Source organism: Perca fluviatilis, chromosome 5 (assembly GCF_010015445.1).
Source record: "Perca fluviatilis chromosome 5, GENO_Pfluv_1.0, whole genome shotgun sequence".
Lineage (NCBI taxonomy): Eukaryota > Metazoa > Chordata > Actinopteri > Perciformes > Percidae > Perca > Perca fluviatilis.
In genome coordinates this window covers 43,686,054-43,830,232 of record NC_053116.1, presented here as the reverse complement: position 1 = coordinate 43,830,232, position 144,179 = coordinate 43,686,054, and the positions used below count along the sequence as shown (strand labels likewise).

The following is a 144,179-nucleotide window of genomic DNA, read 5'->3' as shown; positions in this document are numbered from 1 at the left end:
GACAGAACGGTAGGCTACGAAATGAGCCGAGCTGGGCGCATTCAAAGCCGATGTCCCAAGATGCAATGCGGGCATTCATTCACAGAATCAGACAGCGATCAGCGGGTCTTTAACGCCAGTATCACTTCAATGTACGTTAGGGATCATGTAGAGCGTTGTTATAGCGACCACAACAACGACAGGGTGATCAGGACCCCGACGCCAATCTTCTTCCAGCGGATTTATTGATAGCTCTCCTCCAGAGGGAACAGAACTGCGTCCATGGCAACGCTCTGCTATGCATGGCAACGGTGTGTTATACTTAGCAATGGTCTGTTATCAAGAAAATAACAGACCGCATTGTACATTAGAATATAAGCAAGCCATGTAATAAATATATATAATCAGTAGTTTTGTCACAAGCAACAACACGTTCCTCAGTTTTGTTCCAGTAAGTTATGCATCGTAATAACGTTTTAAAAATATCAGCTGAAGACTCCGGAAGTGACGTCGTAATTACCGCTCGGCGGATAGAAAAGATACAAATACATAATATTCGTAATATTGATGTTTTTGTCTAACGTTGTATTTGAGGAGTTAAACAATAAAGATAGCATCAATAATAAAATACAGTTTCATGTATTTGTCTCATGTACTGTGTGCTCGGCCGGCCGGCGGGCGGCATCAATCTGAAATGGAATGAAGCCGAACACGTCCTCCCACCCACCCCGGAAGAACTACAAGTGAACCAGCTTTGTAACAGATTCTGGGCCGCGTCTATAGTGGGAGTTGTAGTTTTTAAATATATTGGTATATTTCTCATAAGTAGAAGTTGGTAGTGTAGAATTTTGGATACACCCTGGGGTTTTTGGGGATGGGGAACACACTGGTGTCATCAGATTTTAAAAATAGAATAATTAAATAGGTGAAAATAGCTTATTACCATATTTGACAGTGCTTACAGGGGATAAACTTTGGAGACCATATCTACATGATAGCCGAGGTCCAGAGCTTTCTAGAACAGCTGGTCTTATGTGTGTAGCACCTTCTGTTGCTAAATGACAAGCCTTCAAACATGGACTGGGTTCAAGGTTCAGAGGTCAATATTTCAAAGCAGGAGTAATGTATCCTCTCCAGACTGACATATGTTACTCTCCAGGTTGAGACCTTTCCAACGATGTGTTTGCTATAGTCCTACGACAAGGTTTTCATTTTCACATATCATAGGGACCATTTTGCAAGCTATAGGCCTACTTTATTGTCCCCAGAGGGATATTTGCCTTGAGTTCAAATGCTTCACAAATAATACTTGACATATTGTTTTATCAGCATACAGATGACATACTTACGATAAAAAAAATAAACAAAGTGATATGTAGTCAGATTGAAGCACATCACACAGCCACAATCTATTGCTCATCTTTCACAAACAGTGAGCAACACACAACCCTATATGCATCATATCATGAAGCTATTCCCTGCAGCCTCAAGCAACATTATTTAAAGTTTTAATTGAGGTAGTTCCAAATTAGGGCTATAGTTTAGAATTATTTAGTTTACATTAGGGTACCCATTTCTTCTGCCAGAGGATAAGAGCTACTTGGCATGGAGAATAAATATTGATCAGACCATATTCTCTGTGCTCCCCTTACAAGTAAGCTTTAAATGAGATGTTTTTAGATATTGCTGACATATTAAAATGCTCTGTAATGCAGCCTTGTATAACATAAACCCTCTGATTCACTGTGAGTGTCTGCTCTAAATGATAAGACACACTTTCAACACGGGCCTTCCAGCCAAAGGTGTTATATATACACACCAAGGTGCTATAGGAGCAGAGCCGATTGATTGGTTCATCATTTATGACCCTTGGATACCCTCTGACCCATGTCACGACCAACTCCACGAGCAACTATAATCTGTCCAAGCCACGCTCGCGTCTAAAGTCAAGAGGAGACCGTGCCTTCACTGCTGTTGGTCCTAGGCTGTGAAATAGCCTCCCCGTCTCCTTGAGATCGCTGTCCTCTTTATAGGAGTTTAAACTCAAGCTAAAGTTTTATCTCTTGGAGCGTGCATTTCTCTAAATTCTTATTTTTATTTATGTTTTCTGCTGTCTGAAGGATGTTTTATTCTCTTTCCTGACTCTTGTTATGTGAAGCAGTGGTCAACTTCTGTTGTGTTTACTTGTGCTATACAAATAAATGAAATGAATGAATGAATGAATGAAACTCCTCATTTTGTGAAATGGTTGAATGAGATTGTTGGTTTGGCACCACATTCTGGTCTCTATTTTAGCAGAATATGCAAACGTACTTGTGTCTGTGTGCAGTAGGCTGCAGTAGAAGTGTGCCAAAAATGCCAAAACACATGTTTGTGTACACATACCCATACAAAGCTATACATCTCTGTGAACAAAAACCTCAGCAAAAATCTGCTTAAAATGTTCCTAAAACTAGCCCCTTCTTAATTTTGAAAAGGTAGTCTCAAAGGTTATAGCTACAAGCTGTAACCATGCTGATTGATATGAGGATCATCTTCTGAATAATAATTAATATGATAGGCCTACCATAAATTATTTTTAAAAAGTCAGTTATTTAAAACAACTAATAATGCAGTTTGATGTTAAATCAAATTAAGTCCCACACATAAATATACTCATGTTTTTTTTCCCCTTTAGTCTTTCCTATTAACATTCATCAACTGCAAAATTGGTTTTTAAATTGCGTTTTTAAATAACATATGCATGGAAAATAAAATGAAAAATGCTTCTCTTTGTAAGTAGTTTAATTTTTGTTTTTCACAACAGTAGCCTACAAGTCAAAACAAATGCCCATTAGTCCACCAAGCCATTAGGCTGTAGTTCTAAACACTCAACTGTAGTTTGTTTATATAGGCCTAGTATTTTTCTGCGACAAGGCAAATCAAAGTGCTTAGCATAAAACACTATTTTTTCATTATTGGTATTTTTATTGTATAAATTCTCACATACAACGTGCAGCAATTTGTTTTATTTTTTTACGTGCAGCAATCTTTTCTATCCGCTGAGTGGTAATTACTACGTCACTTCCGGAGTCTTCAGCTGATGTCATTTAGCAAATAATTTTTTTTCGCAAACTCGAGATCTTGAGTTAGTGTTTGCCACCAGTACATGTCTTTTTTTTTTTGTTTTTTTTTTTCTCCCTCCGATTTTTTTTCCCCTCCATGTCACCTCCGGGGCTCCGTAGAATCTGTCTTCATTTCAGCTCAACAAAGATTTTCATCAGATTTTGAGAGACTCTAGTCACCTCATTCCACTCGCCATTTCCGGGTGAGTCCTGACTGCCCTGCTGCCGACTGAACATGTCAGGTTGGCCAAAATGAACACAGACAGCCCCCCAGACTGACGACGGCACGGGACACACCGAACAGATTCAAGTCACTGACCTTGCCAGACTCTCCAATGGCCGATAATCTCCTTGGTGTGTCAGCACCTTTAGTACCTTATTGTCCCAATAGAGCACTTCGCTCCCAGAACTCAGAACTACTAGTGGTTCCTAGACTCTCTAAAAGTAGAATGGGAGCCAGAGCCTTCAGCTACCAGGCTTCACTCCTGTGGAACCAGCTCCCAATCTGGGTTCGGGAGGCAATTCAATTCAATTCAATTTTATTTAAAGTATCGAAACATAACAAGAGATATCTCGAGACACTTTACAGATAGAGTAGGTCTAGACCACACTCTATAATTTCCAAAGCCCCAACAATTCCAGTAATTCCCTCAAGAGCAAGCATTAGCAGTGGCTATTGCGACAGTGGCAAAGAAAAACTCCCTTTTAGGAAGAAACCTCGGCAGACCCAGACTCTTGATAGGCAGTGTCTGGCGGCAGTGACTACAGTGGTAGTCATTGTAGTTCATGTCATAGCAGGGCACAGCAGGGCGTTACAGGATGTAACGTGGCACAGCAGAGCATGGGTGGATGCAGTGGATGCGGCAGGACGCAGCAGGACGTAGCTGGACATTGCAGGGAATCGCAGAGCGTAGCAGGGTGTTGCAGGTCCACAGCATAGCAGGGTGTAGCAGGTCCACAGCGACAGCTTCACCCAGGACCCAGCTCTTGGTGCCACGCTAATCCAAGGCAATATTCTAGGCGAAGGATAAACATAAGGACTCCGGGGAGTAAACTCCCCAGAGCTAGGTTAGTAACAAGCATTTCTGGGACAAGGATGCATACAAAAGGAAACATGAAAACAGAGGTGAGAGAGCAGCTCAGTGTGTCAAAGGAAGGAAGGAACTTCCCCAGCGGTCTAGAATTATAATAGCATAACTAAGACAGGCAGGTTAAGGAGAGGACCCTGGTCGGGTGAGAACTCTCCCCAACCGGCTCAGGCTGTACTGGCCTGCCTCCCTCTACTCTCACTATATTATTGATTATATGATAGATGAATCTGATGACTATCAAGAGAAGCCGTTGGGCCGGGTTAGGTGGATGCTGCAACTCCTCATTCAATTCAATTTATTTTATTTATAGTATCAAATCAAAACAAGAGTTATCTCGAGACACTTTACAGATAGAGTAGGTCTAGACCACACTTTATAATTTACAAAGCCCCAACAATTCTAATAATTCCCCCAAGAGCAAGCAATGCGACAGTAGTGAGGAAAAACTCCCTATTAGGAAGAAACCTCGGACAGACCCAGGCTCTTGGTAGGCGGTGTTTGATGGTGCCGGTTGGGGATGTGATGAACAGTGGCAATAATAGTCACTTTAAAGATAATGGAATAGTGACTTCAAATGATAGTCGTATTAGTTCATGTCATATCAGGGCGCTGCAGGGCATTACAGGATGTAGAACGGCACAGCAGAGCATGGATGGACGTAGCAGGAAGCTGCAGGGTTCAGCAGGATGCAGCATGACACTGCAGGGCACCGCAGAGCTTGGTAGGGAGTGCAGCAGGACCATGGCGACAGCTGCAACCAAGATCTTGGTGCCAATGTACTCCAAGGTAATATGCTGGGTGAGAAAAAAATCAAAGCACAGGACTCCGGGGAGTAAACTCCTCAGAACCAGATTAGTAACAAGCATCCCGTAGGACGGGATAAATGGAAAGTGAGAGGAGAGAGCAGTCAAAGGAGGGAAGGAAGGATGGAAGTCCCCCGGCAGTCTAAAACTATAACAGCATAACTAAGAGCATAACTAAGAGAGACAGGCAGTTTAAGGAGAGGAGCCTGTTCGGGCTTAGAACTCTCCCCTGCCGGATCGGGCTGTACTGGCCTGCCTCCCTCTACTTTTGTTATATTATTAATCTGACGACTATGAAGAGAAGCAGGTGGGCCTGGTTAGGCGGACACTGCAACTCCTCCTCCCTAACTATAAGCTTTATCAAAGAGGATGGTTTTCACTTCATTCTTAAATGTGGTGACGGTGTCTGCCCCCTGAACCCAAATTGGGAGCTGGTTCCACAGGAGTGGAGCCTGGTAGCTGAAGGCTCTGGCTCCCATTCTACTTTTAGAGACTCCAGGTACAACAAGTAACTCTGCATTCTGGGAGTGTAGTGGTCTAGTGGGGCAATAAAGTAGAAGCTCTTCTAGATATGATGGTGCTCGACCATTTAGAGCTTTGTAGGTCAGGAGGAGGATTTTAAATTCAATCCTGGATTTTACAAGAAGCCAATGCAGAGAGGCTAATACAGGAGAAATATGATCTCTTTTCTTAGTTCTTGTCAGAACACGCGCTGCAGCATTCTGGATCAGCTGGAGAGTCTTAAGGGACTTATTTGAGCAACCTGACAGTAGGGAATTACAATAGTCCAGCCTGGAAGTAACAAATGCATGGACTAGTTTTTCAGCATCATTTTGAGACAGGATATTCCTAATGTTGGCAATGTTACGAAGATGGAAAAAGGCAGTTCTTGAGGTTTGTTTTATATGGGTGTTAAAGGATATATCCTTATCAAAAATAACTCTTAAATTTCTGACAGTAGTGCTGGAGGCCAAGGCAATACCATCCAGAGTAGCTATAGCTTTAGATAATGAGGTTCGGAGGTGTTTAGGGCCCAGCACAATAACTTCAGTTTTGTTAGAGTTTAACATCAGAAAATTGAAGGTCATCCAGGATTTTATATCTTTAATGCATGCTTGAAGTTTAGTTAACTGACTGGTTTTGTCTGGTTTGATTGACAAGTATAATTGTGTCTTCTGCATAACAGTGAAAGTTAATAGAGTGTTTCCTAATAATATTACCAAGAGGAAGCATATATAAGGAGAATAGAATTGGTCCAAGCACTGAGCCTTGTGGAACGCCATGGCTAACTTTAGCATACTTGGTGGATTTATAATTAACATTAACAAATTGAGAGCGATCAGAGAAATAGGACTTAAACCAGCTTAGTACGATTCCTTGAATGCCAACTAAGCATTCCAATCTCTGTAACAGGATTGTATGGTCAATAGTGTCAAATGCAGCACTAAGATCTAGTAAAAGAAGTACGGAGACAAGTCCTTTGTCAGCAGCAGTTAGAAGGTCGTTAGTAATTTTCACCAGTGCCGTCTCTTTTTCCGAATAGGTTTTATCACAGCTACTTTAAATGACTGTGGTACATAACCTGTTAATAAAGACATATTGATTGTATCTAGTAATGTGGTGTTAACCACGGGTAGTACTTCTTTAAGTAGCCTCGTTGGAATGGGGTCTAAGAGACAGGTAGTTGGCTTAGCTGAAGAGACCTTTAACATTAATTGTTGAAGGTCTGTAGAATAAAAACAGTCTAAGTATGTATCAGGTCTTATCGTTCTCTCCAGCCCTCCTGCGCCCAATGGTGAGCCGTTAGAAGCTGTGGGCTAAAGGTGATGAATTTTATCTCTAATTGTTATAATTTTATCATTAAAGACGGTCATGAAGTCATCACTACTCAGAGCTACAGGAATAGATGGCTCAGTAGAGCTGTGACTCTCTGTCAGCCTGGCTACAGTGCTGAAAAGAAACCTTGGGTTGTGCTTATTTTCTTCTATTAGTGTTGAGTAATAGTCTGATCTGGCATTTCTGAGGGCCTTCCTATAATTTTTCAGACTATCTTGCCAATCTACACAAGATACTTCCAGTTTGGTGGAACGACATTTACTTTCAAGTTTTCGTGAGATTTGTTTTAATTTGCGAGTTTGGGAGTTATACCAAGGTGCTAGTTTCCTTTGCTTCATCATCTTCTTTTTGACAGGAGCAACCAAGTTCAAAGTAGTCCGTAGGCAGGCCGTAGCAGCATCTACAAAATTATCAATTTGGGATGGACTAAAGTTAACATAAAGGTCCTCTGTTATATTAAGGCATGACATTTAGTTAAATGCTGTTGGAATATCTTCCTTAAATTTAGCTATAGCACTGTCAGATAGGCATCTAGTGTAGAAGCTTTTATCTTATTTCGTATAGTCGGGTAGTAAGAATTCAAAAGTCATTAAAAAATGGTCTGATAATAAAGGATTCTGCGGAAATACTATTAAATCATCAATTTGTTGAAAGCAGTACTAAGGCTATTGCTGTCAACGTCCACATGGATATTAAAATCACCTATGATAAGTACTTTGTCTGATTGAAGGACTACACATGACACTGTCACCACATTTAAGACTAACCTAAAAACCCTCCTCTTTGATAAAGCTTATAGTTAGGGAGCGAGGAGTTGCAGTGTACGCTTAGACCGGCAGGGCAGGGTGTATAGCTGCAGACACAGCACCCCTGCTTTTCTCTGCTTCTCTTGATAGTCATCAGATTTACCTATCATATAATCAATATTATAGTGAGAGTAGAGGGAGGCAGGCCAGTACAGCCCGATCCGGTTGGGGAGAGTTCTAGCCCGACCAGGCACCTCTCTTTAACCTGCCTCTCTTAGTCATGCTATTATAATTCTAGACTGCTGGGGAAGTTCCTTCCTTCCTATGACACAATGAGCTGCTTTCTCCTCTCTTTTTTCATTTGTTTCCTTTTATGTACATCCTGTCCCAGAAATGCTTGTTACTAACCGAAATCTGGGGAGTTTATTCCCTGGAGTCCTTATGTTTCTTCTTCGCCCAGAACATCGCCTTGGATTAGGGTGACACCAAGATCTGGGTCTTGGGTGCAGCTGTTGCTGTGGACCTGCTACACCCTGCTACGCTCTGTGATTCCCTCCAATGTCCGGCTGTGTCCTGTTACGTCCTGCCACGTCCACTGTGTCCGCCCACGCTCTGCTGTGCCATACTACATCCCGTAACGCCCTGCTGTGCCCGGCTATGACATGAACTACTACGACTACCATTGTAGTCATGTCGTGGAAGTTTTCCTCGAAGCAGCAGCATTTAGTGTCATTCATGATAAAATGAAAACTTATAACGACTGTTTGAGAATTAAACCAAAGTTTGGTCTTTGAGTATTTATTTACATTTGCAAATGGAGAAAACACAGTTTCAAAGGTACACGCAGCACAACTGAAAATGTCTTTCTAACCTAAAGTCTAAATATCCACACATCATATAGTGAAAACCTCTGTTTTATCTCAGGAGACAGAAACCTACGTAGTTCTCACTGTCGTAAACAGTCATCAGCCTTCTCCACTTCTATCTAAGCAAAAGACAACAATGTGAGAAGCTTCAAACTAGTAAAACTAAATAACTCTCTAGGCTATAGTTGACGGCTGTAGCTGTTTCCCTCTCTGGTGCTTTAAAAGTCTACAGGAAGGAGCAGGATTTTGTGGAGGTTTAAAACAATCTTTAAACGAATGGTTAATATCATTAAACAAATGGTTAAAATAAAATTTGCCACCACAGTCACTGTTCCATTATCTCTATTGTGACTATTACGCCACTGTTCATCACACCCCCGACCGGCACTGTCAGACACAGTGCCGAAGAGTCTGGGTCTGCCGAGGTTTCTTCCTAATAGGGAGTTTTTCTTTGCCACTGTCGCAATAGCCACTGCTAATGCTAGCTCTTGGGGGAATTACTGGAATTGTTGGGGCTTTGCAAATTATAGAGTGTGGTCTAGACCTACTCTATCTGTAAAGTGTCTTGAGATAACTCTTGTTATGATTTGATACTATAAATAAAATTGAATTGAATTGAATTGTCTACAGTGGCCAGGTCTGTGTGTTTCTCTCTGCAGTATCTTTGGGCTTCAGTAAAGTTCTTCCTGTCATAGACAATATTGTACCGACGTCCAGCAGCTGATGAGACAGCACTCAGCCCTGTTGGGACACACATATAGCAGATTTAATATTTATATAATATATTGTTTCTACTGTTTAGATAGTACTTTAGCTAACTATTTTTACTTTGAACTCACTAATGCAAATGATCATTTTACATCAAAGTTGGACTGTACATCAACAAAGTTTTATACAGCTACATAATATACAGTACATAAACATGGAAATAACTACTTATTAAATCTATAAGAAAGTGATGATGATGCTCAGAAGAAGTCTCTCCATCCTCATCTCTTCTCTGTTCCTCTCCGTCTGGATCTGACTGCAGATGTGCAGTTGGTGAACTTACTTTCTACGTTATTCATTAACCTCCTTACTGCACTCTCATGCAAAGATGTTCCCTGGAAAAATCATTTGCCTATCAGGTATATAGGCCAAAATGACGAGTATACATGTTGGCTTATTCTGAACTGAATAGAGTATATTAATTTCTATTTTGACTTCCTCCTTATGAGGATCTCTTATACAGCAGCAGTCAATGTGCTGCTGACAGTAATAAATACGTGTTACAGTGCTTTACTGTTCAAAGCTATATGTACAAATGCTTGAAATGCTGAAAAAAGGCTGGTATGTGCATAGAAATATTCCATAAAACTGGAGCATGTAGTTTGTCAAAAAGTAGAGATCTTTTCCTTTTTTAGAAATGAACGAATGATGCTTCAGAGCTGTGATCTTCCTCCTTGTTCACCTGTCCACGTCTCTGAGGCTGTGTGTGTCTCTCTGTGTGTGTGTGTATCTGTGTGTATGTGTGTGCAAGTGTGTCTGTGTGTGTGTGTGTGTGTCTGTGTGTGTGTATGTGAGTGTGCCTGTGTGTCTCTGTGTGTGTGTGTGTCCTCCCTGTTAGCAGATACAGTAGTGTTTGGTAATGCAGAGTGACCTCTGACCTGTGATCAGTTTGTAGGCTGCAGAGCTGCGAGCTGTGTGGGATAGCAGCAAGATCACTCAACATGCAGAGTTAGATGTACACAAGATGTTTACAGGATTTACAGGCAAATATTTCCATAAAGATGGTGGTGAAGCGGCTGATTTGCTAATTTGTGATTTCTTGGTATGGGAACCTTACAGTAAACAAAACCCCCCTGTTCAACATGACCAACGTGGTGCAGCGGCTTTCTTTAACAGATCTGTACGACCGACGAGTTCTGATGATCATCCTCGCCATCTCTGAGCCTCTACCTACCTACTGTGACATCACAAGGGGACGCGTGGTAGAGGGACGCTATTTTCCTCTACAGGAGTGGCTACCCTGTGACAAAATGGCCACCACCCAAACTACAAGTCCTAGAATGCCCCCAAATGCCTCAGTCCTTTGATTACAGCAGGTGCTCATGCACTGGGAGAAGACAAAGAGAGCAGAGGCAGAGAGAAGAGGAGAAAAGTTTTTGGGGAAAGAACCTAAGCTACCAGGACTTTGCTAAACCATTTAGTTTTACTTCCATTAGGTTTTTGAGTTGGAGTTACTGTTTTTCGTTGGACTATTTTCTGAAAAGACTGCTTTAAAATAAAACCTCTGTTTGCTTGCAACCACGTTTTGGCTGGTCTCTGCCCTACACCCCGCCTGCTGAAAAGAAACAACTCTCATGACATCACACTAAAGAAAGGGTGCTGAGAGATGGTCCAGACTGTTTGGTCGCCACACCTGGCTGAAACTCCACTGCGCTTCCATAAGCATTCCCTATGTCAACAACTTTGACTTGTTCTGGGAGAGGCCCAGCCTGCTGAAGCATGATGGTCTCCACCCAAACCGACATGGAGCCAGGCTGCTATCTGACAACATAATGACCACACTGAGGTGTTGACATTCTGTAGAAAATATCACAGATTCATGCCCTCCAGGTATTGATCCAAATGGCACTTTACATAGGGATGGATCTGAAAATGTTTTCTACAGGGTAACATGTAGTACTACTACTATTCCAGTTATAATCAACAATAGACCATACAAAGTGGTGAATCCCATAAGTAATAAGAAGCTAACTGCAAACATAGTAAATTTAGCATCCATTCCACTTCAGCCACAGCCTGCCCCAAAAAATGAGACAGATAATTCTTTTAATACACCCATGGTGTCTGTCCCCTGACTCAGATCAGTTAAATCAAAGGTAACCAAAAGAGGGGCTATACTTAACAACCTAATTGGAATTAAAACCAAAAAACCGCTGCGATGAAAAAACAGAATAGGAAAATTAGATGTGAACTATTAAATATCAGATCTCTGTCTTCTAAAGCAGTACTAGTAAACGATTTGATATCAGATAATCATATTGATCTATTCTGTCTTACTGAAACCTGGCTGGGCCAATAAGAATATGTTAGTCTAAATGAAGCCAATCCTCCCAGTCATAATAATACTCAAATTCCTAGAGGCTCAGGCCAAGGAGGGGAAGTTGCAGCCATATTTGATTCAAGCCTGTTAATTAATCCTAAACCTAAACTAAATTATAACTCGTTTGAAAGCCTTGTTCTTAATCTTCAACATCCAACATGGAAAACATTATAGCCAATTATATTTGTTGTTGTCTACCGAGCTCCAGGTCCGTACTCTGAATTTTTATCTGAAATCTCAGAGTTTTTATCATGTGTATTCCTTAAATCAGACAAAGTACTTTGTTGTTGTAGGTGATTTAAATATCCATGTGGACGTTGACAGGAATAGCCTTAGTACTGCTTTCAACAAATTGATGATTTAATAGTATTTCCGCAGAATCCTTTATTATCAGACCATTTTTTAATGACTTTTGAATTCTTACTACCTGACTATACGAAATTAGATAAAAGCTTCTACACTAGATGCCTATCTGACAGTGCCATAGCTAAATTTAAGGAAGCTATTCCAACAGCATTTAACTCAATGTTGTCCTTCAATATAACAGAGGACCTTTATGTTAACTTTAGTCCATCCCAAATTGATAATTTTGTAGACGGTGCTAAGGCCTGCCTATGGATGACTTTAGACTCTGTTGCTCCCCTCAAAAAGATGATGAAGCAAAGGAAACTAGCACCTTGGTATAACTCCCAAACTCGCAAATTAAAACAAATCTCGCGAAAACTTGAAAGTAAAGAAGACTCTCGTTTAGATGGCAAGAAAGTCTGAAAACCTATACAAAGGCCCTCAGAAATGCCGGATCGGACCATTACTCATCATTAATAGAAGAAAATAAGAACAACTCAAGGTTTCTTTTCAGCACTGTAGCCAGGCTGACAGATAGTCACAGCTCTACTGAGACATCTATTCCTATAGCTCTGAGTAGTGATGACTTCATGAGCTTCTTTAATAACATTTTAGATACTTAGATAAATTAGAGATACCATTCATCACCTTTTGCCCTTAACTTCTAACGGTTCACCAAACGCAGGACTGATAGAAAGAATGACAAGACCTGACATATACTTAGACTGCTTTTATCCTATAGACCTTCAACAATTAATGTTAAAGGTCTCTTCAGCTAAGCCATCTACCTATCTCTTATACCCCATCCCAACGAGGCTACTTAAAGAAGCGTTACCCATGGTTAACACTTCATCACTAGATATGATCAATATGTCTTTATTAACAGATTATGTACTGCAGTCATTTAAAGTAGCTGTGATAAAACCTCTTCTGAAAAAACCCACCCTCGATCCTGATGTCTTAGCCAACTATAGACCTATATTTAATCTCCCCTTACTCTCCAAGATCCTTGAGAAGGTAGTCGGTAATCGGTTATATGATTTTCTACATAGCAATAGTTTATTCGAGGACTTTCAGTCAGGATTTAGAATGCATCATAGCACAGAGACGGCACTGGTGAAAATTACTAATGACCTTCTAACTGCTGCTGACAAAGGACTTTCCTCCATACTTGTCTTACTAGATCTTAGTGCTACATTCGACACTATTGACCAATCCTGTTACATAGATTGGAACATTTAGTTGGCATTAAAGGAATCGCACCAAGCTGGTTTAAGTCCTATTTCTCTGATCGATGTCAAGTTGTTAATGTTAACAATAAATCCTGCAGGTACGCTAAAGTTAGCCATGGCATTCCACAAGGCTCAGTGCTTGGACCAATTCTATTCTCCTTATATATGCTTCCTCCAGGCAATATCATTAGGAAACACTCAATTAACTTTCACTGTTATGCAGATGACACCCAATTATACTTTTCAATCAAGCCAGATGAAACCAGTCAGTTAGCTAAACTTCAAGTATGCATTAAAGATATATAATCATGGATGACTATTATGTGCCACTGTTCATCACACCCCCAACCGGCCCGTCAGACACCGCCTACCAAGAGTCTGGGTCTGCCGAGATTTCTTCCTAAAAGGGAGTTTTTCCTTGCCACTGTCGCAATAGCCACTGCTAATGCTTGCTCTTGAGGGAATTACTGTAATTGTTGGGGTTTTGGAATTTATAGAGTGTGGTTTAGACCTACTCTATCTGTAAAGTGCCTCGAGATAACTCTGTTATGATTTGATACTATAAATAAAATTGAATTGAATTGGATGACAATTTTCTGATGTTAAACTCAAACAAAACTGAAGTTATTGTGCTGGGCCCTAAACACCTCGAAACCTCATTATCCAAAGATATAATTAATCTGGATGGTATTGCCCTGGCCTCCAGCACTACTGTCAGAAATCTAGGAGTTATTGTTGATCAGGATATATCCTTTATCGCCTAATTAAAACAAAATGAATCAACTTTGTAACATTGCCAAAATTAGGCACAACCTGTCTCAAAACAATGCTGAAAAACTAGTCCATGCATTCGTTACTTCCAGGCTGGACTATTGTAATTCCTTACTATGAGGTTGCTCAAATAAGTCCCTTAAGACTCTCCAGCTGATCCAGAATGCTGCAGAACGTGTTCTGACAAGAACTAAGAAAAGAGATCATATTTCTCCTGTATTAGCGTCTCTGCATTGGCTTCCTGTAAAATTTAATTTAAAATCCTTCTCCTGACCTACAAAGCTCTAAATGGTCAAGCACCATCATATCTTGAAGAGCTTATAGTACCTTATTGTCCCATTAGAGCACTGCGCTCCCAGAATGCAGAGTTTCTTGTGGTTCCTAGAGTCTTTAAAAGTAGAATGAGAGCCAGAGCCTTCCTCTATCAGGCTCCTCTCCTGTGGAACCAGCTCCCAGTCTGGGTTCGGGGGGGCAGACACCGCCACCATATTTAAGACTACAATTAAAACTCTCGTCTTCGATAAAGCTCATGGTTAGGGAGTGAGGAGTTGCAGCGTCCACCTAACCCGGCCCAACTGCTCTCTTCATAGTCGTCAGACTAATTTACCATATAATCAATAATATAATAAAAATAGAGGGAGGCAGTACAGCCAGTACAGCCCGATCCGGTTGGGGAGAGTTCTAGCCCGACCAGACTCCTCTCCTTAACCTGTCTCTCTTAATTATACTGTTATAGTTTTAGACTGCTAGGGGACTTCCTTAGACACAATGAACTTCTCTCTCCTCTCTCTTTCAATTTGTGTGCATCCATGTCCCAGAAATGCTTGTTACTAACCTAACTCTGGGGAGTTTATTCCCCGGAGTCCAAAATCTGCTGCATCCTGCTGCATCCTGCTACATCCTGCTATGCCCTGCTGTGCCATGATACATCCTGTAATGCCATGCAGTGCCCTGCTATGCCATGAACTACTATGACAACTATTTATAGTCACTGTTCCATTATCTTTATTGTGACTATTATTGCCACTGTTCATCACACCCCCAACCGGCACCGTCAGACACCGCCTACCAAGAGCCTGGGTCTGTTTTTCTCGCCACTGTCGCACTAAATGCTTGCTCTTGGGGGAATTACTGGAATTGTTGTGTCTTTGTAAATTACAGAGTGTGGTATCTGTAAAGTGTCCTGAGATAACTCTTGTTATAATTTGATACTATAAATAAAATTGAATTGAATTGATCTTAGCCTGCTCTCAACTCTCCCTTCTGGGCCGAGATACAGTTTGGGTCCAAAGGAATTGGTTTAAATGTTCTTTTAATCCAAATGCAATAAAAGCTCATAGTTTGCACTGAACGTTGAATGCCTTGCTCAGCAGCACTTCATCACCAACTCCATTTGAACGGTTTGATAGTTTTAACGAACAGATACATATGAATGTTTAGTTGTTTCATGCATGTTTCTGTGTTGTGTTTGTCTTCCCTTGATTAATAAGAAAGGTCTGAGCGGAGAACTAGGCCTGTTGTAAGAAGACATGATGGGTGTAACTACAGATGTTTTGTTCCACTGCTAGTAGAGAATCCAACGGAGAAATAAACATGAGAGAGGAGAATAAGAAGACATGAGGAAGAAAGAAAGAAAGGAGTTTCCTTTGTTCCTTCATTTCTTCTTTTAGGAAAATGTGGAAAAGTAAAGAAGGATCTCCAGGATACAAGATTAAAATGAGTGTAACAGTCATTCATTGGTTGGAGATATTTATACTTTAATCTGGTGCAGCTCATTAGCTGCATGTGGCTGTGTTGGTCCCGTCTCCCAGCCAATCAGCAGCCTCGCTCTGCTTCCCACAAACCTCCTACACTCAACTCTGCATGTTTTAAATATCATCTTCCATACTGATGCGCTACAAAATCTAATAGCAGTTTAACCTGTTATTTGTTTTCTATTTAAATCAAATTAAGTTTTAGTTTGCAGTTATTTTAGGGTCCTGTTCTATTTTCTATCTTAAACAGGTCAGACCCCCCCCCCCAGCACACATTCTCTCTTTCCCATGTGAAAGAAACACCTTGTGTTTATGTGTATAGTTTTGTATTTTAATGAATGTGTAAAAATCAATGAATCAGATCACACAGTGAGACGTGCGAGTCATTCATGGATCATTTCAATTCAGTGTTTCAGACTTTGTGTTCAGTAAACTTCTCTCTGCAGCACTGCTGCTCTCTGCTGGAGAGAATATCAAACTCCACTTGAAATAAAACCAGTATGGGTTTGATCCTAAGAAGAATTGTGATTCTTCAGTCTTCTCAGTATGAAGAGATGCTGTGAGCCTTTTTCTTCCATTTAGTCTAATTAATAATTAGTAATTAGACTAAACTAATTAGTCTAGTTAATTTATTGAACATGTTTAAAAAAATACAAACACAAAATAAAACTTAGAATAAAAAAGGAGAAGAAACAGGATCCTCAGCAACAAATAAGCAACTCAAATAATATTGTTCATGTGTAAAAGAGGTAGGAAGAAGTTGAGAATCGTTCTGCTCCCACCTACTCTTTTTTATTTTTGGGGCATTTTAGGCCTATATTTTGCAGGACAGCTGAAGATGTTAAAGGGGAGACAGAGGGAACAACATGCAGCAAAGGGCCACGGGTCAGAGTTGAGTGAACCTACGGCCGCTGTGACGAGGACCGAGCCCCTGCACACGGGGCAAACGTTCCACCAGGTGAACCATCAAGGCTTTCCAAACTCCTACCCGCTCTTCATTTATAAACAGTACATCAATCAGAGATAATAGAAAGTTGTCCATGTTTAACTCGCTCGGCTTGAACTAATCTAATCCTCTGGACAGAAACAAGAACTAAATATTCTAACTTTAAAAATCAACATTAAACATTTCACAAACAAGAAATAACCAAACAAAACCACTTGACAATTAAAGTGTTGAGAGGACACCCAGAAATATAAAGCATCCGTTCTAAATGTACTTTAAAAAGAGTGTTTGAGACTGGACGTACTCCTGCAGCAGGCTGCATTTAGTAGGATCTGTGGACTACATGCATGAGAATAAATTACACTAGAAATAATGTATTTATAATCAGAACAGCATGATTACTATTGGATTAACCCTGCACCAAAGAGCACCTTGTTAGACTTTTTTCAACCACCACCAAAATGAAACGCTCCTTTTTCTGTCTTCCTAATATATTTAGAAGTCACTAAGAGGGTCTGAAAACCCATCACCAAGTTGGCCACACTGTCCCCAATGTTACTGCTGCATAACATCCTGGTTTTTCCTGGCCATGGGCCAAATGTGGGCCCTCTCAAATCCCCCAGAAGCAGAGTTTCATATTCAGGCTTTGAAACAGGTTGCTGTAAATAACCTATTCTTTGTTTTGCTTGATTTGCTAATTCTACGATGTCTAAGTTTACTTTTTGGGGGCTTTATGTTGACCAAACTGTAAGAGAGAAGACTACATACAGTCAAAGATATTTGACTTTTCTCTTAAATAAAATCATGTTAATAAACTCTACATGTCTGTCTCTGTATGTGATTCTCAGTTTCCAGTGTGGCCCTCAGAGAAACTGAGTTTGACCTCCATGGGCTATTCTGTGCACATAACAACGTGCACATGTCCTGTCTGTCCGTCCTGGCAGAGGGATCCCTCCTCTCTTGTGTGTTATGATTTTTTGCTATTTTGAGTCCCCATCGGTTTAAGCAACATAGATCCATAAAACTGTTCAAATTAAATTACAAGGTCTCCTTGGCGTCATTATCACAGGGGGCTTTCAACTAATAACAATGTAGTCTCGCATGTCCAGACCCTCCTCCACAGCTCTGCGGAGGAGGGTCTGGCTAGTCCACACAGCATTCCTGGATGGGAGGAAAACGTCCTCTGGTTTATTGGCATTTCTTTAAACCAATCACAATCATATTGGGTGGTGCTAAGCTCTTGATGGTGCCCCAGTGCCTCTGCTAAATAGTCTCAGGAAGGAACTTGTTTTGGTGGAACATGTGTACGTTCAAAAGTAGTTTTAGTCGTGCCACAGAAAACTCAGATTGGACAGATAGTCTAGCTAGCTGTCTGGATTTACCCTTCAGAGATCTGAGGAGCAGTTAACCATAATCCTCACATATCCACCGGAGGTTAGAATGCCAACACAAAGAAACAGGAAGGGGACGGACATCCGGCGGCACCTGAACAATCCCAGAAGTGGAAAGTCGTGGGTACAGACTAATAACAATGTAATCCCATCAGTGGTGATATTTGACAAAGAGAGCGAGTGCTCCAGCCGTCCTTTCACTTCATCAACCCAACCAGGGTGCTTAAAGACAAATCAATTTTTATGAGCACCTGTCCTATTAGATAACGGACGACCTGACACCAGGAAGTTTTCTCCTTACTATCAGTTTTTACGTTAATGGTGATTTAACGCCCTGATAACAATATAACTTATTAGTAAGGAGGGGACAGTCAGCACATCAGTTACTGTCTTCACTGTTATTATCAGCAGTGCTGCTGGAACACACTGTGAACCAACAGTCCTCAGCTTGTCAGTGTGACAGAGAAACAGAGTGTGAGCTTTGTTCATCTCCTGGATGGTTGTAACTCAGGTCCAGCACTCTCAGATGGGAGGGGTTGGAGCTCAGAGCTCTCTCTCTCACACACACACACACACACACACACACACACACACACACACACACACACACACACACACACACACACAAACACACAAACACACATACTTAAAGATGCAGCCAGCAGCACTGGGAACTTAATGTGACTAAATCACATTGTATCGTACAGAGTGCGGAAGTGAAAAAACATCGGCTCCACAAACCCTTAAGAAAAATATCTGTCTCTTTAGCTGCTAGATGTTGAACTTTCTTCACCAGCTAGTCTCGAACTATGTCTGTCTTGTGCTTATTATTCAAAGGGATTGTAACATCAAGTCCTATGAGCTCAACTGATAAATTGGAGAAATCCAGTGACTGCTGTGAAAGTGCAGGTGACAACTAGGGGAAGACCATGTTACAGCCTGGAAAGACAGCTGACAAGAGGAAAGACCCCACTGGCATTAACTAACTATCCATGACGGCAGGCTCAGAGGTTGAAACAGCTCATTGAATAACGAAATTAAGAATTTAAAAGCTAACTGGAGATTTGAAAATTTGACTATGTCTATGTTTTCAACCAAGCTGATGATTCCCAGAGACTTAGGTCTTGTAATACACAAAGTCATGGTATCGGTACCGGTATAGAAACTTTTTGTACAAAACCCAGCCCTAGTAAACAGTTAGTTCTTTGTCCATATGAAAATAATAATATATTATATATAAACTCAGCAAAAAAAGAAACGTCCTCTCACTTTCAACTGATTTTATTTTCAGCCAACTTAACGTGTAAAACTTTGTATGAACATAAAAAAATTCACCTACTAAGAACTAAACTGAACAACGTTTCACAGACATGTGACTAACAGAAATGGAAAAATGTGTCCCTGAATAAAGGATGGTCAAAATCAAAAGTCACAATCAGTATCTGGTGTGGCCACCAGCTGCATTAAGTATTGCAGTGCATCTCCTCCTCATGGACTGCACCAGGTTTGCCAGTTCTTGCTGTGAGATGTTACCCCACTCTTCCACCAAGGCACCTGCAAGTTCCTGGACATTTCTGGCGGGCATGGTTCTTGCCCTTACCCTTCGATCCAACAGGTCCCAGACATGCTCAATGGGATTGAGATCCAGGCTCTTCGCTGGCCATGGCAGAACACTAACTTTCCTGTCGTGCAGGAAATCGCACACAGAACGAGCGGTATGGCTGGTGGCATTATCATGCTGGAGGGTCATGTCAGGATGAGCCTGCAGGAAGGGTACCACATGAGGGAGGAGGATGTCTTCCCTGTAGCCTGCAGGAAGGATACCACATGAGGGAGGAGGAGGTCTTCTCTGTAACGTTCTGCAACTTTTGATTTTGACCAACCCTTTGTTCAGGGACCCATTTTTCCATTTCTGTTAGTCACATGTCTGTGAAACGTTCAGTTTAGTTCTTAGTAGTTGAATTTTGTTATGTTCAGACAAAGTTTTATGCATGTTAACTTTTATCTAAAAGCAGTTGAAAGTGAGAGGAGTTTCCTTTTTTTGCTGAGTGTATATATATATATATATATATATACACAGTACAGGCCAAACGTTTGGACACACCTTCTCATTCAATGTGTTTCCTTTATTTTCATGACTATTTACATTGTAGATTCTCACTGAAGGCATCACAACTATGAATGAACACATGTGGAATTATGTACTTAACAAAAAAGTGTGAAATAACTGAAAACATGTCTTATATTTTAGATTCTTCAAAGTAGCCACCCTTTGCTCTGATTACTGCTTTGCACACTCTTGGCATTCTCTTGATGAGCTTCAAGAGATAGTCACCTGAAATGGTTTTCCAACAGTCTTGAAGGAGTTCCCAGAGATGTTTAGCACTTGTTGGTCCTTTTGTCTTCACTCTGCGGTCCAGCTCACCCCAAACCATCTCGATTGGGTTCAGGTCCGGTGACTGTGGAGGCCAGGTCATCTGGCGCAGCACTCCATCAGTATCCTTCTTGGTCAAATAGCCCTTACACAGCCTGGAGGTGTGTTTGGGGTCATTGTCCTGTTAAAAAAAAAAAAGATGGTCCAACTAAACGCAACCCGGATGGGATGGCATGTCGCTGCAGGATGCTGTGGTAGCCATGCTGGTTCAGTATGCCTTCAATTTTGAATAAATCCCCAACAGTGTCACCAGCAAAGCACCCCCACACCATCACACCTCCTCCTCCATGCTTCACGGTGGGAACCAGGCATGTAGAATCCATCCGTTCACCTTTTCTGCGTCGCACAAAGACACGGCGGTTGGAACCAAAGATCTCAAATTTGGACTCATCAGACCAAAGCACAGATTTCCACTGGTCTAATGTCCGTTCCTTGTGTTTCTTGGCCCAAACAAATCTCTTCTGCTTGTTGCCTCTCCTTAGCAGTGGTTTCCTAGCAGCTACTTGACCATGAAGGCCTGATTCGCGCAGTCTCCTCTTAACAGTTGTTCTAGAGATGTGTGATGTAGAACTCTGTGTGGCATTCATCTGGTCTCTAATCTGAGCTGCTGTTAACTTGCGATTTCTGCGCTGCGTCACAGAGAGATACCGCAGGTCTTTCCTGCTGCACTGCGTCACGGAGTGATACCACAGGTCTTTCCTGCTGCGCGGTGTCACGGAGAGATACCGCAGGTCTTTCCTGCTGCGCTGCGTCACGGAGAGATACCGCAGGTCCGTCCTGCCGCGCTGTGTCATGGAGAGATACTGCAGGTCTTTCCTTCCACGCTGCGTCACGGAGAGATACCGCAGGTCCTTCCTGCTGCACTGCGTCACTGTGAGATACCGCAGGTCTTTCCTGCTGCGGTGCGTCATGGAGAGATACCACAGGTCTTTCCTGCTGCAACGGGTCATATAGAGATACCGCAGGTCTTTCCTGCCGCGCTGCGTCACGGAGAGATACCGCAGGTCTTTCCTGCTGCGCTGCGTCACGGAGCGATAATGCAGGTCCTTTCTGTCGTGCTGCGTCACGGAGAGATACCGCAGGTCTTTCCTGTCGCACTGTCACAGAGAGATACCGCAGGTCTTTCCTGCTGCGCTGTGTCACGGAGAGATACCGCAGGTGTTTCCTGATGCACTGCGTCACGGAGAGATACTGCAAGTCTTTCCTGCCGCGCTGCGTCACGGCCAGATACCGCAGGTATTTCCTGCCGCGCTGCGTCACGGAGAGATACCGCAGGTCTTTCCTGCTGCGCTGCGTCACGGAGAGATACCGCAGGTCCTTCCTGCCACGCTGCGTCACGGAGAGATACCGCAGGTCTTTCCTGCCGCACTGCGTCACAGAGAGATACCGCAGGTCTTTCCTGCTGCGCTGTGTCACGGAGAGATACCGCAGGTCTTTCCTGCTGCGCTGCGTCACGGAGAGATACTGCAGGTCCTTCCTGCCGCACTACATCACGGAGAGATACCGCAGGTCCTTCCTGCTGCACTGCGTCGAGGAGAGATACTGCAAATACCAAAATAAAAGCCTCTAGTGAGAATACAGTGGTACACACAGAGCTGGAAGAAGTATTCAGATTAAGACACACACACACACACGCACAGACACACACACTTTCTCAAAAGATTGGTCACATGACGAGACAGACGTGTGATCAGAAAAGATTCTCTTTTTTATTATTATTCCAGTTTATCTTTTAATTTAGTTTTTGAATAAATCAATAAGTTAAATTTCATTTCATGTGGAGAATAAATCCAGAAGATGAATTGATTAGAAACTGAAGCGCTGTGAGAGAAATCTAATGTGAATATGTAAATATGTTCTTCTGTCTGAGTGATATAAAATAAATATGAAGGCTGTGCATGTTGCTCATAATGAAAATAAAAATAAGAAGATATGAAAGATAGAGACGCATTTATTTCTCTGCTTTTGTCTCTGTTTACTCAATCCTTCACTTTTTTCCCTCTCATCTTTTCTCTTCTCAAATTTATCTTCATTTAATTTATTCTCCTCTAGTTTTCTCTTCTCTCTCTCTCTCTCTCTCTCCCCTTCTCTCCCCTTCTCCTCTTTCTCTTCTCTCTCCTCTCCCATTCTCTTCTCTCTCACTCTTCTCTCTCCTTCTCTTCTCTCCCTTCTCTTCTCTCTCTTCTTCTCTTCTCTTCTCTTCTCTTTCCTTCTCTTATCCCTCTTCTCTCTCCTTTTCTCTTCTCTCTCCTCTCTCCCTCCTTCTTTTCTCTCACTCTTTCTCTTCTCTCTCCTCTGCTCTCTCTCCTGTTCTCTCTCCCTTCCTCCCATCACTCTCAGTCTTGCTGTGAAGTGAAAACGTTAAATAGGTTTACTCCTGATGAAAGTGGAATAATGAACATTTGTGCAAACTTCAGATTATGTTTCAGTCATTCTGTAATATCAGGTACGATTGGTTAACGCTTGGTTACGGTTAGGGAGAGGTAGTAATGGTAGAAAGGTAGAGAGGTATTAACGGTAGAAAGGTAGGGAGGTATTACCTGTAGAAAGGTAGAAAGGTAGTAACGGTAGAAAGGTAGAGAGGTAGTTGGTAGAAAGGGTTATGGTTAGGGAGAGGTAGTAATGGTAGAAAGGTAGAGAGGTAGTAACCAGGGGCGAAACTACACACTAGCTATGTTTCCATCGACCCGTTTTTATCCGAATTAAGTGATATCGAATGAAAAATGCCTTATGGAAACAGTAAAATCCGACTGAATTTCATGAATATCGACTCAAATGAAATACGTTCGGTCTCATCGGATTTTCTCTTGATCGATATACGGCTTATGCGATAAACGCTGATGGAAACGTTATTTGCCGAATAAATAATGAATTGCGATTAAGTTTTAGGTCATTTTATGGTTGCAACCCGCAATAAAACGAAGAAGAAGAAGTTTCAGTTCATTTCCGCCCAGTATTTCCGCTCTGTTTGCAAAACAAAAACAGATATAAGTGGACAAACAAGGAGACAAGATATTTTTTTAATTTAATTTACCAGAAAAATATAACAGCTATTTTAGATAGCAAAAATCTAAGAAACGCCATCATTTATCAGGAGCTCGCGAAGGAAATGACCAACAGTTACGACAGGGACATTAAACGCTTAACTTGAAAAAGCTTAAGGTGGTTTAATGTATCTAAACAACGATGATCATCACCAGATTTATCATGGTTATATCTTGTCATGAACACTTAAGCCTGTCAAAAAAACTAAATCGAAATCCAACGATTATAGAAGTTATCTCACGTTAATATTTTCTTCATCAGTGGCCGTATTAATATTATTAATATGGCGAGGAAAAAGCTTAACGTGGTTTAATGTACCTAAACAATGATCAATCATCACCAAATTTCGCTCTCATATCACCCATCATAACCACGGAAAACTGTCAAATAATCTAACCCAAAGTCCAATTATTATGGACGTTATCTGACATAAAGCGTTTCTGCTTCAGGGCAGCGGAGCGGCTGGGGGTTGACTCTCCACGGTTCTCATTGGCTTTATAAGTCCTAATGTGAAAAAGCTTAACATGGTTTAATGTACCTAAACAACGATCAATCATCACCAAAAAATCCTATTAAACCATGTTAAGCTTTTTCACGTTAAGCGTTTTAGAATGTCCCCTTACGACAAGCCATGGGACGTCCTGCGGAGTAAATGGAAGGCGCTCAAACAGCGATACATGGCTCAAAAAAGAGAGTTGTCTCGCAGCGGTGCCGGAGGGAAAATATGAGGCAAGTTCCACCTTTTTGATGAGCTGGATCATATCCTCAGCCAAAGGTCCATCGGAGCTTAGGCTATAGCTTGGCTACAAATATTAACAACAACTACTTCTGTCTAGCAAAACTTTGTTCGCAAAAGTTCGCTTGAATCTTGTGCGATTCAGTTAAAAAATGAATGGAAACACCATAAAATGTCTCAAATCAATTCAATATACCAATTTAATCGCAAAACAGCATGTGACGTCATTACGCACAGGTTTTTATTCGCTTTAAAGCTGTTGGATGGAAACACACTTTCCCCAGCTTTATTCGCATGAGTTCTTTTACCGAACTTCAGATAATTCGATTGACAAGTGGATGGAAACTTAACTAGTGTCAGAGGGGTATGCAGCAACAATTTTGGCAACCTAATCATCACTCTTGGTTGATGTGATTTGAGTGGTGAGTGGCTTTCCATCTCTGTCTGCACTATTTTTCCCCCAAAAAGGACACAGTGAATAGGTTGGTCAACAGAACTTCAAACCATACTGGACATTTAGTTTTGTGTGGTCTAACTAATAGAATTCCTACCTGATGTCATCACTGGTCTGAGCTCTACGTGATGCCATCGCCGACCTCATGTCTGTCTCATTCACTCCTTGCCTGTGTTCTTCTCCACTAAGACATATTGTCAAACAAACATTAGGTAGATTTTTCATTAGTTTTTCCATATTAATAATATTAAGAAATGAATCTGTTGGTATCAAGTGGCTCCCCCTACACTTCCACCTAATGTTAGACCTACCTGTTGCTTTCCCCTGTCTTTCCTGGTCCACCATCCTCACACCTGAATGAAATGAACTCACTGTTAAATATAGCAGCCTAAATTCAATTCTTAAATCAGCCTAGTGATGGCATCAGATAAGACAACTATTATGCAGAGGCTGTGACGTCATACATCAGCTTCTGTGAGGACTGTTGTATTCCATCATGCACCAGTATGAGTTTCAACAATGACAAACCCTGGTTCTCAGGCAAACTCAGAAGGCTAAGTTTGGATAAGGCAGAGGCGTTCAGGAGTGGGGACAAAGACAGACTTAAAGAAGCGAAGTACAAGTTTAGCAAGGCGGTGAAAGAGGCCAAACCATGGTACTCTGAGAAACTCCAAAACCAGTTCTCAGCAAACGACTCTGCTTCTGTCTGGAGAGGGCTCAAACAGATCACCAGCTACAAGCCCATAGCCCCCCACTCCACCAACAACCAATGCCTAGCCAACAACCTTTAACCACAATCATCTTGGGTGGTGCTAAGCTCCAGATGGAGCCTCTCTTTTTGCCTCTGCTAAATAGTCTCAGGAAGGAACTTGTTTTGGTGGAACGTGTACGTTCAAAAGTAGTTTTAGTCGTGCAACAGAAAACTTGCTGTCTGGATTTACCCTACAGAGATCTAAGGAGCAGTTAACCATAGTCCTCACAATCCACCGGAGGTTATAATGCCAATGTTGGGAATTCGTAGGGTACAGATTCAATCATTGGCAAATTATCAAATATGTTTTATCAATATTAATAAAGTTATGAATATGGTTATTAATAACTATCAAATCGACAAACAATCAAAACGGGGCACCACCCTGCAAAGTCAGGGACCAATAATCAAACTGTGAAATAGTCTCATTAGGTGGTATTCCTTTAAAATACAGATCTTAACTTGGTTAATCTATCTGGTATTTTTTAACAGAACAAAAGGAAGGGTGAATTCGAGCACTGACCTGTATTCAACAAGCAATTATTACAGTAAGTACACAAATAATCACAAACAACTGCTAATTAAAGTATAGTAGAATGTATTAACTTCAAAATCATCAATGGCCAATCAATAATTCTTCGATCAATTAAAACCAATGTACCTTTTTTAATCTACCACAAAACATAGCAAAACAAACCAGCATGTGGGGAGACACTGTGTGTATGTGTGTGTGCGTGTGCGTGTGTGTGTGTGAGAGAGAGAGAGAGAGAGAGAGAGAGAAAGAGAGAGAGGGAGGGGGAGAAAGAGAGAGGAGGAGGGGGGGGTGACGAAACCCGGGGTTGCTTGGTCACACCCAGATTAGCCGTTAGCTCATTGAAGCTAGGCTATGTGTTAGCTGCACAAAAGCTATTTAGCCTCAAGAGGGCGGTAGTGGGCTGTGTTGCAAAACCACCTGACTAAGCTAGTCAGTTCGCTCTCAGATTAACGTGTGCAAGGACAAAGAGGGACACACTAGCTACTCCGCTATGTGCTAGCTGTGTAGCTATTCGACATATGTGACTCGCTGTTGACCAGCTGTTCACTTGGGCATGTGTATGTCCGTACAAGTGTGTATGGGTGTGTGTTTGTGATAGCGTAAAGGAAGCCCCTTAGGAAAGGAAAGGCACCTTGAATCTTGATTTCCGAGGTTCTGACAATGATCACACTCTCATTCAGTACAGTAGCTAACTTCTTCCCAGCGGGAGAAGAGAAATGTGGCATTTACAGTTTTAAATTAGTCAAACACAACATCAACAGTATCGTGATCAAATGATACATTCACAGCAAAATAATGGGACACAGCGGTCACCATCTGATTAATAATCAACCGTACATCAGTAGCACTTTATTAATCAAAATCACATTAATGTTGTAACAAGTGGCAGCATTAGCCTTACTGACATTAATAAAACACACTATTTCTCTGCCCAGAACATTAAGTCTTACGTGTATTATCTCCCATCAGTCCATAGGTGTCACTCATCAATGATTAACTAGAAATTCCTCCTCGGGGCAGTGGAGGAATTAAAACAACAGTTCAGGTTGACTGTTTACGAAAACGGTGTCTCTGTTGTCCGATTTTCGTATAGAGAACGGTGTCCTCTCCTGCAGTTTTGAACACAAAAGGTGTGTGTTTCAGATCCAAGAAATCTGTCTTTTGTCCGGAAAATTGATCAATTTAGCACAAGCTTGTCGTGCTGACCTGTCTTCAACCGGAGTTAAGGTGGAAAGCATTTGTTTCTGTGTGTCAGTGGGTTTTATAGTTTAAGGCCCCATGTTGTGTTTATGGTACCTCTGAACCAATGGGAGAATCAAAGTGAAGCTGAAGGTGTCGAACCTTATCTGCAGTTGTGTGATTGTGGGACTGGCTCTAGTGGCTGTAATTCTGCACCAAGGCTGAATTTCGGGAAAGAGACCTCAGATACAGAATTAGGGGACCACTAAGGTCTATATAAAAGCATCCAAAGAGCACCATGTCATCGGACCTTTAATTTCTCTGGGGACTCCCACCTAAAGAGCAGACGCTCTATTGCTTGCTCCTGCTTCTGCTTGTATATTTTTGCTGATAATCTTGCTTTTCCTCTGAGAAAAACTATGAGCAGCGGCTCTTGGATACTTATAAATCACTGGACTATACATTTTTTGTAGACATAGTAGGCTATTGTCATATTTGAACATTTTTCTGCGTGAGCGTGGCCTACCAATAGCTCAAGCCTGTCCTAAAGTGACTGTAGCTAAAGCTAATTAGCAGCAAGATGCCACCCTTCTCCATAGAGGACTACTACAAACTCCTTCAGAAGATTGCAGTTCTGGAAATCAAAATTTACCGGTTAGAAGTAAACGTGGAAGTGAACAGATCATGTGGAAATGACACCACTTTACCAGTGACCCAAAACAATGGACAAAAGCATGCTAACACACGGCTAACTAGCACCAGCAAGACCACAAAGAAACAAGAGGGCTGTGGAATGGATAATAAATCAACAAGTGGCAGTCCTCCCTGGAACTCTTTTGGTGCAAAACCTAAGAGTAAATCATTTTCCTGGGAAATGGGAGGACGACTAACGGGCAGAGCACAGCACCCTGAGATTTGTGATACGACCGGCTGGCCTGCGTTACCACCCAGGCAGAGCGCCTCTTCAACCCCTGTACTTAGCAGGACACAGTCATGGACAGCTGCAAAAGGGAAAATCAGCAACAAAATGCCTCCCCAACAACTGAGTGTGCAGGTGAAGAACAGATTTGCTCCACTGCTGCAGGACCCTGGACATGACCTGGATTACGTCTCATCGTCACACAGCAGGGTAAGGACTGAGAGCAATTCTAAAAGTAAAAAGCTACAGGGAAAGCTAATGACTGGGCCCCAAACTCTGATTGTGGGTGACTCTGCTGTGAAAGATATAAAAAGCAGTAAAAACACCAAAATAATCTGTTTTCCCAAAGATATGGTGTCTGACTTGGCCCAAAGAATCCAGGATATCATAGCAGCACACCCAACTGTGAAGAACATTGTACTGCATATAGGGTCAAATGATGTTGTAAAGCAAGAGTCTGAAGTGCTGAATCGTGACTTTATGAATCTGCTGAACACAGTCAGCTCCCTAAACGCAAAGGTGTTTATCAGTGGCCCTATACCACCAGTCAGAGGAGGAGCTGAGAGATTCGGCAGACTGTTGGCACTGAACAAATGGCTTTCAATTGCATGTACCAACAACCATTCTCTGCAGTTCATTGACAATTTTAACATTTTCTGCAGACATCTTTTTAAAGCAGATGGACTATTCCTTAACAAGCCAGGAGTAAAGCTGTTCACCTCTAGCCTACTTTACTTTCTGCACCACACATCTGCTCCCTTGGCCAAGGACACGAGACAAGATGAACCAAAACAAGAGGAAGACACAACAAAGTGCGGCAGTGAGCCACCACAGCCCCCACCTGAGCAAAGATTTGACCATGGGAGACCAAAGAGCAGAGATGAGAAATCTCAACACCCCTTCTCACCCGTCCAACACTCCTCAAACCCCTTGGACAACCACGACAGCTTTGAGGACCTCTTTAAGGATACATCGCCGCTCTTTTTCCTTTCTTCCCCATCCCCATGTTGGAGTTCACTGACCAGATGAAGCAGCTGGTAAATGCTGGAACCAAGTGTGCCCCCCTTCCTTCTCCCATCGTAAAACGCCAGGCACCTCTGCCCCCTCAAGGACGGCAGTTAACTCCTTCTCCCCAAACTGATAAGGATACTTGTGTGCAAAAGGCAACAAGCATTAACTGATATGGGCCGGGTCCAGGCTGCATGCCTAGTAGCACTCATGACTCTTTCCAAGACAAGCCTGGGCCCTGCGTATTAGATTCTTCCACAATTTATGTTGTGATAGGTAATAGAAAAAGAATGGCGAATAAGCACGTTGACTGCAAACTTTGCAAATTTAGCATCCATTCCTCGTCAGCCACAGTATGTCCCAAAAAATGAAAACGCACTAACACTAGCCCTACTATACGTTAGGTCTTTGGCAGGAAAGTCATTTTTAATCAATGATTTTATTATCAAGCACAATCTTGATTTTATGTTTTTAACTGAAACCTGGTTGGACCATAATAACAGTGCTGCTGTTCTCATTGAGTCAGCCCCCCCTAACTTTAGTTTTATGAGTGAGAATAGAGTGAATAAGAAAGGAGGTGGAGTCGCCATTTTGTTTAATGACTCATTCCAATGTACGCAATTATCTTATGGAAATTTTGCTTCTTTTGAATATGTGGCTCTTCAGCTAAGATCCTCCCCTCAAGCTCTACTTCTAAATATCTACAGGCCACCTAAATACTGTGCATCCCATTACTTTACTGAACTGCTGTCTATAATCTGTATTAACTTTGACCGTGTAATTATTGCTGGTGATTTTAACATTCATGTTGACAACCCCCAGGACCGAGGGACCAAAGAACTGTGTTGTCTTTTTGAGAGCTATGGACTGACTCAGCATGTGACACAGCCCATGCACAATAAGGGGCACACTCTGGACTTGATTATCTCCAAGGGTCTGAACATTTCCAAGGTTGTGGTGACTGATGTTGCTCTCTCTGATCATTCCTGTGTTTTCTTTAATGGCACTATCTCTGTGCCCAAAAGTGTTCAAACAAAGTTAATCAGAAAACGGTATATCACTGAAAACACCAGTGAATCATTCATTCAGCTTTTCTCCTCTACACCCACCCTCACCCCACGCCTCAGTCACTGAGCTTGTAGATAATTTCAACTGTAAAATTACAAACGTTATTGATGCTATTGCTCCCACTAAGGTCAAAGCTGTCTCTGGTAAGAAAAGATCTCCATGGAGAAATTTTATAGTTGTGAGAACAGAAAAAAGAGAGTGTCGAAAAGCTGAACGCAGTTGACGGAAATCTAATCTCCAGGTCCATTATAACACTTATAAAGAGAGACTTTGCATTTATAATCTGGAACTAAGAAATGCAAGGCGGTCCTTTTTCTCTGACATTATTGCCAGAAACAATAATAATTCACGTGCTTTGTTTGCTATTGTTGATAGATTAACACTCCAGTACCAGTAGCATCTGAACTGTTGTCTACCAAGGCTTGCAATGACTTTGCCTCCTTCTTCACAGACAAAAATCAGAAAATTAGACAAACAGTCAGTGCTTCCATATCAAGTACACAATATGTGTTGTCACAGTGTGCACGCAAAACAAATTCCAACATGACACAATTTCATACGATCAACCTTAAAAACCTGGAGGACATTATACAACATCTGAAAACCTCCTGTTGCCTTGATATTCTACCAACGGGTGTTTTCAAAGATGTTTAGAATTGTTTGGCTTCTGATCTTCTATAGATTGTAAACACATCTCTGCTCTCAGGTATCTTCCCACAGGCCCTGAAAACTGCAGTCATCAAGCCACTCCTAAAAAAGAACAATCTAGACACGACACTAATGAGCAACTATAGGCCAATATCAAACCTTCCATTTTTAAGTAAAATCATAGAAAAAGTGTTTTTTCAACAACTCAACCTTTTCTCATCGCTAAACAACAGTTTTGATGCCTTCCAGTCAGGTTTTTGACCACACCACAGCACTGAGACGGCTCTTGTTAAAGTCTTTAATGACATCCACTTAAACACAGATAGTGGCAAAATTTCAGTCTTAGTATTACTTGATCTCAGTGCTGCATTTGATACGGTAGACCATGACATATTGCTTGACCGATTGGAAAACTGGGTTGGTCTTTCTGGCTCAGTACTAAAGTGGTTTGAATCCTATTTAAAGAATAGGGACTACTTTGTGTCTATAGGTAATTATACATCTGAGCATACAAATATGATGTGCGGAGTTCCCCAAGGCTCAGTTCTGGGGCCTCTTCTGTTCAACATCTACATGCTTCCACTGGCTCAGATTATGGAAAACAACAAAATAAGTTACCATAGTTATGCGGATGACACCCAAATTTACATAACCTTATCGCCAGGGAACTATAGCCCAATACAACAATTAAATATGTGCATTGAACAGATTAATGATTGGATGTGCCAGAACTTTCTTAAATTAAATGAAGAAAAAACGGAGGTGGTTGTTTTTGGAGCAAAAGAGGAACGATTGAAAGTCAGCGCTCAGATTCAAATGACAATGTTGAAAACAACAGAAAAAGCCAGAAATCTTGGTGTAGTCATGGACTCAGACCTGAATTTTAAAAGCCACATTAACATAATAAAAAATCAGCCTATTATCACCTTAAAAATATATCAAGGGTTAAAGGACTTATGTCTCAGCAGGATCTGGAAAAACTTGTCCATGCTTTTATCTTCAGTAGACTTGACTACTGTAACAGTGTCTTTACAGGTCTCCCCAAAAAATCAATCAGACAGCTGCAGCTGATTCAGAACGCTGCTGCTCGAGTCCTCACTAAGACCAAGAAAGTGGATCACATCACTCCAGTACTGAAGTCTCTACACTGGCTTCCAGTGCCTCAAAGAATTGATTTCAAAATACTTTTACTGGTTTATAAATCACTAAACGGTTTAGGGCCAAAATACATTTCTGATCTGCTACTACATTATGACCCACCCAGACCTCTCAGGTCGTCTGGGACAGGTCTACTTGTTGTCCCCAGAGTCAGAACTAAAAAGGGGGAAGCAGCATTCAGTTTTTATGCTCCACATATTTGGAACAAACTCCCAGAAACCTGTAGGTCCGCTCCAACTCTCAGTTCTTTTAAATCTAAGCTAAAGACCTATCTTTTTGATGTTGCTTTTCTTTAAATAATCTATTTTATTAACTTTAATTTCTTATACTGCACTGTAACTTTATTCTTATACTGCACTATTAATTTTATTCTTGTCTTTTAATGTTTTTAATTTGTTTATTAATGTTTTTAAATTGTTTTTAATTGTTTTCTTACTGCTCTTTAATGTTTTATGTAAAGCACTTTGAATTGCCCTGTTGCTGAAATGTGCTATACAAATAAAGCTGCCTTGCCTTGCCTTGCAGGAACCTCCCTGGAAGCCATTTTAGACTCTTCTCCTCCTAGTAGTTTGGTGAGGGCTGTGGGTTTTCCACTTAGGCCAAGATTTCTTTGTCTGTGTCCACATGTGCCACATGTGTGTCGTGTCTCCAGAGATCAGTTTAATCTGAGGCCTTTTGGTTAAAATCAGGTTTAACACCACTGATGGTCCCAACACCAACACAAAGACAGAGGAAGGGGACGGACATCCTGCCGAACCAGAACAATCCCGGAAGAGGAAGGTCATGGATATAGACTAAGGCTGAATCTCATTTCTCTGTTTTACCCCTTCCCCTTCCCCTTAGTTTTGTGGGTTCATGTGAGAGTAAGGGCTATCCCAATTCTCGTTTTGATTGAGGGGTAGGGCTAAGGGGAAAGGCTAGATACCCCTTAAAACCAAGCCAAGTCGCGAGCTTACGTGAAAGAAAGGGGTACCCAGAATACACTGCGCAGCCGGCAACAATGGCTTGTTCCTGATTTTTTACTCCCTTGCTTTTTTGGATGCCTTTTGTCTTCACTTTTACTGCCGTTACTCCCAGGACTCCCTTTGTTGATTCTTTTGTTTTTCAAATAAATCCTCAATGCCAACTTTCTTCTGCCTGCTGCCTCTCTCTGCATTTGGGTCCTTTAATACCCTACATGTAACAGAACGATCTGACCAGAAATGGACCCAGCAGAGTTCAAGCCTCTCCTGCACCCACGGGAGCCAGATAGTGAGTGGATGAATAATTTTTTCCGTTCCCTGCATAAGGAGGATCCCATGACTGCCTGGCATCTCATGATGGTTCGCTGGGAGGAGGTGGAGCGGGAACTCTGCCTTCCTGAGTCTAGAGAGTCACCCACCGACCGGCCTCCTCTCCAGTCGGCAAACACCTTGGCCATCGGTGCATGGTTTGTCGAACCGCCTGCTCCCTTGCCGGCTTCCCCAGAACTAAGCCTTAAACCGCTCTGATGCCACCCAGTCAGCATGTGTCCCAGAGCTCCCTAGTGTCCCCAGGCTCTCCAGTGTCCCCGAGCTGCCCAGTGTCCCAGCACTGCCCAGTGTCCCCGAGCGGACCAGTGTCCCTAGGCTCCCTAGTGTCCTCAGGCTCCCTAGTGTCCCCAGGCTTTCTAGTGTGCCCCCCCAGAGTTGCAGCTGTTTAGCAGCCCTCCCAGAGTCCCGGCTGGCTAGCAGACCCCCAGAATCCCAATCCCGGCTGGCTAGCAGCTTCCCAGATCCCCGGCTGGCTAGCAGCCTCTCAGATCCCTGGCTAGCTAGCAGCCTCCCAGAATTCCGGCTCCCCTGAGACCGACCCAGAGGCTTTGCCGGTCCGACCGGCTCCTGCCCCTTGTGTCCTGTCGGCGGTCAGACTGACTTCTGCCCCTAGTGTCCTGACGGCGGTCAGGCCGACTCCTGCCCCTCGTATCCTGTCAGCGGTCAGGCCGACTCCTGCCCCTAGTGTCCTGTCGGCGGTCAGGCCAACTCCTTCCCCTTGTGCCCAGTTGGCAGTCGGACCAACTCCTGCCCCTCGTGTCCTGTCGGCGGTCAGATTGACACCTGCCCCTTGTGCCCTGTTGGCGGTCAGACCCACTCCTGCATCTCTTGTCCTGTCAGCACCCCTGTCAACCACTGTCCCTGTTGCCTGATTGGCTGACTCCAGCCCCGCTGACCCGTCGCCTGGCCCCAGCCCAGCTGCCCCTTCGCCTGCGCAGCCTCTGTCCAAGAGCCCTCGATGTCCAGTTCGGCCGCCTGAGGGGTTTCGCCTTCGCCGCCAGACGGGTTCTGCCTTCGCCGCTGGCAGCCAGAAGGGTTCTGTCTTCAACGCCAGCCCTCCTTGGGTTGTTCTTGGTTTTTTGGACAATTTTTTTTTTTTTTTATCTTTTTTGATTTTTTTCTCTCCTCCGGTCTTCCCCTCCCTGGGTTATTTTTTTGTTTCATTTGAGATGTCTGGAATCCGCCCCTTGAGGTGGGGGTACTGTTGGGGTTTTGGACATTTCTGTTGCCTGTTTTGGACATTTCTGTTGCCTGTTATTATTTCTGTATGTTTCCTGTTTTGTATATTTGTATATTTCTGTTCTCTGTTGTTTCCTTATTTCCCTGCTCATTGTATGTTTCTGTTTATCCTGTTTTGATTGTGCATTCTTGTTTGTAATGTGTATTCCTATTAATGTGTATTCCTGTTATTATTTCTGGTTCCTGTTTTATTTTGATAGTCTGGTTTTCTGTCTTGTCCTGTCTACTTTTACTTCCTGTGTTTTCCCACCTGTCTGATTGTCCTGCCCCGCCCTGATGTGTTTCACCTGTTGTCTCCCCTGTTCCTTGTTTGCTCATTACCTCATGTATTTAGCCTCTGTGTTCCCTTGGTCTCTTGTCAGATCGTTTTGTGTCCGTGCCCTGCCAGCCTGCGTGTGTTCATGTCCTTGTCTGGTTAGTTTGCGAGTGTCTGTGTCAGCTCTCGTCTGTTTGTTTGTTCCTGGGTTTTTAGTCCCTTGCTTTTTTGGATGCCTTTTGTCTTCATTTTTGGAGTTGGTTTTTGCCTGCCGTTACTCCCAGGACTCCCTTGGTTGATATTTGTGTTTTTCAAATAAATCCTCAACACCAACTTTCTTCTGCCTGCCTCTCTCTGCATTTGGGTCCTTTAATCCCCTACATGTAACAAAGATAGAGAAATGAGATTCATTCTAAGACGAGACAAGATTAATAACATTAAAACATATTAATTTGTTTGTGCCAAAAATCACAGTAAATATAGAACATCCTTAACGCTGGGGTACGGTGATAATTCGCGCATCCCTTTGTTCCCTAAAGTTAAATAAACTCAGACAGTGTAATGTTAAAGTGACAGAGATAAATACATGTTTGAGCAGCAGAATCACTTCAACAAACAGTGTGTGTGTATGTCTCTGTGTGTGTTTGTGTGTCTGTGTGTGTGTGTCTCTTTGTGTCTGTCTCTTTATGTCTTTGTATGTGTCTGTGTCTGTCTGTGTGTGAATGTGTGCATGATTGTGTGTGTGTTTTGTGGTGTGTGTCTGTGTTTGTGTGTGTGTATCTGTGTGTGTGTGTGTGTGTGTGTGCGTGTGTGTGTCTCTTTGTGTCTGTCTCTTTGTCTTTGTGTGTCTGTGTGTGCGTGTGTGTCTGTTTGTGTGTGTCTGTGTCTGTCTGTGTGTGTGAATGTGTGCATGATTGTGTGTGTGTGTGTTTTGTGGGGTGTGTCTATTTGTATGTCTGTGTCTGTGTGTGTGTGTGTGTGTGTGTGTGTGTGTGTGTGTGTGTGTGTGTGTCTGTCTGTCTCTCTTTGTGTGTGTGTGTGTGTTGACATTGCAAAGGTGTCTCTGTGGATGTAATTTCTCTGTTGAGCTGATAAACTGCTCTCACAGGACTCTTCGTCAGCAGGAAGGAGAGGATGAGGAGGAGGAGGGGAGGATGGATAGAGGGAGGGAATCAGGTGGAAATAAGAAAGACAATAGAGAAGGAAGGACAAGGAGAGAAAAAGATCGCAAAGAGGCAGAGGAGAAAAATAGAGAGAATAGAGATGAGAATTGTTATAGAGGGTTTAAATCTGGCGGAGAGAGAGAGAGATAGAGAGACAGAGTGGGAGAGAGAGCGAGAGAGAGAAGGGTAAGAGGGGTGAAGAAGAAGAATTAAAGGATGGAGAGGGAGTATTGATTCAGTCTTCTGACAGCAGGATGTATTTCACAGCTGCAGAAACACACACACACACACACACACACACACACACACACACACACACACACACACACACACACACACACACACACACACACACACACACACACACACACACACACACACACACACACACACACACACACACACACTCTTATTGCCATACCACAGTCTAGTTTACAGGTTCAGTCTGAGTTAAATGTAAAGGCTGTTTTATGGTTTTGTGGAGGCTCCACGCAGAGCTTTCACCATAGCCTACGTAAGTGGCTTGATGTTATACTTGTGCGCTGGTGTGTGCGTCTAGCCGGCATGTGTGTGTGCGTGTGTGTGTTTGTGTGTGGGGAGCGGGTGGTAGAGAGAGGGAGAAGTGAGAGAGTGACGGCAATTAGTTTTGGAGTGAGTAGTGAGTCTAGACCATCTAGCTATGCTGATGGTCAGAGAGAACAATGCGCCGCTGTTGCCTGTCACAGGTTGAGAAGTAACTTATTTTCATGGTCAAACTGATATCAAACTAATATTAACTTCGTTGCTGCACTCTTGTTGCTCTCTGACCACCATCATACAGTGCTGCTGTACAAAAGTACAACAGTATCCTTTTCTCATTTTGCATGACTAAGCTGTCACAGTGCTCTTCCACTAAACACACAACTATAATTCAACTATGATTTGTATCCTCATAAAGCATAGCCAGCTTGACTGATTATTTTTATTTCTTACAGATCCACCTTTTCACACCTCAGGTGTGAATACTACTAAGCTTAGGATTATATGGCCCTCAAACTGGTAAATAATTGGCCGCACTAGGGGAAGAAGAAGCAAGATTAATATAGCATAGCATTACATTGGTGATTCACTTCCTTCATTGTCCAAATCAGTCTCATCACCATCCTCCATCCCCAACAGGGGCATGGAGTAGGCTGGAGGAGCATCTTTCTGGGGATCTTTTTTGGTCAGAGCCACATCAATCCATCTGTTCACCAGAGTGCGACAACAAGGGATGCAACAGCATCCACAACACACCAATATGCCCAGAAACACTGCCATGGACATAAGCATGGAGAGCACAATTACTTTGTATTTGCCAAAAACGTCCTCCAGCCAACTAGTGCTGTGGTTTTCAGCCACACCCGAGTTCTCTGCTAATTCATTGGCTAGAGAGGTCAACCCCTCCAAGGCTCTAGTAATGCTACCATCTGGGGCAGTATTATTGGGAATAAATGTACAACAAGCATCTCCAAACATGCGGCACACACCCCCTTTTTCTGCCAACAACATGTCTAGTGCCATACGATTAAACCTCGGCTGTGTGACATTGGGTGCGAACAAAGATGTGTTGTAGGTGTACATACAAAACTTCTTAGGTAGGTCCCCACATTCATGGTAGAGCTGTTGGATTGTGTGATGCAAGTATAGTTACCAGGGTAGGCGACCACTCCTGGAGGCGGTTGTATTCCACGCACTCTGGGATACAGGAGAGACCGGGTCCTGCAGACATCACTTTCCGTGGTCATATCACTGTAAAGACTTAACATACAATTATAACCAATAGGGTCGTCCACCGGTGAGAGTGGGAATGGTACTGTCCCCAAATCAGGTCTTGCTTTAGCACAGATAACACAGTCAGACATTTTATGCGTTCTAGCAGTATATTTCATAATTTTGAGCCACGTGTTACCTGAGGGTGTGAAACCGGTTTCCATCTCCAACCTTTCCTCAATGGTAAAGTCCTCTAGATTCAAGTATTTTACTAATGGCCCTTTAGAGTCTTTCAGGACACCCATACCTGTGTTCATTGCGTCAACCTGGACAGTAATGGATGTGGACAGTGTACTATTACTCCATGGGTCTGTAACTCGAATGATGAACTGTCCTAACGGATCTTTCCCTTCAGCATACAATCCCATAACATAAGTCCCTGCATCCTCTGGTTTTGGATCCTTCAACGTCACATATATAGTATTACATTTCTGTTCCTGGCATCGTCCTTCCTGCTTTCTACCAACACTCAGTCTGGATTTCAGGTCCCTACGTGGTATCGTAAGGTGCATTGTATCATATGATTCACATCCCACATTTCCCCAATCTGAGCCTGTGTTAGCTATGGCACACTTCCAACTGCCACACCACTTGTCTGAGTTGGTCGTGACGCATATGTATATGACTTCCTCTCTCCTGTCTTTGGTGGTGCATGGCACTATGTCGCATAGGTCTAATAGGGCTGTGCCTGTGTGTCCCCTAATAAATGACAATGTGATCTGTTCCTTTGTTCTAGTGACCTGAACCTCTCTTCTTCCTCTGTCATATTTGGTATCTATGAACCAAAATAACAACATAACGAGTATGGCTGTAGATATTAGCATACCTATCCAGACTTTCCATGTGCATCCATAGTAGTATTTTGGTCTGGGTTCACTCCCTTGGCCTGATTGCCTAAGTTTGAACGGGAGTGGCATTGTTGATCAAATCAGATCTAACTTCCCTCAAATCACGGGAAGGTGTAGGTGCTGGGGCACAATGTGTCAGGTGGTGCCAAGCAGCTCCTGCCTTGCCTTTTACTTGGACAGAGTGTGAGGTAACCTCCCTCACTTCGTACGGTCCAAGCCACCTGGGCTCGGTCCACTTTCTCTTGTGGACTTTCACTCGCACCCAGTCACCTACCTTGACACTGCTCCGAGGCTCCTCTTCTCCCGGGGCCTGTGCTCTGGCGACCTGTTCAGATAAAACTGAAGAAATGCCTTCATGTAGTCATCATATTCTTGTTTACACACATCCAGGGATGGCATATGACCTCCATCCCTGGGTGGGCCTGGCATTTTTCTTCCAGTCAGTAACTCATGAGGGGATAAGTGTGTGTCGGATCCTGGGGAACTGCGCATAGACATAAGAGGTAACGGCAGTGCTTCTACCCATGTTAGTTTTGTACCTTCACACGCTTTAGCGATTTTTCTTTTCAGTGTCTGGTTGGCCCTCTCCACTAATCCCTGTGATTGTGGATGATAAACTGACCCATATCTGTGTATGATCCCTAATGCCTCTTCTACTTTCTGTAGATGTTTGTTAGCAAAATGAGATCCATTGTCTGATCTGATTGTGCGTGGTACGTCATATCTGGGTACTAGTTCATTTTTCAGCCATTTTACAACTGTCTGTGCTGTTTCATCTTTACTTGGTATCGCTTCAACCCATTTTGTGAATCTGTCTACCATTACAAGGAGATACCTTTTTCCCCCTACTCTGTTCTCTGGCCCCATATCTGTGAAATCTATGGTGATGTCTTGAAAGGGGGGCTGTAGGCACAGGGAATTTTCCTGCTGGTGCCTTGAATGCCTTCTTGTTATTGTGTTTGTTGCATGTGTCACATTCTTCCACACAGTTGGTGATGATGTCTGACATCCATGGGTGCCACCATAGTTCTTTCACGTTTGTCAGGGTTCTTCCGGTTCCCTCATGGGTGGGGCCGTGCATGGTTGGGAACAATAGTCGACATTCCTTTGCCGGAGCCACTATGTGTCCAGTGTGCGTCCTCCAAATGCCGTCTTTATCCTTGCATGCTCCTTTTCTCTGCCATTCTGAATGTTCATATGGTCCGGCCTCTTCTTGGATGTCTTTTATGTTTTATGTGGTTAGTTCTGTTGGTCCTCCCTCTGGTTGCAGTGTCATTTGTCTGGGAGTGTACCCTCCAACTTCTTTGGCTCTTTGGTCTGCTGCTTCATTTCCTTTTGCCACACTTGTGTCTGCTTTGTCATGTCCATTGCACTTCATTATTGCCACTGCTGCTGGCGCTTTTACTGCTTCCAGTAGGGTTACCAGTTGATCCTTGTGCTTGACAGGAGTCTTGCTAGGGGTCAGGAAAGTCCTCTTCTGCCATTGTGGTCCATCTATATGCAGCGCTCCATGTGCGTATGCTGAGTCTGTGTAGATATTGACCCTTTTCCCTTTTGACCACTGCAGTGCTTTTGTGAGTGCCAATATTTCAGCCATTGGTGCTGATGCAGGTTGTGGTATTATTCCTGAGTCCACTTTGGTGTGTGTACCGTCTGCGTGTTGTTCCATCACCGCATAAGCATCCACATTTCCATTTTCTCCTTTGTAGCAGCATCCATCTGTGTACAGCCAATGTTGTGCATCTGGCAGAGGTTCGTTTTTCAGGTCTGGCCTGAGATTCAGTTCTTGTGCTGCCACTTCTTCACAGCTGTGGGGTTTTCCGTGTCCCATTTTGTCTTCCAAATTGATGGCTGAGGTTACAAAAGTGATGTGGGGTTGTCTCAGCTCCTTCTGTATTTTCAGTTTTCGTTCAGTACTGAATGTGAATGCATTGCTCTGCAGGAATGCGGTCACTCCGTGGTCCGTGTGGATCTGCAATGGGTGATGCATGACCAGGTGGGTAGTTTTTTGGACAGCTTTCGATAGTGCAGCCAGATGTTGAGCACAGGCTGTTTGTCCTTGTTCAATAGTGTCCAATTTTGAGCTGTGGTAGGTTAGCACTAACCTGTCTCCCCCTTTTTTCTGGAAAAGAGCGGCATGAACATGTCCGTTCTTGACAGAAACATCAAGATGAAATGGAATGGTGTAGTCAGGTGCAGCCAATATGGTGGCCTGGGAGAGTGCTTCCTTAGTGAGGGAGAAGGCAGTTTCAGCTTCAGGAGACCATTGGAGGAGAGCATTTAGGTTTCTGTTTCCAGCTTCAGCCACTAGGTCTCTGAGTGGTTGGATGAGGAGGGTGTAATCAGGGATATAGTTTCTGCTGTATCCCATCAAACCAAGGAAAGACAACATGTCCTGCACTGTTTCTGGACGAGGATGCTGGAGAATGGATTCTCGATGTTGGCTGGATAGGGTTTGACCTGTGGCAGAGACTTCTCTTCCCAGGAAGGCAACTTTCCTCCTGCAACACTGGACTTTTTCCTTCACCACCCATGGCTCTGGTGAGGAGGGCTCTCATATCTCCAAGGGCCAGAGTTTGGCCCTGGCAAAGTTCTTCCAACTTTCGTATCCATGGTCCAGCTCCCTGGGTGATTGGTGGGAGGTCATCCAGTAACCCCTCTAGATCTCTGTGTTTAAATGTCACATACACTCCAAAGTTGGTTGAGGGGTGTTCCATAATAGGGAAAGCTCCAGCCACCCCTTTTTTGGATCTGTCTCTAAGGTCATATACTCTTCTTGCTTCATCCATGACCTTCGCTTCTCCTTCAAACACACCTTGCAGCTGCAGTTTCTGCATGCCTCCATCGTGTGGGGGACCCCTTTTGGTGAAGTGTTTTGTAATTCTGTGCTGCTGTTCATCTTCATCGTCAGTAGAGGATACGTCAGTTCCTGATTCCTTCAAGCTAACCGCTGAGGTGTGGCTGGAGAAGGTGTAGTCAGAGTGTTGGGAGACTTTATCTGAGGGGGCATACTCATTTGCAAATCGATCGAAAGGAGGTGGTCTCACTTGCAGACCCCCTCTAGGAGTGCTTTGGGACTGAGGTTGGGGCAGGAGCTGAGGCGTTGATTGTGATGGTGGCAGTTGGAGTGATGCAGCGGATGGTCCTGGGGGTCCTTGGCCTGATGGTGACTGTGTCCCGACCATGGATTCCCACTTGAGCTGGCTCATTTCTGCTCTGGTGTTTTGCATTTGATTTTCTAGTTTGTCAACTGTGTCAGTCAGGTCGGCTGTGCATTTCACCAGATTTGCCAGGCGTGTTGTGTTGGGGATGTCCAGATCCAGAACTCCTCCATTCACTTCCAGTACACCTCTGTTTACGGCACCACAGGAGCTTGAACCACTGTACTGTTACGCGTCGTAGGATGGAGGTGCTGTTGGTTGTGGCAGGGAAGTGGTATATGCAGGCAGTGGCGTGGTTGGGTTATTATTAGTCTTTTCTGGTATTACTTTGTTGTGCTACCAGATGTTGCCAACTTATCATTTTTTCCTTTCAGTTTACCCAGCAGTTCAGTCAGCCCCTTTGTGACATCTTTCTCTACAGCTTTTTTCTTTGTGTCCCCCCCATGCAGGCCCCCACTTACTACTTCCTTTTTCTTTCCATTCTGTGTCTGCCACACGTGCCTGACTCTCTGCTCTGATATTCAAAGTTCTCAATAAACTCTCATCTCTCCCTATGTCTGCCAACAGTCCTTCCTTTTCCCACTTACAGAGTAGCTTTTTTCCTGTCTCAACCCATTGTTTCTGCTGCCCCCCCGGTGCTTTCTTCCCCAGTTTCACCAACAGAAAAGCTTTCAGTTCTTCCATTTCAGCACTGTATGCACAATCTTTCACTTCTTTATGCTATGATACAGTTCCCAACAGCACCCGAAACACACTATATATAAGAAACTGTATATATTTTCAACGAACAATTGTCTCTGCTTTTCAAAGTGTCAATTTGACTCTGTAACGTCAGTCTGTCTCTTGTCCTGCTGTATGTTGCTCTCAAAATCTGAGTCTAGCTCTAAACTCACTTCGTCACCACTACCAGTTACTGTTTCACTCTTTTCCTCTCCCCTGTCTGTTCTGACACTTCACACCCTCACTAGTAATTGTTTCTACGTCAAGCTGTGCCTTATTAATTTTATCCTCAAAATCAAACAGCGCTCGGGTAATTTTATTCTCTTCACAATATACTTCAAAATCTGCCTCCGTATCGAAATGTAAAACGTTTTCTGTCATTGCATTAAATTCACAATCATTGGCTTTTTACAGTTTTTTACCAACCAACAGACTGCGATTCCTCTAATTAATTCAAATTAAACCAACTCTCCGATTTTTCTAACCAAGAGCTTTTTACGGTGAATTCACAATCATTGGCTTTTTACAGTATAATTACCAACCAACCGACTGCGATTCCTCTAATTAATTCAAATTAAACCAACTCTCCGATTTTTCTAACCAAGACCTTTTTACGGTTTTATTTCATCCAATGTACTCAACTTTCCGACCAGTTGTAGATCAAAAGCTTTTTACGAGTCTCTTATAGCCAATTTATAGGTCTCGTCAGACCATTGAACCTTCGAAGGTTTACCTCTTTGATTTTAGTTTTGCCCAACTCTCCGGTCTCAATGAACCAAGAGCTTTTTACAGGTCTAATTTAGATTTAATTTTTATTGCCCAACTCCCCGAATCACAATGGACCAGGAGCTTTTTACAGGCTAATTTAGATTTAATTTTTATTGCCGAACTCCCCGAATCACAATGGACCAGGAGCTTTTTACAGGCTAATTTAGATTTAATTTTTATTGCCCAACTCCCCGAATCACAATGGACCAGGAGCTTTTTACAGGCTAATTTAGATTTAATTTTTATTGCCCAACTCCCCGAATCACAATGGACCAGGAGCTTTTACAGGCTAATTTAGATTAAATTTTTATTGCCCAACTCCCCGAATCACAATGGACCAGGAGCTTTTTACAGGCTAATTTAGATTTCATTTTTATTGCCCAACTCCCCGAATCACAATGGACCAGGAGCTTTTTACAGGCTAATTTAGATTTATTTTTTTCACTCTGTTAACAGTTCTTATTTTGCAATTTCGTTTTACTGTTTAGTTTTCTTTTATACTCTTAAGATTTTATTCAATTCACCAACGGCACTCTTGTTCTTCTTCACTCAAAAATTTGGTTATGCTCAATGTGCAGAAGTTAGATATTAACAGGTCTCTGCTTACCTTATTTTGACAGCGTGCTGTTTTGAGTGAAGGAAAAACTGGAGTCCGTCCTGTCTGCTCGATTCAGGGGAAAGACCTCTGGCGCCACTCAGTGGATCACGTCGGGGTCACCACTTTGTGCGTGTTAAAAATCCACTAAGTAGACAAAGAGAGGACTTAAAAGTTTAACAAGTATTTATTTAAGTAAAATCATAAGAGCATAAACGTGTACACGGGTCCGAGTTGAGCAGGCACACAGGCTTCTCTCATCAGACTGAATTTTCTGGCTTATACATGAATTAATATATCAGTCTCTAAGAGCATTTTGATTTGTTTATTAAAAGTTGGAGGAGTACCGTGGTTTAGACTTGGCATCCCCTGGTTGGTGCACAGACTGGTCCCAGTCTTTTGGCACACGCCCTCTTCATCAGTTATTAGACAGACTTTAGCTATGCTGATGGTCAGAGAGAACAATGCGCCGCTGTTGCCTGTCACAGGTTGAGAAGTAACTTATTTTCATGGTCAAACTGATATCAAACTGATATTAACTTCGTTGCTGCACTCTTGTTGCTCTCTGACCACCGTCATACAGTGCTGCTGTACAACAGTACAACAGTATCCTTTTCTCATTTTGCATGACTAAGCTGTCACAGTGCTCTTCCACTAAACACACAACTATAATTCAACTATGATTTGTATCCTCATAAAGCATAGCCAGCTTGACTGATTATTTTTATTTCTTACAGGAGCAGCCACATTGCCACTCCACTCATCCACAATACGTAAGTATACTATTATAAATAGCCTACATAATTAAATTGTGGTTTAACTTGTTAATATTGGTTGAAATAACCTAAGTTGACCATGTATCAGTCTAGTGCAGGCCCCAAAATAAAGCTAACTTATAGCTAACGTTAGCTGGAGAATTTTCAGAAGACATTTTGAACAAGCAATCCCAGGCGAAGCAGTTTAATGGTAAAACCAAAGTAAACGTATGGGTATAATGTTAGCGTTAACCCTTTTCATATTTATTTAATTTTCAACTGAGCGTAGTAGTGGACTTCAATGTATATGTTGTAACGTTAACGTTATAACGTCACTCAGGCATGCAGCAGAGGTACAAGGCAGACGGTCAGGCGCCACCGCTACGGAGTCAGGTCTTTGGTAAGTAACGTCTAAGGTTACAATGTTTTATTTAGCTATGTGTGACTGACTGTAAAACATTTCTTTGCCGTTCTAGCTAACACTAGCAAACTAAAGTCAACTTTAGTGAGGCAAAAGCCAGCTAACTTAACCGTAAGAATTAGCCGACGCCTCGCAGATCAGGGGCTGCAGCGGGCCCATAACGCGATAATAAATCCCAATAGTTCAAAAAAAAATGTCTTATTGAACCAAAAGCCCATACCGTAGCTCGCTAAGTCTGAAGTGTCTGTTCGCTTTTTCCATGAGTGTCGTTCATATAAGCACCACTCTTCAGTTTTGTTGTTTTCCTTACCGTCTTCCACTATATATATATGCTTTAACAATATTCCCAAAAACGCCCTTTGACTTTGCACGATCTTAAAAAAATCGCTTATATTTAACCTGCATCTACTTCTCTGTAAACTAAGTTAGAGCCCGACATTAAGCTGGCTCCGTTTAAAACATTCTTGACGTCTCTGTTTTACTGTCATTAATGTTAATGAGCTGGGTGAAAAAAGGCTTGGCTATTTTCAAAGGGGTCCCTTGACCTCTTAATTCAAGATATCTGAATGAAAATGGGCTGTGTAGGCACCCACGAGTCTTCCCTTCACAGACATGGCCACTTTTTGATAATCCCATGCAGTTTATGCAGCGCACATGTGTTATTTTTGCCTGTTCTATAAGGGTGTATTTAGATATTTCAGCAGACTGGGGTCCCTAAACAGCCTTGGTGTTGCATGAATTTAGTCTACTAGAGACTTTTGTGGACTCAATAAATGTGTGATGATGATGTATCAACAAAAAAATGCAATTCTTGCAGAAATCTTATCAAACGTTTTTGGTAACAAAATTTTTTTATCTCATGTCTTGGTGTCTTAATGTGGTATTTTGGAGGTAATTTGGCAATTTTTTACCAATTCTTGAGTGGCCAATAATGGTTAAATTTAACATTAAATCTGTGTAACAAATTATATCAACCCAAATAGCTGTAACAACTTATTTTAAAGGCGGAAAATGGCCAACATATACTTCCATCATAATGTTATACATTCTCAACTTTCAAGATTCAAATATGCGCCTAACACACTGTTTATTACAGATTTATGACTAGAAAACTTGACACACCATGCTTAGCTACATCTCAAATTTTTCACCGTCCCAATTTTTGGATGATGTAGACCATGCTTTCCTCGGGTCTATGTTGGGTCTCTTGAGGGTTACATAAACAACTTTTTTTTTTCTTTTTGTATAATGGGCCTTCAGACTGGCATGGTAGCCAAAACAGAATATAATGAATATTGGCTGAGATAGTTAGGGGTTTTGCTGATATTGGGTTAGATCTTAGTTCATGTTATACTAGGCAGGCATCATTAACGATGACCATTTTTCTTTGTCTTTTAGGTGTTGGCAACAGCAGCTGACGTTGAAGAAACACTACAGCTTCCTGACTCTTCAAGACTAATTGTCTTAGGTAGTCTATTTTTTTGTAATCAGTTGTAAATTATTGCAAAGACAGAGGCTATGAAGGGGACACATTAGTTAAACGTAGAAATGTTTATGTGGAAGGCAACCATTTGTTTATTTATATTTAGGTGAATTGCTCACAGCAAGCGTTTGGATGCTGAGCATCGAGGTCAGGTGGTTTTGCCTCCACATCCCAACTTCTTGGCTGGAGTGGCAGCTTTGTTTTGTAGCTACGACAACTTCAATCTGGTGTACCAGGAGCAAGCATCTTGCACACTGGAATTCATTCAAAGGTAACTATGTGGTTGAAGTAGAATGCGGTTGATCATTATTTTTTAAAGTTTGCTATTATGAGTAACAGAGATTTTATTTTGCTTTAAGTGTACTTACAGTAAATATCTTTAACATGATTTTTGAGTTTAAAAAAAGGGTAAGTTAGCAGTTATTTACCTGAATGCTTTATACCATTGCAGAACCAATTCCTTTTATAATAATGACTAATGCTAAACTGTGTTTCGTTGTTTTTCAAACATTGACAATAAAGATCTATTTGATTATACATTTTAAAAAGTAGTTCTACATTGGGGTAAACTGAGCATTTAGGTGAATAAACTGCAAACTTGCTTTGTTCTTTTTTTATTGCATTCACAAGAAATCCCAGATGAAAGTTCATTTTACAGTTATGCATGATTTTTTATGTGCACCCAGCACCCACCCTCCCCACTATGGCGCAGTGATGCTCAAAGCAAATAGTCAATATATAAGCAAAGTTGGTAGCCTTTTATATATATACACACACGCACGCATATACACATATACACACTCACGTACATATATTGATACATAAACATAGACATACCATACACACCTACCTACATGTTTTCTTTTTAACAAAAAATGTATTGAGATTTGCATGACCTTTGACGATAATTCAATTATTCATGGGTAAAAATGAGACTCAGACTCAGTTTTAAAGAAGGCACTTTGTTGTGGAAAAGAGAGTCATAGAAATAGTTCATTTTGAGTTTTTCACAAGGTTGTACATGTTACCGACCCGTAGTGATATAGTTGCATGGACATAGCCCTGGGCTACGAGTCATTTAATTGGAGATCTCCGGACCAGCCCAACAGCAGCAAACTTAGACAACCGAAGAACATTTACCAAAGACATTTCTCATTTTATTTTCCTGCTTTATGGTGCCCTCAGACCACTCCCTACTTTGGAACAATTTTGTTCATTACAGACTGAAGGCCCGTTCACATTGTACGCGCAAACGGCAGCGTTGCGCTATGAAACCCATTATTGTCAATGGCTTGCGCGCGCAAGAACTGGTCTGCCGCTGCGCTGAGCAAAGCGCAGCGCAAGCGCCATCTTGCGGCATTTGGTTGAGTAGTGCTTACGTGCGGCCGCGGTCAAAGTTCAACATGGTTCAACTTTGACCACGCGCGCAGCAAGCAAGAGTGGCGGTGGCGCTGTGACGTGCATTCAGGTGTCTGAAAAAAACAGAAAAAAGTAAACACCGAATACACGTGGATCCACAAACGGAACATGGACGGAGGTTGATTTGGGCCGTCAGCGATCTCCCAGAGCTGTACACACAGTTCGAGGTCGTACAGAGACCTCGGACGCAAAACTATGCTGTGGTGCATATTTCAACAATAATAGGCATGCCAGATGTGTAGCTTATTGTAGCCTCCTAATTTAAATCATTCAGGTTTGTTTTAGCTATGTGAAATCAACATGGACATGTCTTCACTAAAAACAGTGAGTGCATTTCTTAAAACAATTGGTGTAAACGGCACCGCAAAGTGACTGACCTGCAAAAGCGTGTATTTAGATTGAAATCTTTTATGTGTCCAAAGTAAGTATTTATACCCATGACCCAATCAAACTGACAAGTCCTTACACCATCGTTTATACCAATATAGTGAAACTGCTTTGTGTTGTTGTCCATATTTAACAGTTCACTCTGTAAGTATAGTGTAATGAACAATGCACATGAAAGGGAGCACTGTTCCCTATGTGACACATTATTGTCATCTCTGATCTGAGAAATGTGCCAAAGCAACTGAGAAGAAGTGTACTGTTTTGAGCTGCGAAAACCAAATATCAAGTTGATATACAGCTCCAAACAGGTATTTGTAGGATATATTTGTATTTGTATGTTTATATGAAGTAAAATATGTTTGGACTGATTGACACAAGTCATGTTCGTTTTCATTGTAGTTCACATATAGGTATTTAGGTATATGGCCGTTACACAGAATAACTACCCATTTCCAAGTGTGTAAGCTCCAGTTTTGGAGGAATTAATTGCACATATGCTTTAAACAGTGTTTTCCAGAGAATGAATGAATGATGATGAATGTATGAATTCGGGCTCATGGCTTAGCTTCATTATACCCAACTGCAATAACTGCAGACATCTCGTATGTAAACATGCAATGACACACAGTGTTGACATGCAACATTTTATTTAGAAATGAAAACCCATTCATAACCCATCCGCGAAATCGCAGGCCCGACTCTGGTCAGCAGACTGTCTGCTCCCTGTTGAGCCAAAATTACCCCTGGAACCGGTCACAGCGAAAGTGGAGCTCCTGCAGTCGGAATTCCCCCAACTGCTCTCTGGACCTGAGGGTCTCCCACACCTCTCTGGACCTGAGGGTCTCGTGCCCCCACACCTTTCTTGCTGCTGCTGCTGCTGCTGCTGCGGGTGCCTTCCTCTGTCTTCTCCTCACACCCAGGGCAAGTGCCAAGGCTTTCTTTTGGTTCAAAGACACAAATCTCTACTGTGTATCCTACATAATGTTGCGTACTGCTCGTCTGATGTAAACACCGGACGCAGACGTGACGTGCATTCAAATATTGGCGCATGTATGACGTAAATTTGCGCTGCGCCCGGCGGCAAGCACAACAATTAAATATTGTAAATAAAAAATATTAAATTGGGTCTTTAAGCAATGCATATGGTGAATTTGAATATTGCTGGACCTCGTTGCAACTCTTAATTTGAATTCCATTGAATGTTTAATGAGGTGTTAAGAAAAAGAGAAGTTACCTTCTGAAAACGTACAGTCTTGTAACACAGTATTGCTTTTTAAAAATAAAATGTAATGATTTTGCATCTCGGACTCTGGTTTTATTTAACAGTTGAAGGGAATCTAATGCAATGATTTTTGGATTAAAAGCAAGCCTGGTCTTATTTAAAACACTTTACAATAGGAATCAGCAAAGCAACATATTGTATTGTGAAATATTTACAGCTTTTTGCTTGTATTTCACAATACAATATGTTGTTGTAAAAAAAGATTTACAACAACATATTGTATTGTGAAGAAATTTCAGATATTACCTGGCAACTCGAGTTGCCAGGTAATAATATTGTAATTTGAAAAGAATACAAGATAATGTTGTAAACTAAATTACAATAAAGTGTTGTTTTCCTGTAAAAAAACAATACATTGCTGTAATTTATGTACAACAATAACCTGTAAAAGAAATCCTGTATTATACTGTAATTATTTTCACAGTTATTAACAACAATTTTACAATACTTTACTGGCAACTTTTTTGCCAGGTATTTACTGTAAAATCTACAGTCAAATTCGTTACAGTGTATTGTTGTAAGTGTAAGTATTGTATGACCTATAATATATGGTGCATATGCATATGTATTTGATATATTTGTAATAATATGATATTGTAAAGTAGGGGCAAGACTTTGTGCTTTCGCCTGCTCCTTCCGGATTGATTTGTCTTTGTGTTTAATTTTTTTTTATTCTCTTATTTCATAACATACTGTTGATTGTTCCAGATGAATACAAATCAAATCAAAATATTTTACACGTGTGAAAGGTTAGGAACATTTGAGCGTCACAGAGAGGAATGAACTACGGTGGCCCTGAAGCGCAAACCACGGCAGCAAAACCCCCCAACACACCATCATTAGTACAAACCCCCCCAACACACCATCATTAGTACAACCCCACCCCCCCAACACATCAGCATTAGTATAATCCCCCCCAACACACCAGCATTAGTACAAACCCCCCCAACACTTCTGGCGATAAGCTCATATGCCCTCAAAATAGCAGCTTTGACCTGCTCATAATCAAGGCTACTTTCAGGAGACAACGCTGTGTAAACCTCCTGAGCTTTACCAGTAAGTACGCACTGCAGCAACTGTGTCCACACATTTACAGGCCATTTCAAAGTTGTTGCCACCTGCTCAAAAAGAATGAAATACTTATCGACATCCACCTCTTGAAACATTGGAACAAGGCGAATGCATCTACTCACATCAAAATCAGCTGATTTCCCAGATGACATTTGCGGCACTTGGTAAGACTCCGCCGCATTAACTTCCAATTCTTTCAAACGCACAACACGCTTAGTCACCTCCAGCTTTCGTACCTGAAGATTACAATCAATTTCCTTCTCCTTAACATCCAACTGAAGCAACTGCAATTCAAGCTCCTTTAACTTTACCTGTTCAGAGAGACCCGCTTCCTCAACTTTGTGAGATGTAACCCCGCCCTCCAACAGCTGTTCTAACAAAGCAGACCCCAACTGATCCCTAATCACCTGTTTCTTGCCATGCTTACTGACAACATCAAACCTGTCCGCAATGAGTTTCAGATTTTCTTTAGTTCACACACACACACACACACACACACACACACACACACACACACACACACACACACACACACACACACACACTCTTATTGCCGTACCACAGTCCAGTTTACAGGTTCAGTCTGAGTTGAATGTAAAGGCTGTTTTATGGTTCTGTGGAGGCTCCACGCAGAGCTTTCGCCCTAGCCTACATAAGTGGCTTGATGTTATTTGTGTGCTGGTGTGTGCGTCTAGCTGGCATGTGTGTGTGTGTGTGTGTGTGGAGTGGGTGGTAGAGCGAGGGAGAAGTGAGAGATTGACGGCAATAAGTTTTGGAGTGAGTAGTGAGTCTAGAGTCCTAGTGAGAGAAACAAAATGTTTCAGAGTTTCAGATTTTCTTTAGTGCATGCTTCCAACTTGCCCCACGTTGGGCCACCAACAAAATCCTCTATATCAAACTCCATCTTTCTCCAGCAACTAGTACCACAGTAAACCATAAACTAGCAAAACAGCACTTACAACCACCCCTCGGGTAGGCCTCATCACACAAGCCACAACCAAGGCATACACCAAATTAAAACCACACCCTAACGATCTACACACCTGATTGTTTGACGAGCCCTCAAATATGTTACGGCCACAGCAAACAAACACAATTTAGGCTAAATGTGAACAATGTGTGTCAACATATGGATATAATCCATATAATTAAAGTAAATTAAAGTTTATTCACAACTTAACTATGATTAATTAAACCAAAACTATGGGAGTCTGGAGGTCTGGCCAAAAAAAACAAAAGAAGGGAAACCTGAGCCAACCCATCAAGGGGCGTCAGACCCAGAACTTCCCCCCCTAAACTAAAAAGTAGTGACTAACTAACAGAAACAAAGCCACGAAAACTAGACTACCAGAGGCCTGTACTACGAAGCAAGATCAACATGGCCTGGATTTCTTTCAGTAATCCGGCTTCACCTAACCTAACAACCGCGGTCCCGCATAACCTGTACTACAACGCTGGTTATTAACTAGTTCAGTCAACTCAGGGTTTCCCAATCCAGCGGCGCGCGCGTTCACATAAAAGAGGCGAGGTTTGCGCACCACGACCAATCGCAAACATCTACCAGAGCAGCATATTTTAAACAAGAAGAGCAAACTATAATTCTACATAAATATGAAGAACACAGACACGGTTTTACAGGCATAACACAATAGAGTCGCTGCTTCCTAAAACAGGAAGGAAAGCTGGCAAAAAATAAAAAATAAAAATAGCCGACACTGTAGATGTTTAAATCACAACGCTTATTAATATCACTTCCTCATCAGTCAGGACCAAGATCTGACCATAATTACACTTGTGCTTTCCATAAAGTGTCGTTGCTTTAGCCTATAATTTCTGCTTTCCATAAAGTGTCGCTGCTTTAGCCTATAATTTCAGTTGCACCCCTGGCAGTGGGAAGCGATCGTGAGAGCAAATAAAAAATATAAAAACATAATTCAAACCAATGTGCACATTTAGGCGACACACGGCTCAAAAGCCGACATTTAATTCCCTCCCATTAAAATATATATTTCATACAAATACCAATCAGGGAATGTTAACGGGTTGTCGATCTCTAAATGTTTTAACTTTTATGAGCGCCCCTCTCTCTCTCTCTCTCTCTCTCTCTCTCTCTCTCTCTCTCTCTCTCTCTCTCTGCACCGAGCTCCGCCTGATCTTCTAAGAATGGTGACGCCGTTATCAATCGAGTATTGATTGGTCAGTAGGCGGTGCTTTAACACCGGTTGATCTCCGATCTCCGACTTAACCTGCTCCCGACCAGGTTAGGTGTTCAGCATGAGTTACCACGGAGATTGAACCCGATAACAACTAATCCACCTTCATAGTACAGAAAATCCTGGGTTGAACCTGAAGTTAGCTCGTTAACGCCAAATCCTGCTTCGTAGTACAGGCCTCTGATCTCCATCCTCAAAGCAATGAAACACAAAAGAAGACAACAGAAAACAACAGATGAAACAGGTGATCAGAGCTGCTTCAGTCTCAGAGACAGATTTCTGTCTCCCAGCCTCTCTTATATCCAGGGGCGGGGCCACCCTCAATCAGATATCAGGAACACCTGAGATGAACAGAGGAAAAAGAGAGCAGGGCGGGGAACACGTAAACTGTGTCTCTGGTGCTTGTAAAGTAACATTAGTTGACGAGTTTATGTGTTGGAGCAGAAATTAAGTTTGAAGCCAGCCGGGGATATATTAGAGCACCTTTAATTAACAGGCTTGAATCAAATATGGCTGCAACTCCCCCTCCTCGACCTGAGCCTTTAGGAATTTGAGTATTATTATGACTGGGAGGAGTCGCTTCATTTAGAGTCTAAATCAGGAATGGAAAATATATATATATATAACAAGAATATGTTAGTCTAAATTTTAGACTAACATATTCTTGTTATATATATATATTTTCCATTCCTGATTCGGCGGCGCTGCTGCTGTCTCTCCTACCTACACAGCGGCCCCACACCCTGTCCCTTCTCCCTTTTCTACCTGCCTGAGCACTGTGACAGTGTTGTCAACTTAGTGACTTTGTCGATAGATTTAGCAACTTTTCAGACACCCTTAGCGACTTTTTTTCACAAACGCGACTAGCGACAAATCTGGTGACTTTTTGTAGAAAAAATGCGACTTTCTATTCAATTAAATTTTATTTATAGTGTCAAATCATAACAGGAGTTATCTCAGGACACGTAACAGATAGAGTAGGTCTAGACCACACTCGATAATTTACAAGGACCCAACAAGGTAGGTGGTGTCTGATGGTGCCAGTTGGGGGTGTGATGAACAATGGCAATAATAGTCACAATAAAGCTAATGACTAGAAGTAGTAGTTGTCATAGTTCATGGTGTTGCAGGGCACAGCAGGGCGTAACAAGGCATGGCAGGGCGTTGGCCGGACATAGCAAGTCGAAGCCGGGCATTGCAGAGCGTAGCAGGGTGTAAAAGGGCACAGCAGGGCGTAGAGCAGGACCACGGCGACAGCTGCCACTGTGATGTAGGTGCCATCCTGATCCAAGGAAACATGCTGGGCGGAAAAAGAACATAAGGACTCTGGGGAATAAGCTCCCCGGAGCTAGGTTAGTAACAAGTATGCCTCGGACATGGATACACACAGATGGAAAGAGAGAGGAGAGAGAAGCTCAGTGTGTCAAAGGAGGTACCCCGGTAGTCTAGAACTATAACCGCATAACTAAGAGCTGCAGAGAAGGGGAGATAGGGAGGCTGTGTTCCATGATTGTGGCTACACACCCTCCCCCGCCAGTCTAGGCAAACGCTGCAACTCCTCATACCCTCTGCGACTCCTTATTCCCTAAGTATACGTAAGCTTTCTATGGGGAGAAGCAGAGATAGGGTGGGGGTGCGCCATAACTGTCGCTACACACCAACCCCCGCCGGTCTAGGCAAACGCTGCAACTCCTCATAACCTAAATATAGTAAGCTTTCTATGAAGAGAAGCAGAGATAGGGAGGGCGTGCATCATGACTGTGGCTACCCACGCTCCCGTATAGTCGAACGCTGCAACTCCTCACTCCCTAACTATAGGCTTTATCGAAGAGGAGAGTTTTAAGTTTACTCTTAAAAGTGGTGATGGTATCTGCCCCCCGAACCCAGATTGGGAGCTGGTTCCACAGGAGAGGAGCCTGGTAGCTGAAAGCTCTGGCTCCCATTCTACTTTTAGAGACTCTAGGAACCACAAGTAGCTCTGCATTCTGGGAGCGCAGTGTTCTAGTGGGAAAATAAGGTACTAAGAGCTCCTCAAGATATGAAGGTGCTTGACCATATAGAGCTTTGTAGGTCAGGAGAAGGATTTTAAATGCAATCCTGGATTTTACAGGAAGCCAATGCAGAGAAGCTAATACAGGAGAAATATGATCTCTTTTCTTAGTTCTTGTCAGAACACATGCTGCAGCATTCTGGATCAGCTAGAGAGTCGTAAGGTTTTATTTGAGCATCCTGATAATAAGGAATTACAATAGTCCAGCCTGGAAGTAAGAAATGCATGGACTAGTTTTTCAGCATCGTTTTGAGACAGGATGTTCCTAATTTTGGCAATGTTACGAAGGTGAAAAAATGCTGTTCTTGAGGTTTGTTTTAAGTGGGCATTAAAGGATAAATCCTGATCAAAAATAACTCCTAGATTTCTGACAGTAGTGCTGGAGGCCAGGGCAATGCAATCTAGAGTAATTATATCTTCGGATAAAGAGGTTCGGAGGTGTTTAGGCCCCAGCACAATAACTTCAGTTTTGTTTGAGTTTAACAAATTGTAGGTCATCAATGATTTTATATCTTTGATGCATGCTTGAAGTTTAGCTAACTGACTGGTTTCGTCTGGCTTTGGATTGATAAGTATAATTGGGTGTCATCCACATAACAGTGAAAGTTAATTGAGTGTTTCCTATTAATATTGCCTAGAGGAAGCATATATAAGGAGAATAGAATTGGTCCAAGCAGTGAGCCTTGTGGAAAATCACATAACTGATTAGCGACTACCTTCTCAAGGATCTTGGAGAGAAAGGGAAGGTTAGATATAGGTCTATAATTGGCTAAGACATCAGGGTCGAGGGTGGGCTTTTTCAGAAGAGGTTTTATCACAGCTACTTTAAATGATTGCGGTACATAACCTGTTAATAAAGACATATTGATCATATCTAATAATGAAGTGTTAACCACGGGTAACGCTTCTTTAATTAGCCTCGTTGGGATGGGGTCTAAGAGACGGTAGATGGCTTAGCTGAAGAGACCTTTAACATTAGTTGTTGGGAGAGGCCCAGCCTGCTGAAGCATGATGGTCTCCACCCAAACCTACATGGAGCCAGGTTGCAATCTGACAACATAATGACCACACCGAGTAAGTATTGACATTCTGTAGAAAATATCACAGATTCATGAGCCCCAGGTATTGATCCTAATGGCACTTTACAAGTGGATGGATCTGAAAATGTTTTCTACAGGGTAACATGTAGTACTACTTCTATTCCAGTTATAATCAACAGTAGACCATACAAAGTAGTGAATCCCCTAAGTAATAAGAAATTGACTGCAAACAGTCAATTTAGCATCCATTCCCCGTCAGCCACAGCCTGTCCCAAAAAATGAGACGTGTCTGTTCCTCGACTCAGATCAGTTAACTCAAAGGTAACCAAAAGAGAGGCTATACTTAACAACCTAATTGGAATTAAAACCACCACTGCAATGATAGAACAGGATAGGAAAGTTAGATGTGGACTATTAAATATCAGATCTCTGTCTTCTAAAGCAGTACTAGTAAACGATTTGATATCAGATAATCAAATTGATCTATTATGTCTTACTGAAACATGGCTGGGCCATGAAGAATATGTTAGTGTAAATGAAGTGACTCCTCCCAGTCATAATAATACTCAAATTCCTAAAGGCTCAGGTCGAGGAGTGGGAGTTGCAGCCATATTTGATTCAAGCCTGTTAATTAAAGGTGCTCTAAGTGATGTGACGTGTTTTTTAGGCTACAAAACTTTTTTGTCACATACAGCAAACATCTCCTCACTATCTGCTAGCTACCTGTCCCCTGAACACACTGTCAAAAAAACGCGGTCTCTGAAGACAGCCCAGGCGGTTATTGGCAGTTATTGGCTGGAACACTGTTATGGTTCGTTGTGCAGGTTGGCGCAGTTTGTTTTTGTTGGCGTTTGTGGAGCCTGAGCTGTCTTCAGAGACCATATTTTTTTACAGTGTGTTCAGGGGACAGGCAGCTAGTGGATAGTGAGGAGATGTTTGCTGTATGTGACAAAAAATGTTGTAGCCTAAAAAACAGATCAGATTACTTAGAGCACCTTTAATCCTAAACCTAAACTAAATTATAACTCGTTTGAAAGCCTTGTTCTTAATCTTCAACATCCAACATGGAAAACAGTACAGCTAATTATATTTGTTGTTGTCTACCGAGCTCCAGGTCCATATTCTGATGATTACTAGATCTTAGTAAGACAAGTCTGTAGAAGTAAGACAAGTCTGTAGAAAAGACACCAGTATTGTCGAGCATGCAAGGTTTTTCTCTCCTGTAGCCGCCAAATCATCTCTCTCTGTGTCTGAGCTGCAGAGGAGCAGCCCCTCCCCTCTCTCCTCTTCCAGCATTGCCTCATTATAAACCAACCAATCAGCGCACAGCTCATCTAAATATTCATGAGCATATCATATAAGGGAGAAAACCTCTCATTCATTCCAGGGCCATTTCACAGGGTTGCATTAGGGAGGATAGAACAGCACCCAGGCCATTTTCAGCCCAACCAATGTTACATATTAGGAGACCTTAAGGAACAGTGTGAAATACCCTATATAATCATTCTATCACCGCTTTAAATGGAAAGGTACATCCTGGACACTGATCCTCATCTGTTATTTACAAATCGGTCCCTGTACGTTTTGATAGTTTCTTTTTTCATTTGAATCATGAAACAATCAAACAGAAATAGCATTTTTTATTCTTCGTATTTTCGTTTTTGGTTTCAGACTCAAAAGACTGATTTGGGTTTTTAGCAAATTCCTTTTTTCTTTTCTTAATTTGAAGAATTACATCACAAGAGGAGGGTGAGGTGATGCGGAAGTAAAATATTTCAAAATAAAAGCCAAGTGTGTAGAATTCTGTAACATCCTCTCGTTGTGTCATTTTCTCGTTTTTGAAATCAGAAACCAAAAAACTGAAATACAGCGCTGCTTTTTCATGTGTTTTGATTGTTTCATGGTTCAAATGAAAAAAGAAACTATCAAAACGTACATGGACCCATTTGTAAATGACAGACAGTGCAACCAATCAGGACGAGGATCAGTGTCCAGGATGTACCTAGACCAATTAGGATGAGGACCAGTGTCCAGGATGTACCTAGACCAATCAGGACGAGGACCAGTGTCGAGGATGTACCTAGACCAATCAGAATGAGGATCAGTGTCCAGGAAGTACCGACCAGGTCGTGTTGAACCTCAGGGCCACCGTAATGAATGGGTGAAGAACAATCAGAATCAGATTTATTACCACCTACTAGGAATATACCTTTGTTGTTGGTGCATACATAAACATGTTTTAACATTAATATGAAATAAAAATAAATACAGAAGCAAATAACAGACATATAATATATATATATATATATATATATATATATATATATATATATATATATATATATATATATATATATATATATATATATTAGGGCTGTCAAACAGTTAATTTGTTTTAATCGCGAATAATCGCTGAATTTCTTTAGTTAATCGTGATTAATCGCATGTTTTATCACATGATAAAAAATTCTATTATTTTGCATTTGAGAACTGTTTTTAAGTACATATTAACAATGGAAAGCAATACTTACCAGTGTATCTTGATTGGGAAACAAATGAATGCAAGGAAAGTTACTTTGAACAAAAAATCCCTATCCTTACCAGTAGGGTTGGGGATCATTTGGGCTTTTTCTGATACCGGTGCTAAAGCGATACTTTTCAATAAAGAAAAAGAGAAGAAAAAAAGAAGGGTGGTAAACAACAGTTGGCGACTTGTTTATTGCTAAGACCAGGGTCAAAATTAAAGATTTTATAATAATGTAATAACTATAACTTATAACAATAACTTATTTCACCAGTAAATTGCTGTTGAACGAAAAAAAGAAACACCAGATTTTACAATTACTGTAGAATGCACCACGAGGCTACGTGCTTTAAGTGAACGCACCATCTGTGTTGTTTCATTCCAACAACGGCAGCTGCTGCGCTGCAGAGCAGACTGTTAGGTCCCAGTGTTGGAATCCTCTACAGTGAAATACAGTCACACTTGACAATGTTTAATGTTAGCTGTCAGCATTTTAACCGTGTTTAACCCTCATGCCCTCTTCGGTCATTTTTGAAACATTTTTCTCAAGTTTTTTTTTTCATTTCGTGATCATTTTTGCTGTGTTACTTCTTATGGCATGAAATTTTGTAGGAATCCTTCTTTTCAGTCAAATTTTTTAAATCCAGTGTTTTTTACTCTTACATGTCTTTTATACTTAAATGATTCATTTTGTACCCTCTGGACACCTTCGAGGCAAAAATGTCCACGCACACAAAAACTGTTATTAAATCATCATATATCAATATTTTTTTCTGCTTTTTTTTCATGAATCACTTAAACAACTTCTTACCTAATCAAAACCACCAAACATTCAATCATTTTCAGGATTTTAACCCTTTAAATGCCAGTTTATGTATTTGAAGTATGTCATTTTTTATAAAAAAAAACACAAAAAATGATTTTTTTCCCATATAATGAATTATATGTAGATGGGGCTTTGGTGGGGATTAGAGGCTTGGATATGTCAAAGATAAGCAACAAAACTGATTTGATTGCATTAGTATTTTTTATGTAATTCCAGATACTCCCTCTGGACACCTTCGAGGCAAAAATGGCCCCATTGACTTCCATTATAACCACATGTTTTGATCTCACTGCCTTTACAGTATAAAACCATGCATTCTGTAATGTCAGCATTTCATTTGGAAGAAAACTAGTCATATTTGACATTTTTACAGTATTTCACCAGATTCAACCATTTTGCCCTTCTAGGCCGATGCATGAAATTATAGTTATATTATGGAGCTGTGTGTGTGTGTGTGTGTGTGTGTGTGTGTGTGTGTGTGTAGCGCGGCGCGCGCGTCAAGGCGTGTGTGTGTGTGTGTGTGTGTATGTGTGTCTGTGTGTGTGTGTGTGTGTATATATGTATATTTGTGTGTGTCTGTGGGTGTGTGGGTGGGTGGGTGTGTGTGTGTGTGTGTGGGTTGGGTGTGTGTGTGTGTGTGTGTGCGTGTATGTATGCGTGTGTTTGTGTAGTATGTGTGTGTGTGTGTGTGTGTGTGTGTGTGTGTGTGTGTGTGCATGCATGTATGTATGCATGTTCGTGTGTGAGAGAGAGTTTGTGTAAATCTGTAAACAAACAATGATAATTTTAGTGGTGAAAAAAACCGTACTCCTTTAGCCAGTTATATTATGGAGCCGTGTGTGTGTGTGTGTGTGTGTGTGTGTGTGTGTGTGTGTGTGTGTGTGCATGCGTGTCTGTGTGTGAGAGAGAGTTTGTGTAAATCTGGGTGAAAAAAGGGCTTCTTTTGAAGGATGCATTTCATGTGTCTTTGAAGACGTGCTTGACTAAAAACATTGTCTCCTGCATTTGTTGTAAACAAAACCAACTATTAGTGTGTTTATGCACCTGGCTCTAGAGAAGGAGAAAGACCTGGAGCAAAGAGAAGGAGCCTTTATCTTCCAGCCAACTGCAGGACTCATCTGAAGATGACACAAGTTTCTGGAGTCTGACAAAATGGTCACTGGTGTCCTCCAACTCTGTGAGTGCCTCTAACCTTCCTCTGAAAGTGGAGAGGACACTGAAGATCCTGTCCATCCTAACATTGAATGGACAGTGAAGAATTGGCAAGTCTGGTCTCCATCTAATACTGAGACGCTGCGCAACATTCAAGCACTGACCGGCATGATGTCAGAGCCCACGAGATATGCCATATCAAGAATCCATGATGTGGCATCCTCTTTCCACCTTTTCTTCACTCTTGACTTGATCCAGCTGATTCAGGAAATGACAAACCTACACGGGAGGTGTTCAATCTCAGGATGGAGTGATGTGGATGCTCAAGAGATTTGAACATACATGGGACTTCACACCTGGCTGGTGTGTACCGGTCCAAAGGGGAATCCACCCGGAGCCTGTGGGATGTCCATAGTGGGAGACCAGTCTTCAGGGCTACCATGTCCCACAAACCATTTGAAATGATAAGCGCCAGTTTACAGCAAATGCAGGAGACAATGTTTTTATTCAAGCACGTCTCCAAAGACACATGAAATGCATCCTTCAAAAGATGCCTTTTTTCAGCCCTAAAGTGATCATTGCTTGCTTACAGGTTTATGCAAACTCTCACACACACACATACACATATACACACACACACACACACACACACACACACACACACACACACACAAACACACATACACACAAACACACAAACACACACACACACACACACACACACACACACACACACACACACACACACACACACACAGAGCTCCATAATATAACTATAATTTCATGCATCGGCCTACAAGGGCAAAATGGTTGAATCTGGTGAAATACTGTAAAAATGTCAAATATGACTAGTTTTCTTCCAAATGAAATGCTGACATTATAGAATGCATGGTTTTATACTGTAAAGGCAGTGAGATCAAAACATGTGGTTATAATGGAAGTCAATGGGGCCATTTTTGCCTCGAAGGTGTCCAGAGGGAGTATCTGGAATTACATAAAAATACTAATGCAATCAAATCAGTTTTGTTGCTTATCTTTGTACTATATCAAGGCCTCTAATCCCCACCAAAGCCCCATTCCCCTATGATTTATTTTATGGAAAATAATTTATGTTTTGTTGGGTTTTTCATAAATAATTGTTACTTCAAAGATTTAAAACTGGCATTTAAAGGGTTAAAATCCAGAAAATTATTAAATTTATGGTAGTTTTGAGCAATTTACAAGTTGTTTAAGTGATTTATGAAAAAAAAGCAGAAAAAAATATTGATATATGATGATTTAATATCAGTTTTTTGGACATGTACATTTTTGCCTCGAAGGTGTCCAAAGGGAGTATCTGGAACTATGTAAAAAATACTAATGCAATCAAATTAATTTTGTTGCTTATCTTTGACATATCCAAGCCTCTAATCACCACCAAAGCCCCATCTAGATATTATTCATTATATGGAAAAAAAATCATTTTTTGTGTTTTTTGTAATAAAAAATGAAATACTTCAAATACATAAACTGGCATTTAAAGGGTTAAAATCCTGAAAATGATTGAATGTTTGGTAGTTTTGATTAGGTTAGAAGTTGTTTAAGTGATTTATGAAAAAAAAGCAGAAAAGAATATTGATATATGATGATTTAATAACAGTTTTTGTGTGCGTGGACATTTTTGCCTCGAAGGTGTCGAGAGTAAGTTTTTTTAAGGAGGGCATGAGGGTTAATCCAGCTGCTAGTTAACGGTAGGCTAACGTTACATGCTGTCAGGTGGAGTGTAAAGTCAGGCACCGAACTTTCATTATTATTCGGTCTCGTTACTACCTTTTACGTTTCGGTACCCAACCCTACTTACCAGAGTCAATATAGTGTGCAGTAACTCCTAAATAATCTTGATTACTCACTGACATCCAGTGATCACCGGTTAATGAGACAACGTTTGCACTTTGCAGCAGTTCCAGTGTGGCTGCTTTCTCCGTGGAGTACAGGCTGTGTGTGCGTGGTCTTCTACGATGCTGACAGGTCTGCAGTTAGTTGTCACCCATTTCGCAAGAGCTGTAGTAATATTTTTTGGATTTGGTTTCATCAACAGGTCGGCGAGTAGCACTCTCCAAAATTATGCTTTGCCTGAGCCTGCTAGCATCAACCTGAGTCAGTTAACTGGACTATGCTTAGCTCGTAGCTGGTAGCTCCAGCTTGACGTGCTTCGGTGATATTTTAATTTGGCTTTACACAATGTGCATATGGCTTTCGACTTGTCTACGAGCCGTCCGGGAGTTTTGGAAAATAAAAAGCGCCATTCAGAATTGTGTTGCTGCCGAGTGAAGTGTAAAATAAATAAAAAAATGGCGGCATGCGATTAAACAAAATGTACGCATTATGCTTGGCCCTTAATTGCATCGCGATTAATGCGTTAATGCTGACAGCCCTAATATATATAATATTCGATAAAGCTTATAGTTAGGGAGTGAGGAGTTGCAGCGTCCGCCTAACCCGGCCTACCTGCTCTCTTCATAGTCGTCAGATTCATTTACCATATAATAAAAATTACATTACATTACATTACATGTCATTTAGCTGACGCTTTTATCCAAAGCGACTTACAATTAAGTGCTTTCAACTTTGAAGGTACAAACTCGAGACAACAAGTAGTAAGTGCAAATACATTAGCTTTAAATAAGCAAAGCTACAAAGAGACATGAAAGTGCAGCTTCAAGAGTTTTTTAATAGAGGGAGGCAGGCTCCTGCTACGTCCTGCTATGCTCTGCTATACCTTGCTACATCCTGTGACACCCTGCAGTGCCCTGCTACACCATGAACTACTACAACTACTATTTCTGGTGATTGTTCCATTATCTTTATTGTGACTATTATTGCCACTGTTCATCACCCCCCCAACTGGCACCGTCCGACACCGCCTACCAAGAGCCTGGGTTTGTCCCAGATTTCTTCCTAAGAGGGAGTTTTTCCTCACCACTGTCACACTGAATGCTTGCTCTTGGGGGAATTACTGGAATTGTTGGGTCTTTGTAAATTATAGAGTGTGGTCTAGACCTACTCTATCTGTAAAGTGTCTTGAGATAACTCTGTTATGATTTGATACTATAAATGAAATTGAATTGAATTGAAATTGAATATAACTATTTAACATTTAGGACAAAAAGGCAGTATGGAGGAGTTCAGGATGTACAGAAACATGTTTAGTTTTAAACGTGAAAGCAGAAAAACACAAAGAGAGATGAAGGAACAGGTGGAGAACAATCAAAGAGAGAGAGAGAGAGAGAGAGAGAGAGAGAGGAATGGAGGAGGAGCAGAGATTCAGCGAGAGGGGGAGGGAGGAGGAGCAGGGATTCAGAGAAGGGGGGGAAGGAGGAGGATGAACTGCCGGCTGCAGTGATTGGCTGCAGTGATTGGCTGCTGTGATTGGCTGCTGTGATTGGCTGCGGCGGAGGCTGCAGTTGTTCAGTGCTGAGGCGAAGCTGCAGAAGAAGAGAGAGCAGAGCAGCAAGCGGCTGACTCCTGATCCTCTGTCTCATCGTTCATCTGTGGAGAGATAGGAGGATCCAACAAGAGGAAACACGATGTCTGGGTCGGTGTCCTGAGGGAGGGAAGGAAGGAAGGAAAGAAAGAGGGAAGGAAGGAAGAAAGGACGGAAGGAAGGAGGGAAAGTGGAGACGAGCATCACCTTGGCAGGCTGATTCTCCGAGGGAATCCCCCTCTGGATGGTTCCTGAAACATCTGGAGAGGTGAAGCTTGGATCTTTGAAAGAGATTTCAAATAATATAACTTCAGCTGATTTATTTCCCAGCAGCAACAGGAAGTTTAGATTTTTTTTTTTATTTTCCACGTGTGTAGTTAAAACATTTGCTTCTTATCTGGTCATTTCTCTGTCTGTGATTTAAGATTTGAACTTGTTTCTCTTAGACTCACACTGTCCCTGCTCTGGTAGATTCCTTCTCTCGTTTTAAGGAAACAAGAGTTTTAGAAAGAAAAAAGACGTAAAAATGGAAGACAAGTGTTTGTGAAGCGTCGTTTTGTCTGACCCACAGCTGGACTTAACATCTGTAAAATGGGAGTAAAGCTAACAGATTATTGTTGCCTGACAGCAGATCCTGGCTTATACAATTCATTTTCAGCTGTGTCTCTGTGTGTCTATGTGACTGTGTGTCTCTGAGTGTCTCTGTGTCTCTGTGTCTGTGTTTCTGTGTCTGTGTCTCTGTGTGTCTCTCTGTCTCTGTCTGTGTCTCTATGTCTCTCTCTCTGTGTCTCTGTGTCTCTGTGTCTATGTTTCTGTGTCTGTGTCTTTGTGTCTCTGTGTCTCTGTGTCTCTGTGTCTCTTTGTCTCTTTGTCTCTGTGTCTCTGTGTCTCTGTGTCTATGTTTCTGTGTCTGTGTCTTTGTGTCTCTGTGTCTCTGTGTCTCTTTGTCTCTGTGTCTCTTTGTCTCTTTGTCTCTGTGTCTCTGTGTCTCTGCGTCTCTGTGTGTCTCTGTGTCTCTGTGTCTCTGTGTATCTGTCTCTCGTTTTAAGGAAACAAGAGTTTTAGAAAAAAAAGACGTATAAATGGAAGACAAGTGTTTGTGAAGCGTCGTCTTCTCTGACCCACAGCTGGCTTACCATCTGTAAAATGGGAGTAAAGCTAACAGATTCTTGTTAAAATCAGCCAAAACTACCAGGCCTGTGTGTGTAAAACCTCTCTGTGTATGTGTCTCGGTGTCTCTTTGTCTCTCTGTCTCTTTGTCTCTGTCCCTGTCTGTGTGTCTGTGTCTCTGTGTCTCTGTGTCTCTGTGTCTGTCTCTGGGCTCTATCTTGCACTCAGCGCAATTGCCTTTGTACACCGACGCATGTATCATTCCTATTTTACACCCGATGCACAGCGGACTTTTCCCTCCACAGACGCACGTCGGTAAATTAGGGAATGTATTTGCGCTCCCGGGGGCGGTTCAGCGAAAAGAGGAGGCGTGTTCCGGCGCAAACGTTCCCTGGTGCTATTTTGCAGTTTCAGAAAACAATTCCGCCATTGACCAGGAAAAACCTGGTCTAAAGTCAGTGGTGCTAGTCTAAAGTCAGTGGTGCTAGTCTAAAGTCAGTGGTGCTAGTCTAAAGTCAGTAGCTTAGTCTAAAGTCAGTGGTGCTAGTCTAAAGTCAGTAGCGCTAGTCTAAAGTCAGTGGTGCTAGTCTAAAGTCAGTGGCGCTAGTCTAAAGTCAGTGGTGCTAGTCTAAAGTCAGTGGCGCTAGTCTAAAGTCAGTGGTGCTAGTCTAAAGTTAGTGGCGCTAGTCTAAAGTCAGTAGCGCGTTATTCTGATGCTATTTTAAGGGCGCATGCTTGGCCATAATGTAGCGTGTGCACAGCTCGCATACACTTTGCTTCTCTCATCTACAAGGAAGCAGCAGTTCCCATTTTTGCAAACCATACATAATTACAAGGAAAAATATTACTGAAAATGCGCTTCAGGTGTTTGGAGGTCAGGAGGCACTTTACAGTACAGTCCTCAAAAAGTCGCAGCATTCTTTGTGGCTTGTTGTGTTTTATACAACATTTTCATGAATCATGGATGTGTTGATGACATAAATGAGGAAATATTAGAGGACTTAAGGAGACGTGATGTTGAACGACGGCGTGATTGGACACTCCGGCGGGATTGGACACTCCGGCGGGATTGGACACTCCGGCGGGATCTGGTCCGGGAGTAATGCGTGATGTGCTCCTGGTGGAGCGGGTGGACGGAGATGGAGTGGGGGGGGGGAGGAGGAAGGGGCACAACAGGAGCAGGTGGTGCGTTTGGAGGCCCACGCTCCATGGCTGCAGCAATCCTCTCCAGACTTGAGGAGATGCGCCCGAGAGGAGCAGCAACATCGCCACCCAGCCAAGACGGGCATTTATTACTTTGCCGCATCCCGGACAGCTCCCGATCCAATTCCGCCGTCATAATAGCAATCCGCCATGGATCCGCCCACAAAGCTACTTGCGTTTCACGTTTGATACTTGCGTTTCAGATCGTGAAAATAGGGCCCTCTGTGTCTCTGTCTGTGTGTACGTGTGCCTCTGTGTCTGTGTGTCTGTGTGACTGTGTGTATGTGTGTCTCTGTGTCTGTGTATCTCTGTGTCTGTGTCTGTGTCTCTCTGTCTCTCTTTCTCTCTGTCTCTCTGTCTCTCTGTCTCTCTGTCTCTCTGTCTGTCTGTGTCTGTGTATGTGTATCTCTGTGTCTCTGTGTGTTCAGGAGCGAGACTAATCCAGCTTTAACCTTCACAGAGAACTGCCGGAGCAGCAGAGCAAACGGAGGGATGAAAGGAGAAAGAGAGAGAGGAAGAGAAAAGTGGATCTAGTTCTCAGTTTGCCTTCCTCTCCTGAAGGATTCTGGGAGATTACGCAGCGGTTTCCCGCTGAAGTTTCCTCAAACTAAACCGCCTTTCCCTCTCTGGATTACCGGACAGAGGGAAAGATTTCTGGGATTCAACAGTTCAGAAGTCAGATTTATTCTCCTCTATAATGGATGGAAAGAGCCAGAAAGACTTTAGAGATATCACTGTTTGGTATCTCTGAAACCACCGTTGAGTCTTTACAGGCAAACTAAGAGACCTTCTGGAAATCTGCAGCTCAAACAGACCATACAATTCACTTCACTTAAACTTTTATGCTTGAAGGAAAGAGATTGTAAGGAAGTTCTGGGCCGACAGCTCTCCATCTCTCCCCCTTGCTCTCTTCCTGTTTCTCTCCATCTCATTCTCTAGTTTGCTTCCTCTCTCCTCTTTCCTCTGCAGTTCTTTCCACATGTTGGTTGTGTGTTGGAGACAGAGAACAGCTCCAGAGAGACTCTCATTAACCGGATGAATCATGTTCGGTGACAGGAGCAGCAGCTGACACAGGCTGGCGGCCATCTTTCTGTGGGAGAGAATCTGTTCTCTGCAAACAGCCAACGTTTGTCTCGCAGACATTAAGGTCTCTCTGGGGCAACAAAGATCAAAATATCAGATAAAGTGTAGCTCAGGGATGAGGCTTTAAAACAACAGGAAAAACAGTGAGTGGCGACTAAGAAACTTGGAGTTAAAGGAGGTTTCTGTGGAGTTTGTGCGGCTAATTTCAGACAAAACCTTTTTTCAAAAAAGAATAAAACCAGAGAGAGCAGACTCCGTTCTCTGCAAACAGCCAACGTTTGTCACCCAGATATGAATTTATCTTTGGAGCAACAGTACATGTTAGAAAAGATCTAAATACCAGATGCATGTCCAGCTCAGAGATGAGTCTTTACAGCAGTAGGAAATAGTTTGTGATAAAAATCAAGGAGAGGAGGAAGGTCGAGTTAAAGGAGGTTTCTGAAGAGTTCCTGCAGCTGATTTCAGAATAAAACATTTCTCCAAAAGAGAGAAATAACAAAAGATCCAAACCAGAAACCGAGGAGATGGCAGTAACAAAGCACAACAACAGATTTTTTCTGTTTCATCTGTCACTTTAAGAGCAGTTTGTCACATTTATTTAAAAACTTCATTCCTCTTGTTGGGAGAGAAACATCTGCATTCAAATGTTAAAATAAGACAAGAGTTCAGAACAAAGTGCAGTAGAAACGTTTGTGTTTCTCTGCTTTAATATCTCAGACCGAACGGATCGATGAATTGATTTCTGTTGGCAGACTAAAGGAAAGAGCAGAGTTTAAACTTCTCACAGAGAAGATCAGTCAGACAGTTTGGGGAAACGTTTCTATGAAGACCCGAAAAGTTGGCAAGACAAAGTTTGTGCAGCTGATTTCAGAAAAAACATTTTCAAAGAGAGAAATAAGAAAAGGTCCAGAAGATATCGAGACAAACAGAGAAACATCTGAGAACGAGTGCCTTGAAATGTTAAAGTAAGACTTCACACAGGAGATCTGTCAGACGGGAAACTTTAAAGGCGAGTAAAGTTGAGAATAAGAAGCCGATCTGGACAGAGATAGTTAAAGCAGCTCAAAGACATTTTACATATCAAAAGATATTGAGTCAAATCAACTTATAAAAGCACAAACAACACAACTAACTTAACTTTAACAGACTTCTGATCCAAACGCTGCACAAAGTCTCAGGATTTAGTTCATGATTAGTTTATAAAGTTGAGTTTAACAGCACAGACATTAGAGATGTATTCATAGTTATTAAATACATAAAGCACAAACAGTTTTTGTCTTACAGATCAGGGTTTGATATGGGAGCGGGTCGATTATGAAATCACTTTTTAAGTACTAATTATAACAGGGTAGAGTTTAAACCAACAGGAGATATTCAGGTAATAAAGTATCTTCAGTATCATTCAGAAGAACATTAGTTTAGTTTATCTGTGAGCTTTTCTTTCTTCCATCTTTCCTTAACTTAGATTCATTCTTTTTATCTGTTATTATTATGGAGCAGTTTTAATAAATGTAAATCCATCTTTTCTTCCAACAAACGTCCTTCTCCATCCCTCCATCTTTTGGAACATTTCTTCAGGAGAAGTGACTCTTTTAGTTTGAACATTTGTAGAGTTTGGAGCCTGAAGAGCATCTTCCTCCTCTTCTTCCTCTTTATCCTCCATTTTCTCACTGTGGGGCGAAACAATCCGTTGTGCATGAATAAATATTAATCTTAATCTTTCCCCCGTGATGAAAAGAGGCAGCGTCTCTCCGTCTCTCCATTGCAGGACGGCACATAAAAGCTCTTCACTGTGAGACATGTCCTCCTGCGTCTGTCTTTCAGACATTCAGAGACACAGAGACACAGAGAGACACAGACAGAGAGACAGACACAGAGACACAGAGACAGTTTAAAACTCAAAACTGACCCAACGTTTCTTTCATAACGTTATAGTTTTCTTCCTCTTCTATGAGATAATCCTGGAGAACAGCAGCAGACATTTGAACACTGGAACGTCTTTCTGAACTGTTACACTTTCTCTCAGTATTTATGGTCAACATTTACAGAAACAACAAGCATTCTTCCTCGATACAGGATCTTTTTCTGCACGGATTACAAACTTCAGATCTTTCTGGAATCTGCAGAGGTTATCTTCGCTTTGAAGGACACAGAGGAGAGAGGACACAGAGAGGACAGCAGATACAGAGGATGGAAGATAGAGAGGACGGAAGATAGAGAGGACAGAGGATAAAGAGGGCAGAAGACAGGTACAGAGGACAGAGGACAGAGGACAGAGGACAAAGGACAGAGGATAAAGAGGACAGAGGATAAAGAGGACAGAAGACAGGTACAGAGGACAGAGGATAAAGAGGACAGGGGACAGGGAACAGGTACAGAGGACAGAGGATAAAGAGGACAGAGGACAGGTACAGAGGACAGAAGGACAGAGGATAAAGAGGACAGGTACAGAGGACAGAGGATAGAGAGGACAGAGGATAAAGAGGACAGAAGACAGGTACAGAGGACAGAGGATAAAGAGGACAGGTACAGAGGACAGAAGGACAGAGGATAAAGAGGACAGGTACAGAGGACAGAGGATAGAGAGGACAGAGGACAGAGGTCACCATGGGCTGTAACATGTGTGTGGTGAAACGTCCAGAGGATCAGTACAGGATCATGTTCCAGGTAAGAGATTATACACGGTTTTCTACATCTTTACATCATCCCTTTCTTACCTTTCATACAGACAATGGTTCATTATGTTTCTGTAAAAAACTCAGTGTTTCTTTGTCCAGTTTATGAGGACCTAAAGGATTTACTTTTTAGGAAAATTAAACATTTGTGAAACACACACACACACTTTATACTTTACACACTTTTTACACTTTGTTTCTTCTGGCTGGATGACTGAAAGATTTCTTTCATCTTCAACAATAGAAGAGTAAGTTCTCAGACTTTTATTCTAAACACTCCAACTCTTTTCTACATCATTCTATCAGCTTTTACATCGCCGATTTATTTCCTTTGTCTCTGGTTCTGATGTTTTTACCTTCTGATCCTGTATGAATCCGATCTGAAGGTTTAGGCAAGGCAAGGCAAGGCAAGGCAAGGCAGCTTTATTTGTATAGCACATTTCAGCAACAGGGCAATTCAAAGTGCTTTACATAAAACATTAAAGAGCAGTTAAAAACAATTAAAACAATTTAAAAACATTAATAAACAAATTAAAAACATTAAAAGACAATAATAAAATTGATAGTGCAGTATAAGAATAAAAGTTACAGTGCAGTATAAGAAATTAAAGTTAATAGATTTTTTAAAGAAAAGCAACATCAAAAAGATAGGTCTTTAGCTTAGATTTAAAAGAACTGAGAGTTGCAGCGGACCTGCAGGTTTCTGGGAGTTTGTTCCAGATATGTGGAGCATAAAAACTGAACGCTGCTTCCCCCTGTTTAGTTCTGACTCTGGGGACAACAAGTAGACCTGTCCCAGACGACCTGAGAGGTCTGGGTGGGTCATAATGTAGTAGCAGATCAGAAATGTATTTTGGCCCTAAACCGTTTAGTGATTTATAAACCAGTAAAAGTATTTTGAAATCAATTCTTTGAGGCACTGGAAGCCAGTGTAGAGACTTCAGTACTGGAGTGACGTGATCCACTTTCTTGGTCTTAGTGAGGACTCTCGCAGCAGCCGTTCTGAATCAGCTGCAGCTGTCTGATTGAGTTTTTGGGAAGACCTGTAAAGACCCGTTACAGTAGTCAAGTCTACTGAAGATAAAAGCATGGACAAGTTTTTCCAGATCCTGCTGAGACATAAGTCCTTTAACCCTTGATATATTTTATAAGGTGATAATAGGCTGATTTTTTAATTATGTTAATGTGGCTTTTAAAAATTCAGGTCTGAGTCCATGACTACACCAAGATTTCTGGCTTTGTCTGTTGTTTTTAACATTGTCGTTTGAAGTTGAGCTGACTTTCAATCGTTTCTCTCTTTGCTCCAAAACAACCACCTTCGTTTTTTCTTCATTTAATTTAAGAAAGTTCTGGCACATCCAGTCATTAATCTGTTCAATGCACGTATTTAATTGTTGTATTGGGCTATAGTTCCCTGGTGATAAGGTTATGTAAATTTGGGTGTCATCCATAACTATGGTAACTTATTTTGTTGTTTTCCATAATCTGAGCCAGTGGAAGCATGTAGATGTTGAACAGAAGAGGCCCTAGAACTGAGCCTTGGGGAACTCCGCACGTCATATTTGTATGCTCAGATGTATAATTACCTATAGACACAAAGTAGTCCCTATTCTTTAAATAGGATTCAAACCACTTTAGTACTGAGCCAGAAAGACCAACCCAGTTTTCCAATCGGTCAAGCAATATGTCATGGTCTACCCTATCAAATGCAGCACTGAGATCAAGTAATACTAAGACTGAAATTTTGCCACTATCTGTGTTTAAGTGGATGTCATTAAAGACTTTAACAAGAGCCGTCTCAGTGCTGTGGTGTGTCGAAAACCTGACTGGAAGGCATCAAAACTGTTGTTTAACGATAAGAAAAGGTTGAGTTGTTGAAAAACCACTTTTTCTATGATTTTACTTAAAAATGGAAGGTTTGATATTGGCCTATAGTTGCTCATTAGTGTCGTGTCTAGATTGTTCTTTTTTAGGAGTGGCTTGATGACTGCAGTTTTCAGGGCCTGTGGGAAGATACCTGAGAGCAGAGATGTGTTTACAATCTGTAGAAGATCTGAAGCCAAACAATTCAAAACATTTTTGAAAACACCCGTTGGTAGAATATCAAGGCAACAGGAGGAGGTTTTCAGATGTTGTATAATGTCCTCCAGGTTTTTAAGGTTGATTGTATGAAATTGTGTCATGTTGGAATTTGTTTTGCATGCACACTGTGACAACACATATCCTGTACTTGATATGGAAGCACTTACTGTTTGTCTAATTTTCTGAATTAGGCAAAGTCATTGCAAGCCTTGGTAGACAACAGTTCCGATGCTACTGGTACTGGAGGGTTAGTTAATCTATCAACAGTAGCAAACAAAGCACGTGAATTATTATTGTTTCTGGCAATAATGTCAGAGAAGAAGGACCGCCTTGCATTTCTTAGTTCCAGATTATAAATGCGAAGTCTCTCTTTATAAGTGTTATAATGGACCTGGAGATTAGATTTTTCGCCAACTGCGTTCAACTTTACGCCTCTCTTTTTCTGTTCTCACAACTATAAAATTTCTCCATGGAGATCTTTTCTTACCAGAGACAGCTTTGATCTTAGTGGGAGCAATAGCATCAATAACATTCGTAATTTTACAGTTGAAATTATCTACAAGCTCAGTGACTGAGGCCCCAGTAAGGGCAGGTGTAGAGGAGAAAAGCTGAATGAAATTTTCACTGGTGTTTTCAGTGATTTACCGTTTTCTGATTAACTTTGTTTGAACACTTTTTGGCACAGAGATAGTGCCGTTAAAGAAAACACAGGAATGATCAGAGAGAACAACATCAGTCACCACAACCTTGGGAATGTTCAGACCCTTTGAGATAATCAAGTCCAGAGTGTGCCCCTTATTGTGCGTGGGCTGTGTCACATGCTGAGTCAGTCCATAGCTCTCAAAAACACAACACAGTTCTTTGTTCCCTCTGTCCTGGGGGTTGTCAACATGAATGTTAAAATCACCAGCAATAATTACACGGTCAAAGTTAATACAAATTATAGACAGCAGTTCAGTAAAGTCGTCAAAGAAGGATGCACAGTATTTAGGTGGCCTGTAGATATTTAGAAGTAGAGCTTGAGGGGAGGATCTTAGCTGAAGAGCCACATATTCAAAAGAAGCAAAATTTCCATAAGATAATTGCGTACATTGAAATGAGTCATTAAACAAAATGGCGACTCCACCTCCTTTCTTATTCACTCTATTCTCACTCATAAAACTAAAGTTAGGGGGGGCTGACTCAATGAGAACAGCAGCACTGTTATTATGTTCCAACCAGGTTTCAGTTAAAAACATAAAATCAAGATTGTGCTTGATAATAAAATCATTGATTAAAAATGATTTACCCGCCAAAGACCTAACGTTTAGTAGGGCTAGTGTTAGTGCGTTTTCATTTTTTGGGACAGACTGTGGCTGACGAGGAATGGATGCTAAATTTGCAAAGTTTGCAGTTACGTGCTTATTCGCCATTCTTTTTCTATTACCTATCACAACATAAATTGTGGAAGTACCTAATACGCAGGGCCCAGGCTTGTCTTGGAAAGAATCATGAGTGCTACTAGGCATGCAGCCTGGACCCGGCCCATATCAGTTAACGCTTGCTGCATTTTGCACACAAGCATCCTTATCAGTTTGGGGAGAAGGAGTTAGCTGCCGTCCTTGAGGGGGCAGAGGTGCCTGGCGTTTTACGATGGGAGAAGGAAGGGGGGCATACTTGGTTCCAGCATTCACCAGCTGCTTCATCTGGTCAGTGAACTCCAACATGGGGATGGGGGAAAGAGAGGAGAGCGACGTATCCTTAAAGAGGTCCTCAAAGCTGTCGTGGTTGTCCAAGGGGTTTGAGGAGTGTTGGACGGGTGAGAAGGGGTGTTGAGATTTCTCATCTCCGCTCTTTGGTCTCCCATGGTCAAATCTTTGCTCAGGTGGGGGCTGTGGTGGCTCACTGCCACACTTTGTTGTGTCTTCCTCTTGTTTTGGTTCATCTTGTCTCGTGTCCTTGGCCAAGGGAGCAGATGTGTGGCGCAGAAAGTAAAGTAGGCTAGAGGTGAACAGCTTTACTCCTGACTTGTTAAGGAATAGTCCATCTGCTTTAAAAAGATGTCTGCAGAAAATGTTAAAATTGTCAATGAACTGCAGAGAATGGTTGTTGGTACATGCAGTTGAAAGCCATCTGTTCAGTGCCAACAGTCTGCCGAATCTCTCAGCTCCTCCTCTGACTGGCGGTATAGGGCCACTGATAAACACCTTTGCATTTAGGGAGCTGACTGCGTTCAGCAGATTCATAAGGTCACGATTCAGCACTTCAGACTCTTGCTTTACAACATCATTTGACCCTATATGCAGTATAATGTTCTTCACAGTTGGGTGTGCTGCTATGATATCCTGGATTCTTTGGGCCAAGTCAGACACCATGTCTTTGGGAAAACAGAGTATTTTGGTGTTTTTACTGCTTTTTATATCTTTCACAGCAGAGTCACCCACAATCAGAGTTTGGGGCCCAGTTGTTAGCTTTCCCTGTAGCTTTTTACTTTTAGAATTGCTCTCAGTCCTTACCCTGCTGTGTGACGATGAGACGTAATCCAGGTCATGTCCAGGGTCCTGCAGCAGAGGAGCAAATCTGTTCTTCACCTGCACACTCAGTTGTTGGGGAGGCATTTTGTTGCTGATTTTCCCTTTTGCAGCTGTCCACGACTGTGTCCTGCTAAGTACAGGGGTTGAAGAGGCGCTCTGCCTGGGTGGTAATGCAGGCCAGCCGGTCATATCACAAATCTCAGGGCGCTGTGCTCTGCCCGTTAGTCGTCCTCCCATTTCCCAGGAAAATGATTTACTCTTAGGCTTTGCACCAAAAGAGTTCCAGGGAGGACTGCCACTTGTTGATTTATTATCCGTTCCACAGCCCTCTTGTTTCTTTGTGGTCTTGCTGGTGCTAGTTAGCCGTGTGTTAGCATGCTTTTGTCCATTGTTTTGGGTCACTGGTAAAGTGGTTTAGAGGGAAAGAAAGATTTCAGCACCACAGACAGCTCCGTGTGTTACTGAACATCAGGTTCAGCACGATGGACAGCTCTGTGTGTTACTGAACACACTGAACATCAGGTAGAGCAGCAAGGTTTTAGATTCATGAATCTGAAAAGTCTACATGTTTTACTGTCCAGAACATCCAGATCATCTAAGAATAGAAGCTGGTTCAATTCAATTCAATTTTATTTATTTTATCAAATCATAACATAAGTTATCTCGAGACACTTTACAGATAGAGTAGGTCTAGACCACACTATAATTTACAAAGCCCCATCAATTCCAACAATTCCAGTAATTCCCTCAAGAGCAAGCAGTGCGACAGTGGCGAGGAAAAACTCCCTCTTGGGAAGAAACCTCGGACAGACCCAGGCTCTTGGTAGGCGGTGTCTGACGAGCCGGTTGGGGGTGTGATGAACAGTGGCGATAGTAGTCACATTAATAATGGAACAGTGACTGGATGTAGCGGGAAGCTGCAGGGATCAGCAGGACGCAGCATGACATTGCAGGGCATCGCTGAGCTCAGCAGGGAGTGCAGCAGGACCACGGCGACAGCTGCAACCAGGATCTTGGTGCCAACGTTCTCCAAGGAAATATGCTGGGGGAAAAAAGCATAAGGACTCCGGGGAGTAAACTCCCCAGAAGCTAGGATTAGTAACAAGCATTTCTGGGACGGGCTGCACACAAATAGTAATAGTAATAGTAATAGTAACAGTAATAGAAAGGGAGAGGAGAGAGCAGCTCAGTGTGTCAAAGGAAGGAAGTCCCCCGGCAGTCTAGAACTATAACAGCGTAACTATAACAGGTAACTAAGAGAGACAGGTCATAAGGAGAGGTAGCTTTTTCGGGCTTAGAACTCTCCCCTGCCGGATCTGGCTTGGCTGGCCTGCCTCCCTCTACTTTGTTATGTATTATTAATCTAACAATTATGAAGAGAAGCAGTTGGGCCAGTTAGGTGAACACTGCAACTCCTCACTCCTTAACTATAAGCTTTATCAAATAGGAGAGTTTTAAGTTCATTCTTGAATGAGGTGACAGTTTCTCCCCCCCGAACCCAGATCGGAGCTGGTTCCATAGGAGAGGAGCCTGATAACTGAAGGCTCTAGCTCCCATTCTACTTTTAGAGACTCTAGGTACCACAAGTAACTCTGCATTCTGGGAGCGCAGTGCTCTAGTGGGACAATAGGGTATTAGGAGCTCTTCTAGATATGATGGTGCTAGACCATTTAGAGCTTTGTAGGTCAAGAGAAGGACTTTAAACTCAATCCTGGATTCAACAGGAAGCCAATGCAGAGAAGCTAATACAGGAGAAATATGATTTCTTTTCTTAGTTCTTGTGAGAACACGCTGCAGCATTCTGGATCAGCTGGAGAGTCTTAAGAGACTTATTTGAGCAACCTGACTGTAGGGAATTACAATAGTCCAGCCTGGAAGTAACAAATGCATGGACTAGTTTTTCAGCGTCGTTTTGAGACAGGATATTCCTAATTTTGGCAATGTTACGAAGATGAAAAAAGGCTGTTCTTGAGGTTTGTTTTAGATTGGCATTAAAGGATATATCCTGATCAAAGATAACTCCTAAATTTCTAACAGTGGTGCTGGAGGCCAGGGCAACACCATCCAGAGTAGCTATATCTCTAGATAATGAAGTTCGAGGTGTTTAGGGCCCAGCACAATAACTTCAGTTTTGTTAGGGTTTAACATCAGAAAATTATAGGTCATCCAGGATTTTATATCCTTAATGCACGCTTGAAATTTAGCTAGCTGACTGGTTTCGTTCTGGTTTGATTGACAAGTATAATTGGGTGTCATCCGCATAACAGTGAAAGTTAATTGAGTGTTTTCTAATAATATTGCCTAGAGGAAGCATATATAAGGAGAATAGAATTGGTCCAAGCACTGAGCCTTGAGGAACCCCATGGCTAACTTTAGTGTACTTGGAGGATTTATCATTAACATTCACAAATTGAGATCGATCAGAGAAATAGGACCTAAACCAACTCAGAGCAATTCCTTTAATGCGAACCAAGTGTTCCAATCTCTGTAACAGGATTGAATGGTCAATAGTGTCAAATGCAGCACTAAGATCTAGTAAAACAAGAATGGAGACAAGACCTTTGTCTGCAGCAGTTAAAAGGTCGTTAGTAATTTTCACCAGTGCCGTCTCTGTGCTATGATTCTTTCTAAATCCTGATTGAAAGTCATCAAATAAACTATTGCTATGTAGAAAATCACATAACTGATTAGCAACCACCTTCTCAAGGATCTTGGATAGAAAGGGAAGGTTAGATATAGGTCTATAGTTTGCTAAGACCTCAGGATCCAGGGTGGGTTTTTTCAGAAGAGGTTTTATCACAGCTACTTTAAATGACTGTGGTACATAACCTGTTAATAGAGACATATTGATCATATCTAGTAATGAGGTGTTAACCACAGGTAATGCTTCTTTGAGTAGTCTCGTTGGGATGGGGTCCAAGAGACAAGTAGATGGCTTAGCTGAGGATATCTTTAACATTAATTGTTGAAGGTCTATAGGATAAAAGCAGTCTAAGTATATGTCGAGACTAGTCTTTATTACTAACGACTCTGCGTTTAAAGGTGAACCGTTAGAAGTTGAGTGTAAAAGGTGATGAATTTTATCTCTAATTGTTGTAATTTTATCATTGAAGAAGCTCATGAAGTCATCACTACTCAGAGCTAGAGGAATAGATGGCTCAGTAGAGCTGTGGCTATCTGTCAGCCTGGCGACAGTGCTGAAAAGAAACCTTGGGTTGTTCTTGTTTTCTTCTATTAGTGATGAGTAATAGTCTGATCTGGCCTTTCTTAGGGCCTTCCTATAGGTTTTGAGACTTTCTTGCCAGTCCAAACGAGATTCTTCCACCTTGGTGGAACGCGCACTTACATTCGGGGTTTGTCCGAGATTTGTTTTAATTTGCGAAGTTTGGGAGTTATACCAAGGTGCTAGTTTCCTTTGCTTCATCATCTTCTTTTTCAGGGGGCGAGCCGGAGTCTAAGGTCGTCCGTAGGCATGTCGTAACACCGTCTACAAATGCATCAATTTGAGAGGGACTGAGGTTAACATACAGGTCCTCTGTTATGTTAAGGCATGACATAGAGTCGAATGCTGTTGGAATATCTTCTTTAAATTTAGCTATAGCACTGTCAGATAAGCATCTGGTGTAAGAGCTTTTATCTAATTTAATATAATCAGGTAGTAAGAATTCGAAAGTGATTAAAGAATGATCTGATAATACCGAATTCTGCGAAAATATTATTAAATCCTCAATTTCAATACCATATGCCAGCACAAGGTCGAGGGTGTGGTTAAAACAGTGCGTCGCCTTGTGCACACTCTGACTGAAACCGATTGAATCCAGTAATGAGTTGAAAGCAGTACTAAGGCTGTCATTGTCAACGTCCACATGGATATTGAAATCACCTACAAGAAGTACTTGGTCTGATTTAAGGACTAAACATGATAAAAACTCTGAGAATTCAGATAAAAATTCAGAATACGGACCTGGAGCCCTGTAAATAACAACGAATATAATTGGCTGTAATGTTTTCCATTTTGGATGTTGAAGATTAAGAACAAGACTTTCAAATGAGTTATAATGTAATTTAGGTTTAGGAGTAATTAGCAGGCTTGCATCAAAGATGGCTGCAACTCCCCCTCCTCGGCCTGAGCCTCTAGGAATTTGAGTATTAATATGGCTGGGAGGAGTGGCTTCATTTAGACTAACATAGTCTTCATGGCCCAGCCAGGTTTCAGTAAGACAAAATAAATAAATTTTATTATCTGATATCAACTCGTTTACCAATACTGCTTTAGAAGACAGAGATCTAATATTTAATAGTCCACATCTAATTTTCCTATTTTGTTCTATTGCAGTCGTTTTAATTCCAACTAGGTTGTTAAGTATAGCGCATCTTTTGTTTACCTTTGATTTAACCGATCTGAGCCGGGGGACAGACACCGTGCTTATTAGACTATGAGTGGGCGACTGCTCCAACGGAAGCACAGAGGAGCGTGTTGCACTGCACCTCTGATTACTAATATCAAACTTGGGGTTTATGTCTGATAAATTCGTTCAGATTTTTTGATATGAGAGCGGCACCGTCCCAGGTGAGATGAATGCCGTCTCTCTCAATCAGACCAGGCTTTCCCCAGAACGCCCTCCAGTTCTTCACATAGCCCACATCATTAGCTGGGCACCACCCCGACAACCAGCGGTGGAAGGATGACGTACGGCTGTACATTTCATCATTGGTCAGGTTTGGCAGGGGTCCAGAGAAAACTACTGAGTCCGACATTGTCTTTGCGTATGCACAAAGTGACTCAACATTCATTTTAGTGATCTCCGATTTACGACCATTACCACCTACGTGAAGTATGATCTTACTGTATTTACGGTTCTTTTTTGCCAGCAGCTTTAGATGGGTTTCTATATCGCCCGCTCCAGCCCCGGGGACACATATGACCGTAGGTAGGCCTACTGTAGCCGCCGGGGCCGCTGGCTTCACATATCGCAGTATAGAGCTCCCAATAACCAGAACTGGCTTCTCAGCGGGTGTATCGCTGAGTAGGGAGAAACTGTTAGAGAAGCGAAGACGCTCCGGTTTAGAGCGACCGTCATCATGTGCACTCCCTGGTCTAGATCTAACGCTACGCTTCCCTTGGACAGTCACCCACTCGCCCGGCTGCTCGGGGTCTGCCGGGGGACAGCTAGCAGAAGCTACAGAAGCTACAGTATGGTGGTCCGCATTAACTACATGGTGCTGGCTAGCTACGGAAGCATACGATTCTGATTCCATGGTGCGGAGCCGTGACTCAAATTCACTAAGCCTTGCCTCCAAAACAGCGAATATACTACATTTATTACATGTATCGTTATCACTAAAGGAGGCAGAGGAATAGCTAAACATTTGACACACAGAGCAAGAAAGAGCAGGAGAGGGAGAGGAATTAGCCATTGCTAATGGCTAAGCTAAAGTAGCTAACAGTGTTTTAACAATTGTAAATTCAGCGAGTCAGTCACTGTAAGTGAGGCTAAGTATAAGTGCTTGAGTAAAACAATTGTAATTCAAATGCAATCCAGGCAAATAGCCGCTAATTTAAACAGTGAAGCAGAGTTCAGTAAGTTTTTGCCGGAGCAGCAAACTAGCGTTTGTAACACGGGAACACCGGAAGTAACACAATACGCTCACCTTACACGTCGGCACGTCCGTCTGCAATCCTTCGTAAGAATAAGTGTCCAGTGTTCAGAGGTTGTTATTCTGTCTCCAGCCAGCAGAGAATAAAAGACAACATAACACACATCCATATTCCAATAAGTCAAATTATTAAAGCCTCTTTGGGGATAAACAAAATGTTTCTGCTCTACCTGGACCACGTTCAGCCCGGACAAAACGTAGCAGCAGGTTTTTTTAAACTGAAACGGGGGGTGTAGAACAACCTGCTGTGAACACTCTGCCTTTTTAAAAAAAACGCTGGAGAGAGTGACATAAGTTCAACTACAATCTGGCACTGGGAAGTGGGACTGGTGAGTATTTATGAATGGGGAAGCTGAAAACAAACAGGTGAAACACATTAGGGGCGGGGACAGTAATCAAACAGGCGGGAAAGCAAACAACGGGAGGAAGACAAGTGCCCTGGGATAAGAGCGACTAATGATGTCAAAATAAAACAGGAAGTGCAAATGAACAAAACAACACACAATAAAAGCAGGAATATGACAGTACCCCCCCCCCCTCTAGGGACGAACACCGGACGGCCCAGGAACCTCAGGATGGAGCCGATAGAAATCTTGTATGAGACTGGGATTCAGGATGTTACTGGCCGAGACCCAGGACCTCTCCTCCGGACCGTATCCCTCCCAGTCCACCAGGAACTGACGTCCACAACCCCGTTTCCGAACTGCCAAGAGACGCTGGACAGTATACACGGGACCCCCGTCAATGAGGCGAGGAGGTGGAGGAGGAGGCAAGGCCGGCACCAAAATGCTCTCCTTGACGGGCTTGACCTTGCTCACGTGGAACGTGGGGTGAACCCTCATGGACCTGGGAAGCTTCAACGTAACAGCCACAGGATTAATAACTTTGGACACCGGGAAAGGACCCACAGAACGAGGAGCCAACTTACGGCACTCAGTGCGCAGTGGCAAGTCCTTGGTAGCCAGCCACACCCTCTGACCCACACGATAACGAGGAGCAGCGGACCTCCGCCAGTCGGCCTGCCTCTTGTACACCTCCCTACTCCTCATGAGAATCTGACGAGCCCTCGTCCACGTTCTCCGACAACGTCGGACCAAAGCCACAGCAGAAGGGACCCCGACCTCCCTCTCCAGTGCAGGAAACAAGGGGGGTTGATAACCATAGGCACATTCAAATGGTCACATACCAGTGGAAGAGCAGGGCAGGGTGTTATGTGCGTATTCCACCCACAGCAGATGCTTGGACCATGTGGCTGGGTTACGGGAGACCAAACAGCGAAGACCCGTCTCCATCTCCTGGTTGAGTCTCTCTGTCTGTCCATTGGATCGAGGATGATATCCAGACGACAAGCTGACGGAGGCGTAAGAATGGCAGTGTTACCGTCAGAACGGGGTAGGCCAGTGACGAAATCCAGGGAGATGTCCAACCATGGTCGCTTGGGGACTGGCAGAGGCTGAAGAAGACCCATAGATGCTTGGTGAGAAGTCTTGTTCTGAGCACAGACTGGACAGGCCGCGACATAATCCATAACCTCAGTCTTCATGGTTGGCCATCAGAAGCGCTGCCTAACCACGAACATGGTCCTCTTGGATCCAGGGTGACAGGTAAGCAGAGATGTATGGGCCCAATGAATGACCTGGGAACGAAGCTCAGGAGGGACAAACAAACGGTTTGGAGGACACCCCTCAGGAACAGTTAACCCCTCCAATGCCTCTTTAACCCTTGCCTCCACCTCCCAAGTAACAGCCCCCATAACACAGGTGTCAGGCAAAATGTTAGTAGGAGCCAAGGGCGATGGGTCAGGGTCAAACAGGCGAGACAGAGCATCAGGTTTGACATTTTTCGAGCCAGGAAGATATAACAGAGTAAAGTTAAATCTGGTAAAAAATAAAGCCCACCTCGCCTGACGTGCGTTCAGTCTCTCAGCCGAGCGTAGGTACTCCAGGTTCATGTGGTCAGTCCATACCAAAAAAGGCAGCTCCGCCCCCTCCAACCAGTGGCGCCACTCCTCCAGGGCCACTTTAACAGCCAACAGCTCCCTGTTTCCCACGTCGTAATTCCTCTCAGGCCCGGACAGCTTGCGGGAAAGAAATGCACAGGGGTGGAGCCTCCCATCCTCCGAGGAACGTTGGGACAGAACGGCACCAACACCCACGTCCAAGGCGTCCACCTCCACCACGAACTGGCGATGTGGATCCGGCAGAACGAGCACAGGAGCAGTGGAGAAACTTTTCTTCAGGCGAGCAAACGACAGTTCAGCATACGGTGACCACTGGAAAGGCACGTTGACAGACGTGAGATCATGGAGAGGGGCAGCAACAGAGCTAAAGTTCCTGATAAACTTCCGGTAAAAGTTAGCAAAACCAAGAAACCGCTGTACCTGCTTGCGGTTGGTAGGAGTGGGCCACTCAGACACCGCCTTCACCTTCTCCAAGTCCATGCGGAACTCACTCCCCCTCGGACACCACAAAACCAAGGAAGGAAACCGTGGTAACGTGAAATTCACACTTTTCAGCCTTAACATAAAGCAGATTGTCCAACAACCGCTGCAGCACCCGCTGCACATGCTGAATGTGCGTCTGCAGGTCAGGGGAGAAGATGAGGATGTCATCCAAATAGACGAACACAAAAATGTTCAACATATCTCTTAGAACGTCGTTCACCAACGCCTGGAACACCACAGGGGCGTTGGTGAGGCCAAAAGGCATCACCAAATACTCATAGTGACCGGTAGGAGTATTGAATGCCGTCTTCCACCCGTCACCACTTCGGATCCTGACTAAGTGGTAGGCGTTGCGGAGATCGAGCTTAGTGAAGATCTTGGCCCCCTGCAGGAGTTCGAAGGCAGTGGCAATCAGGGGCAGGGGGTAGCGGTTCTTAACAGTAACGTCATTGAGCCCTCTGTAATCAATACAGGGTCGCAGGGATTTGTCCTTCTTGCCCACGAAGAAAAATCCAGCCCCAGCCGGAGAAGAAGAAGGACGGATGAGTCCCGCCTTCAGCGACGCCTCGACATACTCCGTCATGGACGCCATTTCAGGTGGAGACAGAGAAAACAACCTGCCCCGGGAGGAGAGGCACCAGGCAGAAGGTCAATGGCGCAGTCATAAGGTCTGGGGGAGGCAGTGACGTGGCCTTGGTCTTGTTGAATACTTCCTTAAAGTCCAAATAGCATTCAGGAACGCCGGTGAGATCGGGAAAATCCGATGTAGGTTCCTCCTGACAACCGTTGGAGGAAACAGTCACATCGCCACCCACCTCCAAGCGAGTGACAAAACAAGTCTGTTTGCAGTCTTCTCCCCATTTCACAATCCTGCCCGAGAGCCAGTCAATGTGTGGATTGTGAGTAGAGAACCATGGAAACCCGAGAACCACTGGGTGTGCAGGTGAGTCAAACAGGTGGAATGCTAAAGTCTCTGTGTGACCATCCAAAAATGACACGGTCACTGGAGATGTACGGTGAGTGATACTCCATAGTAACTGTCCGTCCAGAGCCGCTGCCTCCAACGGTTTGGAAAGCTGGACGGAGTCCAAAAGAAGTTCTCTGGCGAGATTGGTGTCCATTAGGCTGGTGTCAGCACCAGAATCCATCAACACCACCTGCGTGAGAGACACAGAACCATTAATCAAAGTGACCTCAACCTTGGGACAAGAGGGACAACTAGGAATGCGTGTACTGCTCACCAGCGCCCTCTGGATTACTGATGAGCCCCGTCTTTTACTGGGTAGAATGCGATGCGATGACCCAGCTGGGCGCAGTAGAGACAGCGTCCCTCTCTCATGCAACGTTGACGCTCCTCAGGAGAAAGGCGAGCCCTACCCAACTGCATGGGCTCCTCAGCTGGCAGCATCCCGGAATACGGCGTCGGAGGTCAGGAAGGCTCCGGTGTGGCAGAAGGAGAGTCGTGAAGAGCTCTGGAGCACAAGAGTTCCAGCTGCTCTCAGCAGCCAGGGTGCGAAACTCGATGGCGTAGTCCGAAACTCTCCGTCTGGCTTGCTGCAATCCCACCAAAGCACGGGCAGCCTCCCTACCTGGAGTAATATGCTGAAAGCCTGGGTAAAACCTGTGTAGGAGTCGCAAACGGCAGACCTCTGGCTCCATTCCGCTGCTGCCCAAGACTCGGCTCTTCCAGACAGATAGGAAATGATAAACGCCACCTTGGCTCTATCAGAGGGGTAAGCGGCAGCCTGCAGCTCAAAGTGGAGTTCACACTGTGTAAGGAATGCCCTGCAGTCTCCGGAATCCCCAGAAAACCTCTCTGGATGAGCGAGGTGCGGAAACGGCGAAGAAGAGGCTCTAGGCTCAGTCAAATCCCCTCCTAGAGTCTGTGAAGCAGCGGTGGCCGCGGCTCCTCTCTCAGTCCCAGAGCCTACTGATAGCTCTGGTAGAAAGGCGCTGGAACTGTGTGACAAGCTGAGCAAGCTGATCACTCACTCCTGACGATTAGCCATCACCTTCAGCTCGTTCCGAAGAATAGCGAGTTGTTCTTCCTGCTGATGCAGACGGTGAGCTTGAGTGCGCAGAGCTGACCGAACCGCCTCAGGGTCAGCTGAGTCCATTCTGGCCAGATTGTACTGACAAGGTATAATGGCGGACTCAAATGCACGACTCAGACAGGTATCATAAATAACAGTCTTTATTGTTCCAAGAACAAAATGCAGGCAGAGGTACAAAAACGGCAGGCAAAAAATCGTAGTCGAGAACCGAAGCAAAAGGTCTAGAAACACGGGAAAACAAACACTGGGGAAAAATGCTGGAGAGAGTGACATAAGTTCAACTACAATCTGGCACTGGGAAGTGGGACTGGTGAGTATTTATGAATGGGGAAGCTGAAAACAAACAGGTGAAACACATTAGGGGCGGGGACAGTAATCAAACAGGCGGGAAAGCAAACAACGGGAGGAAGACAAGTGACCTGGGATAAGAGCAACTAATGATGTCAAAATAGGAAACAGGAAGTGCAAATGAACAAAACAACACACAATAAAAGCAGGAACATGACACTGTGAGGTAAATAGAGCTTCGTCACGGCTGGCAGCCCACGGCACTCCATACCCGCGCAAAGTCACCGTTTTGTGGGTTAATGGACTACCAAACGCCGCTGCCTGGACAGAGCTCCAGGGCCTGCAGCTCCCCTCTTCCTGCTAAATGCCCAGTGTCTGTGAATGAGAGTGCGGTCAGCGAGCTTGTTATGCCAGCAACCTCTTACCACATGTTCCAGTTAATCTTATAATGTGTGTAATTATAATGTGTTGAGTTATTTAAACAAACGATTGGTGAAATAAACGCCTCTTGTCCGCGAGTCTCATTGATAGAGCCTCCGGCTGGATGGAACTCTATCAATGAGAGCTAGCTAGCCTCCTCTTAGAATTCCTCTGAAATTCACAAAAATTTATAAAATTGAAATCGGACTAGTGTTAGCTAAGCTTTGTAAGACCTTGGGGAACCTGTAATATTCATGCCGTGATGAAATTCAAACTGTAAATATACTATAGTTATGCCGAAAGTGTAGCTAGCTAGCCGCAATCGTTTCCCATTGTATTGAATGGGACACATAGCTGCTAGCTGCTCCTCAACAAGACCCCTCGCGTTAATAAAAATGCCTTAAATTGCAATCCGACATCGGACAAGTGTTAGCGAAGCATTATAAGACATTGGGGAACCTTCAATATACATGCCGTGACGAAATTCAAACAGTAAATATACTATAGTTATGCCGAAAGTGTAGCTAGCTAGCTAGACGCAATCGTTTCCCATTGTATTGAATGGGACACATAGCTGCTAGCTGCTCCTCAACAAGACCCCTCGCGTTCATAAAAATGCCTTAAATTGCAATCCAAAATCGGACAAGTGTTAGCTAAGCTTTGTAAGACCTTGGGGAACCTGTAATATACATGCCGTGACGAAATTCAAACCGTAAATATAGTATAGTTATGCCGGCAGCCGGCCGCGGAACCCCAGTAGTGCAGTATCCACAAAGGGTGACTTTGCCCTGGGTATGGAGCCCAGCAGGCTGCCGCTTTCTCGTCAGACTGTGTGGAGCTCCTAAAGTCCGACAGGTCTTACCAAATTTGCAATTAGCCAAATTCGTACAACGGCCCATATTTGAGCTTTATATAGTTGATTTCTCGTATAAAAAAGTCTCAGAAGTGAATTTGGTAATGAAACATTGCAGTGTCTGGAATATGAGATTCTATCGCGTCTCTAATGTGTGTGTATTGGGGTTTCGCTCAACCAATCAGCGCACGTCTCTAATGTGTGTGTATGGCGATTCGCTCAACCAAGCAGCGTGCAGCTCATCTAAATATTCATGAGCATACCATATTTGGAAGAAAAGCTCTTGTTACAAATAGGGCCAAAACACAGGGATGCATAAGGGCCAATAAAATATCAACCAGGCCATTTTCAGCCCAACTAATGTTACATACCCCATTAGGAGACCATAAGGAACAGTGTGAAATACCCTATATAATCATTCTATCACCCCTTTAAACTGTAGTTGTGTAGTGTGTGTGTGTGTGTGTGTGTCTGTGTGTGTCTGTGTGGGTCTGTGTGTGTGTGTTTGTGTGAGTATGTGTGTGTGTGTGTGTGTGTGTGTGTGTGTGTGTGTGTATGTGTGTGTGTTTAAACTGTAGTTGTGTTCAGTAACAGACGGAACTGTCTGAGGTGCTGAAATATACTTATTTCTAAGTAAATACAGAATTAATAATTTGGAAACATAATCATCAATAAATAATCTCTCTCCATCTCCTGTTGGATCTTCAGACCCAAACACAATCTGCAGAATTCAGACTGTTTTTTGTTTTTGGTGTATTTCCTGTTTTGTTATGAGAGAGAGAATAACTAAACCATCCTGTCTGCTTCACACTCCATTTTGGATCATAACGTCAAACAAAATCAACAAAAACGTTGAAAAAAACTGACAGAAATCTAAGAAAAATTATTGGGACTAAAAAACAATAAAACCTTGAAGAAAGCAAAAAGATGTTTAAAAAATCTACATAATGTGATGAGAGGGAGCAATGTCAGGGATGGATGGAGAAACTAATAACTAAACCATCCTGGACACTCGGGTTAGTTTCCTTTGAACAGATTGATGAATCCGACTCTGTGTGAAAGGAGCTTAAAATCTGCAACAAGGAATCCCTTTCATCTGATGTTGAGACTTTATAAACACTCGATGTTGTAGAGAAGAAGACTTTAAACTGTGAATGTAAAGAGGCTGCTGCTGTCAGCTTCCTGAATAAATGTTATAGAATAACAGACTTTACAAACATTTATGTGGAAACTGAGTTTGGTTTGAAGGCGTCTAGCGTGTCGAGTCTCGAAGCGTCTCAGGAAGTCAAAGCTCAAACTCAATCATGTTTATGGATCAGCTGCAGACACAGAAAACACACTTTTATATTCTTTTATCTCCGTTACACTAACAGCCAAAGTTATGCAAATGAATCTGATTTAAAGCTAATACATAGGGTGTGATGTGAAAAGAACCAGGAGGCTACGTTGTACGTACACTCAGATTAGCAGTGCATTGTGGGTATTTCATAGTGGATTATAGAGAGAAGGATATCAACCGGCGGAGAATTCAAACTCCACTAAAAAATGGTGAACACACTATGTAGGGAACTATTTCTGTTAAAGGGAATGGTTTCTAACACAATTACTGGTTCTTGTACAATGTTGTTTCTCTGTCGCATCTTTTCCTCTCTTCCTCTTTAATCTCTTCATCTCCCTCCATTCTTTACATTCTGTCCATAAGTCTCTTTTCTTCTCTGTCTCCTAGAAAAAACAAAAGAAAAAAAAAACAAATATATATATATATATACTCTCTATCTCTCCCCTCCCCCTCCGCCCCCCCCCCTCTCTTGACTCTCAGATTTGCCTCAATGGGATGCTGTTGCCGCGGTAACCGTTAGGGAAACTGTATTTATGCTCTCTCACAGTGGAGCTGGCAGTAATGACCACACACACACACACACACACACACACACACACACACACACACACACACACACACACACACACACACACACACACACACACACACACACACACACACACACACACACACACACACACACACACACACACACACACACACACCAGCTGCCTTTACTGTGAGAGAGATGAAAAAGAGACATTAGTTAAACAGCTCTGAGGGTTTTCAGCCATTTAGACTCCAAACTAAAAACTTAACTGATATATAATGAACTACTGATACTATAGCAGAGCTAGTTTCTTAGTGTTCAGTCAGGATGTTAGCTTAGTTTAGCTTAGCATAGCATGAAGACTGTAAGCAGGGGAACAGCTGGCCTGGCTCTGTGAGAGACAGCAGTGGATGGTATGTTCATCAGATGATCAGAGGAAGATCAGACTCAGTATCACACTCCTCCTCTCTCACACTCCCATCTTCCCTCTCTGCTGTTTTACATTTTCATCCTCTCCCACTTCTCCATTTATCCATTTCTTCCCAGTTTCTTCTGATATCATCCTCTCTCTCTCTCTCTCTCTCTCTCTCTCTCTCTCTCTGTCTCTCTCTCTCTCTCGGGTCTGATTAAAGTATCTCTGCTTCCCCCTCAGCATGCTGGGATGAAAAATTGATCCCTCATCCCAACAGATACTGTGTGTGTGTTTGTGTGTGTGTGTGTGTCTGTGTGAGTGTGTGTGTCTGTCTCTGTGTGTGTGAGTGTGTGTGTGTGTGTCTCTCACTGTGTGTGAGTGTGTGTGTGTGTGCGCACATTAGGATACGTGTGGATGCCTGAAAGAGATAAATGCCAGAGGAAAGTGTGTCAATGTGGAACTATATCTGTTTCTGTGTGTGTGTGTGTGTGTGTGTGTCTCTCTCTCTCTGTGTGTGTGAGTGTGTGTGTGTGTGTGTGTGTGCATTAGGATACGTGTGGATGCCTAAAAGAGATAAATGCCAGCAGAAAGTGTGTCGATGTGGAACTATTTCTGTTTTTGTGTGTCTGTGTGTGTGTGTGTGTGTCTGTGTGTGTATCTGCGTGTGTGTGTGTGTGTGTGTGTCTGTCTGTGTGTGTGTGGGTGTTTGTGTGTGTGTGTTGATGGCGTCAGTAAATATTTAATGAGGGGGGGAGGAGAAACATGTTGACTCCCCCGGAGGAGGACAAGGTCTTAATGGAGATAAATTGCGATCAACGATCTGTTTAAAGCTGCGGCGCGTCATCAACACTTTGATTTAAATCAGTTCTGCCGGTCCAAACAAATACTAATATCTTCCAACGGGTTGATTTGTTCCAGCTGATGAGTTAAACACGGACACTGATGGATGCAAATTAATTTCTATCATCTATGAGTTATGTTGTGGCCGGGTTAGCTCAGTTGGTAGAGCAGGCGCACATATGTAGAGGTTTGCTCCTTGACGCAGCAGCCGTGGGTTTAACTCCGGTGTCATGGGCTATGTTCCATTCAGCTTAAACACTCCCAAGAAACTCCAGGACACGGCTGATACATTTCCATGAAGTTTACTGGGAATTTTGTGAAACTGCAATACAGTACAATGAGATGTCTATATTATTAATTAAACCCAAATACACATCAACAGTGTAAATAGTACCGCCTAGCTAACATAGCAGTGTAGCCTATATGATAAACACAATCAAGCTAGTAAAAACAACCAGCAGTAATAAACATAAAGCTAACTTAGCCTAGCACAAACAAATTAGCTTCTTAGCCGTCTCAATAATCTTACTAAATTAAAATAAGCAGTAACCTAATGTTACACAATGAGAAATACTTACAGACGTTGCCTTAGCAAAAAGGGAGAAGGAAAAGCGACTCAGAAACTGACAGCTGGTAGAGCTCACACATTCTTGTAGCTGATTACCACATGGCAATTTTACTTCCTGTTTCCCAACATGCACTGGTACTACGTTGCTATGGTTACAAAGCTAAACAAACCATACTGAACTGCTGAAACAAAGTAGTACACATTTTCAAGTGGCATGACACTCCCCGCTTGGGGTCTTTAAAAGAGCCCACATTAACTCAACAGAATCAGTCTTTGGAGAGAAGCAGGACCACTTCTGTAATGGGCCGAGAAAAAGTCTTCCTGGTTCCATCCTTGACGACTTCCACTTGAACCTTCCCGGACCAATCCATCTTCTCCTGGAAAGGTTTTGCGATGATACCCTTAGGCCATTGATTTCTCTTTGCCTGATTGTCTTTCAGGAGAACTATGTCTCCTTCTTGGAGGTTCCGGCCTTTTTCCTTGCCACTTGTGCCGAAGCTGCAATGTTTTGAGGTATTCATGTTTCCATCTGTTCCAAAACATGTCTGCTAGGCTCTGAAATCCGCTTCCACCTCCTCTCTGACGAGATGCGCTTCCTCAAAGCTTCCCGGACGGAGGAGGAGGTGCAGAGCCTGTCTTAAGAGTCAAGAGCATTGCTGGGGTGAGGATGAGAGGCGATTCGGATCCGATGACACTGGGATGAGCCGTTTCGCATTCATGATTGCAGCTACCTCGGCCATGAGTGTGGTCAGAACCTCGTGTGTCAGGTGAGACCTCCTCTCCTCAAGCAGCATGCAGTCCAAAATACGGCGGGCAATGCCAATTGCTTCCTAGCGCGCCACCCATATGAGACGCGTGGGCGGGATTGAATACCCAGGTGCAGCTCTGTGTGTCCAGGTACTCCTCCACACTGTTGAAGCCTGGATTGGTCTTGTCCATCTCTAGTTCACGAGGCGCCGATGAAGTTAGTTCCGCAGTCAGAGCGGATCTGCTTTGCAGGGCCCCTGACTGCAAAGAACCTCCGCGGCGTTGATAAAGCTGCTGGTGCTCATTGCTTCAATAACCTCGATGTGAACTGCCCTTGAGCACATGCATGAGAACATCACAGCCCATTGTTTAGAGTTGGAGACTCCTCCTCGTGCGGCGTGAGACGATGTCCCATGGTCCAAAGACGTCGACACCTCGGGGTGAAGGGAGGTGCTACTTGTGCCGTTCTGCTGGCAGAGCTGCCATCCGCTGATGTTCGGTCTTTCCTCTCCGTCTTCTACAAGTAATACATCTGTGAAGCAGACTGCTAATGCAGCGTTTAGCTCCCACCAGCCAGAACCCTGCCGCTCGAATGGCACCTTCAGTAAGATGTCTTCCTTGGTGTTTCACTGCTTTACATAGTGAGACACAAGCAGAGTTGCAAGATGATGCCGGCCAGGAATGATGATGGGGTGAGTCTCGTTCATGCTCAGATCTGACTGTCCAATCCGACCTCCCACTCTAAGAAGTTGATCTTGGTCCATGGTGGGGTGCAATTTCCACAGGCTGCTTGAAGATGGGATGTTGGATCCTGAGTTGATACACTTAAGTTCCTCTGTATAGCACTCATTCTGGACACTCTTCACGATACACACTTTGGCCCTCAGCAACTCTTCCTCTGTAGAGCGACAGATGTGCCACCCTGACATTCATCCTGAGTGGAGTGGGCAAAGGAACGAGCCACGTGGATGAGGGCGCTATGGCTGTGAGGAGAGTGCTGAACTTGGAGAAACGTTCGGGGGTTGTGGGTGTACCACATCCCTGGTAACATGTGTGAGACTTGTCACCACCTGGGGACGCACTTCAGAGTCAGTGTCAGGGTCAATAAGGTTATAAGTCTCTTGAAGCTCAGGTGAATGCGAAGATGCATCATGTAGAAAGGCTGCCTTTGAGCCAAGTTGTGCTGCTAAGCAAGGCTGGTGCCACAGTTCTTGACCCAATGTCAGCTGGGTTGAGAGGGCGTTGGAACGGTACTTCCACTGGCCGGAACAAGGTGATTGATGGATACGTTGGATCCTGTTGTGTACAGACATAGAATCTCCTTGACTGGTTCTGGATGTATCCCAATACAACCTTGCTATCTGTGTAGTATGTGATGTTGTCGAATGTTGTGTCCATCTCTGTGACTACCATCTCGGCGATCTCGCGGCGAGTACGGGGCGCACAGAGCTCAAGTCTCGGGATAGTTCACGCCAGGCTGAGGGGCCAAATGCTTTGCCTCCGAAGACAAAGCCAATCTCAGTCTGTTCTTGGTGGTTTGTCACCTTGATGTAGGCTACGGCTGCTATTGCCTTGACTGATGCGTCTGCAAAGACACAGAGTTCTCTTCTTAGCGCGCCTGCGGTGGAGAAGGATGTATAAGGGCGTGGTATCTGGAGCCCCTCTAGATCATGCAGTGACTGTTTCCATCTAGTCCACTCAAGCTCCATGTCTTTGGGAAGAGGTGAGTCCCAGTCCTCTGCTTGCGTGGTGAGTTCCCTGAGTATCAGTCTTCCATGAACCGTGATGGGTGTGAGGAACCCTAGAGGATCGTAGAGGCTGTTCACGGTTGAGAGTACCCCTCTGCGAGTGAATGGCTTCTGGTCATCTTTGATTTCAAACATGAAGGTGTCCGTGCGCATGTTCCAGAACAATCCAAGGCTACGTTGGATGGGCAGATCATCAACAAAGAGATCTAGGCTGTTGACGTCCTTGGTGCGATCTTCGGATGGAAATGCTTCGATGACTGCCGGTCGATTTGAAGCGATTTTGTGCAGCCTGAGGTTAGAAGCTGCAAGCATCTTCTGTGCCCGTCCGAGGACGCTGATGGCCTCTTCCTCGAGAGCTGGAAGGACTTTAAGGGCGTCGTCAACGTAGAACTCGCGAGTCGATTGAATGGTCTTGCATCACTGCCATAGTCGGCTTCTGCTTCCCTTAGCTGCCCGTGCCGCAAACCATACGCTGCAACGGCAGGCGAGGGACTGTTCCCAAAAAGGTGAACGCGCATTCTGTAGTCCACGATGTTGGAGGTATAACGTTTTTGTTCCTGTACCACAGGAAGCGGAGAAAATCACGGTGATCCTCCTTAACGACAAAGCAGTGGAACATGTGCTCGATGTCGGCGGTGATTGCCACCTGTTCCTTCCTGAACCTCATGAGAACACCTAGCAGGCTGTTATTAAGGTCAGGGCCAGTGAGCAAGACATCATTGAGCGACAATCCTTCACATGACGCTGCTGTCAAAGACTACACGGATCTTATCTGGCTTCCTAGGATGATACACGCCAAACAGAGGCAGGTACCAACACTCTTGTCCAGGCTGCACTGGTGGGGCAACTTCTGCATGTGCCTTCTTGAGCATCTTCTCCATAAACTCTAGGAAATCAGCTTTCATCTGTGGTCGTTTTTTTTCCAATGAGCCCGTAGTGAGACAAGACGGTCAAAAGCCTGTTTCCTGTTGTTAGGCAGCCGCTGTCTCGCGACGAGGGGTAGAGGTGCAACCCAACTTTTGGAGCTGTACTGGTAGCACTCAGCTTCCATTATCTTCAGAAACTCTAGATCCTCCATGGATGGAGCGACTCTGTGGTCGCCGGAGTACAAGCAAAGACAGTCTGCCCCAAGCAGTCTACGCTGAGCATCATTGAGTCACGGTTGGAGGTTGGTGCTGGATGATGTTGATGTTTAGGCACCTGACCAAACAACTCTTTCACTCTGATCTGGTTGTCGCTGGCTGAATGATGATTTGCACGACCATTCTCTAAGATGGCTGTTTTGTAACTCCCTACCTCAAGTGGTCTGTGAGCACCTCCAAGGCACACATCAACCCGACACGACCCATCCCAGGTCAAGCGCTTTGAGCAAACGGTGCATCTCCTGGGCCACTTATCTGCTCTCGGACCTTGTGCGCCCGTAAGATGTCTCTGCCCAGTAAGAGGAGTATTTTGGCGTCCGGATCCAGAGGCGGAATCTTGTCGCGCGTATGCGTTCGGGGGGCATAATGGTAGGCTGCTTCTGGCGTAGGAATCTCGGCGCGAACGTTAGGGATTTGGTTGCACTCGAGGAGTGTAGGCAGGGGAATGCTTACTTTCTTGTCCACTGGCTCCACAGTGTAACCGCTGGCTCTCCTCCCCGCTGTCTCTGAACGACCTGCACAGGTCTTGAGGGTATATGAGTAAGAACCTCCGGAGATCTTAAAACCTCGAAGAACTCCGACCGTGCCGGGAGTGATTGCTCTGCTCGTCCAGTATGGGGCCATTCTCTTGGAATTCTCCCTGCATCCGTTTGGGAACACACTGACGCAGGCGCATCTTAGCACATGCTCTGGCACTCAGTCCTTCACCACATACTTGTGTGCATCGTCGACTTGACCTCCTGGATGTCTGCTCTGTCCTCCTGCCCGCCATCCTCTGAAGTGGAAGGGGACGACTTAGAATTCCAGGTAGGTGGGCAGGGGTGAAGCGCTGTCACATGAGCAGTGCTCTACACTCTGTACATTTTATCTCAGCGGTGCAGTTCTTTTTCCGAGATGTCTCAGAGGAGCAACAGCGAAAGCAGATGTAATGCTCTTTCAGAAGCTTTTTGCGATCATTTATGCTCTTCTCACGGAAGCCTCTGCATTTCCTCAGAGGGTGGGGATTCTTATGCAGAGGACAATGTTTATTTGGGTCGATTCGTTCCGTACCTTCTCTACACTCTGCCTTAGCAGTCCCTGAGACCTGCGTCTTGTGAACATATACGGATGTCTTTGTAGGCCTCTCCCACTTACTCTTTCTTTCTGCTGGGGCTTGCATGAAGAGGTTAAAGCTTGGGTCAGTGCGAGCTCTTGCCTCCGTGGCAATGAAGTTTACCAACACGGAGAAAGGTGGGAAGCTAACAAAATGTTTCTGTTTGTAGCTTGTACCAAAGTAAAGCCACTTTTCTTGTAAGTTGTATGGGAGTTTCTCAATGATAGGCTTAATTCCTCTGGAGGTATCCAAGTACGACAAGCCTGCAAGGTATCCATCTTCCTTGGCGGCTTGTAGCTCTGACAACAGGTCGGCTAGATCCCTGAGTCTCTGTGGATCCTTTGTTGTGACCTTGGAAAGTTTTCTAGTTTGTTGAACAGAGCCTGTTCGACGGCCTCTGGCGAGCCATATATTTCATCCAGGCGCCCCCATGCCATGTGCAGTCCGGTTGCTGGGTCCTTAATGTTGACTGTTTTTATTCTTCTTACTTGTTCTGCTGACTCTTTTCCCAGATACTTGGTGAGGAGGTCGAGTTCTCCTGCAGCAGACAAGTCTAGATCAGCGATAGCGATAGTTCATTGGCTGGTCATCATATGCAGTGAGGCCTGAAGTCACCAGGCGGCTGCGAGCAAGGTATTTGATGAGGTCTCCAGTGGACGTAGAATGGTCGTAGCTAGCTCCATAAGGTGTCCTGTGAGCAGGCGGGTGCGCAGGAGATGAGGAATCCAGTTTGAGGTTCTGTTGCGGACGATTCCCACCAAGCTGAGGAGCTGAAGAGGAGTTGGGAGGCTGATTGAAGCTTTGTTGTGGCGGTGCCTCACTAGTCTGGGGGGCCTGAGGAACTTGGTGTGGCTTAATGTCGGCAGAAGCAGCAGCTTGGGTTTGACTTGCATTGAGTGGGTGTTGTGTTGAAGGGATAACATTGATTGGTTGAGGGTGTGGAGGATGAAGAGATGGCGACGCATAGTTACTCCCTCTTCTGACAGTTAGACCCTTGCTGCATAGGCTGGCTTGTGCCGACACATAAGCGGCGACCCGCTGGTCTGTGACCGATTGTGGGACCGGGCTGTTAAGCTCACTCGCGCGCCACAAAGCCCATATCTTGTAAACCAGCCACAAGAGCATTTGCCTCTGCTATGGCAGCATCCTTTTCTTTTCATCATTTAATGCATCAAGATTAGCTTGAACTCGTGCCTGCTCCACTTTAAGTTCAATTTCCTTTTGGGCATGTGCCGCTCTAGCTTGGCGCTGCTTCAGCTTTTGCCTTTGCCATGGTGACGGCCATGCTAATCTTCGAGCTGGACGATGTACCAGATGAGCGACTGCTTCTCGGAGCGCACAGTCTGAGACTGCTTATCTTCATTTCCTTCTTTACTGTCGCATGTTGACATTGTGACTCACTGCGTTTTCAATATCAGGAGAAGGAAGCTAGTGAGTAGCTGACATGAAGCTGTAGCATTAGCCGCTTATCTCTTGGTATTGAGTTGCTCCGTAGGATGGCATTCCTTGTGTCCCTCGTTAGCTGTGTTGCCGTCTTTTCACTGTCATGGGCTATGTTCCATTCAGCTTAAACACTCCCAAGAAACTCCAGGACACGGCTGATACATTTCCATGAAGTTCACTGGGAATTTTGTGAAACTGCAATACAGTACAATGAGATGTCTATATTATTAATTAAACCCAAATACACATCAACAGTGTAAATAGTACCGCCTAGCTAACATAGCAGTGTAGCCTATATGATAAACACAATCAAGCTAGTAAAAACAACCAGCAGTAATAAACATAAAGCTAACTTAGCCTAGCACAAACAAATTAGCTTCTTAGCCGTCTCAATAATCTTACTAAATTAAAATAAGCAGTAACCTAATGTTACACAATGAGAAATACTTACAGACGTTGCCTTAGCAAAAAGGGAGAAGGAAAAGCGACTCAGAAACTGACAGCTGGTAGAGCTCACACATTCTTGTAGCTGATTACCACATGGCAATTTTACTTCCTGTTTCCCAACATGCACTGGTACTACGTTGCTATGGTTACAAAGCTAAACAAACCATACTGAACTGCTGAAACAAAGTAGTACACATTTTCAAGTGGCATGACATCCGGCCTGCGGTCCTTTGCTGCATGTCATTCCCCCTCTCTCTCCCTTTCATGTCTTCATCTGTCCTGTCAAAAATAAAGGTCGGAAATGCCCAACAAATTATCTTAAAAGAAAAAGAAAATCGATGAGTTTTGTTTCTGTAAAATTAAGAGCGAGGAGGACTGAGCCTAACCTGAACATGACCAATATTATTGTAGTTGCTTATTTGTTGTTTGTTTTCTGAATGGTGTTCAGTTTATTTTGTCTCCCGTTGGCTCTTTTTTAAATTTTTCTGGAAATATTTCCATTTTGTAGCATCTTTAGTCTGACTCGATAATTTTGTATCAGTTTGTCTTGTTTTAACAGAGAGGAGTTCAAGTCTTATGTCTCTAAGAATATTAAAGGAACACTGGAAGTTTCCATTGCTAGATGAACAGAATCAACAACATGATACAGCACTGTGTCATCCGCATACAGATGGGCAGTTTACCAAAAATGAGATTATATTAATGATACTGTGAAGAAGTAAATTTTGAAGTGTCCGCAGCTCAAGGCCAGATAAGCCGCACGGACTCCACCGCTCGCTGCGACCGCTCTATGATCCTCGTTACTCGCTTTAGGTGCAAGTTTTAAGAGTTATAAAAGAGTTACGCAGCAGTCAAGGGAATCAGATTAGAAAAAGAGCTTTAATGTGCACGAAAGTAAATCAACACACAAGAAAGCCCGAGCAAGTACCGGTAAGCTTGCTAAAGATTCCTTTGTCTTACTCCACTTTTTATCGTAAAAAAGAGAGATCCTCCCCCTGCCAAATGCTCCAATGACCACCTTCAGAATATGCGTGTAAAGCTTCAATTGGCTACTTTCGAAGCTTAAGACCACCTCTTCTGGGGATTTTCCACTGTATGAAGTCATTTTGCTGATCTTGCAGTTTTGAATGAACTTTTCTCCGGGTAGACTATCCGCAACTAGCGCGACTGCTTCAATGGTATATCATCGTGGCTAGTAGCGACTGTATCGCAGCCGCAGCAGGTGTTCTGTGGTACTGAGGGTGGTATGTGGAGGGAGAAGATCTTTCCTTATTTTCAAGGCAGAATACATGTCATCTCTTATGGAGTATCATACGAATTGTACATTATATATTTTATACCAGATTTTATCACATTTTGCCACAACAACTGGACCAAAGATTTATCCCTGTGGAACACCTTCTTTTACTGATAAAAACTCAGAATTGTAGCTTATTAATTTAACAGATTGTTGTCTCTCTGTTAGGTAGTTGTTCAACCAATTACACACATTTATATCAAAACCAATGTTCTGCAACCTCTGCAATAGCAGGCAATGGTCACAGCGCTGTTTTTACCTAAAGCTGATACAATGTCACAACCAAGGTACGTTATAATGAATGAGACTGAACACAACAGGCTCCTGGTTGAGAAGTCTCTCAGCTTCTTTCCAACAGAAGACAACAGTCAGCTCTTTATTCATTTCACACTTCACTTAGCTGGGATTTCTGTCGGGCTAATGTGGCAGAGCATTACACACATGCACACGCACATTAACATGCACACACACACACACACACACACACACATGCACATTAACATGCACACACACACACACACATACACACACAGACACACACAGACACACATTAACACACACACACGCACACACACACACACACACACACACACACACATTAACACACACACACACACACACACACACACACACACACACACACCCGGATAGGGAACGCCGTAATTAACTTGATTGTTTCTCAGTCGATGGCTAAATCCTCTCAGACAAAGACACCGGTGTTGTGAATATTAAAATCATCCATTAATCCATCTCCAAGCCCGTTCATTATCTGCACACAGATGCACTTTATTTCATCCACAGCAGCCTCGAACAAAGAGAGAAACATCAAGGACATCATTCAGTCACACACCGACATAAAGAACGTTGTTACTCAATAATCCGACACACGCATAAACCGACACTGTGAAACGCTTTACACTGAAAAGATTAGATTGTGTTATTGTGTTTAACTTTAGTCACGGCCACAGAGGCTCCATTGGATAAGCTGTTTTCTGAGGAAAAGGCAGCCAGATCTTTTTAAATGGCTGACACATCAACAGTGTGTTTCCCAGGATGGTGAAGGAATGTCCCACCTTCCTCTGCCTCTGATTGATTTACCCAAATCCTAGTCTGGATCGATGGCAGTTCATTTATGGGATAATCGCTGGATGTCCCTCACAGCAGGCTACATGCTAAAAATATCAAGATATAAATGAACACCCCCTAGTGGCTGCAGGAAATACGTCCTCATATCTAAACCAGAGAAGGTAACGGTGGCGGTTTTAAACATGTGGTTAACGTTGTGAAACAGTCCCAGTTTGGTTAGGTTGATAAGAAGATGGAGGTTTGGATTCTAATCAGACATTACTTCACTTCCTGAAGGTTACCACGGTGACGCAGAACGTGACGTAGCTCTGTTTGTTCTCTAAAGTTAAAAACAACTCTGTGTTTCCTTTTCTTTTCAAACCATCGACCGATATCCTGGCCTGGACAATAATAACAATAATTATAAGAAAACAAAAAAAGATCACCGTACACTAGCGTTTGATACTCTACAAAAACGTCTTGGCACAAACAAACCAGATGTCTCCTATCATCTCTCTTTTTGTCTCCTAACATCTGTCTCTCATTAGCAGAAAGGACGGAGTGACTCCCTGCGGCCGATGGACAGACATGGAAACATAAAGGTAAGACTCCATGACTCCATCCCATAATTCATCTTTAATAAGCTTCCTCTCCCATAAAGCTGATGCTAGAGAAAGAATATTTCCTCCAGAGTGTCACAGCTTTTTCTCATTTATGTGACAAAGGTTTAATACGTGTGAAAGTCTTTTAAAGTATGACAGGTAGCTGGATGCTCTCGGTGGTTTCCTCTTCACTAAAATAATTCATATCACCATGACGAGTTTTAATGTCTGCTGTGAGAGAGGAATGTTGCATCCTCAGTAATAAAACTCAAAGGATCACTCACACAAAAGCTTGGGTGTCTTGAAAGGCGTAAACAAATAAAATAAATTATTATTTTTGTTAACATCCCTCTCCTTTTATATCCATTTTCCAAGGACTATTGCTGCTTCCAGATTTTAGCGCCGCCCAGGACACTTGAGATTGCTTTTAGGAAATACGGAGCATCTCTTTCTCCTTGTCAGACTAAAGAAGCGGCAGGCAGTCGAGTCTTTTACTGACTTGTGAACCCTGAGTTTAGTCACAGTCATTTGATATTTTATTTCCCCATGAATCCTGGTTATTAACGAGAGAAACTGTGAATCTTCAGGTCCGAGGACGGAGACCCTCTCAGCTCCCGCTGGACAGACCACAAATCTCCCAGCAGCCTTTGCAGCAGCTGGGGTCGTCCCGCAGGAGTCACAGGAGGAAAGGTACAACATGTCTTACTGACATGTTTTATATTTCACCGAATTCTAAATGTCATCAGTGTCAGAGAGCCAATCAGCACGCAGCATGCTTCTACCAAGATCTAATGATGTCTGTGATTGGCTGTCTAATGTTACACGACGTAGAGACATGCAGGAGAAACTCTACGTCACACAGAGACATTCACGTAGTCTGAGCTGGAACATAAACACAAAGATCTGTGCCATAATGTCCAGGAAGCGGTATGGAAGTGGCGGTGCGATACCCAGCCCTAGTCAGAGCCTTTACTTCCTCTTTCTTTTCTTTCTCATTGTCAATCAAATTATCTGAAGCGCTGAAAACATTCATGTGAATAAAGTCGGTGAAAGTGCGTTTCCATCCAACAGCTTTAAAGCCAATAAAAACTTGTTGCTGTGATGATGCGGATGCACGTGTCTACAATCGCTGTTATATTTCACTTGTTAATTTAAAAAGCCTGTCGTCTCCTCGTTGCTCCAGTCTTATCTGTTAATGTTGAAACCCACTGTGTCTGCAAAGAAAGACGAAATGATCTAAAAACTTCTGCGAGTTGCTAAAATGACCGCAAATGCAATTCATTAATAATTCAGCAAATAACGTTTCCATCAGAGTTTAACGCATAAACTCGTCAGACTGAAAACCTGTGGATGGAAACATGGTGAAGCTGCTGTCAGACGGGATCCTCTCTTTCCATTTCATCCTCTAATATCTCTCTTCATTACTCCTGATCCAAACCTCGCTTCATCCTCTTCCTTGTCTTTCCCACGGTGTTGCCGCCTCACATCTCATCTAATGGTCTCATCCTCTTCCTCTTCACGTTTTCTCATCTTTTATCTTTTCCCCTCTTATATCTCCTGACATTTCCTCTCCTCTTTCCCTCTCATCTTCTATAATATCAAAAAAACTGTGTGATCACTTAACTTCTACCATCTTTTCTGATGTAACTGCAGCATTTTATCAGCAGTTAATCTGTTTCAATATCAGTCATATGACATCTGTATCCTCTTTCATTTATTCAAGCAAACACACAGCATGCAATAAAAAAGATTGCTGTTTGCTTCATGGCTTCCTTCTGCTTTGATTTTCTGATTTTCTTTCTGTTCTGTCTCACTAAAGGCGCTGCATGTCGGTCCTAAATGTGAGTTTTAGGCATGTATTGTATGTTTTATAAAAACTACTCTTCTGATCTCAGAGTCTCTAAGTCTCAACTCTCATAGTGTCAAGTCTTAAGCCCAGTTCAGCCCAAAAATTTGCTACAAGATGAATGTAAACTTGAAACTTCTTGCAAAAAGACGGTCTGCTGCCAGTTGACACCAATGCGATGAGACGGTGTATCATCTCCATAGCAACGCCTCTTTGTACTTCCGTTCTAACATCCGACTTTTAGGCTTTTTGTAGCTGGATATATCATTTGTTTTGTCAAAATATGAACGTGGATAACAGTGATATTTAGATGCAGATGCATTTCTAGTGATCATTCGGCGAAAATGTTTTATCTCTTTGATTCACTGCTATTTTCTGACACCGCTGGGCGCTCTCTCTCTTCAGTCACTCTCTAGGTCACTTGACCGTATAACATTACTTACTAAAACTCTGCCATGTCGACCAGCAGTTTGTAAGATAAAAATGAAATAGATTATGGATCATTTTTTTTCGGTAGTTTATAGCTGACTTCTCTATTGGCTGTTGAAACAGGAGACGTCTCTTACGTTCTAAAACCAGCCTCTGGAGAGTCGACCAGCTGAGTCTTAGCGAAACCATCAGCTGGCTTGAGTTGAGCTGAGACGGGCCGGTTCAGACCGCTGAAACTTTTGTCTGTGACGTTCTAAAACGGTTTCGTGTTGTCGCGATTCTTTGGTCTGAATTGGGCTTCAGAGTCTTGAGTCTCAGAGTCTTGAGTCAAGTCAGAGAAACTTCTGAGGATCTAATCCAGATCTCACATTTAAATTGACGTGTTTACCAGCCGATTATTGATTCAGAGACACATTGACGTCCCTTTCATTTAAGTTTTGTGATGGATGAAGTCAGATGTTTGAGGTTTTTCTCACCGATGTGTGTATATATATATATATATAATATATTATTATTTCTGTGTGTTGTCCCCCCCCGTCCTCTCAGGAACGTTAGCGTGCAGCACTATTGCTAATGGAAACGGCTCTGTCTGCTCTGTTGCCATGGTAGCGATCCCTGACTGCGTCGACAATGCCACGCAGACGGACATCAGCTTCCAGAACACTAGAGGTCATCACTATGGCGACAGGGGAGGCTCTCCCCCCGCTCTCCCTTCCCCTCCCCCTGGAGAGATGGACGCCATCAACCAGTTGTATGTCCAACATGTCAGATAATAAAACAATCTCACGTCTGGAAGATCTATACTATGATGTCTGTTACATGTTGTGTATATTTTCTGGAGGGATTTACCCCTAAAGCACTTAAAGGGATATTTCACCGTTAGAAAGATTCATATATCTTTAAATTGCGTCACTTATGTAGTAGAAATGTGATTTTTTTTTAGAAATTGGTGGCTTCTAGGCCGAGAAAAGCCAGAAAATGTGTTTTTTGGCTCATGTGGATGAAAGACACCAAATCCCAGAATGCACTTGCTTCGCTGCTTTAGAGTCTACTCCCAAGCCACGCCTACCATTTACAGACAGACAGACAGTGAGATGATCAACTCAACTCGTGTGTTTTGTTGTCATTTCACGTCAACCATATACACAAAACAATGTTTCACCGTGGCTCAAGTGGTGTTACACATTTAAAATATATAAAAACGACATTATATTAAAAAACAACATACGAAACATGTCACTCATTTAGTGCACACACATTATAGGCTCCGTAAAGTTCAACGCATTCTAGCATTAGTGCTTGGTGGGCTGTAAACACAGAGTATAAAAACTGCCGTAAATTTGCGTGGAATGTAGAATGGTCAGCATTTAACAGTCACAAACTCCACCAGCAGTTACCAGTTAGTTGGATACAAGCACCAGTCCATGTTAACACAGCCCACCTCCACTAGCTAGTCTTACCCGGCGCCAGAGCAGCAGGCCTGGTAGCTGGATAGTCCGGTACACTGTTGTTCAGCCATGTTTCCACAACAACAAAAACACAGCAGTCTCTGAACTCACGTTGGGAGTTTCATTGAAGTTGGATGTAGTCAAGTTTGTTGTCTAATGAGCGGTAGTTTAAATGCACATAATGTTGTAAAAGTTTTCTGCTGTAAAGAACATGGACAGTATGGAAAAGACGGAACTTGTTTACATACCTGTTTAGCGATAATTCAACATGGCTGACGCTCATTTTGGTTCGGAAAGCTTTGTGTAAAGACGACAGTCCAACCCTCTATGGGCGGGTTGAAAACACGGGAAGTAGCTCCTACTACTGGCTGTAGTCCATTGCCTCTGGGCAAAAAATCTTCCGATGATGCAAAACGACAATTTTTGCGTCATCGGAAGATTTTTTCAGACCCACAACACAGAGATCTGCGGTCTCAGGGGGACATGAGGGAGGGAGGCACGGCCATTCAAAAATACTATCGGGTTTCTACTGATACAAAGCTTAATGCTAAATCTGTGAAGTATCCCTTTCAGTCCTCCACAAACCGATGGAAAACACTAATGGATATTATGGGATTGATTGTTGTGTGTTCCAGCTGTGTGTTTGAGTTCAACGACCCCGACGATTACTTTGATGTCTCCAACCACGAGGTGGACCGACAGGACGCCCTGCAGTACGAGGTGAGGAACCCAAAATAAGTCAACAAGAAAACACACATTTCTGCTTTTACTGCAAAACCATCCACAGCTTTCTTAATGTTCCTAAAACAAAACCATCCACAACTTTCTTAATGTTCCTAAAACAAAAATATCCACAGCTTTCTTAATGTTCCTAAAACAAAACCATCCACAGCTTTCATAATGTTCCTAAAACAAAATTTTTTTTCCTTTAGGCCCCGAATGTCAGTTACTTCTTCATGAACCTTCAGATAATCTTTCCTTCTTCTCTTCCTGCAGGAAGTGTCTCTGTATAAACAGGAAGTGTCTCTGTATAACAGGAAGTGTCTCTGTATGAACAGGAAGTGTCTCTAGTGTCTCTGTATAACAGGAAGTGTCTCTGTATAACAGGAAGTGTCTCTGTATAAATCGAGCCAGCGGGAGAAACTGGGTCTGACCGTCTGCTACCGGACCGATGACGAAGACGATCTCGGGATTTATGTTGGAGAGGTGATGCTCAGACATCCTTTCATCTTTTCTTCCTCTTCAAATACGCCCTTTCCCTCCCTCCCTCTCTCTCTCCGTTCATTCTGCTGAAACCATTTACTTTATTTATTATTTATGTATTCATTTATTTGGTTCTTAATTCATGACCTCATTTATTTATCCATCTGTTCAATTGTTATCCAAGTGCTTTCTTTCCCTTTAACTCTCTTTTTCTCTCTTTAACTTTCTCTTTATCTTAAACTTTCTCTTTCCCTTTAACTTTTCTTTCTCTTTCTCTCTCTCTCTCTCTCTCTCTCTCTCTATATATATATATATATATATATATATATATATATATATATATATATAACTTTCTCTTTATCTTTCTCTGCATCTTTTCATCTTTAGGTAAATCCAAACAGCGTAGCAGCAAAGAACGGACGAATCAGAGAGGGAGACCGAATACTGCAGGTACACACAGTAGACACACAACAACATGTAACTAGACATTAAAGTGTTGTTAAGCATTAAGATTTGGGTTAGGTTCTTACACACTGAGCCCGAAAAGTACGCAGAGTAACGTGAGTTACATAAACTAGCAAAAACATGCTGAAACCAAAATAAGATCTCCATTTTCTTTCCCTTCATTGAGCCTTATCTTTGTATCTTCGTCCCCAGAGATTCAACCCTTTAAACTTTAACGAGCCCGTGGCTTCTCCTCGGGACAAGCTTTAGACCTTTTCTAACTGACCTTAAATCAATTAAAGTGTCTGAGTGATGAATGAAAAGTGAATGTTGACCTTCAGGGTTCACACTGAAACACAAACCTGTCCTCTGATAAATGAACCGGCTCTCTTAGGGTTAGAAAGAGTTTCTAAATGTATACCTGAACCCCCGGGACAGTCTCGGCCAATCAGAGAGAGCCGTCAGCAGCCCAGTTACTGCTGTCCTAAAAATAGACAGAGAGAGAGAGAGAGAGATAGATACAGATAATAGAGAGAGAGAGAGAGAGAGAGAGAGAGACGGAGACAATTGTCTCTGTACAGCTGTTTGTCAGACTGAAACCACCATACGATTATTGTTAGTGTACATGAAGATCATTTAATAATTCCATCTAAATCAACTCCTGTAACGCAGCAGAGATCCTGCATCTGTCCTTTCACAGTGCTTCACCGTCAAAGAAAATATAATGCAGTCGAGTAAATAAAGCAGTGATAAACACACTAAGAGAACAGACATAAGACACAAGTTTAAATCACAACAGATGGTTCAGCTGCTTTTTAAATTGACTTCCATTCAGAACCTTAGCGGCCTCCAAGTCTTAAAATGTGTCCGAGGGAAACTTTAAAACCCTGAGTGGCTCTGTAAGGGAGCACCAAGATATTAAATCCTAAACTCTCTGCTATGCTGAGCGAGCAGAGACACCGGGCTCTCTGATTGGCCCGTCAACTCAAACTGATGCAGGTAAGGGGCTAACTTTGGTTTATGGGGAAACAAAACTACATACTCCCCAAAATTGGATTCCCATTTCCTGCATTTCTACATAAGTTTAGGGACTATGGTGATACAAACCCCAGGAAATAATTAAGATAAGATAAACTTTACTGTTCCACAATGTGGAACATTTTTCTTGAGCTAAGCCCCATGTTGACCATAATGATAAATGATGCAAGAAAGAATAGTAGGCTGCTAATAAACTACGTATAAGAAAGAGATCTCTTACTTTCTTAAATAGGGGCCGATCACCGAGACTTATAAATAAAATAATATCAAACTAGTTATAAAAGTCCCCAGTGGAAATTGCACCTTAGCATGCAGGTAACCAATCAGCAGTCCAGCGAGAGAGAGGACACGGCTGGATAAAGATATATATATAAAATATATTTCCAAGTCCAGATGGCTGCCAGTGATGAAAGGAAACAGGATACTAAATAAAGCAGATATATTGTTGCTTCCAGGAAGTCCGAAACAGGAAAAGGAAAGAAAACAACTAAATAAACTGAAACTGAACATGCTTCTTGCTTACACTAAATAAAGGAATGAAGTAGCATCTAACAACACTCATGTACATGCAGTTTAAAAACCTTCAGAAATCTTTGTCGATTTGCACACACATCTCACACTTCTAAAACCCTCACAAATGCCATTTCAACTACTCCAAAACTATTTGTTCCTAAGCAAATTGTCACTGCCAAAGCATTAGTTGGTTGTTAACCAAAAATCTCCCAAATGAGGTGAGTAGAACTGGAAGTATTTGGGTACCAACATTTATTTAAAATAACTCCAACATTTTGTGTATGAGTCGTTACTTAGAGTTGATTATTTGATAGGATTGATTGAGTTTATTATAAATAACTCAGTATTAGTTTATAAAAGGAGTTGCAGTGGGAGTTTACTTAGGATTTTGACCTTTTTTATATAATGTTAAATCAATTTTGTTAACTTTGTCCCCCTGGGTGTGTGGACTCTCCTTCATAAGGCAGTTTGAAGATGAAAAACGAGAGAAAATAAATGTATCTTTTTTTTCTCGGCTCGTTATCCTCCAACCCCCACACTGAAACAGAGTCAGGGGGAAAAGGCAAAAGCTAAAGTTGTGGAAGGTGACAATAATAGCCCAGCAGCACCTGGCATTGCCATGGTTACCGGGCACTGGATGAATGATGTCAGCAGCGGTTCCCATGACAGCCGTCGCCACAGAGATAAAAACCTACTGGACAGCTGTGGCCTCTCCCAAAAACGTGGGACACGGTTCAAACAGAATCAGGCTTCCTGCGAGTCACAGGACGAGTTTTAAAATCCTACTGCTGGTCTACAAAGCTGAATGTTGGTGGAACAGTTATTAGTTTTCTTATGAAGCATCTGGGACTGTCTTCTCCCAAAAAAACGCTCCCATAGGTCAGTAGTTATGATGTGAGTAGTCTGGCTTTACGAGACCCTCCTCCAAAGTGCGCTGGAGGAAGGTCTGGCTACTCCACACGGCATTCGGGATGGGAAGAAAACGTGTTCTGGTTTATTGACATTTCTTTAAACCAATCACAATCATCATGGGCGGTGCTAAGCTCCGGACGGAGCCACGGTACCTCTGCTAAATAGTCTCAGGAAGGAACTGGTTTTGGTGGAACATGTGTACGTTCAAAAGTAGTTTTAGTCGTGCAATAGAAAACTCAGATTGGACAGATAGTCTAGCTAGCTGTCTGGATTTACCCTGCAGAGATTCAATTCAATTCAATTCAATTTTATTTATACTATCAAATCATAACAAGAGTTATCTCAAAACACTTTACAGATAGAGTAGGTCTAGACCACACTATAATTTACAAAGATCCAACAATTCCAGTAATTCCCCCAAGAGCAAGCATTTAGTGCAACAGTAATGTGGAACAATGGCCAGAAATAGTAGTTGTACACTGCAGGGCGTTACAGGACGTAGCATGGCACAGCAGAGCATGGCAGGACGTAGCAGGACGAAAGAGATCTGAGGAGCAGTTAACCATAGTCCTCATAAATTCAGCGGAGGTTAGAATGCCAACACAAAGAAAGAGGAAGGTAACAGACATCCGGCCTAAATGAGTGAAATCTGGCGGCTTTTCCGGTGGCAACGGAGCAATCCCGGAAGTTGAACGTTGTGGATATAGACTATGACGGGAGCAAAGCAGGAAGTAAGGTGAGGAAGTAGAAGAGTGCCAAATGTCCTGGAAAGGAGACAAGTTGGGTCAAACAAATCTACCATTATAACTATCCTTTGTCTCTTAAAAGACTAAGGACAGTTTGTCTTTTGCTGTTTTGCTGTTTGTAAAACTTTCCTCCGCTCCGTTAACGGCTAGCTATTTGTTGCGCTAACGGCTAGTTAGCCTGTCTGCTATCGGGGAGGTGACACGGATCCCTCAGGATTTTTGCCTCCTTGGAATTCTATTCTATATTTTGGCAGCAGTGATGGACTATCCACAGCTTGCTAACACAAGCAGGAGCATCTGTGAGTGTTGACTTGTGAAGTGCAAGTGAAGAAGGATCGGTTTTTGGAGAGGGCCTCCGTCAACGTTGCTACTAGCTAACTAGCAAGCTACACGATGCCCCCCCCCTCAGCTGTACACCTGGCTGTGACTTGTGCCTCCTGTTCAGCCAGAAGATAGTGATATTTGAAGCCAGAATAGCGACTCTCCACCAGATCAAGGTACAGAACAGTTCCTCGACACCATTATCATTGGAAGTACCCCTCACACACACACTAATGTCGGATGTCTTGATTCCAGTCTGCCTCCAGAAACTCTCATCACCACCCTGATGGGCACAGGAAAACGGATCGTCATCTCTGGGCCTCTACCTACCTACAGATAGGGTGCTGAGAGATGGTCCAGACTGTTCTGGCTCCACACCTGGCTGAAACTCCACTGAGCTTCCCTAAGCATTCCCTATGTCAACAACTTTGACTTGTTCTGGGAGAGGCCCAGCCTGCTGAAGCATGATGGTCTACACCCAAACTGACATGGAGCCAGGCTGCTATCTGACAACATAATGACCACACTGAGGTATTGACATTTTGTAGAACATATCACAGATTCATGCACCCCAGGTATTGATCCTAATTGCACCTTACAAGTGGATGGATCTGAAAATGTTTTCTACAGGGTAACATGTAGTACTACTACTATTCCACTTATAATCAACAATAGGCCATACAAAGTGGTGAATCCCCTAAGTAATAAGAAATTGACTGCAAACAGTCAATTTAGCATAGCATCCAAAAAATGAGACGGTGTCTGTTCCTCGACTCAGATCAGTTAACTCAAAGGTAACCAAAAGAGGGGCAATACATAACAACCTAATTGGAATTAAAACTACCACTGCAATGATAGAACAGGATAGGAAAATTAGATGTGGACTATTAAATATCAGATCTCTGTCTTCTAAAGCAGTACTAGTAAACGATTTGATATCAGAAAATCAAATTGATCTATTCTGTCTTACTGAAACATGGCTGGGCCATGAAGAATATATTTGTTGTTGTCTACCGAGCTCCAGGTCCATATTCAGATTTTTTATCGGAATTCTCTGAGTTTCTATTATATGTAGTCCTTAAATCAGACAAAGTACTTATTGTAGGTGATTTTAATATCCATATGGACGTTGACAACGACAGCCTTAGTATTGGTTTCAACTCATTACTAAATTCAATTGGTTTCAGTCCAGCCCAGTCTCATGGAAGTTCGTGTAAATGTTATTTGAATCTATTGATACGTGTTCACGGAGACGTTTTTGTCGTTTTTTACGTGTTGGACAACACGAAAATGTGAACTAATGTATTTCAATGGGAAGCATATTTCGTGGCCACAGCACGAAATTGTAGGGAGTAATATAAAAAGCCGAAAATCCACGTAGGGAGGTTGGTCGGGGTGGTGGATGGGTCAAACAACACAGGACTTTCACCCGGGCGAGCGGGGATCGCGTCCCGTTTGCGGCGCTTTGTTTCCCGGGGATGGCATCCCTGCGTGTGGCGTTTTGTCCCGCGTGTTACTGTGGCGCGTCTCCCGTCAAACAACACAGGACTTTCACCCGGGCGAGCGGGGATTGCGTCCCGTTTGCGGCGCTTTGTTTCCCGGGGATGGCGTCCCTGCGTGTGGCGTTTTGTCCCGCGTGTTACTGTGGCGCGTCTCCCGGCGTTTAAGAGCCCCTTTCCCGCGTTTAAAGGCCCTTTCCCCGGCGTTTAAGACGCCCCTTTCCCCGGCGTTTAAAGCCCCTTTCCCGTAAGTTTTTCCTAAACCCAACCTCCGCCATCCCGTTATTGTGGGCGTCCCCAGCGCGGGCGCGCCTCGGGCCGTCGCCGCGCCTCCCGGCTTATGGGCGTCCTTTTCGGCCGCCTCGGCGAGTCCCCAGCAGGGCCGCCTGGGGGCTACTCGGCTTATGGAGCGACCGCACCGGCCCTCCCGCTCCTTTCCCGAGAAAATAATGTGACATTTACACGTAAAAAATAACGTGACAGTTACACGTAAAAAATAATGTGACAGTTACACGTAAAAAACGAGAAAAACGTCTCCGTGAACACGTATCATTAGATTAAGAACAACGTGTACATTTACACGAACTGCCGTGAGACAGGGTTGTTCAGTCAGAGTGTGCATAAGGCCACCCACTGTTTTAACCACACCCTCGACCTGGTGCTGGCATATGGCATCAAAATTGAAGATGCAATAGTATTCCCACAGAATCCTTTATTATCAGACCACTTCTTAATAACTTTTGAATTCTTAATACCCGACTATACGAAATTAGATAAAAGATTCTACACTAGATGCCTATCTGACAGTGCTATAGCTAAATTTAAGGAAGATATTTCAACAGCACTAAACTCAATACCGTGCTTTAATAAAACAGAGGACCTTTATGTTAACTTTAGTCCGTCCCAAATTGATAATTGTGTAGATGGTGCTACTGCCTGCCTGTGGACTACTTTAGACTCTGTTGCTCCCCTCAAAAAGAAGATGATGAAGCAAAGGAAACTACCACCTTGGTATAACTCCCAAACTCGTAAATTAAAACAAATCTCGCGAAAACTCGAAAGTAAATGGCGTTCCACCAAACTGGAAGCATCTCATTTAGATTGGCAAGATAGTCTGAAAACCTATAGGAAGGCCCTAAGAAAGGCCAGATCAGACTATTACTCATCACTAATAGAAGAAAATAAGAACAACCCAAGGTTCCTTTTCAGCACTGTAGCCAGGCTGACAGATAGCCACAGCTCTACTGAGCCTTCGATTCCGATAGCTCTGAGTAGTGATGACTTCATGAGCTTCTTTAATGATAAAATTAAAACAATTAGAAATACTATTCATCACCTCTTGCCCTCAACCTCTAACGGTTCACCTTTAAACAACAGACTGCTAGAAAGAACGACAAGACCTGTCATATACTTAAACTGCTTTTATCTTATAGACCTTCAACAACTAATGTCAAAGGTCTCTTCAGCTAAGCCATCTACCTTTCTCTTAGACCCCATCCCAACGAGGCTACTTAAAAAAGCGTTACCGTGGTTAACACTTTGACATTACGTTATTAGATATGATCAATATGTCTCTATTAACAGGTTATGTACTGCAGTCATTTAAAGTAGCTGTGATAAAACCTCTTCCGAAAAAACCCACCCTCGATGCTGAGGTCTTAGCCAACTATAGACCTATATCTAACCTTCCCTTTCTATTCTATGTGATTTTCTACATAGCAATAGTTTATTTGAGGACTTTCAGTCAGAATTTAGAATGCATCATAGCACAGAGACGGCACTGGTGAAAATTACAAACAACCTTCTAACTGCTTCAGACAAAGGACTTCGCTCTGTACTTGTCTTACTAGATCTTAGTGCTGCATTCGACACTATCGACCATACCATCCTGTTACAGAGATTGGAACATTTAGTTGGCATTAAAGGAATTGCACTAAGCTGGTTTAAGTCCTATTTCTCTGACCGATCTCAATTTGTTAATGTTAAAAATAAATCCTCCAGGTACGCTAAAGTTAGCCATGGCGTTCCACAAGGCTCAGTGCTTGGACCAATTCTATTCTCTTTATATATGCTTCCTCTTGGCAATATTATTAGGAAACACTATTAAATTTCACTGTTATGTGGAAGACACCCAATTATACTTATCAATCAAGCCAGACAAAACCAGTCAGTTAGCTAAACTTCAAGTATGCATTAAAGATATAAAATCATGGATGACCTACAATTTTTTGATGTTAAACTCAAACAAAACTGATGTTATTGTGCTGGGCCCTAAACACCTCTGAACCTCATTAGCCGAAGATATAATTACTCTAGATTGCATTGCCCTGGCCTCCAGCACTACTGTCAGAAATCTAGGACTTATTTTTGATCAGGATATATCCTTTAACGCCCACTTAAAACAAACCTCTAGAACAGCCTTTTTTCACCTTCGTAATATTGCCAAAATTAGGAACATCCTGTCTCAAAACAATGCTGAAAAACTACTCCATGCATTTGTTACTTCCAGGCTGGACTATTGTAATTCCCTATTATCAGGATGCTCAAATAAAACCCTTAAGACTCTCTAGCTGATCCAGAATGCTGCAGCGTGTGTTCTCACAAAGAGATCGTATTTCTCCTGTATTAACTTCTCTGCATTGACTTCCTGTAAAATCCAGGATTGAATTTAAAATCCTTCTTCTGACCTACAAAGCTCTAAATGATCAAGCACCTTCATATCTTGAAGAGCTCATATTACCTTATTGTCCCACTAGAACACTGCGCTCCCAGAATGCAGAGTTACTTGTGGTTCCTAGAGTCTCTAAAAGTAGAATGGGAGCCAGAGCTTTCAGCTACCAGGCTGCGGAACCAGCTCCCAATCTGGATTTGGGGGGCAGACACCATCACCACTTTTAAGAGTAAACTTAAAACTCTCCTCTTCGATAAAGCCTATAGTTAGGGAGTGAGGAGTTGCAGCGTTCGACTATACCGGCGGGGAGCATGTGTATCAACAGTCATGATGCACCCCCTCCCTATCTCTGCTTCTCTTCATAGAAAGCTTACTATATTTAGGCTATGAGGAGTTGCAGTGTTCGCCTAGACCGGCGGGGGTGGGTTTGTAGCCACAGTCATGGCGCACCCCACCCTATCTCTGCTTCTCCCCATAGAAAGCTTACATATACTTAGGGAGTAAGGAGTCGCAGCGTTAGCCTAGACCGGCGGGGGAAGGTGTGTAGCCACAATCATGGAACACAGCCTCCCTATCTCCCCTTCTCTGCAGCTCTTAGTTATGCGGTTATAGTTCTAGACTACCGGGGTACCTCCTTTGACACACTGAGCTTCTCTCTCCTCTCTCTTTCCATCTGTGTGTATCCATGTCCCCCGTAATGCTTGTTACTAACCTAGCTCCGGGGAGCTTATTCCCCAGAGTCCTTATGTTCTTTTTCCACCCAGCATGTTTCCTTGGATCAGGATGGCACCTACATCATGATGGCAGCTGTCGCCGTGGTCCTGCTCTACGCCCTGCTGTGCCCTTTTACACCCTGCTACGCTCTGCAATGCCCGGCTTCGACTTGCTATGTCCAACGCCCTGCCATGCCTTGTTACGCCCTGCTGTGCTCTACGACACCATGAACTATTACAACTACGACTTCTAGTCATTAGCTTTATTGTGACTATTATTGCCATTGTTCATCACATCCCCAACTGGCACCGTCAGACACCGCCTACCAAAAGCCTGGGTCTGTCCCAGGTTTCTTCCTAAAAGGGAGTTTTTCCTTGCCACTGTCGCATTTATGCATTCATGCATGCTCTTGGGGGAATCACTGGAATTGTTGGGTCCTTGTAAATTATAGAGTGTGGTCTAGACCTACTCTATATGTAAAGTGTCCTGAGATAACTCCTGTTATGATTTGACACTATAAATAAAATTGAATTGAATTAAAAGTACTTTTATTGTTGCAATGTGTTTCTCTGCCTCTGTAACACACTTTCAGTTGTGTTGTTTATGAATTGTGCTGAAATAAACTCTTCTTGTGGTATGTGTCGTCCCGTTGGCTATGTGCTGAGTGTGTGTGTTATCGATTATGAGCTACACTAAAACAGAGAAGGTGAACAGGAACCTGGGTTAGTTTGCCTGGAAAACATTTGGCTAGGGCAAAATCTGGTTGCCTGGTAACTTTAAAATCTAGTCGCCATGTTGGCTGGTGATCAAAATTGGATAAAAACAGAGTGAGGGTTTGTATTTCTTCTTCTATCTGTAAATCAGGCTATGAAACTCACATTTTATACAGTATGTATGATCTGACTTTTGGTAATGAATATAAAGTAAGCGATATCAACTCTCTTCTCTAGATTAATGGCGTAGATATCCAGAACAGAGAGGAAGCCGTCACCATTCTGACCAGAGAGGACATCAACTTCTCTCTGCTGCTGGCCCGGCCGGACACAGAGGTGATGTTTCAGCTGACAACACACTTAAACTGTCTAATACTAACACACAGCACACTTAAACTGTCTGATACTACACACACACAACACACTTAAACTGTCTGATGCTAACATACACACAACACACTTAAACTCTCTGATGCTAACGCGCACACAACACACATAAACTGTCTGATAATAATAATAATAATAATAATAATAATAATAATAATAATAAGTTTATTTGATATAGCACCTTTCACAGACAGAGTCACAAAGTGCTTCACATGATAAACATTTGTACAAAACATAGTAAGTTATACAACTAAAAAGACTAAAAGACTAAAAGCAATCAATAAAAGACAAAATTTTACATACATGAATCAAAAGCAAATTTAAACAAGTGCGTCTTCAGCTGCTTTTTAAAAGCTTCAACAGAGACTGCAGAACGCAAAACAATAGGAAGAGCATTCCACAGGTTTGGAGCCACCGCTTCAAAGGAACGGTCACCTCTAGTCTTTAAACGGGTGCGTGGGACAACCAGTAATCCCTGGTTAGACAGAGATATATGCCGGAGCCTGACCATGCAAAGCTTTATAAGTCAGAACCAAAACTTTAAATTTGATCCTGAAGTTAATCGGAAGCCAATGTAATGAGTATAAAATCGGAGTGATGTGCGACATCCTGCTAGACCTGGTTAGCAGCCTTGCAGCAGAATTCTGGACTAGGTGTAAATGGTCCTGGGACGATTTGCTGAGACAGGTGAAAATAGAGTTGCAGTAATCAAACAGAGATGAAATAAAAGCATTAATGATCATCTCAAGCTCAGAATGTGAAACAGCTCCTCTAATTTTGGCAATGTTTCTTAATTGAAAGAAACGTGTGCGTGTCAGAGATTTTATATGTTGATCCAAGTACATGTTATTATCAAATATTACACCAAGATTTTTCAGTTTGGACTGAACAGCTGAGGACAAGGAGCCCAGCAGTTGACTAATCTTGGAAGCTATAGTGTCCGGAGCAACAATAAGGACTTCGGTCTTATTTTCACTGAGCTGTAGAAAGTTGTTTGCGAGCCAATCCTTAATCAAATTGAAACATGTAAGCAAATTCAACACTTTGTCAGTGTCTTCTGGCTCAAAAGAGACATACAGCTGGATGTCATCTGCATAGAAGTGATAAGAAATATCTCCAACTTGGCTAATTGTATGTCCCAGGGGGAGCATGTACAATGCAAATAAAAGCGGACCTAACACAGAACCCTGCGGCACCCCACAGGAAAGGGCTGCAGTTTCTGAGGAATAGGGACCAAGATACACAGAAATACTTCTGTTTGATAGATAGGAGGTGAACCAATCCAGGGCGCTTCCTGAGATGCCAACCCAATGCTTAAGTCTTTCAAGCATGATGTTATGATCCACTGTATCGAAAGCGGCACTAAGATCCAGCAGCACCAAAACAGAGCATTGTTCCTTGTCAGAGGACATTAATAAATCGTTGGACACTCTTAGAAGAGCGGTTTCAGTTGAGGGTTTCTGACGGAAACCAGATTGAAATTTGTCTAAAATGTTGTGTGCATTCAGGACAGCAGTGAGCTGTTTAGCAAAAACTTTTTCTAAAATTTTGGAGATAAAAGGCATTTTCGAAATAGGCCTATAATTTTCTGGGAGTGATGTATCCAAGTTGGTTTTCTTTAAAAGTGGCTGAACATTTGCATGTTTAAAATATGAAGGGACACAACCAGATTGCAGAGAGCTGTTGAGTATAGCGAGAACCCAAGTACTCACAGACCCAAGAACATTTTTAAATAATGAAGTTGGTATAATATTTCCTGGGCTCGAGGAAGATTTCATACTGCTAACCAGATCAGTGAGTTCTTGTAGCGAGATTGGAGCAAAATGGTTCATGATTGGTGGCCGGATTGAGTGAGCCGAAAATGGAGTAGTCGAAGGGATAATGCCATTTTTGACATCACTGATTTTCTTTACAAAGAACTTGAGAAAGTCACTGCAGTCCTTATTTGAAAAAATGGCACTTCAGGGGGAGCAGGACTGACAATATTGTTGATGGTTTCAAAAAGGACTTTAGGGTTTTGTTTACTGGATGAAATAAGATTAGCAAAATAAGTTGTTCTCGCCTCCTTGACCATGTTGTTGTATTCAGTTAAGAGGTCCATGTAATATAGTTGGTGAACATGAAGCTTGTGTAGCACATGTGGTCAGGGCGTGAAGAGAAGGACAACCACAGCTGATGATTTTTGAAGATTTATTCTGCAGAAGACAATAAAACATTGATTGCTTCTGGTCTCCTCTATCTGCACCTCTGCTCCTCAGCAATATAGAACGGTATTGTGACAGGGTGACACAAGCTATCGTATTAGCTTAAAGGCAATAAATAGTAAAGGGTCACAACACAATTCTCAGAGAAAACAACAAAATAGCACAGCAGCACTTCACACACAACCTACCTCAGCAATATAGAACGGTATTGTGAGGAGAAGACGGAAGCTACGGCAATTTCGGAGGTACAAAAAAGGCGCAATGAGGAACAACATCTCCGCCGGGAAACAATAGCATTTGGTAAATAAAATAAACTCAATAAAATAAAATTCACAAATACCCAACAAATCATTGAATAATGATTAAAATGATTACAATTAAATTAAACATAAATTGGAAATTAGAATTAATGAAGTGCATTTTTAACTCCGTTACACCCACCCCCACTGAATTTTATCAAAATGAGCTCCAGCTACACAACATGCACTAATCAAAACACAACAAATTCACAATTCACAAGGGTCAGTAACAAGAAGACCAACATCAAATGTATCCCATTAGGATGAAGTGGTATGAGAGCAGGCTTATCTCCCAATCCAACAACTGGCAACAGGGTGCCGTTTTACACCCCACACGACCCCAAAACATAGCGTTGTGTAGGCCCACCACAGAATAAAATAAAAATAAACTCTGTTAAAAAATAAACACTGTTACAGGCTTGAGCAGGCGACCAAATCTTGACCTGACCTGTGTCTGTGTATCAGTGTTTACAGAGGGCATAGGTCTAGTCTTGTTAACAGTGTGCAGAGTGTCTGACGTCCTGTCGGTCTGCGTCATAGTGTCAAGAGTAGGGCCCGGCTGTCCCACATGTGCTTGAACGTCCACAGCAGTCGCAAGGCTAAAGTCACTGGGCGCAGACTGCGTAGTGGAAATGTCCCCAGGTGAGATAGAGGCGGCCTGGGAGTCGGAAGTCACACTCGTCATATCAGCAGCATCCACCTCAGGCAGACTCGGTACAGACAACTGTGTAATCCATTCAAAAGTCCTCCCCTCAGAGTTGACAGGTTCTGGGTCAGTCAAGTGGTTCCGTCCTTCTCCCGCCGACACAGGTGAGTGCCTGCCACATTCAGTATCAAGGCCTTCACTAGCCGCACAAAGAGAGTCGCCCACTCTCCCAAGCAGGGCTTCCTTCGCCTCCCCCACATCATCACTTCCTGGAGCAGAGGAGGTCGTAGCAGGCACGGATGAGGTAAGATCAGACATGTCACGAGCATCCCTCACAGGGAAGAAATTTGCCAGCAGAAGCAGGTTCCTGTGGACCACCTTCTCCCTCCCGGTGAGAGTATCACAGATCCTGTAGGTGTGCGTCTCCTCATTCACGTCGACCACAGTGTAGACGGTCGAGTCCCATCGGTCAGCAAGTTTTCTCTTCCCTCTTTCTGTCCTGTTGGCCACAAGCACTCTGTCACCAAGGCCAATCTTAGATTCCTTCACTTTCCTGTTGTAGAGTTGGGCATGCCTGTCCTGCTCCTTTGCCGCGTGATCCTGGGCGATCACCATTGCTTCTTTCAGATCATTAGCAAGACATGCCACATACTTATCGTAGCTCGTCACATCCACAGAGTCATGGAGGACAGTACGAAAGAGGACATCAACATGAGGTAAAAGGGGGGATAGCCCGTTGTCTCATGGGCTGCACAGTTGTACATGAAAGTCAGAGTCTGTAAGCGTCGTGGCCAGTCAGCTTTCTCTCCAAGAGGCAATGCACGGATCATACCACCCAAGGTCCGGTTGAAACGTTCCACACTCCCATTTCCCATTGGATGGTAGGGGGTTGTGTGTGACTTCCTGACACCTGAAACCCGAAGGAGCTCACTTATCAGTTGACTTTCAAAATTGGCACCTTGGTCGCTATGGATCCTTTCTGGAAATACAAAGACGCAAAAGTGCCGGTCCCACAGAACCCTCGCCACCTGCTTAGCTGTCTGGTCCTTGCATGGAAACGCCTGAGCCATCCTCGTGAAATGGTCAGTTATAACCAAAACATCAACAGACTTGTTTCTGGAGTCTTCAGCTGACCAAAAGTCAATACAGACTAATTCCAGAGGCCTGCTTGTAATTATGTTCTCCAGGGGAGCCCTTCCCTCAGGCTCGACTGTCTTGCTGACGATGCATCGCTGACAATGACGGACATAGTCCCTCACATCTCTGTCAAGGCTTGGCCAGAAGAATCTCTGTCTCGCCAGGCTGAGGCTCCTAGACTGAGCTTGATGTCCGGCTATGTCGTGAATTCCCTGCAGAACCTCAGATTTGAGTGAGTCAGGGAAAACATACTGGAAGCGCTTTGCCTTGGTCTTCTGGTGCCTTGAAATCCTGTAGAGCACACCATTGCTCACAGTGAGTCTATCCCAGTGCTTCAAGTATCTTGTGACAGAGACAGACTCCTTAGATCTTTCTCTCCTAGAGGGTCTCCGGTGTCTCTCAATATATGACAGAACACAAGCAAGAGTCTTATCCTCTAACTGCTTAGTGCGGAGGTCCTTTTCGGTGTAGGCAGGTAAGGCGTCCTGTCAAGGCGGAACCAACTGAGGTAGGCACTGCAAAACTTCCACGGCACGGAGTCTCGGGCCAGCAGACTGAGCGTGCATGTGAAGCGGACTGCATGTGGACGGGGCATTGTCACTCACTGGAGAGGGTTTCTTGTGGCCACTAGATGACCGAAAGGCATTTTGGACAGAAGCGCTAGACATATCCCTGACCGCACTCAGAAGACCTGCATAAGGTTCAGCAAGCAGTCTGTGGCCAACACTCTCCTTGACAAATGGGACACGACTCAGAGCATCAGCTACAATGTTCTGTTGCCCTGGGATGTACTTGATATCAAAGTCATAACTGGCCAACTTGGCTACCTAGCGCTGCTCACAACAGTCTAGCTTTGGCTTCGTCAGGATGTGAGTCAACGGGTTATTGTCCGTCCAGACTGTGAATCTGTGTCCTTTCAGCCAGTGGCTGAACTTGTCGCAGACAGACCATTTCAAGGCTAGAAACTCCAACCGGTGTGCTGGGTAATTCTTTTGGGAATGTGACAATAGGTCTGGCCCGTGCTTCGCCCTCCAGAACCTGCGACAGAACAGCACCTAAGCCTTCCAGGGATGCATCAGTTGACAGCATGAAGGGACGGGTGAAGTCAGGATGAGCTAGGACAACACTGTGAACCAGGGAAGCCTTCAGGTCCTCAAAAGCTTGACTCTGACATGGCGTCCAGTCAGAAGCACACAACTTCCTGCTTGACAGTTTGTTTGTATTATGCTTGCCTTTCCTTTTCACACCCTTCAGCAGATCAAAGAGCGGCTTGGCGATGGCAGAGTATCTGGGAATAAAGTGTTGATAGTAATTTACCATCCCCAAAATGGATCTTATGCGCTTCTGGGACGGGGTCACGCCATCAGGCTCCATGAGGTCGGCACTTGACATGTTACAGATGTTCTCAACCTTACTAGGGTCCGTTGAAACGCCAGTTTCATCAATTATGTGGCCAAGAAATTTCACAGCCCTCCTGAGGAAGAAGCACTTTTTAGGGGCCAACTTCAGGTTGTGGCTGCATAGCCTGTCAAACACTATTGTCAGGCGGAGGAGTGCAGTCTCTTCATCAGGGGCATACTCTAACAAGTCATCCAAGTAGCATAGTAGACTTAAATCGTTTTGGTCCCCAAAAATGCTGGTCATCATGCGCATGAAGCTCCCAGGGCTGTTACAGAGAGACCCTGTGGCAACCGGTTGTACTCATAAAGGCCCATGGGGGTGGTGAAGGCGGAGTACTTCCTGTCGTCCTCATGGAGTGGCATGTTATAAAACCCAGAAGTCAGATCCATCGTGCTGAAGAGGCAATTTCTTCCCAGCGCTGCCAAACAATCTGCCTGGTGGGGAAGGGGATGAGCATCCTTCAGGGTCCTCTTATTCAACCAGTGAAAGTCTGTACAGATGCGGAGATCCCCGTTCTTTTTCCACACAAGCACCAATGTAGATGCATATTCACTTGTTGACTTTCCGATGATTTCCTTTTCCTCCATCTCGCTCAGTACTTGGCGCAGCTTTTGGTACTGACCAGGAGGCACTCTCCTGTATGGGAGCCTGAAAGGTCTGCTGTCTGATAGGTGTATGCGGTGTACGAAACCCTTCGCCTCACCACAGTCAAGATGGTGGCGCGAAAAGACGTCCTCATACTGCAACACAAGGTCAGCCATCCGTCTCCTGTAGTCCTCTGACACTTCACATGACTCAATGTCAACATTACTGAGCCCAACTGACCTGAGCTGGTCTTCAACAGAATTTGCAGCAACAGTAGGTGGCACAGCTGATTGGCTGCAACTGACCAAGGGAACCTCTGAGCGTTCAGCAGCATCCATGTCCTCAAGTGCCACACAGGAATAGACATCTGCCAGCTTCGCGTTGCGTCTCAACAGCACAGGCCTATCAGATGTATTGATGAGCTTTAGTGGGACCCACCGGTCTCCCCACAGCGGAGTCACAATCTTTGCAACCAAAACACCTCTGGGAGCAGAGCGGGACGATGTGGGCTCTGTCATGACTGTGCTGCCTGGGGAAACGGCTGTATTTTTGGGCAGTTTACCCCAGATGAGATATTCACGACCAGGCTCGAGGCAGGTAGCTGAGTTACACCTGACTGTACCGACCTTGTCAGGAACATCTCCACCTTTCCAAGGGCTTAGACCAGAGAGCACAGACATGAAGCGTTCAACATCTGGGTCTTTGGTTGGGCAGGGGCCGGACACTGCCTCCCAATAAGAATCACATAGTTTAGACGGATGCAGGATGTGCTTTATAACATTGGTTCCGAGTATCAACTCATCATGCTGTCCTTGAACAACAATAATAAGATAATAATAATAATAAGGTACTTTATTTGTCACATACACGTACATGTAGCAAAATTCATTCTCTGCATTTAACCCATCCCTCAAGGGAGCAGTGGGCAGCCAATGACAGCGCCCGGGGACCAACTCCAGATCTGAGCCAGTGCCTTGCCTCAAGGGCACTGACTGGATAACCTAGTACATGTTTTTTTTTTTTTGATGGTGGGGGAAACCGGAGCACCCGGAGGAAACCCACGCAAACATGGGGAGAACATGCAAACTCCACACAGAAAGGCCCCGGAACGACCTGGATTCGAACACAGAACCTTCTTGCTGTGAGGCCACAGTGCTAACCACTGTGCCACCATGCTGCCAAGTGTGGGAACTAACATCTTACAGCCGTACACTTCCATCTCCACTTCGAAAGCACATTTGGGCTTGACACGAAGTCCGCCACAGCCAATGAGTACCACATCCACATCGATTCGTCTTTGGTCAGTCACCACCCCAGCCTCCCTCAGTTTCATCTCTGCTGTTTCACTGATGCTACATGCCATTGAACCACTGTCCAACATGCCGCCAAGTGTCACTGCCCCACCCATTGCTACAGGAGTGTAGAAAAGGCTGTCACTGTTGCCAACTCTGTGGACATTCTGATAAACAACAACTTCAGAGTTGTTACGTGAATCTTTCACAGTCGTGTAAACTGTCTCAGCATCAAACATGTCATCATCTTGGGAGTCTATGATGCGACCTGTACTGTCTTCCCCCGAATACAGGTCAGCTAGTTTCCCTGGGGCTGTGGCTGAGGAGAGCTGTTGGCAGGGCAATTCAGTTTGGTGTGGCCAGGGGTGAAGCAGACAAAACACAGTCTCTCAGACATGCAGTGTGAAATGGTGGTGTGGCTTGAGTCGTTACATACTTTACAAACAGCCTCCCTGGGACGTCTTTCATGAGAAGCACGCTGGAACCTCCCACCCTGACCTGGATGAGGAGTATTACGCTGCTGCATTTTCTCCATCATTTCCTGAAACATGTTGACCATACGAGTGAGAAGTCTCTCCTCTGACTGTTGGAGATTTTGTGCCACAGCTGGCACAGAGGTATGACTTGGAGCATGGTGTGGGGATTTGTCTCGCACTGGGACAGACACTGGAGAGGGATAAGTCGAATAACACACATGTTGCTGGGCTTGGAGAGGAGAAAATAAGGGACTCGGGCTATGGTACTGCTCAGACACTGCCAGGGAAGCTGACGGCGGACTGGGCTGCTCAGAGGTAACAGCAGCAATGTGGCTTTTTAGCTGTGCAGCGCCAGTGGCTCCGCCACTAGCCCTCAGCTCTCTCTGGTATTCATCAATCCTCAGCTGAACATCATGTGAGGTCCACTCATGAATTGGCTTACACTTTAGGGTGTAGGATAATTCTGGGTCAGGACAGTGTTTTACGAACATGAGAGTCACTTCACCATTCATGTCCTGCGCCTGCTTGCCTTGTCTGTGCAGACCCTCAAGAGCGAGATCCGCTGCTTTGTTCAGTCTTATCCAGTAGTCAACTGGGTTCTCTCTGTGTCTGGGCAGAGTAGCATAGAAGTCAGTGAGGGGGAGGCATGAGGGAGCATCACTGAAATATTGAAGAACATCATATATGAGTTGTGGTTTCTGTCTGACATCAATAGCAGGATCACTGTGCAGAGCAATCTTCACAACATCTCTGGCCTGGCCCATCAGATGGCTCATAATCTCTTCTGCTTGGTCATACACTGAAATCCCCTGTTTCCTTATATGAGTTCTGGTCAAGTCAATCCAGTCTTGAACTGAGTATTTGTCAGTGCTGTCACCTCTAAACGTCTGGAGTCCTTTATCAGACTTCACGTGGACTGTCACATGTGGAATGTCATGTTTGTTATCGTCACAGTGAGCATTCTGGGTGTCAGTGGTAGTCCTGTGGTCACCAGTCATGTTCACAACACCAGCTGACATCAACTTTGCTACGATGGATTCACCAATTTGGGCACCTAACTGTCCTACCATGTCTGTGAGGTGGTTAATGGCATGTGTATCACTGCCAGGAGTGGAAGTGTGGGGACCCTCCCTCAAAAACCCACTAACAGGAGTACAGCCTGGGCTCTGACCTAACCCCATATCTGTATAACCATCATCCATGGACCTGGATTGACCCACATCCCTACTGCCAGCAACAACACTGAGCCATTCACCCCTACCTCTTGGCAACTTGGGAGTAGTTAACTCATCCATCACTATATCTGTCATGCCTGCTCCTGTGTCGAGTTATTGTGTTATGTTTTGTTCTCACTGTTGTAGGTTCTTTCCATGTCTGGTTCTATTTTGAAGGTTTCTGTTAGTGTTCTTGTTCCCTTCCTGTTTGTCTTTTTCCCTTTAATTGTGATTACATGTCCCCGCCCTAATGTGCTGCACCTGTGTCTCATTGTCTCACCTGTTTTGTGTATTTAAGGTCAGTCTTTCCCTTACCCCAGTGCGAGATCGTCTGCTTCCTTTGTGTTCAGCCTTCAAGCGTGTTCCTAGTGTCCTGTTTTTGTAGTTGTTTTTGTTGTTGTTTCCCTGGATTTTGACCACTGCCTGTTTTTCGGATTACCCTGTTTGCCTGCCGATTTTGACACCTTTGCTTGTGAGTTTATTGAGTCTCCAATAAACTGTTTTTTTGGCATTTTACGTACCTGAGTTGTGCATCTGTGTGTCCATACATCTGTGTGCGTGATAGTACGATCTCGCCACAATATGGACACCGCCGACTCAAACAAGGTACAGGCGGCGCTCGCGATCTCAAGGACAGCGGCTTCACCAGTTTGAGGAAATGCTGTCCACCATTCAACAGGAGTTGAGTGGTATGGCGGAGCGTCAGCTGGGATTCCAGAAAGCCGTTGGCGATCGAGTTTCTCTTCTGACTACGCAGTTCCAAGCCATCCAGTCTGCTTCTACGTCATCTGCTTCTCAAGGCTCCATGGGTCCGGCTTCTACCCCTGGGCCCACGGTGGTTGCTGGTTCTGCTGCTTCATCGGTTCAGCCGCCTGCCAGTTACTCTGATTTGCCTCATCTGTCCCGGCCGGAACGGTTCTCCGGTGAGTCCGGTGACTGTCGAGCCTTTTTAACGCAGTATGGATTGCATTATGAGCTCCAGTCAGTCCATTATCCCACAGACAGAGCTAAAATAGCGTACCTGATTTCTCATCTGACTGGTCGGGCAGAGGCATGGGCTACGGCAGAGTGGAATAGGGATTCACACCTGTGCAACTCTTTTGCTGACTTTACCCAGGCATTTACACAGATCTTCCAGCATGTCACTCCGGGCAGAGAAGCGGCCCGGGTGCTGGTGAATCTCCGTCAAGGCAGGCGGAGGGTGGCGGACTACGCCATTGAATTCCGCCACGGTGGCAGCTGAGAGTGGATGGAATCAGACTGCTCTTTTGGATGCCTTCCTGTGTGGCCTGTCTAGTGCTTTAAAGGATCACCTGGCGGCTTTGGATCTGCCAGAGGACCTCGCGCGCTCTCATTGCTCTGGCCATCAAAATTGACAAACGGTGATGGTGGAGCGTGAGAGAGGCGGGGCTTCAAGAGTTCATCGCGGGATTTTCCCGGTGGGGGCTTCCGGGCAAGACAGGATCTCCTTCACCGCCACCTCGACCGGTGGCTTCTCTCCCGCACCCGGCTGGGAGGGAGGAGCCCATGCAGCTGGGTAGAGGCTGCGTCACACTCCTGAGGAGAGACAGAGGAGACTCGAGGGAGCCGGCATCCATTGTGGGCAGCTGGGTCATTTCATCGGGCGGTGTCCAGTAAAGGAGAGGCTCACCAGGGGCCGGGAGAGGATCCTGGTGAGCCATACTGTTGTTACTAACATTCCCTCTCGTCCATTGTTTTCTGTGACTGTTTCCTCCACGGAGATGTCCAGGTCTCTGGAGGTTATGGTGGATTCCGGGGCAGATGCCAGTCTCATGGACATTTCCCTGGTGAAGGAGTTGAGACTGGTTTCGATTCCCCTACCCACACCATTGAAGGCTACAGCGCTGGACGGCCGGTTACTCTGGCAGGTAACTCATCGCACACCTCCTGTGGCTCTGGTTTTTCCTGACCTGCATTCGGAGACTCTTTCGTTTTTGTTGGTTGATTCCTCTCTGTCCCCAGTTATTCTCAGGTTTCCCTGGCTCCGTGAACCCTCACATCGACTGGACTTCGGGGTTGTTACTGGGTGGGGGACGGAGTGTTCCAGTAGGTGTTTCCAGTCCAGACCAGCAGGTGCGTCGGTGGGGGTCGTTTCTGTGCCTACTCTGGCCAGGGTGGCTATGGACCCGGTACCCTCTCCGGCCGGCCCCGGGGAGGTGATTCCTGTTGTTCCCTCGGTGACCGCGGAGGTTGCTGCGGAGGGGGATTTTCCTGACCTATCCTCTGTTCCTTCCTGTTACATGGATTTGAGGGAGGTATTCAATAAGTCTCGGGCTTCTGCCTTACCGCCACACAGACCATATGACTGTCCCATTGACTTGCTTCCTGGGTCCGCAGACCGAAAGGACGCTCTGTACTCCTTGTCTTCACCTGAGACACGGGCCATGAAGGATTATATCGACTCGGCTCTGGAGGCCGGTATCATTAGGCCCTCTCGTCTTCACCAGCGCGGGCTGGATTCTTCTTCGGGGAAAGAAGGACGGTCGGCCGCTCTGCATTGACTATCGTGGACTCAATGACATTACAGTGAAGAACAGGTACCCCCTCCCATTGATTTCTTCTGCTTTTGAACTTTTGCAAGGTGCTGCTATCTTTACCAAGCTTGATTTGAGGAATGCTTATCACTTGGTTAGGATTAGGGAGGGGGACGAGTGGAAGACTGCCTTTAACACTCCTAGTGGACATTACGAATATTTAGTTATGCCTTTTGGTTTGACTAATGCTCCTGCTGTTTTTCAGGCTTTTGTTAACGACGTCCTCAGAGATATGCTGAATGTTTCTGTGTTTGTGTATCTGGATGACATTCTGATTTTCTCCCGTAACCCTGATGACCATGTCCAACATGTCCGTGCTGTTCTGCAGAGACTGCTTACCCATGACCTGTTTGTTAAGGCGGAGAAGTGTGAGTTCCATGTTTCCAGGGTGTCCATTCTGGGATACGTTGTGGAAGAGGGGGTGATGCGCATGGATCCCGAGAAGGTCAAGGCAGTTAAGGAGTGGCCGGTCCCCGCTACTCGCAAGGAGGTTCAACGGTTTTTGGGGTTTGCTAATTTCTATCGGAAATTTGTGAGAAACTTCAGTTCTGTTGCTGCACCATTGCATAAACTGACCTCTTCCAAGACCAGGTTCGAGTGGACTCCTCGAGCCGACTCTGCCTTCCAGTCCCTGAAAGAACGTTTCGTGACGGCTCCTGTTCTGACCATGCCTGATCCCTGCCGACAGTTTGTGGTGGAGGTGGATGCTTCCAATGTTGGGCTGGGGGCGGTTCTCTCCCAACGCCTTCCCTCGGATGGTAAGCTACATCCCTGTGCTTTCCTGTCCCATAAACTGTCTCCTGCAGAGAGGAACTACGATGTTGGCAACCGGAAGTTGCTGGCCGTGAAAGTGGCGTTGGAGGAGTGGCGACATTGGTTGGAGGGGGCGGAGCTCCCTTTCTTGGTCTGGACAGACCACAAGAACCTGGAGTATCTGCGGTCTGCAAAACGGCTGAACTCTCGGCAAGCCAGGTGGGCGTTGTTCTTCGCTAGATTCAACTTTACACTGTCTTATCGTCCTGGTTCCAAGAACGCCAAGCCTGATGCCTTGTCTCGTCTGTTTTACCCTGATTCCTTCCCCAAGTCGGAGGAGACCATTCTTCCTGCATCCTGCGTTATTGGTGCTGTTTCATGGGAGGTAGAAGAGAGAGTAAAGGGTGCTACTGTTAAATTACCTGTCCCGGTCGGCTGCCCACCGAACCGCTTGTTTGTCCCTCCTGAGCTCAGGTCTACAGTGGTCCATTGGGCCCACTCCAGTATGTTTTCGTGTCATCCTGGAGTGAAGAGAACAGTTCATGTGGTGCGTCAACGGTTCTGGTGGCCCGGGGTTGTGGATACTGTGAAGGAGTACGTGGCAGCTTGTCCAGTGTGTGCCCAGAACAAGTCTTCTCATCGACCCCCTGCTGGATTGCTCCATCTGCTTCCTGTTCCCTCTCGACCGTGGTCTCACTTATTGCTGGACTTCGTCACATGTTTGCCTATCTCTGAGGGTAACACCACTATCCTCACCATTGTAGATAGGTTCTCCAAGATGGTTCATTTTGTTCCGTTGCCCAAGTTACCTTCTGCCAAAGAGTTGGCAGAGATTATGCTGTCCAATGTGTTCAGGCTTCATAGACTTCCCAAGGACGTGGTGTCAGATCGGGGACCCCAGTTCATCTCACGATTCTGGAAGGCGTTCTGCAGTCTCATTGGGGCCACCGTGAGTCTGTCATCTGGCTATCATCCACAGTCCAACGGACAGACTGAACGGCTGAACCAGGAGTTGGAGGTGGGTCTTCGCTGCCTGTCCTCCAGGGATCCTGCTAGCTGGAGCAAGCAACTGATTTGGGTGGAATACGCCCACAACACCCTGCCCTGCTCCTCTACCGGTCTTACTCCGTTCCAGTGTGTCTACGGATACCAACCCCCCATCTTTGATGCGCTCGAACGTGAGGTGGGGGTTCCGGCAGCCCAAGCCTTGGTTCGCCGTTGTCGGAGGACGTGGACCAGGGCGCGTCAAGTTTTGCTTCATAAGTCTTCCGAGTACAAGAAAGCTGCGGATCGTCGGAGATCCAAGGCTCCTACCTACACTCAAGGACAGAAAGTTTGGCTTAGTACCCGGGACCTTCCCCTCCGCATCGAGAGCCGTAAGTTGGCACCCCGTTTTGTTGGTCCATTTCCTGTGAGGAAAGTCATTAATCCTGTTGCTGTGAGACTGACGCTTCCTAGGTCCATGAGAGTGCATCCTACCTTCCACGTGAGCCGAGTTAAGCCGGTTCTGGCGAGTCCGCTGGTTCCTGAGGCTCCGGCTCCTCCTCCTCGCATCATCGATGGGGGTCCCGTGTATACGGTTAAGAAACTTCTGGCTGTCAGGAAGCGCGGCAGGGGTCGTCAGTACCTTGTGGACTGGGAAGGTTATGGACCGGAGGAGAGATCGTGGGTGTCGTCCAGCAACATTTTGGATCCTGACCTCATTCGTGACTTTCATCGCCTCCATCCTGAGGGTCCTGGGCCGTTGGGTGTCGGCCCTTGAGGGAGGGGTACTGTCATGCCTGCTCCTGTGTCGAGTTATTGTGTTACGTTTTGTTCTCACTGTTGTAGGTTCTTTCCATGTCTGGTTCTATTTTGAAGGTTTCTGTTAGTGTTCTTGTTCCCTTCCTGTTTGTCTTTTTCCCTTTAATTGTGATTACATGTCCCCGCCCTAATGTGCTGCACCTGTGTCTCATTGTCTCACCTGTTTTGTGTATTTAAGGTCAGTCTTTCCCTTACCCCAGTGCGAGATCGTCTGCTTCCTTTGTGTTCAGCCTTCAAGCGTGTTCCTAGTGTCCTGTTTTGTAGTTTGTTGTTTCCCTGGATTTTGACCACTGCCTGTTTTTCGGATTACCCTGTTTGCCTGCCGATTTTGACACCTTTGCTTGTGAGTTTATTGAGTCTCCAATAAACTGTTTTTTTGGCATTTTACGTACCTGAGTTGTGCATCTGTGTGTCCATACATCTGTGTGCGTGATAATATCAGTGGCTGGTCAAAACCAATAAACGTACTTGCGTTGTGTATATTTATACAAAACCAAAGCTGAGCATATAACAATTCAACACATGTATGAAAAACAAAAAACAAATAGCATATATCAGTGTATTATCTCCTGAAGACAAGCTATCCAGAGAGGTATACCCTTGTCCACAGTCTCTTATTAACCTGACCAGACAGTTATCCCAAAGTGTAGATCAGAACGGCAGCACGGCATCCACGGCGATGAGCATCAAGCTGATCTGGAGATCCAAAAGGTCACGGCACCAGTGTAGCACATGTGGTCAGGGCGTGAAGAGAAGGACAACCACAGCTGATGATTTTTGAAGATTTATTCTGCAGAAGACAATAAAACATTGATTGCTTCTGGTCTCCTCTATCTGCACCTCTGCTCCTCAGCAATATAGAACGGTATTGTGACAGGGTGACACATACACAAAAACCACATGGTATAATATCCGCCAGCCAACAGGGGCAACTAAAACACACTTAGAAAACCTTACTTGAATTGTAACAGTAGTTAATGTGACAAACATGAGAACAGTTTCAGTAGGCAAAATTAAACAGTATGTGGGTTTGAGGACTGCACAGATGACAAAAAAAATAAAACGTCTAACGAAGAAATACACATACCTGCAGAAGACAATAAAACATTGATTGCTTCTGGTCTCCTCTATCTGCACCTCTGCTCCTAAACATTAAATAACAGAATTTACACACTCAAACTGGACCACTGAGCCTCCGTTATTTACACTGCACCAAACAGCGCAAAAATGGCGCGAAAAGAAAAACTTAAACAAAGCATCATTTAAACCCATATCTAACCGCACAACGGCACTAAATAGCTTAATTAATATCGTATTAGCTTAAAGGCAATAAATAGTAAAGGGTCACAACACAATTCTCAGAGAAAACAACAAAATAGCACAGCAGCACTTCACACACAACCTACCTCAGCAATATAGAACGGTATTGTGAGGAGAAGACGGAAGCTACGGCAATTTCGGAGGTACAAAAAAGGTGCAATGAGGAACAACATCTCCGCCGGGAAACAGCATTTGGTAAATAAAATAAACTCAATAAAATAAAATTCACAAATACCCAACAAATCATTGAATAATGATTAAAATGATTACAATTAAATTAAGCATAAATTGGAAATTAGAATTAATGAAGTGCATTTTTAACTCCGTTACACTTGACTTGAGGATTTCCACTATCGTTCCGCCCTCCGACAAGTACGCCTGAAACAGCGTATGGAGTCACTAAGCCATGGGGATGAGTTGACGGGGGAGACACGACGCATTTGACATGGAGCCACTTTATCCAACAGTGATATGCAATTTGTGTTGAATGAATGGACCATATCATTAATGTCAGCATGAGAGGACAGCACTGCACTTTGGACAAAAGCTGCAGTAAACTTCTCAGCTGAGGAGTGATTTAAGATGCAAGAACATCTTACATTTTTACTGGGCAATGCATCTGGATTAAAAGACAAAACTACTACTACACACACAACACACTTAAACACACTTCCAATCTCAGTTTATCTGGATATAAACAAGATTCTCAGAGAACTAGTGGACAGACATAGTGAACTAAACTTTTTTATGAGTAAATCTTTTCTGTGACAATGGATTTATTGGTTTTCAGCTCCAGAAATAGACCCAGATCCATAAGTTGAGGTGTAACAGCGTCTCTTGTGTTACACCTACACACTAAGCCATTGATTAATTTACTTTCTAAAGATGGCCAACACCAGACAGAGGAAAGACTCATGAAAGCCACAGTTTGGCTCCCAGTGTTCCCTTCTGTTATTTATAACTAGGGCTGTCAGCATTAACGCGTTAATCGCGATGCGATTGAGGGCCGAGCATAACGCGTTAATTGTTTTTTAATCGCATGCCGCCATTGATTAATTTATTTTCGCTTCACTCGGCTTCAGTGCCTAACAGGCTACTATTTTGACCCTTTGCCGCACTTTGCCATACTTCCTCGTAACACATCCTGCTGCTGCAGCCTGCAGGCATGATGGAGAAAGAGAGCAGCAACTCAATTATGAATGGTGCTTTTTAAAAAAATGTAGCGTTTGACAGCCCTATTTATAACATATATGGAAAGGTTGGGCAGGAAGTTTGTTTCCCTGCTACCAATATTGATTGATTTCAGAGACTCAGATGAATACAACGACATAGCTAAAGCTCCTCCCAGCTGCCCTTAAAAGAAACTATGCTGCACATATTAAAAACACACAGATACACAGACACACATGTACACGGTTCTGCGTCACGTGGTAACCTTCAGGGAGTGAAGTAATGTCTGATCTGAACCCAAACCTCCATCTTTTTATCAACTCAGTAGTCAACTCAGTAGTTTTGGTGTCTAAACCTAACCAAACTGGGACCGTTTGACCAACATTAACCACGTGATTAAAACCACCACCATTACCTTTTCTGGTTTAGATATGAAGACGTATTTCCTGCAGCTACTAGGGGCCGCTAACTTAGGAAGCGCTCCTGTGGGTCGTATTAGAGAGGGGGACAAAACCACCCATTTCCTCGGAGGGCTTTGAGGGGGTGGTTAGAAGTAATGACACTGTTCAGAGAAATTCAGAGTTAACTGACAGAATGCAACTCACTGCTCTGTACCTTTAACAGCCTAATACCAGTTCAGTTCAGTGTTCAGTCACAGTCAGCCATTTTTCTCCCCAACACACCCGTTATATACACAACACTCATGGCTGTGTGTACTTTGTGTGTACTCTGTGTGTAATATTATTCACACAGCCATGATAAATGTTCCTGTATGACAGCAGCTCCCAGAGTGTGTCCACATCTGCTGACAGAGAGGAACTGTAGAAGGCATATTCATTACACACACACACACACACACACACACACACACACACACACACACACACACACACGCATGAATGAGCAGTCACTCAGCCAGGATTCAGACAACTCTGACACTCTGATCTAATGAGAGAAAAGGAGAGGATGGATGTTTTATCCACTGAGCAAATAAAGTAGGGATTGATGGGGGAGCAGGGGGAGCAGAAACACCCAGGATTATGTTCTATAAATGTCTTTTTTTATGGAGTTGTGCGTATTATTGACATGTGTCCACGGTCCACACATCTAACTCAGAATAAAATTCTCATGAAATATACTAAGGAGGAACGCTTCAACTTTAATGACCTTATGTATGAAGCATTCACACACACACACACACACACACAATAAATCAATCCAATGAGACAAAAACTAAGCCAACAAGCAATAAACCCAACCTACGATGTATTATTGCGTCTCCTTCATTAGTACCCCCCCCCCCACCCTCCGCTGACTTTGGGTTTACCATGGTTATTAAAATTGATTAAGTTTAAAAATGAGCAGTAAAAACCTTTTCCTTTCATTTGTCTCTGCATCCTTCCAGAATGAAAACCCTGTTGGTCCTGATGAAGACGTGGAGCTGACTCTCTCCCTCCCTCCCGCCCCCCCCTCTGGATACTTCAGCCTCTGCAGCCGGGGGGGAGGGGGCCCGGCCTGTGACGTGGACAAGGAAGAGGAAAAGGAAGAGGAAGAGGAGGAAGGAGAGCGAGGAGAGAAGGAGGTGCCACTGCCCCCCCTGCTCAGCCTGGCTCCGCTGCTGTCCAACAGCCAGGATCTGGACAGCGGTGTGGGCCGCACCGACGACAGCACCGAACACAACACCAACACCACCAACACACCGGGCAGCGCCAGGAAGTTCAGACCCAGCCCCAGGTACGTACGGGTGTGGCTAGAAGAGCCAGAAGTTACCCAAAACTACGCAAAATCTAACATTATATATACAATATCATTTCATAATACTTTCACCCTGGAAACTCGTGTTCGTTTTTCTGCTGGTTTGTCATGTTTTTTGTAGTTCCCAAACTTTTAGTATGATTATTCACCAAAGAGGAGTAAGACAAAGAGTAGTCGCTCATGTCCATCTCTAGGTCTCTAGAGGAAGGTCTGGCTACACCACAGATGCATTCTGGGATAGGAGAAAAACTCTCTGGGTTGTTTACATTTCTTTAAACCAATCCCAAGTGATGGTGGCTCTGCTAAATAATCTCAGGAAGGAACTGGTTCTGGTGGAACCCCGCAAAAGAAAACTCCACATCCAATATTAAATTAAGTTAACTGTTAACACGATCCAGTAACATGAGCTATTTAAATGAGCTGATACATGGTTAAACCTCATTGGCTCTTACCAGTGTATCTCTGTGTGGACTTCATCCACAGCAACCCCACCAATCAGTCCCAAAACCTCCCAGTTAGAGAGGAAATTATCTAAACATATTCTTTATAAAACCTCCCAGTTAGAGAGGAAATTATCTAAACATATTCTTTATAAAACCTCCCAGTTATAGAGGAAATGATCTAACATATTCTTTATAAAACCTCCCAGTTAGAGAGGAAATGATGTAACATATTCTTTATAAAACCTCTCAGTTAGAGAGGAAATGATCTAAACATATTCTTTATAAAACCTCCCAGTTAGAGAGGAAATGATCTAACATATTCTTTATAAAACCCCCCAGTTAGAGAGGAAATTATCTAACATATTCTTTATAAAACCTCCCAGTTAGAGAGGAAATTATCTAAACATATTCTTTATAAAACCTCCCAGTTAGAGAGGAAATTATCTAACATGTTCTTTATAAAACCTCCCAGTTAGAGAGGAAATGATGTAACATATTCTTTATAAAACGTCCCAGTTAGAGGAAATGATCTAAACATATTCTTTATTAAACCTCCCACTTAGAGAGGAAATGACCTAAACATATTCTTTAAAAAACCTCCCAGTTAGAGAGGAGATGATCTAACATATTCTTTATAAAACCTCTCAGAGAGGAGATGATCTAAACATATTCTTTATAAAACCTCTCAGTTAGAGAGGAAATTATCTAAACATATTCTTTATAAAACCTCCCAGTTAGAGAGGAAATGCCCTAAACATTTTCTTTATAAATCTTTACAATCATCCCCTGAACAACATGGCATCATGACTTCGTCACGTCACAAGCTTAGGAAAACAATAAATGTTTGGGTTTAAGAAAGAAACATTGGGGAAGGTTTAAAAAAAAATCTTGGCTCTCCTGGGTGAAAGTCCTTTTTTACCCATCCTCCCCCCCAGCCAACCTCCCTCTGTAGACTTAAGTCCTTTCATACTACTCGCTACCGCAAAAATTCACACGTAATGTAGGTCAATGGTGGCCGAACAACGTTGATAAACACACTAAAAAGCGATTATGCGTCTTGATATTCACCAAAATGACATACGAATTGGCGTGTCATACATACGCCACTTTATGAGATCATCGTTATCTGGAATCAAGCTTCTGTTGATCCAGACTAGCCCAAAGCTAAACGACATTTCTAACCTTTCTCACTGAAGTGAAAAAGCTTAAGAAGGAGTCACCCAATCCCAAATATCTACAACAACAGAGGTAACGAAAGTGAAGTCTTCCAGAGTCAGTTAGGAGAATAAAACAAGGTGAAGAAATACTCAACCTGACAACCTCTAACTTTGACCCTGAAAATGCCTTCTTGCAGTCAAACAACCCTCTAAAAACTCAAAAAACGGCCATGCACAGGATCCCAGACTTTATCTAGACTAGTTCTCAAGCATTTGTATCAAACTAGTTTGCCAAATGTTCATTCATTCATTCACACTTTTGACTCTAGGCATGAGGGCAGTAACAACTACAAATATTGGGGAGAACTTTCAGATTAATATCTGACAATTCTTAGTTTAAGTATACCGCAGCAACACCCCTGTGTGTTTCCTGTTCCCAGGCCCAGTCCTAGGCCCAGTCCTAGACCCAGCCCCGGCTTTGGCCCCGGCCTTGGAAGCAGCCCCAGCCCCGGCTTCGGACCCGGTCTTGGCCGAGGAGACACCACCCCTACTTTCCTCCACCTGCGAGACCTCCAGCTCAGCTCTGACTCCCTCCCTGGCCTGGACCGGGCCGCTGGGGGAGGAACAGGTGGAGCAGCATTCAGTCCCCACCACAAGGTGTTTTACAATGAGATTTAACTTGTGATTACAACACTGTGGAGATAGAGCTGGCTATGAGAGACTGCTGTAGTGTTTGCATTCATGTTGTAGCGTTTGTATTCATGTTGTAGCGTTGGTATTCGTGTTGTAGCGTTTACGTTTACTGACAGACTTGATGTTGTTTCTTGGCTGCCAACGACTGACCTGCAGCATCACCCCTACCAGCTGACGATGATGATAATGCCAGGCCTGACGGAGGAGGAGTGCCAGCGCTACCAGGAGCTGCTGGAGATCAGGTGCCAGTACGAGAAACAGAACGAAAAACAGCAGAGAGAAAATAAATGTGAAGACGTCGACGTTGAAGCAGAGGTGAACGACCTGAACGAGATGGGAGGAGACTCTTCTTCGGCGGCGACTCTGAGCGAACACGAGATGGCGCTGATCGAGGAGGAGCTGCGCCACCTGGAGTTCAAGTGTCGCAACATTCTGCGAGCACAGAAGATGCAGCAGCTCCGAGAGAGATGTCTGAAGGTCTGGATGATGGAGGAAGAGGCGGCAGGAGCAGGTAACCAAGACATCAACTGACACGGGAACATCTCAAATCTGGAGACTGTCCTTCCCCGAAAAACAGCCACATACAAGCAGCATTCTGACATATATTTACGGGTATAGTAGTTTAAAACATGAGATGAAAGTGAGGGGACAAAGTCACCTTATAAAAAGCACTTTGTGTGTGTGTGATCTTTTCAACCTCAGAAATAAAAAACAGCCAAATTCTTCTTGTAGGTTTGGATAATGAGAATGAGGACGACGAGGATAATGACCCTCTTCATCACGAGTTGTCTGCCATCAACGAGCTCCCGGAGCGAGAGCGATCTGACGACAGAGACAGCACCAGCGCCTACAACACCGGGGGGGAGAGCTGCCGCAGTACGCCGCCGGTCAGCACCGAGCAGATCCCGCCTCTCCAGGAAGAGGAAGTGATGTCTCCGCCTCCTCTGCTCCCTCTCGGCTGCCTCCCCCCTCTGAACTCCCCTCTCATGCCGCGGCGTCACCGTCGTGACCGAGACAGAGAGAGACGCCACTCCAACCTCAGCGGCCCCTTCTCCCCCGGCAGCGACAGGAAGTACCAAACACACGGGTCCTTCTCCCCGGTCGGCGACAGAAAATACCAAACACACGGGTCCAGCTCTACCCCCTCTACACCCTCCAAGTTCAGGTTTCCTCCTCATTTCTCTTCTAACACGTCTCTTTAGTTTAAACTATACAATGTCTGTATTTCTTTTTGAATGCCACTGCAACAGTGACATCTAGTGGCCTCCTTCAGGCTTGCACGTGTTACATTTGAATATGTATATGTGTTTGTTGGCATCATCAGATCTCTGAGCAGAGAGGCGGGGTCATCTCCCAGAAGAGGTGTTGCTGATGGGGGACGGGGCTCCAGAGCAGGTATCACTAAACTCTACTTTGCTACGACTCACACAAAATCTAAACCACTAAGTCTGTGGATGCTCATGTAAGATGGGCTCGAATTCCTCTCTAAAAACTAATCACTGTGATGAGGCTACAGAGCCTGTTTCTGTCTGATTTATTAAAAAGCTTTGGTTTCAGGCCTCAGCCTTGGTTTCACACTTTCCTTGTTTTAATGGACAGTTAACGGCAGTCACGAGCCAAGAAACATTACAAAGCGTCATTAAAACAGGGAGCAAAAAAGACTGCTAGCTGATGTAAAGTGATGGTTTAAAAACAGCTTCATATAAGTCGTATGAGGAAGGAAATTCAACAATATTTGTTACACCTTAAGGATTTACACAATGCTATTTACAAACTATAAAGATGGATTAAATGTGATTTTCACGGTTTTTGTTGTTGTTCTAGGCCACGTTCAGCCCCTGACAAAACATAGCTAACCTTTAATTTAAACTGAAACAGTGGTGCTTTATTACCACGAGTTTACAGACACGTCTCTGCTGATTGGGTAACATCTCTGACAAATACCTCAAAGCTCGTTGTACACTGTTCTGAGGAAAACCGCAGTAAAACATTGCTCACTGTCCTGAGATTAAACGTTCCCCTGGTTTAACTATCAATGATCTATTTACTGCTGTTATAAATGCAGGTGGCGCCCGCGAAAGGCCCGCAGGAGGAAGTGCAGAGTCCAGTCCATATTTCAGCAGAAGACGCCAAAGCCACAACAAAGCGTTAGAGCGCTACCAGAGCTGCATGGCGCTGCCCTCTGAGGGCCTGGTGGACCCTCTGGAGAGGGGGGTGGGGATGGGCAGCAGTGGCCCCGCCAGCCCCAGGAGTGTGAACAGTGCCCCCTGTGGTCTGGAGGAGCGGCATACCAGCGCCTCACGGTTAGGACTGGCTCTGCCGCTCGGGCTCACTCACTCAACAACTGCCTCGCCTCAACGCATGGAGTGGAAGGTAAACGGGGTTAGCAAAGTCACCCTCCTGCTTTTAGTTATATCAACCTGATTGATGATTCTGCAAAAATCTAATCTCCAAATCAGCTGGACAAAATCTGTTCAGAGTTGGTTGGTTTCCGTTCATTTCAGTGAACTGGAGGATGCAGAGACTTGAAACCTGTTTTGGTAATCTAGCACCCATCATCAGAGATGAGTTTGAGACTCAAACTAATAATAAGAGGGAACTGATTTGTCGTCTTTGCGTCTGCAGGTAAAAATCCGGAGTGACGGCACTCGCTACGTGGCCAAACGGCCAGTGAGGGATCGTCTCCTGAAGGCCCGGGCCATGAAGATCAGAGAGGAACGCAGTGGCATGACGACGGATGACGACGCTGCCAGTGAGATGAAACAGGTAACCAATCAGTGATCACAGCAGTCCAGAAGGCCTCAAACTGTCTGCACTCACATCTGACTTTATCATAATTATTCTTTACAAACGTCTGATGGAACCCAACGTGTGAAATGTGTCCGACAGGGTCGATACTGGAGCAAAGAGGAGAGGAAGCAGCAGCTGCTGAGAGCCAGAGAAACCAGACGGAGAAGAGAGTTCATGATGCAGAGCCGACTCCACTTCCTCACAGGACACAGGTGAGGACAACACTTTGCCCACAACATCACTGCAGGAAACATCCAGATAGTCCAACTCCAGTCCAACTTTCAGAATCACAAATTACTTTATTGTCATTGTAAGTACATACAACGAAATTAAAACTGCTACTCTATGGAGCAAACATAAAAACACACACATATTAAACTAAGAACATAGAGCAGAGAATGTGAAGATGGTGAAGAGGTTCAAACTCGCCGATTGGCAATGGCCAGGGTTGTTGTATCGTCTTTAGAAGAACTGAATGTCCACAACATCCAAATACACTTGCAAGTTTTATATAAACTGGCAGGCATGACATCTTTAGTTACTCTCACATGTCTCTGGCTAGCAACAACTTTTTCCGGTCTGCAGTGTTGTCATCCTGTCTGCTGAACATACTCTGTATCAGAACTCAATGTAATAGCACCTCTTTATGGAACATCCATTCTTAGCAGGTACCTTCTCAAACAAGTTAAGGAATTAACTATTATTCTTAATAGGTAAGTTTCAACTATATAGCTTACAAATAAGCATGTATTGTAACTTCACAAGATCACTGCAGGAAACATCCAGTGCAACTCCAATCCAACTTTTATATTTTTAAAGCATTGAGCCAAAGTGCTGCACAGTCACAAATCAAGAAGGGTCACATAGCAAAAAGAGACACAAGATTATATACAAATAAAAAGTAAAACACAGGGACCAATAACGCAGAGAGAAACAATAAAACACAGATAAGGAAATCTCTAATGCTGGGTGACTCAATAAAATATTAACACAAGTCTCTCTAAAGTCAGGTGATAAGATGCGTTCTCACTCAGGTGAACTCCATAATTCATATTGCTAACCTTAACATTTTAGATTAAAGTAAAACTGAAGTCCTGCTGCTGTTAGGGATAAAAGATGCTTATGGTGCCTCTAAGGTGGACCTCTATGAAACCGTACTCAAACCCAGGGCGTAGGTTTTCTAAATATTCAGGGGGACATATGCCCTGTATTCCCCCCAAAATCTACGGCTATGCATCAAACTTTTGGTTCCCAACCTCGGGGTGAAAATGGGTTTTAAACTCTATTGTCAAATCCAGTTTTTATCATTTGATGCTTTAATATATTACTTATTGAGTCATTAAATATTTGAATGTATTTTCAGGTACTTTTGATTTACACCAGGAGGTGTTGTAGAGATTCAGGTTGTTAGGACATGTTCAAATCATTTCTATTGAACAGAGAGTTTTCCATCTCTGTGAGATGTAAAGTTCAGTGTCAACATTTAAATCAAATACAGTCAAGTCAATAAAGCAAAGATAAAACACCAGATAAAATCTACAAAGAGAGCAGACAAGACACAAGTTTAAAGCACATGCTACCTAAATGTCTGTCTGAACAGATTGTTGCTTTTTAAAAGGAGTCCATAGAGTCTATTGACTACTATTCCAAAGCTTAGCAGCTACCAACCGAAAGTCCCCCTGAGTCTTTAAACGTGTCTGAGGTAACTTAAAAACACAAAGGACCTGAGAGCCCAGTACATTGTGTAGGGTGCAGAAAGTCCAGGATGTATGTGGAGCACTATGATTTTAAAACAAATTCTAAAAATGAGAAGCAGCATTTTTTGACAGTTTGTAAATGGTGTAAGGAAGCTCTGTTAAAGCAGTAGTCCAACCGTGATGATATAAATGTGTCATGTGACATTTCTTTCAAAATTCTTTTGTATTTTCATTGTTTTTGCTTTTTCACAATGGTTTGTTGCTTATTTCGTATAATGGGTTTGGATGGAGAGGTTTAAATCACTTTAAGTTTTGTTTCTTTTTTCCAGGGACCCTTCATCTTTGACAGGAGGCGCTGCAGATGAAGGCAGCAACAACATTCTGGCACTGAGCCAGAAGAAGATCCTGAAGAAGAGAAACCGCCGAATCCTTGACAACTGGATCACCATCCAGGAGCTGCTGGCGCACGGCTCCCGCTCACCGGACGGACACAAGATCTACAACCCTCTGCTGTCGGTCACCACGGTGTAACTGGGGGTAACTGGGTAACCACGGGGGGAAGAGGAAGAGGAAACAGGGAAGCAACGACAATACAACAACTCTCTGTTCTCCATTGACTTGTATTGCTCGATGATGTGTCTGGGGGGTGGGAGCAAGAAAGTAAATACAGGAAGAAGCTCCTTTGTTCTGGACATCTCCATGGTCAAACCAGCTCATTTCATTTAAATAATCAGACATTGTTTTGCACCTACATTACTACGTCTGCTCTGCTCACTGAGATTTTGCTCTGCTTGGCCGGTCTGTCTGTCTGTCTCCAACTTTTGAGATGGCAGGTGTTACAATGGAGATGTGAGTAACGGACGGCAAGCTTGACTGCTGTCTGTTTCTGAGAGAGAAACAATGAAGCTGCTACAGTTTGCTGCTCTGCCGCGTCACAGATTGCTAAACACACCTGATTACAGGAGACATTATCTCAGACTTGTGGAGTTTATATAGTTGGTGCGGTTCGAAGTCAGATCACGTTCTCATTACTAATGATGGATTGAAAGCGTACTGAGACCACCTCATCAAGCAGGTCTCTGTATGCTTGTTTGGTCGCTTTTGGTGCACCGGAGTGTGGTTTCTTCACTTGATAAATTATCTTTTAAACTGACAAACATCAGATGTGTAATTCATGGCTGAATTCTAACAGGATCAGAACATTATCTGTCTCTCCCTGCTCACTACCTGACATATTTCTTCTGAAATAAAGTCCCACTGTGGGACTACACCATGGGACCATCTCTTTAAAGAGAACCAGGTTATGATGTCTCTTCAAACTTCGACATATTTTAAGGGGGAGAACCCGTTTTCTTCGGACCACAAGAAAATGTTCCTGACAGGTCGAGAGACTCTTCCCTACCTGAAGGACACAGGTCTGATCTTTGAGTGTGTTCATGCTGAACTAAAGGGTAATTAACACAGGCTAAAAAGAGAGAGGAGAGACATTGGCGTGCAAGAAGGCACAAACTGGCAAAAAACAGAGGCAAAGACACGTCTGTGCGTGTTAAATGTGTTTTAATTTGAACAAAACATTTGTGCTAACGCTGGGACTTTATGAATCTTTCTCATGAAAGTACAGAGAGTAAAAAAGGGAAGACTGGAGGGAAATGGCAGAAAGAAAATAAGAGTTCCTGGCTCCTGAGATCAGTCAGAGACTCAGCTGAACTTCTGGTTAGCGTACAGCTAACGTATTGTTTAATTTAATTTTGACTTTCTGTCTGAAGTTAAAGCAGGGCGATGAAACTGCTCTGGTTAAAACTGCAGTGTGATCTGTGATGATTAAAGAGCACAGACACTGAATCGCTCAACAGAACATGGAGATTAGACGGCAACCTCTGAGAGAAGAACTTTCTTTGGTATAAAAAGAAACATTTGAAGAGATTGAGAGGAAGTCAAGTAATCTCCGCTCCATGTCTCTGAATCTAAGAGACTTTATTCTCAGAGGATATGAATGTAGAAATCTTTGCTGTTGCTGCAGAAACATATTGACAGAATACAGAAAGAAATAATTATTAAAGTATTATTTATAGTCACACAGTGAGAGATTGTAATATTGACCGACATTTTCAAACACAATGTGCATTAAAAGGAAAAGTACCACTTTTCTTCCCGTCAGATCTAATTGATCTGTGAACATTTCATTTTATTTACAGATGCATCATTTGTAAATCACTTTCCCACAATGCCTTGCCTTATATTTGTTACTGTTTTCTTCGTCTGTGAGAGGAGAAATGTGTCTGTCTCTTCTTTGATAGTCTTCTTTGAGGGTTTATAGCTGTATGAGTTTTAGTTTTTTTTTTTTTCACTCTTATCTTTATTGTTTTAGAAAAAAATGAGAACAAAGAAAAAAACATAGCATAGTAATCTCAGTTTTGAAAATGATTACAAAATGCTAAAATAAGATCAAATGAACAATCAAACATAAGACAGCAACCAGATGTCGTGATGAAAAAAATAAATAAAATAAAAACATTCAGATTACACAGATTCTAATGCTATTTTATGTTGTCCATTTGACCCATTTTTCTTTAAATTCAGCTTCTTTCAATCTTAGAATAAAGGTCATTCTTTCCATGGTGAATATTTCCTGCACAATGTCTATCCACTGAGTATGGCTGGGTGGCTCAGGTTTGAGCCATCTTCTTGTTATTGCTTTCCTCCCTGCCGCCAATAATATCTTAACCAAATATTGATCATCTTTCTTTACATTGGGCAAAAGTCCCAGATACATTGTTGTAAAGGTTAATGGTACAGAATACTTCAGTACTTTGCAACAAGTAAGGTGGACATAAGTCCAGAAAGGTTTTATCTCAATGCAGTCCCAGAAAACATGCGTGTGGTTGGCATCAGCAGTGCCACATTGCCTCCAACACATTTGTTGGGTGGACAGTTGTTTACCTTTAATAGATGGCGTGATAAAGAATCGAATGAAATTTTTCCAGTTGAATTCTCTCCATTTTTGTGAATTTGTAGATGTCTGTGCCATCTCACAAATTTTATACCATTCTTCATTTGAGATCGTGGCAACTGCTTCTTTTTCCCACTTTTCTTTGACATATAGAGTTGTGTTTTTCTGACAGGACATTAAGCTAGTGTACAGCTTTGAAACAATTTTGCGCATTTTCTGTTGATATGCCCCACACAAAGTCTCTAAGACCGCATTAGGTTCATTTCTGTCCTTAATTTCTCTATTGTAGTATTCTCTTAGTTGCAAGTATCGGAAGAAGTCTCTATTATCTAGACTAAATCTGTCTTTCAGATATTGAAAACTTCTTATTTCCCCTTTATTAATTAAATTACAAAAGGCTGTAACCCCTCTATTGATCCAATATTTGAAATTTGAGTCATGCGTTCCTGGCATGAAGTCTTTGTCATGAGCTACCCATCTTAATATTTTCCTTTCTTTATTCAATTTTAATTGTCTTGCAACACTATACCAAGTTTCCATTGAGAATTGTGCAATTGGGCCCAGTAAATCTATTAAATCGGTTGGAATATGGTCCTCTCCCATAAGTGTCTGAACATTATATCCGGGGATGCATGTCTCAATCTCTTTCCATCTGGCAAAATAATTAGGGTCACACCAGCAACACAAGTATCGCAATTGAGCTGCATAGAAATACATTTTTAAATTAGGCAGGGCCATGCCTCCCTTGTCTTTCTGCAGCTGTAGTGTTGAATACCTAACTCTGGGCCTCCTCCCATCCCACACAAACTTCGAAAACAGCTCATCCCACTCTGTGAATTGTTTTGGCGGTATATTTACCGGGAGGGATTGAAATAAATAAAGTAGCCTAGGGAGGATATTCATTTTTACTACATTTATTCTATCACTTAAGTCAAGTGGAAAAGTAGACCATCTCTGGATGTCTGTCCTAATAGTTTCGTTTATTGGATTGTAGTTAAAATTATATACTAGTACTATATATACTATATATGATCTTTGGACAGAAATACTCCGAGGTATTTGATTTTGTTAGTGTACCAATTTATATCGTATGCGCGTGCAGTTTCATTTGAGGGTGAATGATTAAACAGTAATACTTGGGTTTTGGAAATATTCAACTTGTATCCCGCATATACATTATACTTTCCCAAAAGATCCATTAGTATGGGAAGTGATATGTTAATATCTTCTAGAAATAACAATATATCATCTGCAAATAATCCAATCTTTTGTTCTATTTTGTTGATCATAATCCCCTTTAAATCATCTTTCTCCCGAATCGCCTGAGCCAGTGGTTCGATGTATAAAGCAAAAAGGATGGGACTTAATCCGCAGCCCTGCCTACAGCCTTTACGGAGTTCAAACCGGTCTGTCAGAGATCCATTCACTTTTATTCTTGCAGTTGGCTTATCCTAAATTGCTCTAATACACTGAATGGAGTCGTTAGTAAGGC

General features: G+C 43.4%; 1 protein-coding gene across 3 annotated transcripts; it reads left to right on the top strand.

The window, feature by feature from the left end:
• Positions 1-69,734: 69,734 nt before the first annotated feature.
• On the top strand, positions 69,735-142,093 carry LOC120559649 (PDZ domain-containing protein 4-like). 3 transcript variants are annotated; one of them, XM_039801537.1, is made up of 17 exons: positions 69,735-69,869; positions 99,410-99,463; positions 100,051-100,153; positions 102,285-102,489; positions 103,822-103,906; positions 104,294-104,392; positions 104,777-104,839; positions 114,198-114,296; positions 132,608-132,936; positions 134,998-135,214; positions 135,407-135,761; positions 135,983-136,409; positions 136,575-136,645; positions 137,316-137,623; positions 137,876-138,016; positions 138,140-138,252; positions 140,067-142,093. In XM_039801537.1, the coding sequence occupies exons 1-17, from the start codon at positions 69,810-69,812 to the stop codon at positions 140,266-140,268; spliced, it is 2,931 nt and encodes a 976-aa protein (XP_039657471.1). In that variant the 5' UTR covers positions 69,735-69,809; the 3' UTR covers positions 140,269-142,093. The 3 variants fall into 3 exon arrangements, with proteins under 3 accessions (XP_039657471.1, XP_039657470.1, XP_039657472.1); XM_039801536.1 differs by having other exon boundaries at positions 135,983-136,415; positions 140,067-142,092; XM_039801538.1 differs by lacking the exon at positions 114,198-114,296 and having other exon boundaries at positions 135,983-136,415; positions 140,067-142,092.
• Positions 142,094-144,179: the final 2,086 nt, after the last annotated feature.

Excerpts from the sequence above, each read along its gene's own strand:
- LOC120559649 (XM_039801536.1), top strand. The coding sequence starts at position 69,810 with ATGGGCTGTAACATGTGTGTGGTGAAACGTCCAGAGGATCAGTACAGG. Across the intron at positions 102,490-103,821 it reads ATGGACGCCATCAACCAGTT|CTGTGTGTTTGAGTTCAACG; the intron begins GTATGTCCAACA and ends TGTGTGTTCCAG. Across the intron at positions 104,393-104,776 it reads TCGGGATTTATGTTGGAGAG|GTAAATCCAAACAGCGTAGC; the intron begins GTGATGCTCAGA and ends TTTCATCTTTAG.